General features: G+C 35.0%; 2 protein-coding genes across 8 annotated transcripts; both read left to right on the forward strand.

The window, feature by feature from the left end:
* Window positions 1-21,856: 21,856 nt before the first annotated feature.
* Window positions 21,857-27,570, forward strand: LOC110097275 (PE-PGRS family protein PE_PGRS26-like). The gene is made up of 2 exons (XM_020823550.1): window positions 21,857-21,983; window positions 27,302-27,570. Exons 1-2 carry the CDS (start codon window positions 21,857-21,859, stop codon window positions 27,568-27,570), a joined length of 396 nt encoding a protein of 131 aa, XP_020679209.1.
* Window positions 27,571-29,960: 2,390 nt separating this feature from the next.
* Window positions 29,961-119,588, forward strand: LOC110097270 (auxin response factor 12-like). 7 transcript variants are annotated; one of them, XM_028697142.1, is made up of 16 exons: window positions 29,965-30,483; window positions 30,571-30,663; window positions 30,782-30,897; window positions 30,985-31,083; window positions 31,167-31,223; window positions 31,311-31,466; window positions 31,557-31,641; window positions 34,997-35,087; window positions 35,161-35,325; window positions 35,398-35,520; window positions 36,540-36,615; window positions 60,286-60,433; window positions 116,337-117,322; window positions 117,405-117,595; window positions 118,294-118,414; window positions 119,143-119,588. In XM_028697142.1, the coding sequence occupies exons 2-15, from the start codon at window positions 30,618-30,620 to the stop codon at window positions 118,379-118,381; spliced, it is 2,427 nt and encodes an 808-aa protein (XP_028552975.1). In that variant the 5' UTR covers window positions 29,965-30,483; window positions 30,571-30,617; the 3' UTR covers window positions 118,382-118,414; window positions 119,143-119,588. The 7 variants fall into 7 exon arrangements, 5 of the variants coding, with proteins under 5 accessions (XP_028552976.1, XP_020679203.1, XP_020679202.1 ...); XR_003701582.1 differs by having other exon boundaries at window positions 29,961-30,663; window positions 118,222-118,414; XR_003701583.1 differs by having other exon boundaries at window positions 29,961-30,663; window positions 118,222-118,410.
* The last annotated feature ends 24,591 nt before the right edge of the window (window positions 119,589-144,179 follow it).

Here is a 144,179-nt window from a genome sequence, read left to right on the forward strand (position 1 = left end):
AACTAAGTCTTTTTAGGTTACTCTCCTAAGGGTTTTCAAGCTGGCATGATATAACCTCCTACGCCACAGCCAAGACTCATCAGCAGTAATTTTTAAGCAAATTGAAAAAGCACATTCAATGTTATTTAAATCAAGCATGTAAACATTGTGGATCCTTTTTCTTTGCAAAATAGAGTTATTATTTAAGATGATAAAGCAAGTATTTATAAGAAATTTTATGATAAAGCCCTTATCGCAAAGTTTACTAATGTTGAGCAAGTTGTATTTTGATCCACCAACAAGCAAAATATTTTTAATCAAAAGGTTCTTGGAGTTTTCAATTAAACCTATGCCTACCACTTTTCTGATGGTGTTGTCTCCAAGAGTGACCTTGCCTCCTGCCTTAGCTTCCAGCTAAATGAATTGATTAGTATCTCCAGTTATATAGCTTGAGCATCTATTTTCCAAGTATCACATGCTCTCACGAGGTCTTGTGTGAGAGCACCACTACAAAATGATCACATGTAAGATTTAGGAACCCAAACAATTTTGGTTTTCTTCTTATGGAAAGAAGAATGTAATGCATGTGTGTTATGCTGTGAATCATACAATTTGGGTCTCTACACCTAATGTGTACTATGGTGAATAGTACAAGTATGGGAGATGTATCCTAGCATGTCACATGAAAAACATCTAACACCAAGAAAAGGGTTTACTAATCTACTTAGGTTATAGTGTCTCTTCCTAGGTTTAGATTTTTGCATGCTAATGTGATGGATTGCTAAACTCTTCAAGTGAAGGTGGTTATTTGTTTTCTTTGAAAACATTTATCTTGACTTATAAATATTGATTTGCATGCTTAAGATTTATATTATAAACTTTTAATTCATGCTCCTTACTATCTAAATCAGTTGCAAGAGTATCCAAATCCTTATATGCAGTTTCTAGTTCAATATGCAATTCTTTCAATGAATTATGCTCCACAATTAAACTAGAATGCTTTTTATTTAACTCATCAAATTCATCAAATAAAGTTATGTGATTGCTATCAAGTAATGCACGATCTTTAATCAAAACATCATGTTCTTTTTGTAAATCTAGAAATTCAAGTTTCAAGCTAGCAAGCAATTTTAAAGCTTTCTATACGATGAATGAATTTTATCATAAACATCAAGCAATTGATCGTATGTTAATTCACGTGTCTCTTCTTGGTCAAAGTGACCAAGATGTTCATCCACCATCAAACACAGATTTGCAGTCTCCTCTTTAGGTTAAGTCTCAGAGGAGTTTTATGGAGAATCCACCCAGAAAGAGTTTTGAAACCGCTTCTTATCCTTCCTGAACTTGGGTTCCGCCTCACCCTTCTCCTTTCTTGGGTGATCCTTAAGTGTAGGACAATCAGCTTTTACATGTCCTGTCTTCCTGCATTCAAAATAGATAACATCAAAAGAACCATTAGAATTCTTGCTGCTCTTATAATTGTTCCTCTTCTAATGGTGCTTTTGTTTCTTCCTTAGAAAGCTTTTGAATTTCCTAGTTATTAAAGCAACATCATCACTTTCAGACCTGGAAGAATCAGTATACGTATCATTAGCCTTCAGCACCACCATTTTTTCCATCTTTTTCTCACTTGCATCAAGTTGTTTTTGGTTCACTCCTTGCTCGTAAGCAATGAGTGATCCAAGTAAGGTATCAATAGAATAAGTATTCAAATCCTTGGATTCAGTATAGCAGTTTTCTTAGCATTAAAGGAAGAAGGTAAATATCTAAAAAAATTTATTAACTTTATTGCAGTTAGTGAGCTCTCTTCCTAAGGCATGCAGGGAGGTGATAATTTATGTAAACCTATTATACATTTTAGATATAGATTCACTAGGTTTTATGTGAAAAAGTTTGTATTCATGAAGTAAAATGTGAAAGTGCTCTAATACCATTTGAAAGTTCGGTAGGGATGTTAAGCCCTTATGAACTAGTCCCGAGGCTAACCAAGAGGGGGTGAAAAAGTTCTTTTAACTAAAAGAAAAATCTTTTTCTATCTTATAGCAAAAATAAATTAAAATAATAATAAAAAGATTAATCAGAGATTTCACACAAGCAGTTAATCGTAGTAAAAATAAAGTGCAAAAATAATTAGAAAGAACACATCATATTTATAATGGTTCGGTCAAACCTTGACCTACGTCCACTCCTCGGAGGCACCCTCCGAGTACTGCACTAACCATAGTGTCTCTTCTTTAGCCTCCACAGCTAGGCAGAAATGCCCTTACAAAATCACTTCCACCTTCACCGGTGTGGTGGAGTACACGGGCCCTTTGACACCAAAGAGATCTTCTTCTTCCCAAAACTTCCCTCAAGACGAACCTTGAATCCGATGGTACTAAGGTGCAAGCTCACCAGAGCAACCGTGTGAAACCCCCTCCAAGGATCTTCTACCTCTCTCAAACTCCACTCTTTTCTCTTTCCCTTTCAAGTTCTCTCTTCAAGTTTCATCCAAAAGAATGAAGCTACAATGGCTGCCAAAGACCCTTTCAAAGTCTTTGACAAAGCTTAAATAGAGGGCTTTAAAAACCCCTAAAAATAATCTTGGCGATAAAAATCATCCTGGATGATCAAATGATTGTCCTGTATGATGTGCCTTAAAAGAAAGCTTCAAAAAACCCTAAAAACTCAATTAATACGCCAAATATCATCTTGGACGATCACAGGATCATCCAGTATGATATGCAAAATTTGACTTGATGGTCCCGGACGATATTAGGATAGTCCTGGATGATTAGTACAAATTTGTACAGGTCGTCCATGACAATATTGTGGATCATCCTGGACGATTAGAAGAGAAATTATGGTATTTCGTCTCGAACGATTTACTAAAATCAAGTATGTCAGCAAATATCATCTGGTATAATATGCAAATAGTCCAAGATGACCTGATTAAAAAATTTAACCATAATTTATCCCCTAATTACATGATTAATTTAGCATGATTGGTATTGATTGTCCAGGACTATATAGATCGTCCAGGATGATTAGAATAAAATTTCAATCTTAAATCCTTGCCTAAATTATCATTGGTAGCTATTTTCTAAGATTAGAAAAGATCATCCTAGATGATCCAAAATCATCCTAGATTATTGAAAATCATCCAGTATGATTAGTTCAAAACTTGAGCTTCTGGTTTTGACTAGATCTCACTCCCCTAAGTGTGTGTGTGAATGATCACCAAGCAAGCATGCTCCCTCACTGGACTTGACCCAAGAAATTAAAATTACATCAATTAATATTACAGACCCTTTATAACATAACATTATTCAATCCAATCTTGAGCTCTGATTCTTTGTTTGATGTTTCATGATATTCTTAAAATGTTAGTATACACTCAAATATATAATGAAAAATACTATGAGATATAAAGATGTTTATTATCATCAAAAAAATAAAACTCATGAGCTCAAGTCACAACAAAATGTTCAGCATAGATTGCTTAACTTCACTTGTTCCTTCATAAGTAATACTCAATCTATCTCATATTTCTTTACTAGTAGCACAAGTTGAGGCACATATGTAATCTTTAGATTTCAATGCACAAAAAAAAACCAAAATATTTAGCATTCAGTTATGCTATATCCCTATCATCAAAAGTCAATTGAGTAAATGGAAGTTCAATTTTTATGCAATTAATTTCACGTGTTGGTTCAGAATAACCATCCTTAACAAACATCCATATACAATAATCTATAGTTTGTAAAAAATGTGGACATGTAAGTTTTCCAGAAATCAAAAGGTATATTATCAAAAAGAGGTGATCTAGTAATTGAATAACCTTTTGTGGCGTTTATGTTCCCAGGTTAGCCATGTATAAAAATTTAAAAGTTTTTAAAAACCAGATTTTATGAATCCTGCTTTGATGCCACTTGAAAGTTTGTTAAGGATGTTAAGCCCTTATGAACTAGCCCGAGGCTAACTAAGAGGATGGTTAAATCGGTCATTTTAAAAATTCTTAAACATAAACACAATTTATAAAATATTTTAAAAAATTAAACCATACGTTCATCCACTAGAAAAATAAAGTGCAAAAATCAAAATGAGAAACATAATATGAAAGAGCACACTAGATTTTATGGTGGTTCAGTCAACTTGACCTATGTCCACTCCCCGGAGCCTTTGCTCTGCGTATTGCACTAAAATATAATGATACTCCTTTTACTCCCATAGACAGGCAAAGAAGCCTATACAAACCCCAGTAAGGCAGAGAACCCAACCTCCTTTTGCTTCGTCCTGAAGTAGGAAGAGAACCTTGATCGATTGCTAAAGAAGACCTCTTAAGAGCTTCCATGGAACCAGGAACAATGAATGAAGAAGATGAATCAGACCCGTGCTTGGAGCAACCTTTGTGAACCCCTTACAAACTCCCCCTCAAAAGATCATCTCTCTCTCTCTCCCAAGCTCTCCGTCTCCTTCTTTTTGCTCTCTCATGTCAAGATTAGCAACAAAAGATTTTGACTTAAATAATTAAGTGATCTTATAAAGAAGGGCTTAAAATTTTTCCTAAATTGCTATAACCCGTCAAAGATCTTCTAGGATGATCGAACGATCAGTGTAGTAAGGATGATCTGGGAGGGCTAGATGATTAGAACCCTTATTTATTCTAATCGTCCAGGATGATGTGGACATCTTCTTATATGATTAGTTCAAAACCCCACATATGGTATATCACATCGTACTATTTATTGATAGTCATATATGTTGGATGATGAACAAATATAACTTATGATTCAGGATGATCATTGAATCATTTTATACAATTAGTTCAAAATTAGGGATTTTTGTCCAGCACATCATTCTGTTTGTCCAGGTGATCCAGGAAAAGACTAAAGTTTTTCTAACTAATCATCGAGGATGAATCTATGATCGTCCAGGATGATATGATCGATCAATCAAACCTTAATTACTTTCTTTAATCACCTGATTAATTTAGGCTTAATTGCAATGAATCATCTAGTATGATATAGGATCATCCTGTATGATTTATTAAAATAAAATCATACCTAAAAGAGTTGGCAGCTGATTCTATTTAATTTTAGCCTATCATCCAGGATGATGTTAATATCATCCAGGACAATTTGCTTAATTCAGCTATCTTAACAAGAATGCCCAAATTAAGATTTATATTTTTAACTGATCATCCAAGATGATTTTAGATAGTCTCGAACGATATGATAAAAAATAGAAAACTCTAAAGCCTACAAAATTTCTCCCTCTGAGTGTGTGTGTGTGAGAGGTTACTTAGCATCACGATCTACTTTATTACATTGGACTCAAGAAAAGGTAAAATATTGAAATTATACTTACATACTAACTCAATCCTAATCTACCCAATTTTGAGCTAGCTTGAACTACAATTGACCTTAAGGACCTGAAACTTTAGTAGGCAGGGCAACCAAAATAGATATGTAATAGTAACCATAGTAAGAAAATAGGATTGTCAGAAATGTTTGCTATCATAAAAAACTATAATCCTTGAATCCATATTCGTAACAATATCAATATTCCATTTGAATACTCTAATTTTTTCCAATATTCCTCCCTCGAGATTATACATCACATAAGATATTCACTACATGTATGGCCATCATATATATTAAATAAATAATGGGATATATTAAGAATATCTATGTTATAATTTAAAATACAAGAGTCCATTTTAGTACTGGCTATTAGTTTACTTCATTAGCCCAAAACTCATAGATTTAGCTAGACATGGATAAAACATGAAACAAACTCATGTTTACTTCATTTATATAAGAAAAAAATAAAGGAGAATGAGTAAGATAAATGTCACTTGGAAGGACCAATTGATATTTTCCACACTCATCCTTCCTCCAATAATAGAATTACTTACACAATAAAGGCCAAGATCTCTAAAATAAAAGTTTCTTACACTTTCCTAGCCTCCCTTAGACTTTACTTTAAGGTGAAATAAATGAAGATACTATAAAGTACAATACTTCATTGACATAATGGAACTCTCTAAATAAAAGTACTAAAAACAACTGTTGTGGTGCACAACAAGATTCTGTCATAGTGGTAAAAAATGAACTAGCTTCTCAGTGACGTAATGCTTATGTCACTATGTCATTGGGCTAAAATGGCATGTTACTAGTTGGACCAGTGCATCATTTGGTAAAATTGGCATTGCTCTTTATTTTGATAATTACTACACTATGGTGTTGTATAAATTTGAAAATTATCATGCTTGAAATTTGAATCTAGTGCTACAACATTATGATGATAATTAATCTGATGCTCATTTTCATAAGAATGTGGCACTATTTTTGGTGCTACAACACTGTGAGGCATTATGGAGCTAACCTTGGCCCTATCTAGGAGCAAACATCTCCTTATATTTTTTAGAGGTTGACATTGTAATAATAAAAATAGGTGTTGAGGTGTTCAGATGGCCATGCTGTGATGCTGAAACTTAAGGTGTTGTAGCGTTTATTTAGTACTTATGAATTTTTCCTTTTCTTGAACATTTCCTGCACACATATAACAAAAATAATATAATTCCTTTGAATTTTAACATGATAAAAAATATAAAACTTACACTTATTAAATCTCTTAGGTCAATAATTGATGTAGCAAATAAAGGATTTTTAATGTCTAAGCTATATAATGAAGCCTATGAATCACTTAAGGAAATGGTTATAAATAATTTTCAGTGGCCTTTTGATAGGGTGAATCTTTAGTGAGTAGATAGAGTTTAGGAGTCAGAAGCATTATCTATTTTGACATATCAAGTAGTTGTAATAGCTAAAAAGTTGGATAATTTTGGAGTTAGTTCAGAATCAGGATCACTTATGTTAAGATAGTTGCTATTTGCATGCATTACATTTTTGCAACTTATGAAGTTTTGATGATTCCAAACATTATTGTTCAAATGTGTAGTTATCTCCTAACATTTTTTAGAAGAATTGTATTTGCTCTTGTGTGTACTAACATTTTAGGGAAAACGAACTCCAGATTATGATGACTTCAAATTGAATTCAGCATGAGATACTCTGTAATATTTGAAGCTTGTACTTTTCTTTGAAAAGGGAGTGATTGTAACTTGAGTGAATAAAAACATACACACACATATGAGGAGATCATATAAAATGGTAGAGAGATCAGCCAAAGGGTTCTCTGCTCACACTAGGAGAGTGTGAAAGGACAGAAGGGTTCTCTGCCCACACTAGGAGAGTGTGAAAGGACGGAAGGGTTCTCTGCCCATACTAGGAGAGTGTGAAAGGACGGACGGTTCTCTACCAACACTGGGGATAGTGTGAAAGGACGGACGGTTCTCTGCCAACACTGGGAATTGTGTAAAAGGACGGACGGTTCTCTACCGCACTGGGGAGTGGTGAAAAGAGTGTGTTGTAAAGGCTTCTCCGCCTTGCTGTGGGTGCAAAAGGAGAGTCACTATTGGTATTAGTGCAATACTCAGAGGGTGCCTCTGGGGAGTGGATGTAGGTCTGGTTATAGACCGAACCACTATAAATCTGGTGTCATTTACTTTACTGTTTTTACGTTTCCGCACTTTATATTTCAGTTTTAAAAAAACTCTGTGGTTGAAAAACATTTTTCTACAAAATTTAAAAGAAATTTTATTTCGGTTCAATAATTTTCTATAAGGGAATTTAAATTTTTTAAACTACCAATTCACCCCCCTCTTGGTAGCCTTGGGACATTCACTTAGGCTTAACAACCTAATTACTAGACTCAACAACTTATACAATTTGTAGAGCATGATTTGAATTCTACTAGTGATAATCATGTTCATGGGATTTAGAATGTGAATATCAGTGGAAGAAAAAATAATCTATATTCCAATGGTTATAATCCTGGCTGGAGGAAATAAAAAAATTTTAGTTGATCTAATAATAATATTAGTGGTAATAATCAGTGGAATGAATATCAACAAAATAAAGGAGAAAATTAAAATAATCCTTGGCAACCTGTAAATCCTAGACATTCGAGTACAGTTGCACCCAACATTTTAGTGCCGTGATGCTTCCCCTCTGCTTATAAGTAGAATATTTCACTTGGATATAGGAAGACACCCTTAGAATGGGAATTCAACTTTAGAGTCAAGCTACTACACATAGAAAGAAAACTAACTAGGATAACTTGATAGCTTGATCAATAATAAATAATATCAAAAAAATTATACCAAGGAAGTTAAGAAATAAGAAGAGCAATGTAATAATATTCAACTTAGTAGTGGAAAGATTTGGAAGATCCTTATAAGAATAAAAATCATCCTAAAAATGACAGTGGGGTAGAAGAGCATTTAGAATAAGAACTATCTACTAAACAACATGAACAAAGCAATAAAACTGAAAGACCCATTAGGAAGGTTGTAGAGAGACTACCATCACCTTTTCCTTAAAGATTGATTAAATTAAAATTGGATAAATAATTCTCTAGGTTCTCAGAAGTGTTTAAAAATCTAACTATTAATATACTCTTCTCTAAAGCATTAGAGAAGATACCCATCTCAAGTTCATGAAGGAAAATTTAAATAAGAAAAGGGAGTTAGGATAATTTAAAATTGTAGCTTTAACTTAGGAGTGTAGTGCTACAATTCAAACAAACTTCTTAAAAAGTTGAAAGATCCTGGTAGTTTTACCATTCCCATGACTACAAGTGATAAATTTTATGGAAGAGCTTTGCGTGATTTATGATCCAGCAATAATATGATGCCTCTTTTCATTTTTAAGAGATTATATGTAGAAGAGTTTCATCCTACCACTATCACTCATTAGCTTGCTGATAGGTCATTTACTTATATTAAGGGGGTGGTAGAGGATGTTATTTTTAAGGTTGATAAGTTTATTTTTCATGTTAACTTCATTATTTTAGATATGGAAGAGGAAAGGGAGATACATATTATCTTAGGGAGACATTTCTTATCAATGGGCAAGGCTATGATTGATATTCATAAAGGGGAATTAACTATGGGAGGGCAAGACCAATAAATGACTATATATATTCTTAAATCTATGAAATTCCTTAACGAAAAGAGCAAAGATTATCTTAGAATTAATTTGGAATAAAAGTTTGTTGAGATCTTTACAGAAGATTTGATAGTGAAAAACTCATTAAATAATAATTTGGAAAAAAGTGACGAGAATTTAGGAGAATCAATTCATGTTGTTGTAGATAATGATGGGTTATCCAAGGAGAGATTTGAGACTTTAAACACCTCATATATGGGTAGAATTTTAAACCATCTGCTTAGGAAGGACATGTTTTATAACTTAAAATTTTACCCAACCATCTTAAGTATGCCTTTTTGGGTGAGTCATATTCTTTTTGTTCCTAAAAGGGGAGAGTTAATTGTAGTGGCTAATGTACGTAATGAGTTAATCCCCACCAGAACAGAAACTGGCTAGAGAATTTGCACATATTATTGGAAGTTGAATAAAGACACTAGAAAATAACATTTTTTTTCTTATCATTCTTTGATTAGATTTTATACTACTTTCTAGATGGATATTCAAGGTACAACTTAGATTTTATACTACATTCTTTAATTAGATTTTAACCCAGGACAAAACTACTTTCACTAGTCCCTATGAGACATTTATCTTTATAAGAATGTATTTTGATTTCTTACAATGCTCTAGCTACTTTTTAGAGATGCATGGTGTTTATCTTTTCAGATTTAATTGAGGAAGGAATTAAAATCATTATGGATAACTTCTCTATTTTTGGCATTACTTTTGTTTCTTGCCTTGATCACTTGACTACTTTACTTAAAAGATGTGTGGAAACAAATTTAGTACTAAATTGGGGAAAATGTTAATTTATGATGACCAAAGGAATTGTTTGGGTGATAAAAAAATTGACATTACTCACTTTAATTAAAGGCACTATGAGCTTTCTAGGACTTGTGGTATTCTATGGGAGATTCATAAAAGAATTTTCTAAATTTTCTAAATTTTAATGTAACTTATTAGAAAATGATATTCCTTTTATTTCTGACATTGCATGTCTGGATACCTTAAAAACTTTAAAATAACATTTAATCATTGATCTCGTTATTATTGCACTTGATTGGTCTGTTCCTTTTATAATGATTTGTGATGCTAGTGATTTTACTATAGGTGTTATTCTTGACCAAAAAAAGATAAAAAATTTCATGTCATTTATTATGCTAGTAGAACATTGAATGTTGCATAATGTGACTATACCACCACTAAAAAATAACTATTATCTATTGGCTTTGCTCTTGATAAATTGTGATCTTATTTGATTGGTATAAAAGTTATTGTATGTACAAATCATTTTATTAACAAATATCTTATGACAAAGAAAGATACTAAGCCAAGATTGGTTAGGTAGATTCTTTAATTATAAGAATTTGATGTAGAAATTTTAGATAGAAAAAGTACTAAAAATCAATTTACTAATTATCTCTCAAGACTTTCATTTGAAGAATATGCATGTACTGACATTAAAATCAATGAATGTTTTCTTGATGAGCAATTATTTTTTTGTATTTGAGTACATTGCCATGTTATCTTGATATTATCAATTTTATTATTATTAGTGTGAGTAACTTAAAGAAGTGAGTAACTTAAATTGGGAAGATGATAATAAACATAAATATGTAATTAGAGAACTTATTAAATCATTACAATAAATCAATTAGGGTTGTAGAAGGATTAAAGCTAAATTGATATTCAAAATCATTAGTATACACTTCAATATTATTAAAATAAAATAAAAATATGAGAAAAGGGAAATATTGAAAAGGAAAAAAGACTTGAGTGCATTCAAAAATTTGTATCGGATGATGCTTTAATCAAAAAGCATGTTAATAATTAATCCTAATAGGATAAGATAAGAGAAGTAATATTCATGATTTTTTACTATTAAACTACCAATTTAACTATATGCACAACTAATTCCTAAAAACAATATTATGTATTTATGAATTTAGAAAGCAAACATACACATGCACTTATAGTGGATAAATTCAGTACAAGCAATGGAAAGGATGATTGATTGGGATAATTATTATGACTTTTTAAATTAGAATTATAACTTGTTCATTTTCAATTACTTTTAGGCTCTGTTGTATTATATTTCATTTTAGTTATTTTAAATTATCAAATTTACTTTAGCTATTAAGTTAATCAATAGGTGACTTCACCATTGCTTGAAGCAAGCAAGAGTTTAAGCTGGGGAAAATTTATTAAATTCAAATTATATAGTGTTTATTATATTAAAAATCAATAAAAATATATTATTCTAGTTATGTTTTTGAAGAAAATTTTCAAGAGAAGGACAAACTCAAAAGTGTTAAATAGCGCCGCAGTGCCGACATATATAGCGCTGTAGCGTGGACATTTATAATACCCCAGTGCCAATTTTGAAGATTGCATCACCAACCACTTAGGAGTTTTAGGAAAAGTTAGCACCCTGACAAAGCATAAGTCAGCTTTGTAGTGCTTAGCAGCACCATTATGCCAAAAATCAGCATGCAACACTATAGTCTAAAAAATTTATGCATCAGAGCACCGATCATCACAATGTCACAACGTCATATTGAATATTCAAGCACCAAAACACTCAACATTTGCATCATCGTGATAGGGTAATTATCAAAATGACAAGCCACATTGACTCAGCTAAAAGACACACTTATTCACTCAGTAATTAATGGAGGGCTTATGGGGAGCTAACATGATACTCGTGAGTTTGAAATATGCTTAAATTTTCTTTGATATAAAAATAATTAATAGTCCACTAAATTACAAAATTATACATGTTCAATCAAGTAAAAAAGTGAAAGAGTTGAGTGGCAAACACACTAGAAAGTGTTACTCTAAATTGCAACTCGACTTCTCTTGCTTATTTCAAATGCGCCACTTATCCTACTAAAAATGAGAAGATGTTTGGAGTTTTCATCACTAAAAAAGAAACAAAAACATGTAAAAAAAATTTGATACTTATAAGAATAAAATATTTTGGACTAATCAATATAAATAACATTGTTTTCCTAATCAGTCTTTTAATTATAGATGCGGATCAGAGCATATGCATCCCTAGATCTATATTGAGTGCGTAGAGGTGAAAAAAAAGGTTTAAAGCTTTCTTACAGTTTTATTATCTCAATATAATCTAAAATATTCAAACATTCTATATCTAGGCATGCCAATATTTTAATTCAATATTTCTAATTATTATAGTATTCCTCCATCAAGCTCTTCTCATCACAGTATATTTTAAATGCACACATCACCATTATATGCATTAAATGACATTTGGGTAAATACATTCATTAAAGTATAATAGTCTACATTAGCATATAATATGCTTTCTACATCATTAGCCAAAAACTAGAGAAATTGTCTTTTTTTTTAAAGAACTGCAATTGCATTAAAAGAGAAAGAAAAGAAATACAAAGACCTATGTGATAGAAATACTATCACAAACCTTCCTAATCAAGTTAACAATATTTGAAGGAAGGTTCTGAAAGATGAAATAATCCCAATAGATATCACATAATAAGGCATAATTAGCACAACCATCAGCCAATTTATTACCTTCTCTAGATACAAAATGGAAATTTACATTATTAAAACAATCTAAAAAAAAGAAAAGTCCATTTTATGCACCACTTTATTCTGAGTCTTCATTATTGAATCTTGAAGAAGCTTGATCACATTGATATTATCACCTTCGATAATAATAACATTTATTTCATTCATCCATCCTTGAATAAAGAATTTAAAATAAAAAATAGCAATTAACTCCAATAACGAGATGTCCCAATGAAGCATCTTCTTTCCATATGCCATAAGAAATCTTCCTTTATGATCATGAAGTACACCCGCAATACTTGCTTTATTAGAATTCAACAAACAAACATCCACATTAAGTTTTATCCAATTTGTAGGCGGAGTATACCAAGCTTTAGATAACAATAAGTGCTGATTAGTATTTTCAGTTCTTACAAATCAGAATAAATAAAGGTTCTAATGTATAAGATAAAGCATTAGCTGCTAAAGAATTTGAAGAAGGAACCTTCAACCCATGTGTATAACAGTTCCTTACCTTCCAATTTTGATAAACAACATTCAAATAAATTTTAACAATACCAGAATTCGCATTAGATAACTTTTCCAATTCTTTCGAGCAATTTGATACTCCAATGAAATTTGGCATATGAATTTTCCATCTATCCAAAGCATGAAAGATTTCAAGTAGATTACTACAATGTGTAGTAATATAATCATTATCTTCATCTTCATTGCAGCCTCTTAGACATGTGTTATACTCCTGAAGTCTTCTATACTTCATCTAGCTGTTAATAGGTAATGAATTATTGATAAGCCTCCACCATAACATTTTAACTTTTGGAGAAAGTTTAAATTTCTTCATCCAATTGATGTTAATACCATCATCATCACATTTATTTACAGCCTCAAAAACCAAAGCAGCACCAAGATTTCCCATTGTTGTTAACCAGCAGCTCCACATAATCTTGTTTCGATGCTTTTTCTACAAGAATTCTAGTAACAACTTCTATCAGATCAGCAAAAAATAGATTATGCATAGACTCCTTGTTCTAATCTCCGCTTACATCCAGCAAAACAAAAACCATTTTATCTTTTGTCTCTTGAATAATTATAAAAAATGGCCATTTATTCAAGCATCTATCGAATATCCAAGTATCTTTTAGGATATTAATAGCTTCCCCATTTGAAACTATCCATCTAATAATTTGCCTCAATGATTTAGCACCATCTTTAATAGTACAACATGTAGTAGAAGAGTTTTTCCTTGAATCTTCTTTCAAAATGTTTTTATCATACTTTGCTGAAATTATCTTGTTAAGAAGAGAATTCTGATTTTTAATAAAGTTTCACATAATTCTAGCTCTTAGAGGTCCAATTCTTTGAACAGCCCCATGAATACCCCATCCACCTTACTCAATGGATTTGCAAAGAGTTTTCCATGCTATGTAATGCATACCTCTCTTACCCTATTCTTTATGCCATAAGAAAGTCCTACAACACTTATCCAAATTATAGAGAATACTCTCAGGAACTAGTGATTGAGTCATCGAGAATAGAGGTATAGAAGAATAAACTGATTTCAACAAAGCAATTTTTCCAACCAATGATAAATTCCATAAACCCCAAGTATTCAATTTATTCATAGCTTTGTTCATAATAAAATAATAACATTGAATTTAAGTCACCTTGTAGCCAACTTAACACCAAGATAGAATAATTCCTTGACCTTATGAACACCCAAAATTCTTCCTACTTTCTTTTAAGCCTTTTGAGAACCAGAATTTCCAAATAAAATATGAGATGTTTCCTGATTAAATCTTTGTCCCGTCCAGTCACAATAATCTCCCATAATCTTGTTAATACCCTTTGCATTAGAAGAAGAGGCTTCAGCAACAATCATTACATCATCAGCATATAACAAATGAGAAATTTTAGGAGTATTAGAAACAATTTTAATATCAAGTCCTTGACCTCTTTCCTGAAAAGATTTTGATAACAGTTCTGAACAAAGGATAAAAAAGTCCTGGAGATAATGGACATCCCTGTCTAAATCAACATAAGCATGAATCCATTTACTTCTTTTCCCATTAATAATATTAGAAAACTTTGGACAAGAAACACATTGAATAACAAGCTTAACATACATATCAGGGAAACCCATTATCAAGAGGACCTGCTTCAAAGTATCCCAACACATGCTGTTATAGGCTTATTCCATATCAAGTTTAAGCATCATAAACCTAGGCATAGATTTTGAGAATCTAAATTTATTAATTATCTCATGAGCAAGAAAACAATTATCAAAAATCTATCTACCAGGAATAAATGCCACTTGTTTTTCTAATACAACATTTGGAATACAATCTTTAATCCATTCCAAATCATACCAGGCACAATTTTGTTTATAGTTTGACATAAACTAATAGGTCTAAAATTTTTAACTTCATTAGCATTACTAACCTTTGGGATCAATACCACCAATGTTTCTTTCCATTCTTCAGGTATCCTACCTGATTCAAAATATGATTTTATTGCATTCCAGACCTCCACACGAATAATACTCCAATAGCTTTTAAAAAATAAGGAATTCACCCCATCATTTCCTGGAGACTTTTTATTGTCCATTTTCATAATAATAGAAGAAAATTCTTGCTTTTGAAAATCTACCATAAGCACCTTCTTTTGTTCTTGATTTAGCTTATTGTGTATTTGTGCCTTCGGCAGCCCTCTAAAGAGCATTTCCTAAACTTCCATTTATTTAAAAAGAAATCTTCAAATAATTTATGAATAACATCTGGATCGGTAACAAGAATTCCATTTAGATTTTTAATTTGATGAATCAAGTTACCATTTCTTCTAGAATTATCAAAATTATGAAAGAAACATGAATTATTATCACCATCCTCCATCCATTGGGCTCTTGATCACTTCCTCCACCATGTTGGTAGTCTAGCAAGAGTTACATTAAGATCATATACTTTCATTCTCAGAACAGAAAGCTTCTCCAAGCTAAGACCCATAACACTCTCCTCTTCTTGTAATAATAAAATATCTTCTTGCAGCTCCTTCTTTAGCACATTTAAATCTTTTAATTTCTTTTTGCTCTAAAAAAACAAACTTTTAAGAGATCTTACAATCTTTCTGTGAAGAATATCTGAATAACATCCATAATGAAATTTGTGCTAGGCTTTTTTAACCACACGCCAATAAGCATCATAAGGGCACCATACATTTTCAAATTTGACAGATTTCTAAAAATAAACATGCTTATTGAGAAGATTGATATGGATCGAACAATGGTCTGAAAAAACTCTAGCCAAGTGGTTTATAACTGCAAACGAAATGTGATCTAAGGCTTTAGAATTTAGATAAATTCTATCAAGCCTTTCCCAAATACGAGCAAGGCCCTCCTTATTATTACATCATTTAAATTTGGGTCCCATCAAACAAATATCATGAAAATCATTTTTGTTTAAAAACTCTATAATCTCTTGTGGCCCTTTGTTCATTTTTGGAAATGATACAAATTTAATATCCCTCATAATACAAGGTTTACCGCCGATGTAAATTTTTAAATTACCTCCCACAACTTCCTTCTGTCACTCACATTCTTATTACCATAAATAACAACAATAGTCCAAGTAGTACCTTTCAGATCTGCTAATTTCCCAATAATACATTAATTTGATGAAGTAAGAACAAAAAAAGAAGATAAACTACTCTTCCAAAGAGCAAGAATACCCCCAGATGTACCTTTAACATCAACATGAAAGAAATTCCACTCAATTCTCACAATTCTATTAACTTCATTTCTATCCATATATGCTAATTTGGTTTCCATTAGGCCAACAAAGAACACTCCATTATCTTTAATAACACTTCTTAAATAATGGGAAGCTTCTTTCTTATTAGCTCCCCTATAATTATGAAAGAGCAAAGATGCCATTAAAAAAGTAATGGGGAGAAGCCCCCAACGTTTTTCACCTTGTCTCCACCTTTCCTACCTCTAAGACTGCTCTTTGGAGGTCCAAAATTTTTTTGGATCTAAGAGAAATAAAGAGGAAATCAATAATATTTTTATCATCAAAATAATAAACTTAAGAGCCAGAGTTACAACAAATATTATCATTGACAATCCTCCCATTTATGAACTCAAATAGACTAGTGTGAATGATATAAGGCATCACAATCTTAAGCTTCAAGGATAAATTTTTTGCAATAATTTTATAAAAAATGTAACACAAAGAGATATATCTATAATCTTTGATATGAGAGGCATAAGGCCCCGTAGAAATAAGGGCAATAATAGAGGCCTTAAATTTTTTAGGAAGGAAGGAAGTATGTAAAAAGAATAGGTTAGTCTTGCAAACCTTATTGCCAATAATTAGCCACGACATTTTATAAAACTTAAAGGTGAAACCATCAGGGCTAAGAATAGAAGAATTAGGGCTGGATAATACCGCTTTCTCAATCTCCTCATCAAAAGTAGGAGAAACCAGAGCAGGGATTATATGAGAAGGAATGGAGGTGCTATAAGGAAGATTAGGAGGGAGGCTAAAAAGGTGAGAACTGGAATTGAACGTATTAGAAATTTTTTTAATTAATGCATGGCTAATATCATTAGGAGAAGGGAAAATCCCTTCTCCAGTCGTAATGCTTTTAATAACATTTTAGTTATGTCTATCCCTAATCATGATAAAGAGAACTTTCATATCATCTTAACCTTAGAGAAGCCACTTAGCCTTGACCTTTTGAATGACTCAAGAGGCCAAGCAATCATGCTGAAAGGTAAGATTATTTTTAATAAATCTTAATTAAGAATTAAGAGAAGGAGAGATATGATTTTCATTAAGTATAACAAGACAACATTTATGTTACAACTGAAGGTCAGAGACCTTAGAAGCAAGCAAAAGAGAGGAAGCCATTTCATATTTTTAACACACCTTTTGAGATTATTAAGAATTAAATACCAAATATAGAAAAGATCCTCATTAAACTACATAGAGACATAAGAGATAACATTCCAATATTCATGATGCTTAAGCCATATATTTTTGAACATAAATCGATGGCTAAAAGGTAAAAAAATATTAAAATAGAAAATCAGTGGAGAATGATTAAAACATAAAGGAGCATCAGTCTTATAAAATGACAATGGAAACTTCTCAAGTTAAAGCTCATTAGCCAACACCTTATTAAGATTATTATAGATATGGTTGTTAACCCTATGATTGTAACAGGCATAAAATAAAATAGAGGAAGCTAAATCATGTAACCCATTGACAAAAATCATGTTAAAATAAACAACCACATTTTATTTACAGCAAAGGCATATCCATTAGCTTTTTTGTTAGAAATCCTATAGCAATTAAAGTCACCCAACACAGCCCAAGGCTATGAAATACAACCACCAATACTAATACGCTACTGTCATAAAGAGTCCCTCTCAAAAGATGAGTTAGAAGCATAAACGAGAGTCAAATAATTGAAAAAAAAGAAGCAATTGTTATACCAAATTTTAGCATGAATGAATTGATTATCCATAAAAATATGTATACAATTAACATTGGAAGCATTCCATTTAACCTAAATACGACCAGAAGAGCTAAAATCAAAGTTACTGCAGCTATTCTCCAACTCAAAGACACGATAAGAGGCTATAAACCAAGGATTATCCATGAAAATATGTATACAATTAACATTGGAAGCATTCCATTTAACCTAAATATGACCAGAAGAGCTAAAATCAAAGTTACTGCAGCTATTCTCCAACTCAAAGGCACGATAAGAGGCCATAAACCAAGGATCATCCAAAGTCATTATAAATTTTTGCTTCTAAATTATAATGTAAATTAGGTTTATGAACGCAGTCAAGTCTTCTATATGCTAAAACACTTTTCAAACTATTAAAACCATCAACATTTTACACAAAAAAAATTGGGCTTAATCATTAAGTTTTAGAATTATGTTTGAGCATTTTTTTGGCTCCTTCAGATATTGTGTAGTGGTCCCATGAACTCGGGGGGTAAGAACATGAACAAAGACCACCATAGAACACTCTTCATTATTAGTAAGTCAAATTTATTTATTTTTTGAGAAAATGCATAAATTGCATTAAAATGAAAAAGAAGAAAATCTAATACAAACTAGGCAAAAGAAGCTAATGATCCTTTTTTTTCAACAAGAAAAACAGACCTTATTAAAAATAAATTTGTTAATTTAAACTTATTATAAATGTAATGAAATCCACTATCTACTATTTTGAAATTGTTGAGATGCAGGGGATACCAAAATTTAAGACAACCCGAGGGTTTATTAGTATCCCAGAGTTCCCATCCAGTTAGAGAATAAGAATTAGTAAAGTTTTCATAAACATTTAGGCAAAGTTTAAAATAACAAATTAAACTAAGGAAAAGGAAATGAAAGCTAAAAATAAAATAACAGTTCAATAATAAATTCCAAAATTTTGGTATAACTATGCCAAACTTTAGGATCAAATGCTCTATCTTCAAAAATATCTCTATTTTGTTGCTATCCAGGGGAGAATCCTTCTTCATATTAGTGAGATAAAAGGGAAGAAGAACCTTTCAAACCGTTCTTCTCTTTGTGTTCAGCCATCTTCCTTCTCGGTAGTTCTTTAACTGTTCCTAATGCTTGGAGTTCTTTGAATAAAACATGCTTTGAACTGGGGGAAACATTCTTCTTAAAAAAGTTTTTATCTTTTTCAAGAATAGTTTTTTTGAAATTCAAGCTAATAGCTGATGGAGGAGAAGAAGAATCATTGATTGTAGTATGAGTGTAATTACCATTTACACTAGCATCAGCCGCCAAAGTTGTTGAGGTTTCAAAATCTGTTTTGTGAGATCCCAAAAATTCAGCATCAAAAGGAGATTCGGTAGCCTTCAAACCTGAAATTTTAACTTCCTTCTTAACAGCCTCCAAAGTATGTGGATTTTTAAAATTTAAACATGTGTTTGTTGGAGAGAAATCTGTATCAGCTCCCACTAATACAGCATCATGAGGAGATTCGGTAGCCATTGTAGGAGTCAACCCCGAGATCTATTCATCCTCCAAAATTTCAGGAACCAGATTTTTTGAACTTTCAAAATTAGAATTCTGAATGTTCAAATTTTCAGCAATTTCAATTTCCATCTCATTGGGTTTTACTAACAAACCATTATCCATATTGTCCATATCAGCCAAATCTTTAAATGGGTTAGAATCAAAATCCCGAGAACCAAGTTGGTTCATGTTGAATTTCAAATTATGGTTAACCGCTTCTTCATCTCCTTCCTTGAATCCAGCATCTTCTTCAATTTGATCTGCAGCTTCCACTGGTTCGGACATCAGTTTGAGCATGTTTTCATCTACCAAATTTTGTATAATTTCTTCTGTTTCAGCAAGAACAATATCTTCACTTCTACAACCCATTCCAGATTTTTCTACTACAGAAAAAATCTTGGATTTCAATTGATTTCTCACTGGTTTCTTCTTGTTTTTGAATTTGACTTGCATCCAAGGACCATAAAGATTATCATTATGATTTGAGATGGAAGGGATTTCTCCAACATTAGGACAAACTAAATCAATATGCCCTATTCTCCCACATTTAAAACAAAGCGATGAAAGATTTTCGTATTCAAACTTTTGAAATCTTCCATGCAACCCTTCAACACATATTCCAGAAGGGAGTTTAGAGTTCAAATTAACTCTAATGCAGGCTCTAGCAAATTCTCTTCTTCCCCAACTAAACATATAACCATCTAAAAGTAATGGAGTCCCAATTCTAGAGACAATTCTAGTGATATTGGATTCATCCCAGCAGTGAAGGGGTAAATGAGGAAGACGAACCTAGATTGGAGATGATACACCTTCCAATGAATTAGGATTAAAGTTAGGAGACCATTTGTCTAACCCAATAGCAAAACCCCCAACAAACCATGGACCTCCATTAAGGACTTCTTCCATGGCTTCATGAGTATGAAAAGAACAAAGTAACCAATCTAATCCAAGAATGGTTAAATGGAATCCTCCATATTTCTTCCATTGTTTTCTTAACTCGATGGCACATTTAGAGAAGGGTAAATCTTTCCCAAGAATTTTAACAACCAAAGATTTACTTAAAACTTGAATATTGGATTTTTCCATATCCATATCCAATTTAACAATGTTTAAATCTTCAACCTCATCAAGATTTTTATTCCAATTAATTTTAATGTGTGGTTTTTTTAATCCACACATTAGAATTATATATATTTGAAGAAATAATAGGATTATTGATATTGACATTAGCCTTGTCAATCTTTTTGCCATTCTTCAAAATATCAACAAAACTACTCCTTGAATAAAAAGCTTCTTTGTCATTTTCTCCAAACAAAGAAACTGGTGGAGGAGATTTAGGTAACTTGAAGGAAGTCAAAATTACCTCTTTCCTTTAACTTGAATCCGGCATTGGCTTATGTTTAGCCCCCAAACCTCCCTCTTTGATAACTAGAGGAGATTCTAAAACACGAAGATTGTGAGGTGAGATGCGTTTGAAGGAGAATCTACCTTTTGAATCCAACATAATTAGACTAGCGGTAGATAAAATGGATTTGTTGTTCCGGTCATCCATAGATGACCGGTCACCTTCTACCATCTCCAATCTATGCACCCGATATCTTCAAACTCTCTTTCCAAATCCTTCCTTGAATTGTGGAGCTTCTCTCTCTTTCTTTGGCCGTCAATCCCTCAAGTCAAATTTATTTGAAGTGTGTATCTAAGCAGCTTCCCCAACATTAATAGAAATAGGGTTAATAGAGCAAGAGAGAGGATCTCCCAAGGGGGCATTTAGATTAGGAATAACACCAAGGACATTAGAGGAAGAGGAGGCCGAGTCTTTATTGCGTAATGAATTTACAAGAGAATTAACATTCATATTAACTAGCTCTGAGATGGAGGGCGGGGGGTCTGTGATATGATCCTGCATAAGGCCAAAAATTTGATTAACCTGACAAACATTTAACAAAACAAAAGGGGTGCCCATCAGCTCATCATATTTATCTAAAACAGATGGGAGATTAATAATAATATCTTCATAGGCTTTAGATTTATCTTTAAATCTCCTAGGTTGTCTACTAATGCTTTTACCACAATAAAGGATAATTTCAAGAATAGGAGTAGGATTCTTGGGGAAAAAATTAGTTACATGAGAAAATGAACCACATAAATCACATGGGGATAGCTTCTAGTCATACTGAACCTTTAGGTAGAGGGATTTTACCAACCACATAAATAACAATTTCATCAAACAACTTGGACTTTCTATGGACCTGAACACAAATTCTAGCAAAATTAAGATGCTACTTCTCAACTATGAGGTGATCAACACCAACGGAATACCTATAATGCTAGCAATCATAGAAATCCCTTTAGGTTTCCAACATGCAAGCGGTAGGTCGTGTGATATAGTTAAATTATTCACATTTTTTAGTAAAGAGAGGGAACCATCTCTATAAAATAAATTATTTTCCAAGAAGAAATCACATTCCTTTAGACCAAACCATTTTGTAATCCTCAGCAGAAGAAAAAATCCTGCCGAAAGTGGAATAAGGGTTAGATTACCTTTGAGCAACCAAACTCTTTTCATGACAGAAAGAAGGGCCTCATAGTAAGGCCGCTTACCAATGGAGTAACTCACCAAAAAGATATTCCATTCCTTCGCACCCATGGATATTTATTTGGGCAAAAAAAGAACATCAAGATCCGAAGGAACAATATGGTCCAAAGGGGGAATGAAGCTTAGGTTAAAATCCATCGTAGAAGTATTCTGTGAGGAAAGGAGGGACTTTCAGAGAAGCACGGAGTGACCAACATCAAATCTAGGGTTGGGATATTTGGGGGAATGAGGTCGAGAGACTAGGAGAAAAATTCAAAATAGAAATGGCATCATTAGACTCCATAATAAGGCAAATTATTAGGTCCATTCACCGGACCTATCTCCACGTTCGGACGTCAATAGAAAGCAGACATCTGCTTAACACAAGCGCAATTTTTTTAATATATTTCAGCCCAATCGACCCGACCCAGTCCATTTTATTTTTATTTTAAACATTGTCACTATTTTAGAAAGCCGCTAAAGATCTAAATGTTTATTGCTTTGGAAGAAAAATCGAGCTAGAAAATTATAGAAAAGAGATGGAATGCTCACGGAAGAGAGAGGTGGAAGGGGGGGGGGGGGGGGGGGGGGGGGGTGCATGAATCAGAAGGGATGCATGAATCGGAAGGGGTACATGAATCGGAAGCTAACTTAGCTGGAAATTCCTCAGGTTTTAACATATCGGAAAGTTTCAATCTCATCGTAAGTTGTATTATGGAAAAATGAGTTAGAAAGTTGTAAACAAAGCAGTGCTGTGTAGAAAAAGGGTATAGGTTTCAGCGCATTAGAGGCTTAGGATCTTATATGTTGTTGTTTAGCTCCCATTAATGTTTTTAGGAAGAAGAACAAAATTTTTTGGGTGGAAAAGTAAAAAAAAAACTCTTATATGTTGTTATTTAGCTTTCATTATTATTTTTAGGAAGAAGGACATCATTGTTTTAAGAATTGATAAAGAAAACATGATGAACAAATCTTGAGCTTTACCTATGATTTACCTGCGCTTTACCTACGCTTTACCTACGCTTTACCTATGCTTTACATGCGCTTTACCTACACTTTATATGCATTTTTCCTATGCTTTACCAGCGCTTTACCTGTGCTTTACCAGCGCTTTACCAGTGCTTTACCTGTACTTTAGTTGTGCTTTTTAATTTTTTTTTTATTATTTTAGACTATTTATAAAGATTAGAGAGAATCATATGAATGTTTTTATACTTATGCCCATGATAATGACTTTAGCGTCCAGAAGGATCATCACAGTTTTTGGACAAATTCTCGGAAAATAAAATCCAAGGACTTTGTCTGTTCAAAAGCTAGTTTCAAGAAAAGTATTGATCTTAATTCAAGAAAGAGATTTACTAAACTAGATGTTAGAACCGATTATCCATCCATGGTGAGGTTTATAGTTTATGAAGACGATGGTTACTAGCATGTCAAAAGATTTATTGAATCCCAAAACCATGAATTGGCTAGCCCAGCCGACCGACACCTTCTGAGATAATGTAGGAATGTTGTTGAGGAAAAAGCTTCCATCCTAAAATCAATGATAGATGCATGGATTAGAACAGTTGATGCATATGTCTACCTTGCAAAGGAAGTTGGAGGATGTGAGAATATTGGATTCTCTAAGAGGGATGCCTATAATTTTATTCAAAAGGAGAAAAGAGCAAGGATTGAAATTAGTGACACTAATTCTTTGAGTGATTCAATTATTTAAAGATCAACAAGTTGAGGACCACATGTTTGCATGGGATGTTCAATATGATTATTAAATTTTTTTGGGTTGATGGCAAAGGCAAGATAGATTATGAATGTCTTGATTTTTGATACTAGCTACAGGCTCAACAAGTATAATTTTATATGTGCACCATTTGTTGGTGTTAATAATCATTGGCAGAATATTTTATCAAGGGTTGCTTTTTTGTTAGAAAAAATAGTTGAAAGTTTTACATGGTTGTTTAAAACATTTATATGAATAATGAATAATAAATATCTAACAACAATATTCATTGATCATGACCAAACTATGGCCAGGGCCATAGAAGATGCATTACCTCAAATTCATCATAGATTATGCCAATGTCACATCTTTAAAAATGTTCCATCAAAAGTTTCTATCTTTAATAGCAATAATAAAGTTAAAGGACTCTTCTATAAGTGTATGAGGTGATGTGATTCTGAGGAAGTGCTTGAGGAGGCATGAGATGAAATGATCAAGGGAATCTTCATAGCCATGAATGGTTGCAGGATCTTTATAAGATAAGGAGAAAGTGGTCAACATCATTCAACAAGGATTGTTTTAGCATGGGCATTTTATCAACGCAGCATAGTGAGTGTACTAATAATGTGTGTCATGGAATTTTGAAGCCAATAAGTTCATTAACTGATTGCTCTCTTGGGTTGGAAAAGGTATTGATGAATTGTCGGCAAAATGAGCAGGATGAGGAGTACAAATACAGTCAGTCTGAAATTGTTCCTGTGATAAAGAATAGCTCAATATTAAAACAAGCTATTCGATTTTACTCAAGAAAATTATATTCATTTTTTGAGGAAGAATTTATACAACCTATGGGAGAAATGAGTATAGACTTTGTCTCGACTGATTTTTCAAAGTTTTTAGTCAACCACATAGAGAAAAAGAACCAACATCATCCTTAGGTGGTTGACTTTGATGCAACATAAGGTAAAATTCAATACAGCTATAGGAAGTATGATACCATGGGATTATTGCATTCTCACTATTTGAAGGTTTTTAAATAGTTGGATATGACTAAATTTCATGAGAAGTACATACTACTGTGTTGGTCAGCAAGGGCTCGACAAGATTTTTATTCAGGTAAATTGATTAATTCTTAAAGAAGTAATAACTTTGAAAATGGTAGGGGATTCATATTTAGAAATCAAGTAAGGAGATTTGCATATCAAATGAGCATAGAAGTTCAAGGGAATGAGGAGGCTGAGGAGTATATTTTTTTCTCAATAAAAGACATGGATCAAAACTTATACTTAATTCCTGGTGGCAAGAAAAAAAAATCAGAACGATGTTGCAAGATCTAGAGGTGGAAGTGCAAATTTGAAAGATCCTCTAAAACATATACCTAAAGGCATATCAAATATAAGACTAAAAATCCATTGAAAAAAGAAGAAGCGGACTAAGATTAAGTTTTAAATAACATGTTAATTATATAATTCCTTATCTAATACTAAAGCTATAGTTTCAAACAGATAAGAAATCTTTGGTGGGAGAAAAAATAATGGATGATCCTTCTTCAACACATATGAACTTTTCAAGCATGTATGAATGTTTCAGTGAGGAATATATAACCAGCCAATCAATAAGCCAACATGGTACTGAATACACCAAATTGATGATGGATTTCATTGCTTCAGAGTTGGAATTTAATGAATTTGCATTGTAATAATATTTATTAAAAAATTATGATTATTTATTGTAACATGTATTGAATCTAAATAAAGATTTTTTATTGGTAATATTTATTATAAGAATCATTTATTGATTACTTGTAATTTAAAATACTTTGTAGGTGAGCTTTAGTTGAGCTTCGGATGTGTTATAAATGTACTTCAGATGCACTATAAATGTGATTGAGTTGCGCTTTGGATGCGCTTTGCATGCACTTTGGATGCACTTTGGATGCGCTTTGGGTGCGCTTTGGGTGAGCTTTGGGTGCGCTTTGGGTATGCTTTGGGTGCGCTTTTGATGCGCTTTGGGTGTGCTTTAGTTGCGCTTTAGATGCACTTTTGATTCGTACAAACAAAAACTTTTAAATTTATAACTCTTTTAATTTTTAAATGTATAAAAAGTTACAAAACAAACAAAAACTATATATTAACATAATCAAATATATAGATTTAGAACTCATGGATAAAATTTAAAAATTTTGTTACAATAATTTTATTTTTTTATTGTAAGAAAAAGAAAATATGATAACTCTACCCTAAATTTTGGCATATACTTTTGCCAATCTTTATAAGCAGTCCAGTCAACTTTCTTTCGTTGAACGACTTTCTCCATGTATTTACACATGAATATTCCACAATCAAAATCGTTTGACTGAGTTGGAATTCCACGAATAAGTTGTAAATTCCATTTGGTTATATCGCTTATAAAGCATCATTTGAGTTTTTCATGCAAGTATTTTATCTGAATAAATAAAACTATTATTTTATTTTGTGTTTATATTGAGAAAAGAAAATAAGACGCTTAAAATCTAGATTTAACTTACAACTGTATGACATATATCTTTGTGTTCTGGATTTGATAAGGAATCATAAAATTTCTAGACTTTTTCTTTCAACTTGCCTATAATAATTACCCAATGCTTACTGAAATTTATGGGTTAAATAATAAGAATGCATTCTTTAACAGAAATTGGATAAATGTGTTGGAGAAATATTTCAAAATCTTGATTGAACCCCTTGTATACGTGCGATAAGTCAGCAATATAAAAAAGGTAATGTGAAAAATAGGTTATAAATAAAATTATACTTACTCTGTATAATAGAGAAATATACAAGTAGCATTGAAATTTGTCTATCATTACCCTACTCTTCTCTAATAACAAACAAGCAAAAGCATCTACATGGTTGTTGCCTAACCATTGATCTGTGAGTAGATCATCAATATATGCTCTTTTTATTTTTATGTTAATAGATGCAAATATTACGTCATCCCTACAAAAAAAATATAGCGCAAAAAAAAAACATTAAAAGCACACATAAAACGCACTTAAAGCACACGTAAAGCACACTTAAAGCGCAATAATAGCGCATGTAAAGCGCACGTAAAACGCACTTAAAGGGTATGTAAATGGCTTAACTTATTTTTTACCAAACTTTTAGAAACATTCATCCATAAAACTTTGTTGCTGGGCAGTTAGGAAATTCTTCTCTGGATACTCTATATATTGCAGTGCAGGTCGAGGTTGAATTTTTACATTATCAAAACAAATAACTTCTTGGGTCTTCATTAATACATTCGGTATTTCAGTTTCTTTATTATCTTCTCTTCTTCTTTTTTGTTTTTGTGATTGGTATTGGAAGAGGTGCTTATAAGAACTCTCTATTGGTGGTTGAATAATATATGTATTAGCTTTTGGTGGTGGAAGAACATATGTTGTGGCTAGTGGTGGAGGAACATCTGTTGTTGCTGGTGGTAGTGGAAGAATATCTATTGTGGCTGGTGGTGGAGGAACATTTTTTGTTGCTGCTGGTGGTGGAAGAACATCTATTTTGGGTGGTATTGGAGGAACATCTGTTGTGGGTGGTATTGGAGGAAAAGCTGTTGTGGGTGGAATTGGAGGAAAAGATGTTGTGGGTGGTATTGGAGGAAAAACTATAGTTCTGGGTTTTTTTAACTAATTGGATACTGGAGTAAGATGTAGAAATAAAAGCTTTTTCAAGTTTATAATCACATTTCATTTGAAAGTTAATGAATTTGTATTGCAGAGAATCTACAGTTTCTTAAAATTTTTACATAATGTCTTCAAGTCGATCAACTATACTACCCAAATTATGTTCAATTTTATTGCACATGTTTTGAAATCCTTCTAGATGTTTATTCTGAATAGTCGACCAATCTTCAGTTTTTACAAGAGGTTGTTCAGTAAAAGGTTGTGTAGAAGGTTGAGTAGGTGGTTGAGGAGAACTTTAAGGTGGTTTTTGATGAGGAGAATGAGGAGAGGGAGGTGGGGTGGTGTGATTTTTTTTTCATTGTGGTGAATGAATTTTGTGGGGTTGATGCCCAGGCCGATTTTCCAGGATTTGTATAGCATTAATGTCAGCCCTAAACTTTTCTACTTCTTCACTTGTAACATTTTGTACAACAAGATACATCTACAAAAAATTTAAATATATTAAAGGAAAATATCTAATTGTGCGCTATAGTTTCTTTTTAAGTGCGCTATAGTTGTGCTATATTTTTGCTTTATGTGCGCTATAGTTGCGCTTAAAATGCGCTATAGATACGCTATAGTTGTGCTTTAAATAGGCTATAGTTGTGCTTTAAGTGCAACTCTAAATATAAAATATTTAGACTTAAAAAATACTTCATTTTTCCTAAAAAAATTTAAATAATTTGGTAGCACTTTTTGTGTATAAAACATTTCAGTGTTTCCCTCCCATCTCAAAAAATATGGTCTTAATTTTGTATCAGATAATTTATTCAAGGAAAAGTATTCCAAAAATCAAATTTGTAAAATACCAAACATAAAATATTATAAATTAACATTAAAAAGCTTTATGAGAGGAAAACAATCAGTATGATAAGAAACTAACCAATAGGAGAGGGAAAAATCATTGATGTAACCCAATGTTCTTTGCATTTTAAACTTGTTAGAAATTGTATCGAATTTCTCGACCATAAAATTTCTTATACATGAAGCCCAATTGATAGAAGTGAACTCAGTTACATTATTTGCTACAGATGTGAGCTTTCTACGGATTTTATGATTATTTAGTGGAAAAAAAAGATTAGATAACAAAAACATTATAAATGTCTTTAACTTAGTATCATTATCAGTCAATTTATCTAATTTTATCATTTCAGTTTTTATTTCTGTTGATAGAGGTCCAGTTAGGAGATTAATCCTCCATTCGATATTATCACCTATATTAGGCATACCCGTGAGAAAACTTTTGTACATGTTACATTTAAAATAAAAAAAATATCAATAATTCCTTATTCAAAATCTTATCTGTCAACAAAGCAACCTCATTAGAAGTGAATTTAAGTAAATGACCATTCACAATAAGCCTTCATCAAAATAATTCCAAAATTTTAGAATCTTAAAAAGAAGTAGTATGCACTATTGGAATGATGGAAACTTCAAAAAATGATAAATGTTCAAATTCTTTAAAGTCTGCTCAAGTTCTTCATCAATTATCTAGACTAAAGCATCACAAATTTTTCTGAAAGTTGTAACATAGCATCAAGAAGTAACTGACCTTTGATACGACATCTGAAAAAAATAGAATATTAGATAAAGCGCAACTAAAGCGCACCTAAATGTTTTGCCTCATTTGTTTCTTTCATTTAAGATCCAAAAAATTAACATTTTAAGATCACATTGAACAAACACTGCTATACATAAAATTAACACAACTCTAAAATTTAAAATATAATATAAACGCACCAAAAGCGCACCTCAAGCCCAACAAGGGCGCAACATTAACTTTTGTAAATGCTGAAGTACTCCTACGTCGTCGTCTACCGCTGGGAAGAAGGTATTGTAGAAGTCTGAGAGTAACAAAGAAGTGAAAATGTCGAGTGAATAGTAAAAAAGCTTAGTTTTCATTCTTGTAGTCCTGAATTCAAATCATCGGCGAGTTACTGGGTCGGGTCGATCGGGCTGATAAGATATAAAGCAAAAAGATTATATTAAAAAAATTGCACTTGTATTCAGCCAGATGTCCGCTTTCTATTGGCGTCCGAATGCGGAGATAGGTCCAATGACCGAACCTAATAATTTGCCCCATAATAAAGAGTCCAAGCCTCTTGTAGAGCAGGAGTGGGAGAGAAAGGTTAGGATTTCCCATATGGTGTACAAAGAACGGCCAAGCTCCCTCCCGAAATATAGTGTTTTTTCAGTATAGCAAACTAACTAATATGACTAAACAATAATAAATTTTGATCAGCTATGAAGAAATAAAATGGTTGGTCACGGATCACCACGTGTGTTGCTAGTGCTAAGTATATTGCTTTTCTTATTTTCCTACCAACTTTTTTTCTCTGCCTCTCAGTCGAACGGAATTAGCACACAATTTTAATATTTTCACTTATAATTTACCCAGACGGGAAATCCCCGATATTTCCGGCTAGTGCTGTCCTCTTCTTTTTCTCAGTGGCTTTACCGTCTGCCCCAATTACATCCAATATATCCATTCACGGCGATCTGGAGCTAGTTCATTGCCGCGCTTCTCCATGCTAGCATTCGCCTGAGCTTTGTGTTCTTACAACTCTTCGAGGTCGCTGCTTTTCTATTCCTCGAGTTACTTCTTCTGTATATCGTTTCCCTTTGAGGAGCTCTCCAAGGCCCGAACTTCGCTAGAAATTGTGCTTCCTTGTCGAGCTGCCCAAGAAACAAGGGAACTGTGAAGGCAGAGGTAGAGCTGCTTGGTTTCCTGATCAGGGAACTTGGTTATGAATTCTAGAGTTTGAAAGTTTATATCTTGGATTCCGTGGCCGCAAATTGTTTTCTACTCAATTATGGAGTTGATTTGGCTTCTTGAGCCTTAAGAGTGAGGAATGTGAGATTTTTTTTTGAAGTCGATTTGGTAAGGTTCCTCCGCGAGTTTTTTATACTCGCAAGGGTATTTAGGGGTTTGGGATCGACGCGGTGAAGTTGGATATGTGCCCTGTAGGTTTCTCTTACTTGTTGAGTGTTTACGGAGCTTTTTAGAGTGCTGCGATGAAGCTCTCGACGGTTGGAGTTCTGGTCCAGCAGGATGAGGAAGGTTCTATCTCTCTCTCTCTCTCTCTCTCTCTCTCTGTCTGTCTGTCTCTCTCTATTTCGCACTCTCTCTATTGTTTATAGTTGTTTTGATATTTATGGTCTCGTGGACATTATGGAAGGGGGGGACAAGAGATGCTTGAACTCCGAGCTTTGGCATGCTTGTGCTGGTCCTCTAGTGTGTCTGCCCAATGTCGGAACCCGTGTTGTCTACTTTCCACAGGGCCACAGCGAGCAGGTAAAAGTCAGAGCTTTGAAATGTTAATTTTTACGCTTGAAGGGTTCCTTATCTCTTTCATTGAAGCATCTTAGCTTTGTTCTTAAGGTCGTGGCTTCCACTAATAAGGAGGTTGAAGGCCATATTCCTAATTATCCGAACTTGCCACCTCAATTGATCTGCCAACTTCACGATGTGACTATGCACGTAAGTTTGCATATTCGTTGTTTCATTGGAATTTGTTAAGCTGTGAAGTATTTAGTGTTCTGACTGGCAGTGAAAAATTTCAGGCTGATGCCGAGACTGACGAAGTCTACACACAGATGACATTGCAGCCTTTAAATCCGGTAAATTTTAAATCCCATTGCACTTTTATATTGAGCGAATACTTCCATGGTTTTTACAGTTTGTGAAAGATTTGTAAGTTAGTGCAGCAGGATCTGAAAGATACATACCTTCCAGCTGAGATGGGGCTACCTAGCAAGCAGCCCATGAATTATTTTTGTAAGACTTTGACTGCAAGCGATACAAGCACTCATGGAGGGTTTTCTGTTCCTCGTCGTGCAGCTGAAAAAGTTTTTCCTCCTCTGGTGCGCTTTTACATGCATGCTGTTCTTTTTCTTAGGAGGTTTGGTTCGATTGACGTGAAGATGATGAATGTTGTCGGTTGCTTCTTTTAGGATTTCTCTCAACAGCCACCAGCTCAAGAGCTGATTGCTCGAGATATTCATGATGTTGATTGGAAGTTCAGGCATATCTTTAGAGGTAATAAAAGTACTAGCTTATGAAAAATTAAAATTCTTCTCTAAAATGTTTTTACTTGACATTGTGATTGCTTATTGATTGTCAATATTTGCTTTGCACTATGAAGCAATTAAGTCTTGAACTTGTTTAGTTAAACCACTTCATCAGTCTATACAAGTGAAAACATTTTATAGCTCATCTAATAAAAAATGGGTGACAGCTTCTTTTAATTAGGTTGTAACTTCTTAGGTTGGGCTGTATCAGTTGTTTAGTAGCTATGAGTTTTTTGTTGGGTTTCTATCTTGAACATAACTCAATCCACACCATAATTGGGGTCCACCTAACTAAATTGAAATCTTTTGTCTTTGCCACTCAAAGTGACACACACTCTAAGGGAATAGTTGCAAAATGGTCCCTTAACTCTTTATGAAGGACCAAAATGGCCTCCAATTATATTAAATGATCATTTTGGTCCCTCAAGTCCTAAAAAAGGACCTAAAATAGACTTATGGTGGGACTATTTTAGTTCCTTTTTAAAGAGTTGAGGGACCAAAATATTCCTTTCATATAGTTGACGATCATTTTGGTCCTTCATAAAAAGTCAAGAGATCATGTTAGTCCTTTTATCCACACTCCAAGGATTAAAAATATGATGAATGGAACATTGTTGAAGATGTCAAAGAGTATGAGTTTGAAAAAGTTAGAGAACGTGAAAGACCGGGAGTAGGAACGAAGAAAGAGGTGGCATGGTGTCTAGCTTAGTGGGAGTGTTGGAGTACATAGTGTTGATGGGAGATATAAGTTCTGAGTTTTAGAGGTCAGGGTACATTCATGTATTGTATGTTTTAATTTGATTTAGCAAACTAAAACTCGTCTATATATTTAAGAAAAAGGCTCTTGTGTATGCTCGCTAAATAAAATCAAGGTCAAAAGGAGCTGTTCAAATAAATTTGTCAAAGCTTTTTGTATTTCCATTAATTAGGTTGATGTGAGAACAATTTTTCACTATGGTTTAAAAAGGCATTTGAGGTGCACACCTGGAGATGCGCCTGCCATGAGGTGTCTTGAAAGAGGCTTACACCATTATGGTCTTAGTAAGTCTTGCACTTTGTTTGTTTGAGACGTATGCCACAAGGCTTTATTCCTTGAGTTGTTTGAGGCCAAGCCTCAAATTAACACTTAATAAAAAATAAATAAACCTTTTGTTATATAATATGCTTACTATAATTTATACCCCTTTAAAATTTTTAGGTTATAATTACAAAGAGTTGGGCGAAGAGAGAAAGAGGGTTGCAGTTTGACAAGTAGTAACTGAGTGAGGATTCTGTGAGCGTCAGGAAGCACAACGGGGAGGTGAAGGTAAGTGAAGGGGGAGGGCTGCGATTGCATGCAAGTGGTCGATTGCGAGTAAGGGTGTAACCGAGTCAAATCGACTCGCGAGCCGGCTTGGACTCAACTCGGTAACAGGCTTGACGAATCGAGCTTATCGAGCTCGCGAGTCTAGCTTGAACACGATTTCGAGCTTGAGGGCTTGTTGAGCTCGAGCTCGAACAGAGCTCTGCTCGACTCGTTTGCTCGACGAGCAGCTCGCGGAGGTGATCGGGTGGGAAAACGAAACTCAATTTGGGTGGACGGGAAGACGAATCGAAAACGGGCGGGAAAATCAAAGCAACTGAGTTTTGTCGACGACGGAACTAGAAATGACGACGGAGTTCGCGTGTTGCTCGACGGTGGAACTCAAGATGATCGAGCTCAATGACGTTGCTCGGGACTCAGAGCTCGCATGCTGCTAGCTGGGCTAGCCTGGTTGGGACGACGAGCTCGACTCGAAAAACCCTTGGCTCGAGCTCGACTCGACTCGTTTGCACCCCTAACTGCGAGCAAGATTTGTCACTGTGATGTGGATCTTGATTCTTATGGCTTATTTAAATTTTAAACGTGTGCTTACTTTTAATCTTTTTCACACTTTTGCTTTAGATTAAGATTTCCTTTTTTTAATTGTGTGATTTTGTGGTTTATGATGATGAACTAAATGATTTTGTTAATGTTTTATGGCATAATTATGAATTATTATTTTTTTTTTTTTAGTCTTTTTATTTTTATATTATGGGGCTTATGCCTCGATTTACCTCACAGCTTACTTGAGGCTTACACCACATCTGGCTAAGGAAAAATGCTTCATTTCCTGATTTTGCCTCTTTAAACGTTGGTTTTTGCTTTTCTAATTTTTTATTTTTAAGTATTAGTTGATGCAATTATTTCATCTTGATACAACTATTTGAGATCACCCAAAATTATTTGGAAAGCATCTGTTCGAGAAGTAAAATTCTGTTTGAATTAACATCAATTGTGATAAAAAATATCTATATTCACTTTGTTTTACTTCTTGATTAGGATCACCAATACATTTACCTGCATTTTATTTTGCATCAGATTGGATGCATATAGACAGACGATCACCAAAATAGTACAATGTGCATAATAATAGAAATTAAATTTGTGAAATAGGGCCTCTCTCTAATGTTAGCATTTGCTACATCATTGAAGCTTATGTGATTTTGCTAAGCAGGATTTTAACCCAAGAACTATGATTCATTAAAGTTAGGTCACTATTTTTTTAGGATCCTGCTGGGTTATTATAAACTACATTGTATGGATTTCTTCATATTCCTATTATGGTAGGAACAGAGAAAGCATGTGTCTTCCATTCTTTTCATAAAACTTTGAAGTTAGGTAACCTCTTTTTCCCTCCTATTCACCTTCCTATCCTTTTTTATTTTGCTTTTGAGCTTTGGTTTGAATCTCTTGTTTATTAAAGTTATTCATTTTCATTATAACATTAAGCTTGTATTTTATTATTTTGTAGTTGTATCTTATTTAGCTATTTTTCTAAATGTCTCATTTTATGTAAGAAATTTCAAAATTTGATATGATTGATTCATTAAAACATGTTAATTTTTTTAATTTCTTGCTTTTTCATGAGGATCTTTACATGTTAGTGGCTTTTTAGTTGTCCATTTAAATTTTTACACAATATTTAAATTTTTTACTATAAGTTGCGTTGCTTGTCGCATGGTTTTTAGTTGTCTATTTTATACTGGATTATAAAAGTTGATCATCTGCATATAATATCTATTGTGTGACATGGAATTTCACAGACCAGCAAAATATTGTTTAGGCATCAAGGCGTTAACATCATTTTCATTGCATTGGCACTGCTTTGGCATGAAGCAGGGAGGAAGGGAGGGAGATTTCATGATCTCCAGATCATCCGTTTCTGCAATTCAGTGCAAATTGAGAACAATGCAAATGCATATTATAATTTTCTTAATGGCTGGCATATGAATTTTCATATTTTAGTTCCGAACGTTTGCAGGACAACCCAAGAGGCATCTTCTCACTACAGGCTGGAGTATCTTTGTCAGTGCTAAGAGACTTGTTGCTGGTGATTCTGTTTTATTTATATGGTTAGCGCTTAAAACTTTCGTTTCATGTGAAATATCGAAGTTGAGGTTTGATCTCACTGAATGTGATTTATAGGAATGAGAAAAATCAGCTTTTGTTGGGAATCCGACGGGCTAATCGACCACAAAATGCTGTACCTTCATCAGTTATATCAAGTGATAGTATGCATATTGGACTGCTTGCTGCAGCAGCTCATGCTGCTGCAACAAATAGCCGTTTCACCATTTTTTACCACCCAAGGTAAGATGAATGAAAGCCACTACTTTGTTATGATATTTTACTTACATTTGTGCTAATGTTAAATTTATTTAGGGCTTGTCCTTCAGAGTTTGTGATACCACTCTCAAAATATGTTAAGGCTGTGTTTCACACTCGTGTCTCAGTTGGCATGCGATTTAGGATGCTTTTCGAGACTGAAGAGTCAAGTGTTCGTAGGTAAGTTAATTTTGTTTAATCAAAAGCCACCAAATAAATACATTATTCTCGTGGTTAATGACTTTTTGCTCAAAGATATCACTTCCATGACTTGTGTGCATTACATTGTATTATTTGAACTTCTACTGTTTTATAATTGGCACCATTGTTGATGCCAGTCTATTTTATGTGCTTCACGTTTAAGTATTCCCTTGATAGTTCCAGATCTTTATCCTATATTCTAAATCTTTTGGATTTAGTTTTCTACATTCATTATGGCCTTTTATGGAAAATACACTTTTAAAACATGCGGGATGAATGTTGATAATGTTCTGTTGTTGATTTTATATGGTTTTACCCTCAGAAGTTTGAATTGTACCTAAAATGATTTTTTTTCCCTCTCTTAAGGTTGTTTTTTCTTTATTGCTTTGGTTTATTATGTGCTATTGCCAGGCATGAACTGGTGTGCATTACTGCACTTTTATGTGTGCAAATTTGTGAATGCGAGCAAGGATGTCCATTGTGGAGTGTGTGCTTGTGTGTGTATTCATGTTTAAGTGCATATATTTGCACGCATATATGCATTTGGTTGTGCATGTGAAATCATATATGTTTGCCTTTTGTTGTCTGAGAGTGCATGTGCAGGTGGGCTAGCACATTGTTTTATGGGTGCATGCGTGCTTATATGTGCGTGGCTAGGTGGGTTGGTGTGATGAACCAGTATTCCGTATATTTTTCTTCTATTGTTTCTCTGCATTTGCTTGCAAACTTATTGGGAAACCTAATGCTTGATATTGATTGTACTGCTTTAGGTCCAGTATTTCTTAACGGCATGGCCAAATAGCATTCCTTTTGTACTTTTTTACCTGTTTTTTTCTTAATGAATTCAATATGTTAAATTTCTTGTATGGTTTTATGATTATTTTGATGTTTTATGTGCTCATGTTAGTTTTGGGGCTAGTAAATTAATGTTGCAGTTCCCTGTATACATTTACATGTTGGAAATAGTTCTTGTAATTGAATTAATGTGTTTCATCCAGGTATATGGGGACTATAACAGGAATAAGTGATTTGGATCCTGTCCGATGGCCAAATTCCCACTGGAGATCAGTGAAGGTACAACAACAACAAAAAGCTTTTATCCCACTACGTGGGGTCGGTTATATGAATCATTTTTCTCCAATGTGCCTTGTTAAGAGTCAAAACTCTCATTTAAATCTAATAAGAAAAGGTCATTTCTAATATTAGTGAAGCTGAATAGCTAAATTTCTCTATTGTCCTCTTCTTCTTGTGTGTGCTGTTATTATTGTTGCTACTTGGTTGTGTGAATGTTTGCATCATGAAGTCTGGCACAAGGCTTCTTTTGATGGAGTTGTTATTATTTGGTGGTTCATAAAAACCCTATATGGATTTATATGGATCCCAAGGTTGGTGTAAATTTCAAGATGAACTAGCATGGATCTCAAATTTCCCCAACAACAGTGATCCAGACTGAATCAGATGACTCATACCCAGCCTAACTCTGTCAACCTAGCCAAAATTGGCAATCTCTAGTGTACTTGCCACTTCTTTTATTTTGATTATTGGCATCAAATGCGTTGAGTGACCTAGTCATCAACAATAAAAATTTAGAAACCTCTGCTTGGATTTCATTTTTCTGGGCAAGTATGCTTCATTTCATAACTCATTTCTGTCTAGGTTTGTCATGTTTCTGGGAGTGCAGTGGTGCTCCCCCTAATTTTGTCTTTTATTTTGATTATTGGCATCAGATGCGACCTAGTCATCAACAATAAAAATTTAGAAAGCTCCGCTTGGATTTCATTTTTCTGGGCAAGTATGCTTCATTTCAAAACTCATTTCTTTCTAGGTTTGTCATGCTTCTGGGAGTGCAGTGGTGCTCCCCCTAATTGTCTTTTATTTTGATTATTGGCATCAAATGCGTTCAGTGACCTAGTCATCAACAATAAAAATTTAGAAACCTCCGCTTGGATTTTATTTTTCTGGGCAAGTATGCTTCATTTCAAAACTCATTTCTGTCTAGGTTTGTCATGCTTCTGGGAATGCAGGGTGCTCCCCCTAATTTTGAAGCGTGACAAGGGTACCCATCTTCATTGGAATGACATTAAAAGCAATTCCCCTTTTATGGATCACATTTGTTTGCCATTGTTGGCTTTTTATGCCACCACTATTGGCCAACTTGCCACTCATCTGAACGGCCTTTTGGCTGTGGATGCCAACTGTCGCATTCTCTGCCTTCCAATGGCATCGAAAAGTGCCCGAGTTCACCACTCCTATGTAGGAGATCACCCTTAGAGAAACTGTTGAGCATGGTTTGGCCTGCCAAATGATAGGCTGGTTGGTCTATTTCGTTTGCTCCGAGTCAAGGGCTAATTGAACTTGTTCCTTAGGGACCAATGATGGAAACAAGATGGACGAAATCACAAGTTCCACTATTTTTTTATTTTCAAAAGTTTCATGCCTAAAGTCTTTTAATAGGGCTTCAATTATTTCATTCATTCTACTTCTATGCCTCCTTGATTCAATGTCTTAGATGTGGGATTGCTTAGATGTGGGATCTCAATTAAGAATATTTCAAACATTAATGTTTGAGGTCTCCCATTGGGTGAACAACCTTGGTTCAAGGTGGTAGTGTAGGCTGCTGAAGACCTAGGAGTTAAAAGAGCTGAACCCCAAGGCTCAAAGTGTTAGAGACACAAAGGTCTAAACAAGCTTGAAAGAATGAAGACCTTTAAGGGTTTCCTGATACATAAACATCAGCCTTTTCGAAGTTAAAAATTGACCCTTTATTAGCGCCCTAAATATTCTTTTCTCTGATCCCTTAGAGAATAAAAAGTCAAGTCTAGGTTCTCAGGGACATTTTGTTAAGTACATCAGCAAAAGATATTGACTGCTTATGAGGAAGAGCAATTAAAGCTGAAGATGGTGAGATATAGAAATTCTATTAGCATAGAAGGATTTTGCCAGCATGTCAAGTTATGTTTTAAAACCTAGTCACAGTAGAAAAAAATTGCCAGAATTATATGCGATTTCAAAATTGAGCAGCTCGTCATGTTGGATATTAATGAATGGTTGTATTTGTCATGCATGTTGATGACAGTTGGTTGAAAAGTTGTTTCATTCTTTTGTTTATATTTCTATATATTAGATAGTCCTAACTAACTTTCCATCTTCTTACGGAATATATATTCTTATGTTAAACCTATTTTTTTCTTAGAAAGTAGTTTTTAGACATCCTTAAGTTACTTGCCTATGCCATGGTTGACGAACTCTACTGTAGATTTATGTGGTAACTAAACTTCCTGAACCTTAGGGGTTTTTATTGTCATGGATTAACAAACATACAAACTACTGCCCAGTTGCATTTTAGGTTTCTACTGATATGCATGCCTACTCTCCTTTTATATGCCTTCATTTTATGTATTTGCGTTTTCTTATGTCCGCATGAAAGTTGTCACTTCTCTTCTTTCTGGTTTGGGCAGCTGTGTGAATACATTAAAGTATTTTGGTTTGTTTATTTATGCATTTGTTTGCTATGGGATAAGTAGTCAAAATAGAACCAAGATGGTAAACTGAAGCATAAAAAAAATAATCACTTTTTTCCCTTATACATAATGGGAACAGGAAGTGTTTTCACTGTTGAGAAAGCAAATAGTCAATGCCTTTCTGTACTTTTCACGGTTGTTGTGGTCACGGTTTCAAATTGCCGGTCTTACCGAGTATATGTAATACATTGCATAGTTTCCTTGTTTTTAATGGTCAGCTGGTTAGTGGCTGCATATTATCATTCTTTGTAATGATATGCTGATATGTGCCTGCTTAATGCTTTTATTCTTATGCCACTATATTGAAATATCATGAAAATATGTTGCCACTATATTGAAATATCATGAAAATAGGTTAGCTCTTCTTTAATTTTTTTATGAACATAATACTTTAATGAACTAGTAGTTCATCATCATTGGAAGAATTGAATGAAAAAAATAAACAAAAGGAAAAGCTATAGAAGCATTGTTCTGGCCTTGCTTCCTTGCAATATCTGGCCAGAAGGCAGACCCAAACTCAGGATGCAGTTCTTATTTAACTTGCTGGCCTTTTGCTATTTTTATGCGATTAATTTAAGTTGTGGAGGCAATCTTAGACTCCAGCTATGATCGTCAGTTTTAGGCACTTCAGTTTAGTCTGATGATACTGTTGAACCCTAAAATTTATCTATTTTTTCTGATGCGTCCGACAAGAAAGGTAGTTGACCAATGTGCCATTGTGCGAGGAAGTTTTGACGTGCCACGAAATTGCATGAAATCACTCGAGACGTTGTTGGCTTGCAAAATGGCTAGCACCGATCCATTTGGAAAGCCAAAATTATCAAATATGCGCCATTCGTTCGAAGCTCAGGCGAACAACAAAAATGACAAATAATGAGTGCGTCGGCTTACGAACTTGTTTGAATGAGGACTTTTTCGCAATGAATAATGAGCTGAAGATCTAGTGGAGCTGTTGCTTGAAGAACAATTTTCAAGAAGAAGAAGCAGAAGATGATGATGATGATGAAGAGATCATGATAGTTGAAGTGATCTATGTGGTGGGGCATAATATTGAGTCGTCTCCATTGCAAATTTATCAATGACATCATAGTGTTGGATCCACACAGCTAGAACTACAAATCCCCATGAAGATCAAGCTCATTGTATTCGATTTGAGGGCACAATTCCGTTGGATGATGAAGTGGAGGAATTAAAAAAAAATCCTTTGTTTGCATACGCTACTAAGTTGACACAAGCAGAAAGCTAAATAAAGTCCAAATGAGATTGAAGGATAAAAATTTCTCAGTTAAATGTCAAGATGACTGAGATGATGACGTAAATGATTGCAATGATGTAGATTATATAAAGAACTATTGTTGCGAACGTAGTCCTTGTTCCGCCTAGGGGTGTCAATTTCGGGTCACTGGTCAGGTTCGGGTCGAACCCGAAACTGACCCGGCACTATTCGGGTCAACCTGAACCCGACCCGTTTTTAAAAACGGGCCGGTTATCCGGACCCGAACCCGACTCGCTTTGGGTCCGGGTCAACCCAACACGATCCGAATGATCCGTTTCCAACCAAAAAAATGGCTAATTTTCGAGTAAAAAACGGGTCAATCTCCTCTTTTCGGGTAAAAAACGGGTCAATCTCGGGTTGTCGGGTCAAAATCGGATTTTCGGGTCAAAATCGGGTCACTTTCGGGTCAATTTCGGGTCAAAGGGTGAACCCGAACCCGACTTGATTTTTGAAACGGGTCGAAATGATGAACCCGAACCCGACCCGTTTCGGGTTCGGGTTGACCCTAACCTGAAATTTTTGGGTCGGATTCGAGTCGGATTTTCGGGTCGTGGCAAATATTGACATCCCTAGTTCCGCCCATCAATAATAATGCATCAAGTAGTGCTCCTGTTAATTCCCTAAATCATCCAATACCACAAATCTCAGGAATATGGGGAGCATCTAAGGTGTAAATGAAACTAATCATCTATTCCATCAGCTTACCTCACAAAACGTGGTGAGCACATCTGAGCTTATGACAGTTGTATAGTTTGAAATTATTATCAATGACAAGATCAAAACTGTCATAGTTTCGGATCATGCAAAAAAACTAATGAATAAAGTTCGCCTCTATCCGACAAAGTATGACCAAGTGTCGTTTCTAAAGGGTTAATGACAATGGTGATCTGACACAGCACCTAGTCCAATTCAAAGTGACATGTAGCAATATGGGAGCAATATGGGAGGCAATGGTGCATTGTTATTTTGCTAGTTTGTTAGCAGTTTACCTCATCCACTTTAAAGTGATATGTTGAATTTTCAAATGATTTTGTGCAGATCTTTGTAGAGTTAAAACCCGTGTTCATAAATATGTTTGCGAGTGCAATTGAGAAGACTGTTATCATTAATCTCACCTTAGAAAGGCGAAGGAATGATTCAATGAATAAATACATCACCTGTTACTGTAATATTTGTATGAGTGTGAACATCAGTTGAAGGATGTGCATGCAATTTATCTACTGATGAGCAATATAGATATGATGAATGTTCACCCATAACCATTTTACGGTTCTAATAACCGTTCCCGTGCTTGGGCTAGCAACTGTCGGCCCTTTACGTAATAAAATCTCACGAAACCTCTCTTCTCCCTCACGCACACAGAGACTGAGGCATTCAGAACCGGAAGAAAATTTCAAGCAAAAAAAGGGAAACTTAACTCTTCTCCCGACTCCGTCCAAACCCAACGCCACCTCTGCTCCTCATCTCGCCGACGACTCAAGCATCCGAATCCACACCTACACCCAACGTCGAAGCCGACCTTCTCTTCCATCTCCAGCCGAACCTCCTGCAAGCCTGTCGGCCTTCAACGCTTGAAGCCGTCCGATCTCCGATTGACCCCGACCTCCTGCTTCCGTCGACCTCACTAGCCGCCTCAAGCACTGACGCCCCCGACACCGAGCCCGTGTATGACTTCCGTCGCCATGCCCTAGCCCGATCGGGCTTTGCTCACGCAGTTGATCTTAGATCCTGGTGGGATGATTTAAAAATTGAAGACCCTACGCCGTCGACCTTAGGTCCGGGTAGGAAGCAATTTCGGCAGATGCCGTCCTGATTTCTCTCTCGGTGGGGAGGAGATGCCGAGAAGTTGCCGAAATTTTCAGTAAACAACAAGGGACTTGGACAGAAAATTGGAAATTGATTTGGACATAATTCAAACATAAAATCAAATTTAAATAATATTTGATCAAATAATATTGGACCTAAACTCGAAATGTAATCAATCTAATTCACTTTGAAATTCACTTTATATGTGATGTATATAAATCGAACTTCATATCAGAGTTTCACACCTAACGAGATAACAAAAGTACATGAACCACTATAAAATCATGAATGACACTGATTACATGAGTAAATCATATACAAAGAGTAGCTACTAGATAACTTGATTAGAATATCTTTGAAATTATAATTTATGATATGGAAACATCTCTTAAAGTGTTATTTAGTGTGAAATCCTGATATATGATACTGCATATAAAGATGAATGTTTGAATGCTAGTACAATTGTTCCACTCCATACCTCAAAACTTTTTAATGCTATCTTAGAAGGATAAATACCAAAGAGATGTTATATTTGATATTAATGAGTATATTTGCACAAGATGAAATAAGTGAAAAGATTGATGTTGAATAAAGTTGTCAAAACATAATTACAAGATCATCTGATATAAGTAACTTAGATTGCAATGATAAAGAGAAATAGATCTTGTATTAATATAAGAATAGTCTTGGTGGTAGATAGTAGCATCGACAATAATCACACAAGTGAAGCTCACACACCATCAAATAAGTTTTAAATGCAAACATGATACTCAAGTATACTACAATTCACTTATGAGCAGGAATAGGGAATTCGTAGTGCCCACAACAACTAGCCTACAAGTAAAGACACAATCTCCTACGGGAAAGAATAGAGGAATTTGTAGCAAGCAAGATAATTCTTCTACGAGCATGATCTAGTAGTGGGGATTGAGCAAACACCCTCTATGAGTTGTGCAGGTGACACTTAGAAGAGTTAAAACAAACTAAATGCAATAACTGAAGTCTAGAAAACTTTGACGACACCGGATCCGCAACAAGTGTACAAGCGGACAAAAGGCATTCGTAGGCCCTTTAAAAGAAATTTTGGGTATTTTCTAAACAAATCACTTGTGCAAATGGATCATATTTAAATATTTTAAATGCCCCACTTATGTATTAAATATGATCCCTTAAATTAAATATATTCCTGCATGTGCTCCGGTCAACATGTTAAAAGTATAAACACCAATGACTGAGAATGCTGCGCAGGGTCAAATGCTATAACCCGTATGTGCTCCAATCATCACATTTAAGTTTCAAATCCAACGATTCGAGAATACTGTGCGGGTCTAATATTGAAGTTTCATCCTCCTCCACGAAAGGACCGGAGTCGACATGACTTGAAGTATAAAATACCTCCCAATTTCCTTACAAAAATAAAAGTGATTTTAAAGTCACCCCGATGATGGTTGCGTTGACAAAAAATCTCAATCGGAGGGGACAAATCTCAAATAAAACAAAAGCCCAAATTCCTAAAATAGAAACATATCACCTAAAAACTTAAAACTAAAAATCATCCACCTCCCGCAACTGTTTGTCGCGGGTGATAAATTTGAAATTAACCTGAGCTCACAAAGAGCGATTGTATGTTGGGTGTATCACTACGATTCATCCTCAAATAGTCTCTTACTAGCAGGGACGTGGCACGTGCCCTCTGATTGTGTGATTTTGCCGCAAAATCACACCATTATATTACGATCACGACCAAAGCCCATATGTTTCCTAAAGGCGTCAAACCCATGAGTTATGATTTATGAATCATAGGATATATTTGATAGACATAAAGCCCTCTATGAGCTAAGGTGGATTCAGTTATATCCCCTTAGACAAATACCAACCCAGGTCTATAAGGTATTCTTGGACGAAGCAACCCATGGCCGCCGACAAGGTGCCTTCTATCAGGTTGGGTCGACTACCTCCTCTGACTAAGTAGACCAGGGAACATGACAGTCCGGGACGACGGAACCATGGGATCTTAATCGGGCACGTCTTCATTCCCCCCACCACAAGTTTTAAATTTATGGTGATAAACTTTAAATTCTAAACTTCAAAATCCAAATCATAAGATCAAAATTCAAACCCTAAAATTATTGCTATTATACACTAGATTTATGATTTATATGACCTCCTTAATGACTAGCCTTAATCGAAAGTTCTCTCCTGTTATCGGGAGGGGTAATTGACTATAGTGGCTTGTGCCTATATGAAACTAGAACTAAGATAAAAAAGTCCTCACAAAATGAGGGCGAAATCTCTTGGTAGTGTCTTATCTAAAACCTAATATGCCTTCTGAAAATTCCCCCGGAACCTAATCTCGTTAAAACTCTCTGCCATCGTCACACAAACATCTAAAACAAAAAGAGATCGATGGTGCGGAGAGGCCAGAAGCACACTTCAAAAATGGAATTTTTCGGAGCTCACAGATTTCTGGTGACTCCGCTGGGGATCGATTTCTCTTTTCATCTTTGGCTAGTTATACATAAAACATAATAGCAATAAATTATTAAAATTCTAATAAATTCATTAAATTTAGGGTTTAAAAATATGCAATCAAATAAAATTTTCTGCTTATATTTTTATTATGTCTAGTCTCTGTATTTTGAAAGTGTGAGGTGATGTATCAACTTCTGAATACTAACCCTTTCATTTTAATTCTGCAGAATGGAATTACAGAATACGCCCTTCATCGTCCAACTGGGACGAGGTGCTAGCATTCAGCTAGCTAACGCCATTATTAACACTGGAAACTCTGAAGCCACCATCCGATTTGGTAGCTTAGAGTTTTCTGCAGCTACTACAAAGGCTGTTGCCGTACCTATTCACGACGTGATTGTTCAAGGCCATCCAGCTACAAGTTCTGATCCTGCTGATACTTATGCACGACGTTTTTATTTTGGGCCACAGCTACGAGCTGTTAGAATTGCTACTACTACGACAGTTCAACAAAATAAGACTTCAATTTTTGAGAGGCTCTCCCCCCCCTAAATTTTTAACTATGAAAAGAACTGATGTCAAGAAGAAGACTCTGCCAACCGGGTTATCTTCACTCGGGAAGGACGATGTTGAAGCCTCCTCATTTAGAGGAAGGCTCACAAGAAGGCAAAGGAGAAAGTTGAATGTAAGGCTACGAGCTCAACAACCCCTACTAGTGCATCCGTCAACACTCCCAGCCTTTGAACCAGAGGTTAACGTTCCCACTCATAATAGATATGCAAATCTAAAGTGGGTTAAAAGAAATAGCCCTACTGGTGAATTGAAGCAGTCTTTCTGGGAACAACAACAACAAACTCCTGTTCATCAGAATAAGAAGTATGAAATTCTGTCCACAAGGATACACAGAGTTCTGAAAGTTGCAATGAAGAATGGCTTGATGAAGAAGAGGTATCATGGGCCATTTTCAAACAAGATTATGAGAATCCCACCAAGAGAGTTACCATCTGCCACGGTAACTCAAGAGAAATCAAGATTAGTTCCACGTGGTGCACATTGGAGCGTGAAACCTGGACCTCGCATCCAGGAATCCACTTTCAAAAGATCCCAGTGGAAGGGTTAAGAAATTTGGAGGCTGAGACCTCCTGAAAGAAGATTATTAGATAAGAAAATCAATATAGGTGTGACATTGGTGCAGCCTCCCAGAGATTTGCCTTTAACAAGAATCTTCAACAATGGATACCTTAGAAAAAGTTACATATTACTGATGTATACAATAGTTGACACTTTGGTGAGTCTTCTAACGAATCCTATTGCCAGCCAACTTCATCCTCTCAGAAGAAGGTCAACTTTGACCATACTCCACCAATCGAAGAAGTTTCTATACCGCACGAAAAGATTAAAGCTGTCATTGCCTCAGAGCATATTAAGAAGTTTGTGAGCAAGGGTCGCCCGTATCTGGCTGAGTACGATCAGGTGCCTTACCCTAAGGGTTATTTAGTGCCTAAGTTCAATACTTTTAATGGCACCGTCAATCCTAAACAACACTTGACCCAATTTAAAGCAACTTGTGTAAATACTGGGGGCGTTGATGCTCTACTCTTCTACCAATTCATTAGTAGTTTAACTGCGACTGCTTTTAAATGGTGCACCGAGCTTCCTAATGATTCTGTCAAGACATTTGAAGAACTAGAAAATATGTTTGTAAAAAGGTTTGACAGTGCTACAAAGAAGACTACTATCGCTGACCTTGCCTTAAAGAAATGCAAAAAGGGTGAGTCGGTGATAAAGTACATCACCCGCTGGCGCAACATAAGTATGAAATGCGAGCTACAGTTGGAAGAGGAGCATGCCATTAAACTGCTAATAGGAAACATCAATGATAAGATGTTACCGTTTCTATGCATGACCTCCATCAACACTTATCAAAAGCTATTGGACAGAGTAGCGAAGTTTGAAAAGTTGAACTTGTCTAAGTCTGAATATCATTCAGATAGACATCGAAAAAATAAAGCTGTAGACAATAGGAGAAATGAAATCTATTCTGCTTCATCTTTAAAGATTGACAAAAAAAATAACCTACTCCTAAAGATGATAATGGGAAGAAATACACCAAACCCTAGCCAAAACTAGTATTGGGAGGAAACGATAAGTCTCAGACTTTTCGTAATGAAGGAGAATATTCAAAGCTAAGAACAAGTGATCGCAGAAACCAAGAAGCTCATCGAAGCAGGTTTCATTCGAGAAGAAAAATATGCTAATTGGATATCTAACATTGTCCCAGTGAAAAAGAAGAATGGACAAATCCGTATATACTTTGACTATCGGGACCTGAACAAGACGTGTCCAAAAGATGACTTCCCGCTTCCAATATTAGAACTATTGGTTGACAATACATCCAATTATGATATATTCTCATTTATGGATGGATTGTCGGGATATAACCAAATCAAAATAGCACCTGAGGATGAAAAGCATACATCTTTCATGACTCATATCGGCATATTCTGCTGCATAGTCATACCTTTTGGTTTGAAGAATGCTGGAGCTACATACCAAAGGACCATGACATATATATTTGATGAGCTTATCAACCACAAAGTTGAATGATATGTGGATGATCTTGTTGTGAAAAGCATAGATCAAAACAATCACCTCGAAGATTTGAGAATTGTGTTTGAAAGAATCAAAAAATTCAATCTCAAAATGAATTCACTCAAGTGTGCTTTCGGAGTTTCTTCAAAAAACTTTCTTGGGTACGTTGTACGGCACAGAGGAATTCAGGTTGATCCTAACAAAGTCAAGGCAATCATAGAAATGTCGCCTCCGAAGAGTTTTTGTCAACTTTGTTCTTTACAATGACAACTTGCATTTATACGGCATTTTATCTCAAATCTATTAGAAAGATGTCAATCATTTGCAAAGCTGATGAAGAAAGATGTACATTTTAAATGGGATGATGAATGCCAAGAAGCTTTTGACAGTATCAAGAGATATTTGTTAAGCCCACTCATCTTTGCATCACTAATTCCAGGGAAGCCTCTTATCCTATACACAGTAGCATTGGAAGAGTTCTTTGGAGCACTGCTAGCTCAACACAATGAAGAAGGCAAAGAGAATGCACTCTACTACATCAGTTGAAGATTGATCAGAGCAAAAATACGATACTCTCCAATTGAGAAACAATGTTTGACATTAATTTTTGCAGTCCAAAAGCTCCGCCACTATATGTTGTCTCATAAAATTACACTGATATCAAAGATTGATCCACTGAAGTTCTTGATGACAAGACCAGCGTTAACAGGTCGCCTAGCTAGGTGGGCTATGATACTTCTGCAGTTTGATATCAAATATGTACCCCAAAAAGCAGTGAAAGGGCAAGTTTTAGTAGATTTTCTTGTAGCACATCCCATTCCTGCAGACTCGCCGCTCGATGACGATCTGCCCGATGAACAAATTATAGTTGTTCTAGAAGAAGAGAAATAACAAATATGAGAAATGTATTTTGATGGTGCATCATCAATTAAACCTGCCCAACCTCTACACCTCCCCAAAGCTCGAGCCGATATCAATCTTATTTTCATAACACCGAATGGAGGAATAATGAGATTTTCATTTGGTTTAACTGAATCCAGAACCAACAATGAAGCAGAATATGAAGCTTTAATAGCGAGTATTGAGATCGCTATTTCGATGGAAATTCTAAACCTCAAAATTTTTGGTGATTCTCAACTCATTATAAATCAAGTACTGTGCATTTATAAAATTGACAGAATCGGATTGATTTACTATCATAGGCGAGTCCTTGAGCTCATAATAGTAAAGCAGATTCTTTAGTAAAATTTGCTAAAGAAATGACGAGCATGAATGACGAGCCGGTGTTAATCAGTGTTAACACTCGTCGAGTACTAGAGTCAGCAATTCTGTGTTCCCCGCAGGTAGAGGGGTCATCAAATTCAAGCCAGCAGGATATAACTTTAGTTATTCCTCACTCTCCCCAAGAAATTATTCCTGAAAATCAACAAGATAAACCTCAGATGTTTACAGGAAGAAAATTTGGTAGAGCCTCTGAGTCTTGGCTTGAATGCCTAAAAGTTAAAGAGCAAAATGACTGGAGGCAGCCATTCGTCGACTACATTAGAGAAAATAAACTTCCCACAAATAAATCATTAGCTACACAAATCAAGAAGAGAGCATTGTGATATGCTTTTGTCAAGAATACGCTATATCGAAGGTTATTTGAACAAATATGACTGCGATGTTTAGGGAAAGATGAAGCTGATAAAGTTATTTCTGAAGTTCATGAAGGACTATGTGGTGCACATCAATCAGGTCCTAAAATGACCATTAAAATTAAAAAAATGGGTTATTACTGGCCATCAATGGTAAATGATTTCACAAATCATGCAGATATATGTCATGAATGTCAAATTCATGACAATATTATACATTAACCTCCAAATTCTTTACATCCCACTATAGCATCCTGACCATTTGAATGTTGGGGGACAGATGTAATATGGCCCATTGATCCACCATCATCTGCTAGACATCGCTTTATATTAGCGGCAACAGACTATTTTTCTAAATGAGTTGAAACAGTTCCATTCAAAGAAGTCACTGCTCATCATATGATTAACTTCTTTACTCATAATATTGTCTACAGATTTGGTGTTCCGTGCCGCATAATCTCAGACAGTTGTTCAGCTTTCAAAAGTACTAAAATTTATTAGTTTATTGAGCAACATAAAATTGATTGGCGATATTCATCGATCTATAATCCAAGGGCAAATTGATTGGCAGAAGCTTTCAACAAAACACTCATAAAGCTGCTCAAGAAAATCCTCACTAAAAATAAAAGAAAATGACATACTAAGATGGCAGAAGCATTATGGACATATCGTACTACTTACAAGACACCAATAAAAGCAACTCCTTATGCATTGGTGTTTGGAGCTGAAGCTGTGTTGCCACTTGAAGTTGAACTACCATCACTTCGGGTAGCTATTCAGTCCGACCTTACAGAAGAATAAAATGCTCGCCTGCGAATGGAAGAGCTTGATGCATTGGATGAAGTCAGGCTCCAAGCTCAACAAAATTTAGAAATTTATCGAGCAAGGATGGTGAAATCTTTTGATCGTATGGTACGTCCTCGAACATTTCAAGAAGATGAATTGGTCTTGGTGCTGAGAAGATTAATTATCCACACCGAAGGATTGGTGGTAAATTTGAACCAAACTGGGAAGACCCTTTTGTTATTGAGGTGTACTAAGGAGGAGCATATTAGCTCATTGATCTAGAAGGTCGACGACCTATGCCCCTGATGAATGGGAGATATCTGAAGAAGTACTATTCTTAGAAAAGCAAGCTAAAGATTTTTCTCCTACGAAGGAAGAAAATAATTCTAAGATTTCTTAGAAATTCTTCGACAAGACAGGGGGCATTTTTAAGTTTAAAAATGTCAAAAATCTGATTACAGATGAAACTTTCCTTCAAGGTAGGGGGCATTTTAAATGTTTACTTGGGTTATAGTTAATCCAAAAATAAATATTTAAAATCATTTATGAAGCTACAACTACATAAATACAGGGCAGAATCTAGAGCCTTTAAGCAAGCAAATATAAGATCATTGAAAAGATTGAAGATTCTTCTTCAAATTTGCCAAGATTTTGAAGTTCATATTAAGGAGATATTTTAATCTGATAATCTCAACAAATCAAATTTGACAAGTATGAACTGTTATAGTACAAGTCCAGTGCTTAAACAGATATGATATTAGTCTCAATAAGCCTATATGTGGCCAAGTCACTAAAAGCTTTGCCTACTCAACAAGCCAGTAAGAGGCCGTAGTAGGAAAGCACCTGTTTTGTTAGCCCGATGACAAATACCATCAAGTTCGATGTTTGTTAAACTTAACAAATCAAAACAGTTCAGATTTTGAAGATTTTCTCAACTAACAAATGGATTGAGGCAAAATTCAGAAGAAAAATCTCAATCAAGTCAAAGTCACCAAGCCACAATAAAAACTCCTATCAAATTTAGAGGCATTATCCTTCAATAAATCTATCAAGCACAAAGCTAAGATCGAAGGAGTTTTTCTTCTTCAGCATGTCCGATAAAGCACAAAGCTCAGCATCGAAGAAGTTATTCCGCAGTTCTTATAAAGCCATGGGCTGAACTAAGGGAATATTGTCATCAACGAAGTCCTTCATGCATAAAGCCCTGGACTGATGACTATTTGCCATTGATCTAATAAAATCCCAGAGGGTTTAGGTCACTGACATATTTTCTTCGCCAAGCCCGCCAAAGCATGAAGCTAGGGTAGAAGGTATATTTTGTTCCTGACAAATGGAGATGATAAATCAGGGATATACAAAAGACCCCTAACGTGACATCTAAAATCTAATTTTAGAGATCTGTAGGGTCAACTATCTTGCAACAAACATGATCTGCTATAGGGCGCAAATCATATCTGTTGGGAGACATTTGTTCACCCATAACCATTTTACGGTTCAAATAACCGTTCCCATGCTTGGGCTAGTAACCGTCGGCCCTTCACGGTAATAAAATTTCATGAAACTGCTCTTCGCCCTCACGCACATAGAGACGAGGCATTCAGAACCTGAAGAATATCTCAAGCAAGAAAAGGAAAACTTACCTCTTCTCCCGACTCCGTCCAAACCCGACGCCACCTCTGCTCCTCATCTCTCCGGCGACTCAAGCACCGGAATCCACACCTGTATCCAACATCGAAGCCGACCTTCTCTTCCATCTCCGGCCGAACCTCCTACAAGCCTGTCGGCCTTAAACGCTTGAAGCTGTCCGACCTCCGACTGACCTCGACCTCCTGCTTCCATCAACCTCGCCGGCCGCCTCAAGCATCGACGCCCCCGACACCGAGACCGTGCGTAACTTCTGTCGCCATGCCCTAGCCCGATCAGGCTTTGCTCTTTCCCGATCTGCCTCTCCCTCCTGTTATATTGACATTATATTATATATATTATATAATATATATAATGATATACAAATATTATATTATATTAATATATTAATATAATAGTATAATATAACAATATAATATAATATTATATTAATATAACAAAATAATATTATAATATATTGTTATATTATATTATAATAAATATATATTATATTATGATATATATTTTATTATAATATAATATATAATTATAAAAAAAAAATTTTGAAACAGGTGTCGAAGACCCATGCCATCGATCTTAGATATGGGCGGATGATTTCACAATTCGAAGACCCGCGTCATTATTTTAGATCCGGGTGGATGATTTTAAATTCGAATCCCCCGCGCCATTGATCTTAGATCTGGGCGGGATGAAACAAAATTCGAATACCCCACGCAGTCGATCTTAGATCATGGTGGGATGGTTTAAAAATTGAAGATCCTACGTCGTCGATCTTAGGTCCGGGTAGGAAGAAATTTCGGCAGATGCCGTCCCGATTTCTCCCTCAGTAAGGAGGAGACGGCGGGAGGCTGCCGAAATATTCAGTAAACAAGGGACTTGGACAGAAAATTGGAAATTAATTTGGACATAATTCAAACATAAAATCAAATTTAAATCATATTTGATCAAATAATATTGGACCTAAACTCGAAATGGAATCGATCTAATTCGCTTTGAACTTCACTTTATATGTGCTGTATATAAATCAAACTTCACATCAGAGTTTCACACCTAAGGAGGTAACAAAAGTACATGAACCACTATAAAATCATGAATGACATTGATTACATGAGTAAATCATATACAAAGAGTAGCTACTAGATAACTTGATTAGAATATATTTGAAATTATAATTTATGATATGAAACATCTCTTAAAGTGTTATTTAGTGTGAAATCCTGATATATGATACTGCATATAAAGATGAATGTTTGGATGCTAGTACAATTGTTCCACTCCATACCTCAAAACTTTTCAATGCTATCTTAGAAGGATAAATGTCGAAGAGATGTTATATTTGATATTGATGAGTAGATTTGCACAAGATGAAAGAAGTGAAAAGATTGATGTTGAATCAAGTTGTCAGAACATAATTACAAGATCATATGATATAAGTAACTTAGGTTGCAATGATAAAGAGAAATAGGTCTTGTATTCATGTAAGAATATAGTCTTGGTAGTAAATAGTAGCATCGACAATAATCACACAAGTGAAGCTCACAACCATCAAATAAGTTCTAAATGCAAACATGATACTCAAGTGTGCTACAATTCACCTATGAGCAGGAATAAGGAATTCGTAGTGCCCACAACAACTAGCCTACAAACAAAGACACAATCTCCTACGGAAAAGAATAGTGGAATTTGTAGCAAGCAAGATAATTCATCTACGAGCATGATCTAGTAGTGGGGATTGAGCAAACACCCTCTACAAGTTGTGCTAAGTGACACTTAGAGGAGTTAAAACAAACTAAATGCAATAACTGAAGTCTAGAAAACTTTGACAACACCGGATCCGCAACATGTGTACAAGCTGACATAAGGCGTTCGTAGGCCCTTTAAAAGAAATTTTGGGCATTTTCTAAACAAATCACTTGTGTAAATGGATCATATTTAAATATTTAAAATGCTCCTCTTATGTATTAAATATGATCCCTTAAATTAAATATATTCCTACATATGCTCCGGTCAACATGTTAAAAGTATAAACACTAAGGACCAAGAATATTGCGCAGGGTCAAATGCTATAACCCACATCTGCTCCAATCGTCACATTTAGGTTTCAAATCCATTGATTTGAGAATGCTGCGCGGGTCTAATATTCAAGTTTCATCGTCCTCCACGAAAGGATTGGAGTCGATATGACTTGAAGTATAAAACACCTCCCAATTTCCTAAAAAAATAAAAAGTGATTTTAAAGTCACCCCGGTGATGATCGCGTTGATAGAAAATCTCAACCGGAGGGGTCAAATCTCAAATCAAATAAAAGCCCAAATTCTTAAAATAGAAACATATCACCTAAAAACTTAAAACTAAAAATTATCCACCTCCCGCAACCGTTTGTTGTGGGTGATAAATTTGAAATTAACCTGAGCTCACAAAGAGCGATTGTATGTCGGGTGTATCACTACTATTCATCCTCAAATAGTCTCTTGCCAGCAGGGACGTAGCACGTGCCCTCTGATCAGGTGGTTTTGCCGCAAAATGACACCATTATATTACGATCACGGCCAAAGCCCGTATGTTCCCTAAAGGCATCAATCCCTTTAGTTATGAATCATAGGGTATATTCGATAGGCATAAAGCCCTCTGTGAGCTAAGGTGGATTCAGATATATCCCCTTAAACAAATACCAACTCAGGTCTACAAGGTATTCTTGGACGAAGCAACCCATGGCTACCGACAAGGTGCCTTCTGTTAGGTTGGGTCGACTACCTCCTCTGACTAAGTAGATCAGGGAACATGACAGTCCGGGATGACAGAACTATGGGATCTTGATTGGGCACGTCTTCATTTCCCCCACCATAAGTTTTAAATTTATGGTGATAAACTTTAAATTCTAAACTTAAAAATTCAAATCATAAGATCAAAATTCAAACCCTAAAATTATTGCTGTTATATACTAGATTTATGATTCATATGACCTCCTTAATGACTAGCCTTAATCAAAAATTCTCTCTTGTTATCGGGAGGGGTAATTAACTATAGGGGCTTGCGCCAATAGGAAACCAGAACTCAGATAAAAAAGTCCTCAAAAAATGAGGGCAAAATCTCTGGGTAGTGTCTTATCTAAAACCCACTCTGCCTTCTGAAAATTCCCCCGGAACCTAATCTCGTTAAAATTCTCTGTCATCGTCACACAAACACTTAAAACAAAAGAGATCGATGGTGCGGAGAGGCCGGGAGCACACTTCAAAAATGGAATTTTTCGGAGCCCACAATGAAATGGTGTCTTATTTGTGTATGACTTCGATTACAATGTTTTAAGAGTTGCTTGATCGGATAGTGAGATTTGAGAAGTTTAATCTTACAAAGTTAGAAAGTCATTATGAAAATTCAAAATAAGTAAAGCTCTCTTTATCACAGAAGAGGTGAAGTGCATGTCATGCCTTTTAATGTTGATAAAGAGAAACAAATAATCTGTACTGTAGATAAAAGAAATCAGCCCATATATAATGAATACAAAGCAAAACAACCCTTCAACCCTAATCCCCAATCAATGTTGGTGCTCTAAGGAAATAATAATCCTCATACTTTTCTTGATAGAGGGGATCATCCAAAGCAAGTAATCAGAGTTGGTGACCAAATTCTCTTATCCCTCCGAGAAAGGTTGAATAAGAATATTCGTTCAAGAGGGAAAGTGTGACAAAGTTTCTCCAACATGAGTTAAAAGAAGGCCTTTAATTACCATAGTGTAAGATACATGAGGAAGCTAACCAAATCAACAACCCGAAATTCTACATGTATCGTACCAATCCTATTAAAGATTACTACATATTGAAGGATTGTCTAGAAACCATGTACAAAAAAGGGGAATCCATGTTATTGAATAGGGTATTGATTTATCCCAGCCCAGATGAGAATAAACATGGCTGGTTATGTCATCTTCTGTACCCCTTGCTTAAAGGGAAAGTAAAAAAAAAATCAATTCAAGATGTGTGGTCTTGAAGAAAATAGTGAAAATGTTGAAATAAGTTGAAGGAGTTATTGGTGTCAAGTGGAAGTCTCCAATTGAACCAGATCTCGATTTAAAAGGATGATCAAACTCAAATGCATCTACTTCTAAACATTTAGTTAAGGGTCATCCTAGCTAAGCAAGCTCATTACAGCTCGATAAAACTCCAAGGATCCCTAAAAAGAAAATCAAGACAATAATATCTAAGAAGAAGAAAACTATAACACAAGTTTTTAAATAATTGGAGGAATTTCATCAGTTTGCAAGACAGCTTATTTGGCTTGCATGTTGACCTCATTTCTTAACTTCAAATCATCGAGGCATAAGAAGAAGATGAAGGGGATGAAATTGAAGAATTTCCTCCAGTTGATATGTGCCCAGTCATCTTTGTGATGTCAAATGCCTATCGACGAATAATTCAAATCCTTAGCAGTTATTGAGCAATAGTGGCTCTAATAAATACAAAGTGCAAAAGAAATGTAAATAGATTTTTCTCAATAGATAGAGGAATACCTAGCAAAGTAACAATCGAGCACTATCTAATGGTGTTATAGACAAATGATAGCTTAGAGAATCTATGCTTTCTTGATGGGAGCGAGCTAGAATCTATAGTGGAATCACAAATGCAGCTTATGAAGTTGGGCATTGATTCTGAGTGTTATAATCAATCTTCTAGAATGATAGGGGACGATTTTGATGAAGTTGTTTCATCAGAGGAATCTAATTCAAACAAAGTGATCCCGATCCAATTTAGGAGTGGCAAAATACTACCGCCTCTATTGAAGAAAGGACTACCAAATGAAGATAAAGACAAACATTATGAGTGATGAGGAGATCATTCTCAAAGATCCTAAGAAAAAATCTATTTCAGGCAAACATCTTGTTTCACTTACAAAAGATTCCCGTACTGCTCAATGTATATGAACCCCATTTGATGTCAAAAATCTCTATGAGATTTTAATTTAGGCTCTTAAGGATTATGAGAGATATGAAGCATATTTTGATGAATGCTATTTGATCAAAGTTTTATGAGCTCAGAATGAGTCATTAATTACTTTCTCTGACGATGATCTTATAATACTGATGACAGAGTATAATCGTCCACTATATGTTGTAGTTGATAATGATAATGCCATGATAAACTGTATTTTGGTTGACCTAGTTTCCTTAATAAATCTCATGAATCTTTGAATATTAAGATAGTTAGCTGTTTGTTGATATTTAGCAGCTCAGGCAAGATAAAGTGATGGTGCACACTGCACAGATTCATTGAGAAGGAGAAAAAAACAATAGGATAATTCATGCTCCCAAATTTGGGAAGCTTTACATAGAATTCAAGTTTTGTGTGATTGATTCCAACACCTACTTCAAAGCACTTCTAGGAAGCTATGGCTCCATGAGCACGACATTGTTCTGTCAACCAGCAACAATGTATGAATTACTCCAAAGATGGAGAAGAGCTCAGGATTTCTGGTGATATAAATCCCTTTGCAGTGCATGTAATATAAATTTATCAAAATGTTAGATATTTTATCCTAAAAGAAGCCATTTTGACATAGCCTTCCAAAGCTGAAGCATAAACATCAAAAGTTTTGAAATCAATTGATAAAGAAGATGATAAATTGATCCCATGACTCAGGAGACCTTGGATTTAACCTTGAAATCAATTATCGTAATAATTTCAAGCTGCTATCCTATATATACCTATTCCTCAAGTCACGAGTTGAGGAATATCAGTAGTGGATCTCATATTGATAATCTAGTTCCACGAGTGCTATGCAAAGCAATGAGGAAATTATTGTTATGCAAAGTAAAAAGTGAGTCAACATGAATACAAAATAATTAAAGTAAAGCAAGAGAGTAAAATGTACTTGGGCCAAATACATCAATTGGAGTTTGAAGACTATCGAAGGGGGAAGGGCTAGAGGCTAGTATAATGTCTAAAAGACCATCAAGGTATACTCAAGCATGCTATAGGTGTCCATGCAAGCTGGTTCTTTGGGCTCTAATATCTCTCTAACCCATGAAGTGATAAAATTATCCCAAGAAAAAAGGCAAGTCTATTGAAGGCCCTCCCATATTAGCAGTGATCGGATCTATAGTGTAAGTTTCCAATGGGCGTGCTTTGAAGTTTTTGAACATGATGTGGTCGATATCAATGGACATTTTAGACTTTGACTATCTGTTCTCATGAGTCGGAAGCTGCTACAGAGTTTAACTCCCTGTCCAATCATTTGAAGCTCGAGGTGGCTCTGCAAAATGAGTGCATCCGTGCTGATAAGCTGGAGAATGTACCTCTACATAAATAGGAGAAGGCTCTCGAGCCCGTACTTTAGTTGATTGGCTATCTTTTCATAATACAGTTTGATCTCTGTCACCTTTATTTGTTTTGAAAGGAAAAGAGAAAATGATGGTTGATCTCAAATGTATGCGGGAATAAATAAAGACAAAGTAAAAGAATGAATTTAAGGAGATGCTTGTGTACCTCTACTACCATCTACTCATACGCCATCACGATGAGATCTCTGACTTCAAGGAACTCCCCAAGTGCGTACCTAATGCTCATATCTTCGAGTGTTGTGCTCCATGGATCCTGTAAAGGACAATCAAACTCATCTCAATCGAGCATAACTCTCCCATGTAACATTTTCTAAAGATCTAATCGAAAATTTGACCCAATGCTAGGCTTGAGCAGGTGCACCCACATCATCATTGCAGTGAACATCCTGGTCTTTAAAAGTGTTGAGCGTATATGACTAATATTAGTCACTCTAGGAAGAAGTGGTATAGCTCATCATATGAAGTCGCCTAGTAGAAGCCAAATTGATGAGCAACTTTACTTGATTGACACCTCTCCAAAACCTCTGAATGATCAAAATGGTAATAGAACCACCCTGTCTTTATGCTAATGAATTACTCAACTATTTGCATTCAACGACCTTTGTAAAGCGAAGTGCCTTTACCTCGACGGTCAACCGCATTAACTATATCGACCTCGGTCATATTGTCCAGTAGACTACTTATATTGGGTTGGTGCACTAAAGAGAACCTGCCAGCTACAAATGAGGGATGAAGAAGAATAGTCCTATCCGCTCTCGCTCTAAAGTTGATTTTGCGTGCTAGCTCGGATAAATCCTTCTAGTAGGTAGAATAAATGTACATAGTCTTGTCACTAAAAATCCTGACAGAAGTAGCTTCTCATCTATACCAGGGATAGGTTGCGACAAGCCATCATAACGTTCAACTTGAAATCCGAAAAGTTCATGCTTTGCTGCAATGCATTTATCTATTTGATCCTCTTTGATGAAATTGTGAATCTAGATATTAACTGCAATGTTGGACTACGCACATGGACATCTACATCATCATGTAGAATTGCTCATAGTGTCCAAGTATTTTTGGAAAGATAGTGCAAAACCAAGTCTCCTCTTCTACTCCCATCAGCAGAAGTTTTCTTGTGAAAGAGCTTGTCATTTGGAGGAATATACTCATTATAACGACGGTAAATCATTAGATTAAAATCAGTTGCAAATCCTATATTGCGATAGTTAACTCCTTAGAACACATCGAGCAGGTGTTCGTGGTTGAATACCAAAACTCAAGTTTTTGGATTCACAAAGGGGGAATTCCCTTGAAGCTAAACATTGAAGTGTATTTTGTCATAAACTTCGCCTATCTCAAGATATCAATGTGTCTGAAGAATATATCTCACCTATGAATATACTTCTAATAGGTGGTTTTTCTATTAAATGACACAAAATGTGAATCGTTATAACCGAGGCTTTATGATTGAGTGGTTTTTTCATGAAATGGTACCACTAAATTTACAACTATGACTAGAGCCTATATATTCCCCAATGACTCCAAACTCTTAAGTAATGAATCATAGGGTATACTTGATAGGGCATGAAACCCTCTATTAGCTAAGGTTGGCTCGAATATATCCCCTAAGATAAATATTTACTCCAAGTATATAAGGTACCATTAGAAAAAATAACCCATGGCTGGAAACAAAGATCATTTAGTTTGGTTGGGTCGACTATCTCTTCTTAGTAAACTAAGGACCATGGCAGCCTAGGACAATGGAATCATGAGATCTTGATTGGGTACATCTTCATTTCTCCCACCATCCATTTTAAGCATACAGTGACAAACTTTAAACCTAAAAAAATCTATACCCTAAAATTGATGTTATTATATGCTGGACATTTTATGCTCATCTAACAACTAGTCTTAATTGAAATTTTTTACCTCATTATCGGGAGTATAATTAAGTTGGGCATATGAGAAACTTAGAACAATATCATAAAGTTATCTTAAAATGAGGGTGGAATTTATGGGTAGTGTTTTATCTTAAATCTTACTTTCCTTCTAAAAATTATCCCATAACATCATCGTTAAAATTCTCCTCGCGTAAAAAGACTCGGAGAGGTCGAGGCACAAATATTTAGAGCCCTCATATACAATTAATAAAGTGCTTTATTATGAGGTTTTGAAAGAATGCTGTAGTATTCATTGAAGCACATTCAATTTATCATTGAAATTTATTGACTATAGCATTAACGAGCAAGTCAAATGGGAATAAAAAAAAAGAGTATCTGTTCTATGCTCAATGGCATCACTTTTGTGAATGTAGTATTTATATGAATCCTATCCCTTATTTTAATGATTAGCGCATAATTCCATCAGCTATGCTTATCACACGTCAAGCTCACTATTTGATTCTTTAACCTACACTTGATGATATAGTGCAATACTGTAGCATTTACAATTTTCATGTTTTTCATTCATCCACCCCACTTCTTAAAATGGGGCTTTTAAGTTCTAGCCTGATTGTTCAATGTCATCTGCATAAATGTTTTTTTTTTACATAAATGTTTTTAAGTTCTTGCCTGATTGTTCAATGTCATCTGCATAAATGTTTTTTTTTTGTTCATGATTATCATCCTCATGTTTGAACATAATAAATTGCTCTTTATTGCTGATCTGATTTTACCATTATAATGAATAAATCAGGTTAATTGGGACGAATCAACTGCAGGTGACAGACAACCTAGAGCATCTTTATGGGAAATTGAGCCTTTGACAACATTTCCAATGTATCCATCACTATTCCCTCTCAGACTTAAACCACCTTGGTACACTGGAGTTTCATCTCTAAATGGTATTTCCTTTCCTCATAAGAGATGATATGTGATGTAGGGTAATAAGGATGTAATGCAAAAGTATGTTAGATATTTCTTCATTGACCGATTAAATTAGGCTAGCTAACAATATTACTGGATATTGGTTAATTATCATGAACATTGGTTGAACCTAAGATATTTTTTTTGGGTATTTTTTGCAAGATAGGATGAGCTCAAAAATAAGTTTAATGAGCTTATAAATCAAGAATGAGATGTTAATGAAAGAAGATATTATGGGAGCCTTGATACCAAATATATAATTTATGATAACCCAAGATTGTCATCTACGAACAGTCCTTCGCCATAGATTGAATCAGGCTTCTTTGAAAGCCTTCAAGAGTTGTGAACTCACAGTTGAGAAGCCCTCTTAAGGTGGGAATAAAGTTGCACATAATTATTGGCGACAGCATCAAATGCATCTCATCATTCTCCTCGACTCAGAAGAATTCTACATCGTATAATGAAGCTTTAAAGCATAAGGAGACCTGTGGAAAGCCTATCACAGCTGCTTCACATTATTTATAATCATTGAGAGGCATCCGAACCCAATAATATTAAGGCCCGACATGCAATTGACATAAGAAATGATCTGATACATATATACTCAAAACACAACTTGAATCAAAGATAGAATAATCACAAAGATTTAAATTAGAAGTACATAAGAAAATAAACATAATCAAATATATTCTAATACATAAGATATGGATTCAAAGAAATTACATCAAAATAAAAGTGACGGATAATTACTAATGACAACATCCTCTTCATACTAATGGACTCCAAAATGGACCCTCCCTTGACTTCAAAGAATTCAACTTCGTAAATGAAGCTCTAAAGCATAATGGGAAGATGAGGAAAGCCTATCGTAGTTGCTTCATGTTATCCATGATCATTGAGAGGCATGAATGCACTACATTGGTTAATAAAGTCAGGCTCTACATCTTGCGTAAGAACTTAAACATCAAGTCAGACCATGGTGACGGTGAAGATGTAATCACGGATGCTACCTCCAAGTCAGTATTGGAAGTACAAGTGAAAGTATCAATAGTATTGGAAGAAGTATGATCTCGGATTCATAATATAAAGTAAGATTTATAATATTAAAAACTAGAGAAATCTTAGAATCCATTAGAAGATTAACCTTATTAGCATTCTAACTTACCTCCTAATTATTTTATGAGATCTTGCTTGTTTAGCTTCAACTTTCTAAGAGTTTCACTGGGAAACTTTTTAACTCCTTTTTATCAAGACCATATCTCCCTCTCAAAATTTAACAAATCGTTTATGCACATCAACACTAGAATTAAACTTATCATATGTCGTGGCTATCTTTAGTTTAATCATTTGGTGAAAGTTATGCATACTCCGTGCAAGTAAAGAATGAGACTCAAATGAACATGCAAACTGCTAGTGTGATGGAAACTGAAGTCCTTTGAATTTATAGAGAAATAAATCACTATATCTTATGCATTAAATTTTTTGCTTAGAGACTGGACTGCCAATATTGGAGTAGGATTTTTCATTGTGAAAATGGATACATTAATCAACTCAGTATGAGATGGACCAAAGATGATGTCCATATTCCAAGGTCTATGTACCATTTAAATAGAAGGCTTTATAAGGGACATGTATTATAATTTAGTTTGTAAGTTGCTCTCTTCTGTTGGAAGGGAAGAGTTCTTTTCTATAAGCTGACTTACTGTGCTTATGACATCTAAGCATAAATAGGATTTAGAGCTGTATCATGCTCTGACTCATGGTACTTAATTATATGGAGCAATGATAGAAGGCCTTGAGGAAGTTGGTGTGCAACTTCCTTAGGCTTCTCAAGATAAAACTTGACTAATACTTCTTATGCAGCAATGATCTTAAATGAATCTACTTCAACTTAGTCATCCCAATTTTTATAAAGATTCTCATTTTTAGATTGTCTCCTTATCATCAATTGATATGGAGGCGGAATTTGTGGATTCTTCATCAACATGAGTAGGATGGCATGTTTAGATTTTGATAAGATAGGCATATACTTTGTGAATTCAGCCTTGATCGTAGCATGAATGTGTTCAATCTTTCTTTGACCATGAAGAATCCGCTCAACATAACCCTCTTTACAACTATGATTATACTCTGAAGAACTAGGTTGAGATAAATTGGTTGCAGACATAGAATTATGCTACTTGAAAAGATGTCATGATGAATAACACCAGGAGACCTACATATAGATCTTAAATCCTAAAATAGACTTGGGAATTCTTATATGATTTGGAATATGATTTATTTGTATAGGAATAACCATTGTAATTCATTATTGGGATAAAAAAATGCAACAGAGTTTTTAAATTCGGGGATTTAGTTTTTTTTCAATGTGAGCTCTTGGGTTTGAAATTATTTGTAGTTTTCAAAGACAACCAAAGAAAGTGGTCAACTAGAAAGTTGAAAATCTTTTTGAGCTATTTGAAATTGACTATTTGTATAGTAAAATCATATAAAAATGACAATTTAATGAAAATATAGTCTTCTTAGAAGATAGAATACAGAAATTTTATGCTTGCACATGTTATTTTTTGAATTATATTTAAATGATATAAAATTAAAAACACAACCATATGAGTGAGTAAATGACCTATTAAAATAATTATTTTTAGTTTTTCCTTTAGTTTTGATAATGGGATCTTGAACAAATATAAATGAACTTAACAACTCAATCTTGTGTAGAAAGTTTAATTCAACACAAGGAGAAGTTTCTGAGCAAATTTGCTTTGATACCAATTTGATGTTGGATTCTAAAGATGTAATGCTAATGTATGTAAACTAGTTCATGAAAGTTCAATGATGGGTTTTCAAACCACTTGAACTGCCTAAGGCAAACCAAGAGAAAGTTGGGGGGTTGGGGGTGAATTGTTATTTTAAAATTTTTTCTCAAAATTTTCTTTTGAGATCTCAAAACCAATTACACAAACTTCAGCGAAATAAATTAATAAAACTAATATTTTTGCTCATTTTTTTTTTGAAGAAAAACAAATATGAAGACAATTTTTTTTCTTTTCCAATAATGTTCAAATCAAAATAAAGTTCAACAATCTCAACAATGCTTGCAAGAATATAATATGTAGGAAAATAAAATGCAGAAAGAAGAGTAGAACGAGCACGGCGCATTTATGGTGGTTCGGTCAAACTTTGACCTACCTCCACTCCTCGGAGTCCTCCACTTCAGGTATTGCACTAAACCTTTTAGTGGAGAGCATTGTTTAAAATTGTGCAATATGAGGCTTGCCTTGAGGCCCTCAACCCAATTCCAATGAAAAACGCTTCGAAGCTTATGCCTTTAGCTTCTTTTATGAGGCTTGTGCCTAAGCTTGGTTGAGGCACGCCTCGCCTTGCTAGTGTGAGGCTTACGCCTCATCCTTTGTATAGATATATTTTGGTTAAAACTAACATAAATTATGCCTTTGTGTACATTCGAGTTGCAACAACTCTCTTAACTACCTCTACCTCCAGCACGTGGCCTTCACTGCAGCCGACATCGTCGTATCTATCAATGACGATTACTTGAAAGCCGTACACCACCACCCTAAAATTTTTGCAATATTATTCTCATATTTATGTGGACTCCGAAAATTCGGCCCCGACCTCCGCCTGCTGATTGCTTCTTTTCTTCGGCGAGTGAGTTTTAACAGAATTAAGTTCCGGGGTAAATTTTGGAAGACAGATGGGTTTGTAGATAAGACACTACCCAGAGATTTAGCCCTTATTTTGCGAGGACTTTATGATATGAGTTTTGGTTTCCTACAGGCGCAAGTCCCTATAGTTAATTACCCCTCCAGATAACAAGAGAGAACTTTCGATTAAGGCTAGTCGTCGATCAGATATATAGAGATACGCGTTATCTGGCATATAGTAGCAGCATGGGTTTGAGATTTGGAAGTTGGGTTTGATATTTAAAATGGAAAATTTCACCATCTTGCACTTAAAGCGGATGGTGGGGGAATGGATGATGGACTCGATCAAGATCCCATGGCTCCGTCGTCTCGGGCCATCATGGTCCCTTGTCTACTTAGTCAGAGGAGGTAGTCGACCCAACCTGACAGAAGGATCCTTGTCGGCAGCCATGGGTTGCTTCGTCCAAGGGAACCTTGTAGACCTGGGATGAATATTTGTCTAAGAGGACAAATCTGAATCCACCTTAGCTAACATAAGGCTTTATGCTTTGTCGATTATATCATATTGATTCATCATTTAAAGATTTAGCGTCACTGGGGAGCATATTGGATTTGACTATGACCGTAATATAATGGTGCAATTTGGCAGCAAAACCTCCCGATCGAATTGCCCGCATAGTGCAATGCATTAACATGGCGCATAGTACATTTGAGCAAAATGCATGCATAATGTATATATACATCGTCGATTTGCCCGCGTAACATATTTGCATGATAATTCGACGCTTGCATGTAGTGCATAATGTATCTACATGCTAGCGAGGGCACGCTGCTGCTGCGTAATACATTTTACGGGTTGAATAACGTGTCTGCGTAATGCATTTTCTATGATGCGATGTGTATGCGCATAACACAACCTGCATACTGAATGACACATTTGTTATGATGCATTATGCATGTTACGACTATATGCATGTGCAATATGTTAGCATGTAAATGTGATGCACTATTATAGTATAATGCATAGTGCGATGCTGAATGTTCGTCTCTCCGCAAGTGCTACTCCATCTGTATCCTTCTTCTCAAAGTAAAGCAGCTTTAGGGTGTCGTATCAGAGTCGATTTGAAGCATCTATTGAAGAATTGGGCCAATCTTGCAGTGGTGGACCATCGGTTTGCTAGTTCTATGCACTTTACTTATTTAACCTACAAATTCGATGCATGTGAGGAACCCGCTCTGACGGTTGTCTGAGGATAGCGTCTTTTTAAGTTTCTTTATTTCTTTAAAATCTCCTAGCATCTTTTGTTGTGTTTGTCAAGTTTTGGGTCATTTGAGTTTATTTAACAAAGTTTGTTTTAAGTTCTACTCATTTTGTCAGTGTTCTTCTTGTGTGTCTTTTGTATTCAAGAAATATAGGGTCCCCTATATTCCTTGTCTACATCAATATCTCGAGGATTTGATGCCATTAAGGAGCGTATTGGCTCTGACCATAACCGCTATCTGTGGTGCCATTTGGCGACAAAACTACTCGGTTCAGAGGGCCCTGGGTCATAACCGTTTATCCTGCGGTGCCATTTAGCGGCAAACCTGGTGGTTAGAGGACACGTACCACATCATTGTTGGCAGGAGATTGTTTGAGAACAGATCCTAGTGATATTTTCGACTAGGCATTAGCTCTATGTGAGCTAAAGTAAATTTTAATTTATCCACCTCGGCAAACTATTGCAGAGGGTGGATGAATTTTTTTTTTAAGTGTTTGATAGATTGTTTCAATTTTAAATATCTGGATTTTGGGATTTGTGGAGTTTGGATTTTGTGGGTATTTGGGCGTGTAGCTTGGAATGCATTTGAAGGTGTTTGTGAACCCCTCCTGTTGAGATTTTCGTTCAACACGGCCATCATCAGGGTGACTTTAAAGTCACTTATATTTTTGTAAGAATTTGAATTTTGTGAAGGTTTGGAAGCATTTGAAATTATTTGACCCCTCCGATTGAGATCTTCGTTCAACACGGCCATCATTGGGGTGTGTGGGGTCATTTTCATTTGTTGATTGAACCTTGTCAACTCGGCCGAGCTGTTGACCGAGGATCAGGTTTCTCCTAGGCTTTGCGCCTTTATTAGTGAATTCTCTCAGTTATAGGTCTTGAAGGTCTAATATGAATGTATTAAAATAAATATACCGGTCGCCAGAACCATATATTTATTTGATGGTTCGAACCATGTTGACTCCCATTGATCCACATAAAATGATTTGGTTCGAACTTGAATTCATTTATTAACTCGCGCAGTATCCCTAGATGTCACGTGTGTACCAATAACACGCTCGCCGGGGCCCATGCGGATGTTTGGGGGCATTTTATAGTTTTTTGTTGAACCTTGTCGACTCCTATTACTTAGGAGGATCGGGTTCAAATTTATTGACCCGCACAGCATCCCTAGACGTCACGTGTGTACCAATAACATACTTGTCGGGGCCCATGCGGGTGTATGGTCACATTTTGTAATTATTTGATGAATCTTGTCAACTCTTATTTACATACTTAGGAGGATCGTGTTTGAATTCATTGACCTGCGCAGCATCCCTAGACGTCACGTGTGTTCCTACAACACGCTTGCCTGGGCCCATGCGGGTGTTTGATTATATTTATCCCTTTGTGTACCTATGTCTATACAAACTATAGTGTACGTGTGGGGCATTTTGAGACTTTGTTGACGCCTTCTATATGCTTGTACGAAGGTTGCAGATCTGGTGATGTGCTGTAGAAGCTTCTAGATCAGTTATTTACTGCTTTATACAGGTAGACTATCGTGCACTACTTGCATGATTTGCACAGTTAGATTATAGTGCACTAACTAATCTCATGCTTTAACCCGTAAAGCTCGTACTTGCTGAAAGCCTTATGTATTTGCTCGTAGAAGTCACTTAATGTTTATAGTGGGTCTCTTACAGAAGCTCGTAGGAACTTGCATTTGCCGTATTCTTTTATACATTTTGTTGTGATCTTTATTCCCTACAATACATTTGTTACTGTTGTAGGTGGATGTATTAATTCACAAATTGAAATTGACTACATGATACTGCATTTACTGGAGTCTTTCTGAATCTATCCACAAGTGGAATGTGGTGCATACATATGTACTTGTAGAGAGCCCGTATGTATTGTAAATCTTCTATCATTGTCTTTCTCGTTTTAGTTGATTGAATGATTGATACAAATGTCATTCTCAAATAGACTTAGCTGGATACTCTGAGCCCATTTTATTTTCATCATTCGTCATTTGAATGCATTGAGAGCTTGATGTGTTTGTTTGTAGATTATTGTTTACTGTAGAACTATCATGTTCATTGTACCTTCTTGTAATCGTTGAAATTATCTCACACTATTCAGCTACATGATTGAGATAAGTATCATAAGCTGGTTGATTGCAAATTGCGTATAGATTTGCAATTCCTTAGAGGCATTGTGTTGTCATATTGTTTTATCATTATTTATGAGAAAATGATACCATGCAAGTCCATTGCTTCACAAGTTTATACATTTCCATTTGCATCTCAATTGAAATGGTAGTCTCCCAATATTTCATTGGCAACTGTGTATCATCATTCAAATAAGGTTTCACTATTGCTCCTTCATCTTATATTGTTCAAGTCATGATTTACTTAAGTCAAATAAGTTTCAAGCTCAAACTTAGCTCATGTTCGGGTTCAATCATTCAAACTCAAGTGCATATCAATATCATTTCTCATTCGATCATTGCTTGCAAATATGCTTCAAGTCATTTTAAATTCCATAAATCCTCTATTTGATTGTTGATGTTCAAGAGAGAATTTCATGTTAAAGTTCGTAGCCAATTCATGCATAAACCACCACTTGTTTATTTGACTTCTTTGACTTCATCATTTTTAACAATCATTAGAATTTTGATGTTCGCATCCTGATAATGTATCTCTTAATCAAGAGTCTAGTTCATTATTATCTACTCAAGTTTGAGTTCAATATAGACTCAAATCAAATTTTTACTTGAGTCTAAATCTTTCAAATCATGTTCAAATTATTTTAATGTTCCATTCAGATCAAAATTGAGTCTTGGTTCGAATCTAACTTCGAATTCAAGTTCATTTCAAGTTCCAGTTCTGATTTGAGCAGATCCCTTGTTTATTTGTTGACTTAAGTTCAAGTTCCAAGTTCAAGTGCATGTCAACAAGTCCTCTGTTTGAGTTCAAGTTCTGTGTCCCCTGCGGTCCCTTGAGTTCAATCAAGTTCATGTCCTCATTTTTTTGAAAGTTTAAGTTCTATATTCAGTCCATGCTTGAGTTCAAATTCAGTTCAAATTCACTTGAGTCCACTGTGTTTTTGAGCTCAACATAGGTTCTCGTCAAGTATTCATTGTAGTTCGCTTACAAGTTCATTCAAGTTTTTTTGGTCAAAATTGAATTAAGTATTTTGCTCATTCACTTGGATTAAGATTTAGTTCATTTTATAGTCCAAATAATGTCTAAATGATGTCCAAGTATGATCTTATGTTAACCCGAAATTTCGGCAGCCTTCCGGCGTCTCCCCCATTTAGGGAAAAACTACGAAAAATTGGGTCTTTCCCCCCACACTAAGAAAAGCGTGTATGGTAGGTGTCCTCGGATGAGGATACCGCGGCCGTATTATTTTTGATCCCCACCACGCTAAGAAAAGTGTGTATGGGTGTTCGGCACCTATTGTAATGGAAAAGCAGTTGTTTCCGTGCAAGCGGGTATTTATGGGTATCCCCGCTTCGTCGTACGCATTGCATCGGGTTCCCATCCCACCACGCTAAGAAAAGTGTGTATAGGTTGTTTTTCGGTGCACCGAAAACTCAAAAAAAGGGATTTCAAGCTATTACCCGCTTCGTCACAAGCGTCGCGACGCACTTCATCCTACCACGCTATGAAAAGCTTGTATATGTGGTCATTTTGTTGGGCCGCATGCGCCAAAATTAGTTTTCAAAGTTTTAATTAGAGGGATATACTTGCGCGGGGTCGACACATGTATCGAGGCGGGAGAATCTCTTTCTTTTTAATTAATTACAATTATTCATAACTAATTATAGTTAATTATAATTAATTTTGATTAATAATAATTAATAATAGTTAATTATAATTAATTTTAATAATTAATTATAATTAATATTAATTAATTATAGTTAATCATAATTAAATATAATTAGTAATAATTAGATATGATTGATTATAACTAATAAATAATTAAGATTAAATATAATTAATAATAACTAATAATAATGAATTATTATTTAGAATAATTAATTATGATTAATTGTAATTAATCATAATTAACTATTTTTTATAATAATTAATTACAAATAATTATTACTAATTATAACTAACCCTAATTATGAAATGATTTGAGCAGCATTACAAGATTTGAGCATAATTAGAATAAGATTAATGTAACATTTGAGCAAGATGATTTAGGGAAGAGTTAAATCCCACAGAGAACTAAATCCCCTATTTTCTTCTCTTTATAGTAAATCTCGGGTTTACTGAATTTTGTAGTTCAGTGGGTTTAGTGGGTCTGGCCGAAGAAGTGCATAAAGGGGGTGGGGATGTTACCTTCGCCGCAAGCGAAGTCCCGTTGCTGCTTGCAATCAATATGTCGTAACTTCCGAAACGATAGGAGGAGAACGTCGTCTGGGGAGATGAGGAGCGCCGGCTATGGAGGTAGGGATCTCTCTTTATTTTCTCTCTCTCTCTCTCTCTCTCTCTCTCTCTCTCTGTGGAGGCGTCGGGCAAGAGACCGAGCAAGGCTGCTTAGGCTCGGGTAGGACTTGTGGAGTTTCGAACAAGAGTTTGGTTCGGTAGTTGATGGCGTCAATAGTGGAGGTGAAGACCGGAGTCGGAGATTTCGCGTGGGGTTCGGTCGCAGCAGGGGAGATCAGCTTCGACAGTGGGAGAAGAGATCGTGTAGGAGGGAGAAGTGGGGAGATCGGGAGCAGCGAGAGAGCAGTTCGCGTGGAGATGGAAAGTGCTCCCAAAGGCTTTGTTTGGTTGGGTGTTTAATGATGCGAGTGGAGCTACGGATCGCAGAATTTGAGCAGGATTCTTGGGAATGAGATACGAATGACGCTGCTGCACAGTGTCTCGGCTGAACTTCAGCTAGATTTGTGAGATTTAGGTATGTATGCGGTATTTCTGCTCTCCCTTTTTTTATGCAGGGGTCAATAAAGGCCCCAACAAATGTGGTATGCACATATAGCGAATTACATTTGTTGTATGCTAATTGATCTTGTGGATCTCTAGATATTTGTTCTTGATGTCACATAAAGGTCTTCATTTAGCGGATCTCCAAAAGCTTGCTTGAATGTCAAGCTGGGGTCTTCATTAAATGGATCTCCAAAAGCTTACTTGGATGTCACACTAAGACGTCTAGTGGATCTCCAAAAATTTGTTTGGGTGTCACACTAAAATTTTCATTTAGTGTATCTCAAAAAAATTGTTTGGATGTCACACTAAGATTTTCATTTAGTAGATCTCCAAAAGTTCATCTCTGTTCCTTTGTGGATCTTTAGTTGCATTTCTAATATTTAGTATAGCTGATATATTTGGTCTTGTTTAAGTAGAGATCCACGGGGTAGTGATAGAGTACTTTGTAATTAGGTCTCTAGAGCATCACCTTGTAGATTGATGCTAGTGGATAGCATCGCCATCTCTTGTTCTCTTTCGATACCTCTATCACTTTAGTTTATAGCCCATCTGTATATACTCAGCATTCTTCCATCCTCTGGTTGTATCTTGATAAAATTTTAAATATTTATTTGGGAATCTCGGCATGCAGTGCGGTGTCGACCCAAATAAATATTTAAAATACCCCCAGTATTTAGGAACATTTGTAGGTGTCATTCAGGAAACTTATTTTCGTAGCTTTAACTTGGCTCATAAGATTTTGATTTCTTCTGCCATGTGATTTGTGCTGCGGACGTTTATGAAGAATTACCTTATTTGTCTTTACTGACATGTAAGGAGGTTTGTACCCTCGGCCCTATGGTTCTTATTTTTGCGGGCTTGATGAAGGAGAATATGTCGGCGATCTAAACCCTTAGGTTTATATTAGGTCAATGACGAAAATTCATCGGTCCAGAGCTTTGTGCATAACGGACTTGTTGATGATGAAATTCTCTTAGTTCAGCCTCAGGCTTTATGTGAACTGTAGGATATTTTCTTCGGTCCTTTGCTTTGTGCTTTGACGGACTTATAGAAGAAGAATTTCTTTGATCCTCGCTTTGTGCTTTACGGATTTGTTGAAGGTTTTATAGTTTTTGGATTTGATTGATAATAACAAATGTAGGTAGTATCTTGATCCTTAACCACTTGAGGAGACTTTAATCTGAGTCATATGAGTTTATTAAATTAAGAGAGCTAGGATTTGATAGCTCTTCGTCCTCTAGTTGCTGAGATGGGAGTTCCTCTATTACGGCCTTTCTTATGACGTGTTGAGTAGATGGAGCTGCCAGTGATCCGGCCATAGTTGGGCGTGTTAGATCTGAACTTTTACACCAATTCAGGCTTCAGACTTGAGCCTTCGGAAATGCGCTTCCCAATGATGATTTTATTAAAATTGGTAGATTTCTAGCCTTTCTTTGTGGTTAAAAATTTAAAGCCTACGTGCATTTGGTAGTTGTTCGAGACTCATCCTTCCATTGGAATTTTGATTTTTCAGTCATTTAGGAGAATTCGGTAGACTACGATCACTTGAATTTGTCGAGTCAAATTGGCCTTCGTTCTTCCTACAGTCCCTACTGACGGGTTGACGAAGTGGGGGTTCCGCTACTACGACCTTTCTTATGGCGTGTTGAGTATATGGAGCCGCCAGCGATCCGGCCATATTTGGGCATGTTGGATCCGACCTTTTACACCCATTCAAATCTTAAGCTTCAGGCTGTTGAAAGAGTTCAAGCTTTTCTGGCTCAATTTGTTGGAGTGGTCACAAAAGTTTCTATCTTGACTTTCAAACCTTGGTACATTGGAGAAAATGGTGTTTTGAACTTTTGAAAGATCACTTGCATATACTATGAAAAAGAAATCGTTATATTCTTTAACATAAAAGAATATTTGTATATATATATATATTTAAATATTTATTCGGGGATCGCAGCATGCAGTGCGATGTCGTCCCGAATAAATATTTTAAATGCCACATCTCGCAGGGACATTTCAAAGTGGAATAAATTTGGGATCTCGACGTGTAGCAGGATGTTGACCCAAATGAATATTTAAAATACTCCTTGTCTCGCATGGACATTTTGGATAGATTTTGTATCTTTGAGATTTTAAATATTTATTCGTGGATCTTGGCACGCTCCGCGATGTCGACCCGAATAAATATTTAAAATATCCACAGTCTAATAAGTGATTTTGAAATACATTCTTATTACATGAGAGAATTTCAAAATATAGATGCAAGCATGCACTGATAACTATGCACATAAAACTTTAATCATTATAAAGTACATTAGTCACGAAATTTTCATGCATCATACTTCTTTAAATGTCGGTCATTGATTGGTGGCATAGACTTACTTCTGTCCAGATCGATCAACTGATAAGCTCCTCCTTGGTACACCTTTTGGATGATGAAGACTAAGAGATAAAGGTTTTGTGAAATCTTCTAGAATATTAATTGGTAAAAGTATTGGAGTTGGTTGAATGTATTTCCCGAAATATCCCAATCCTTTTTTGCTAAGACCCGCATAGAAATATGCCACTGACGTAGGTAAAGCTAAAGCAACAGTAGTATTTATATCATTCGTGGGCGCAGCTAACTCTCCATGAGGTAACTTTATGATTTTCCAAGGTAAAAGAGCACCTGACCAGTTAGAAACAAAAATAAATAGGAACATCGTTCCTATAAATGGAACCCAAGGACCATACCCCTCTCCAATCTGAGTTTTGCTCAAGTCTTGAATAAATTCAAGGACATATTCGAAGAAATTCTGACCGTCGGTCGGAATGGTTTGTGGATTCCGAACAGCTATGATGACTGAACCTAATAAGATAGCAATTACAACCCAAGAAGTGATAAGTACTTGGGCATGAATTTGTAAACCTCCTATTTGCCAATATAAATGTTACGAATTTGCCACCGATTCTTTGGTGTGGGATGATTAGTCTTCTCAGCACCAAGATCAATTCTCCTTCTTGAAATGTCCGAGGGCGCACCATCCGATCAAATGATTTTGCCATTCTTCCTCGGTAGATTTTCAGGTTTTGTTGAGCTTGCAATTTGATCTCATCGAGTACATCAAGCTCTTCCATTCTTAAACGAACATTTTGTTCTTGGGTATGGTCATTCTGGATTGCTACCCGGAGTGACGGTAGTTTAATCTTCAATGGTAATACGGCTTCAACACCGAATACCAATGAATAAGGAGTAGCTTTTATTGGCGTTTTGTATGTTATACAGTATGTCCACAGTGCTTTTGTCATCTTCGTATGCCATTCTCTTTTGTTCTTGGTAAGGATCTTCTTCAACAACTTCACCAGCATTTTGTTGAAGGCCTCAGCCAAGCCATTTGCTCTTGGGTTGTATATAGATGAGTATCGACAATCAATTTTATGACGATTAACGAATTTGTAAATTTTTGTACTTTTAAATGCAGTGCCATTGTCTGAGATTACGTGACGTGGCACGCCAAATCTGTATACAATGTTGTGGGTAAAGAAATTGATCACATGCTCGGATGTGACGTCTCTGAATGGAGCGGCTTCTGCCCACTTGGAAAAGTAGTCCGTTACTGCCATAATGAAACGGTGTCCTGTTGATGAGGGCGGATCTATCGGCCCAATTATGTCTGTGCCACAGCATTCAAATGGCCAGAATGCTGCTGTTGGGTGCAGAGGATTTAGTGGTTGATGTATAACATCACCATAGATCTGACATTCGTGACACTTTTTTGCGTGATCAATACAATCTCTGATCTTGGTCGGCCAATAATAACCCATTTTTTATTTTAGCGGTCATTTATAATGTGACTTATGTGCTCCACAAAATTTTTCATGGACTTCTATCACCACTTTATCAGCTTCCTTAGTCCCTAGGCACCTTAGCCATATTTGATCAAAAGCTCGTCTGTACAACGTGCCATTGACAAATGCGTATTGCAACGCCCTTTTTTAGATTTGTGCAGCCATAGATTTTTCTGTTGGGAGTTTGTTTTCTTTGAAATAGTCAATGAATGACTGCTTTCAATTATTTTTGACTTCAATATCTAAACAATGCCACCGCAATTCTGAATCTTGACTAGCTGAGACACATGATATTCTTCCGGATAATTTTCTATAATGATCTAAATGAGAGGTTGAGGGTCAACTGGGGTTTCACCCTGCTTATTTGAATCTGGAATCCCCTCCGCCTTTGGGAATTGTAACAGAGCGGGCTCCAAGAACCTACGATTATAAACTCAAATAAATATAGGTCTCTCCTCATTGATGTTCGTCATTTCTTTGGCCAATTTGGCCAGACAAGCTGCTTTAGCATTCCGTCATCGAGGAACTCGAGCTATTTCAACATTTAGTATTTGCTTCAGAAGCTCGAGAGCTCGCCGGTGGTAATGAGCTAATTCAATTTTGCTAACCTTGTAAATGCCGAGGACTTGATTTATCATGAGTTGTGAATCACAAAAAATTTGGAGAATTTGGATTCTAACATCGATCACGATCTCCAGTCCTACTATTAAAGCTTTGTACTCATCTTCATTATTGGTCGGAGGTTCAGTCAAATTGAATGAAAATCTCATTATGCCTCTCTCAAGTGCTACGAAAATGAGACCGATGCCGGCTCGGGCCCTTGCAATATTTGGAGGTCGGGCAGGCTTAATTGACGATGCTCCATCAAATACATCTCCCAAAATAGTAGCTTTTTATCTTCCTCGACCTGCAAGATCTGTTCATCAGGCAAATCATCGTTGAGTGGAGAGTCTGCTGGGATCGGATGTGCAGCGAGTAAATCTGTCAAGGCTTGACCTTTCACCGCTTTTTGTGGCATATACGTGATATCAAACTGTGCATCACCTTTATTCTTAAAAATATGAATTAACACACTCATTCTCCACTCATCTGGCATCTTCTTAGTCTTCAAAATAGTATTAAAAATTTTAGTAAGCTATGAAATTCCTTCATCTCCTAAGCATTTCCACACCTCTATTGGAATATCATCAGGTCCAACAGCTTTTCCACCCTTCATTTTCTTTAAAGCCTCTCTAACTTCAGTTTTACTAATACGCCGATAAAAACATAAATCTTTATTTTCATCTAGGGTGCTAAGGTCACTATAGTCAATCTTATTTTCACAATCTTCATTAAAAAGTTTAGCAAAATATCTCATCCATCTTTGTTGAATATCATCTTCTAAGAAAAGTATTTTTTGATCTTCATCTTTAATACACTTCACTTGAACTAAATCCTTACTACTCCTATCTCTTTGTTTGGCTAACTTATACATATATCTTTCTCCCTCTTTAGTATCTAATCTATTATATAAATCACTAAAAGCTAATGTCTTTGCATCGCATATGGCTTTCTTAGCATCCTTACGAGCAACTTTATATATTTCCCAATTATCAGAATTTTTAAAATTAAACCAATTTTTATAACAAAGCTTCTTATTTTTAATTTTTTCTTGCACATTAGGATTCCACCACCAACTATTTTTACTATTGGGAGCTTTTCCCTTTGATACTCCAAGGACATCTTTTGCAATATTCGTAATATCACTAGCCACTTTTTCCCACATAATATTAGCATCCTCATGCACAGACAAAATCTTAAGATCTAAAATCTTATTTCCAAAAATATTTTTGTTAATATTCTTTAAATGCCCCCATTTAATCCTAGAAAATTGTTTTACTTTATTTTTTATTTTATGCCCCTTTATCTTAAAGTCCAAAACTAATAATCGATGTTGGGTACGTAAATTTTCACTCGGAATAAATTTACAATCTTTGCAATCTAAACGATTTAATTTTCTAATAAGAAAATAGTCAATCTGGGTTGTATTATATCCATTTTTATAAGTGATGAGATGCTCATTTCTTTTCTTAAATAAGGTATTAGCAATTAAAAAATCATAAGCTAAACAAAAATCCAATATGGTCTTGCCACCTTCATTCGTCGTTCCAAATCCATGGCCACCATGAATGCTTTTAAAATCATTTACCTCTCTACCAACATGTCCATTTAAATCTCCTCCAATAAAAACTCTTTCTTCAAGAGGTATATTTTGTATTAATTCTTCTAAGTCATTCCAAAAATTTAATTTAGAACTCATATCCAAATCTACTTGAGGAGCATAAGCACTTATAATATTAACAATCTTATCATCAACAACAATCTCTCTTCTGTAACATTCTTTGAATATTTTTGGTATTGTACTTGGGAAATCTTGTAGGTACTGATTCCCCGGAATTGACGAGTGTACGAAACCAGTCACGATTTATCTCTTCCTCGAGTTTTTCGAATGAATAAAATAGACTAGCTGGTTCATCCTTTTCTTTTGGGGGAGGTACATAGAATGTCACGAGCTCTTCAACATTATAGACCTCTCGAGGAACGACTTGAAGTGCTGCAAGGGAATACATGTGACTACGAGTATGCTATCTGAGATTGATAGTTGTCTATCCTTCTGGAGAATACATCCTGTACCGTATTCATGTAGATAGAGTTGTAGTCGTAATCATCGTTTAAATATTCAACCTCCTTGTTCTATTTGGTAGTTGATTGGCGTAACCTCCGAGATTTTGTAGGGGCGGCATCATTTTCATCTATGTCACTCCCTAGACGAGGTACATATTTTCTTTCTTTTGGGGTGGTTTATGCTTTGGGAAGAGTCGACGTTGCATTCTTTCTCCCCACCTACTTTTTCTCACCTTTCTGTTCAGGTCGCTTTGCAGCCTTTGGGTTTGATTCTTTAGCCTCGAAAGGCCTTGAAGACTTTTGCTTCTTTGGCATGAAGTACTGTGCATCTTCATAAATTGTTGCTTCATGTACTGTAAATGGATGAATGTCACCAGAGATCCTGAATTCTTCTCTATCTCTGAGATATTTCATATACTAGTGTAATGTTGACAGGACAACATCATATTCATGCAACCAGGGACGACCTAGTAGCGCTTTGAATGAAGTATCCGCATCAATCACATAGAATTTAGCTTATGTATGGAGTTCTTCAAATACAAGAGGGAGCATAAATGATCCAAGGGTTTTCTGCCATTTTTCATTAAAACCATGCACCATCAGCTTATCTGGCCCGAGGTGTTCCACATCAAGGCAGAGGGATATCAGTGCTTTCAAGTTTATCAGATTTATGGAGTATCCGTGATCGATCAGGATTCGACTGATGATCAGCTTATCGTTCTCTGCAGTAACATACAGAAGACGATTATGATCTACAGTCCCAAACATCATTTCTTTGGAGAAGGTGATGAACGGCTCGTTACGAGCTTGTAGAATCTCAGTCAAATTACATTAAGCACAATATGCCTCATATCTTTCAGGATATTTAAGAGCCTGAATCAAAGTCTCCCGATGGTCCTTATACATTACTAAGGCATCATATATGCTGAGTTGTGTTGGGATTTTTCTTAGATGAGATAAGATATTATAATCTAATCCCTTGGCTGAAGTATTCTTTTCCTTAGGATTTTCAGGGATAATATCATCATTGATAACAATCTCTTTCTCGTTGTCTTTGTTGGAGACCCCTTTCTTCGGTGGAGGTGGCAATATCTTTCCACTTCTCAACTGCACTTGAGCGGTCTCCTCTGCTTCAGAGTCATTTAATGGCGCATTTTCTTCATAGTCAGCCATTGTTGCGTCTAGGGACTCATGTGTTGATTCAGAGTCACCACCTAGATTTACATTTCCCATTCGAGATGCTAAGCTAGGGTCTGATTCATCTTCCTCTGGAAAATACAAGTCCTCTTCCGAGCTATAGTCCATTGATGTCACCATCAGACATGATTCAAAAGCAACTTCCTCAGCATATATTTCTTTTATCATCGCAGATAGGATCCAAACTGTCGATAACCCTTTGAGTTGCAGTCATCTTTTCCTTGGGCTTCTTCAACTTGGTCTTTTTCTTGGAAGATTTTATCTTTCCAGACTTTGAAGAACCTGCTTGATTGGGGAGTTATTTAGAAGTAGGAGGTTGTACCTCAGGCAGTTCCTTCAAATCTATCGTCGGCTCCATAGGAAACTTCCATTTTACACCTGAAACCCCTTCAAGTTGCTTCAACATTTTCACTGTCTTCTTGGAGACTGCAGTTTCCCATTGTTCTTTTTGAGCTGGCTTCTTTTCATTTCTTTTTTCTTCAACCAGGGGTACGAAAAAGGACGTAATCACCCGAGTTGATTCTTTCATAGGATGAGTCAACACATTGTCGGACAATTTGAGTTCTCCTTTCCGATACTTTCTTTCGAGTTAATCCTTAAAAATATAACAATCTTCAATATGATGACTGACTACCCGATGGTATGGGCAATAATTTGGGTCACTAATGTACTTCGACTCTTCGGGCCTCTTGCACTCAAGCAGTTCTAAACCCTCATTCAGTGCTTGCCGAAATAACTTGGCGACACTCTCCCTCTTGAACGAATATTCCTTATTCATCTTTTTTTAGGGATGAGAACGTTCTATCACTAGTTCTGATTGTCTGTCTCGGGTGCTCTCAACCAACCTGATAAGCTCGCGGCTTATCGTTCCCCCCAAGTATCACTTCAGTTGGGGGTTAGGATTGTGGGCTTGTTTTGGCTTTTCTTCGTATTGCATTGGCTGCTTGCCTTTATCTACGTTGTAAATCATTTGCTTTTCTCTATCAGCTCTAGAGAAGAACGTAAAGTCTGCCTCACCTCTTCTAGCACCTGAGGCTTTAAGCATTCCTTGGCTTATCAAAGTGACTTTCTGATATAGACAAGTTTAGTTTTTCAAACTTGGCCACCCTATCCAGCAGATCTTGAAATGTGGTAATTGTAGCCATGCATAAGACACTTCCACCATTCACAATTTTCCCAGTGGTTAGAGCCCCAGGCTGTGATAGCCTCTTGAATATAGAAAGTCTCTCACGAGGATTTTTAGCAATCGGTCGTTGTGCCGACAGATGCACACGACGGATGGGAACTTCATCAGCGTTGAGTCTCTTGACAGACCTCTTAGCAATCCTGCCATTTACAGAAATGGTGGTAGTTTTTGCAACAACAGTAGGAAAATCAATGCTACCAAACTTGATGGTAGCTCCAGCATTTCTAGTTTCAATAACAATGTTTGCCAGCTGAATCTTGGCTCCTCATCCCAGCTAGACGGTCATCGGGGTATTCTGTAGATCCATCTACACAAATGAAAAGTAAGGGTTAGTAATTATAATCTGATATCTCACCCCACACTTTCATAGTACAGAGACTTACACATAACAGAAAATAAAAGCAGATAATATTAGTGAGCAATTCAAATAATACAAATTTAAAGTACTGCTAAATGCGTTATCTTAATAAATGTATTCAAACTATCATTTTTAGAATATTTAAAATTTTATACTCCAAATAATCATTTTGAAAAATCCTAAAATTTTAGGTTATATTGATTTAGCTGCTACAATGGTACTGAGACGACTAGCCAAAGATGAAAAGAGAAACTAGTCTCCAGCGGAGTCGCCAGAAATCTGTGGGCTCCGAAAATTCGGCCCTGGCCTCCGCCAGCTGATTGCTGCTTTTTTTCGGCGATGGTAACAGAATTAAGTTCTGGGGTAAATTTTGGAAGGCAGATGAGTTTATAGATAAGACATTACTTAGAGATTTCACCCTCATTTTGCGAGGACTTTATGATATGAGTTTTGGTTTCCTATAGGCGCGAGCCACTGTAGTTAATTACCCCTCCCGATAACGAAAGAGAACTTTCGATTAGGGCTAGTTGGTGTCATTTGGTTATAAAATCACTCATTTTAGAGGGCCCCAAGTCATAACCATTTATCCTACGATGCCATTTGGCGACAAAACTGTCAGTCAGAGGACATGTATCACGTCATTACTAACAGGAGATTGTTTGAGAATGAATCCTAGTGATATTTTTTCCTATGCATTAGCTCTATGTGAGCTGAAGTAAATTTTGATTTATCCACCCTGACAGACTGTTGCGGACGGTGGATGGATTTTATTTTAAATTGTATGATGATTGAATTTAAATTTGAAATATATTAGAGTTTGGAATTTTGGATATTTTGGTAGAGTTTTGAAGTTTTGATAGGCATTTGCAAGTATTTATGAGCTCCTCTTGTTGAGATAGACATTCAACACGGTCATTATCGGGTGACGTTGAAGTCATTTATATTTCATTGATTGAACCTTATCGAATCTATCGACTACTCGATAGAGGATCGGCTTCATCATAGGCTTTTTGTCTTTATTAGTGAATTCTCTTGATTATAGGGCTTGAAGGCTTAATATGAATGTATAAAATAAATATATTGATCAACTTCATGACCGTATATTTATCCGATGGTTCGAATCATGTCTACTCTTTTTTACCTACTTAAGAGGATTGAGTTTTGTAAGCTTTGCGCCTTTATTAGTGAATTCTCTTGGTTATAGGCCTTGAAGGTCTAATATGAATATATTAAAATAAATATACCAGTCGTCACAATCGTATATTTATTTGATGGTTCGAACCCTGTTGACTCCTATTGATTCATATATAATGACTTGGTTCGAACTTGAATTTACTTATTGATCCGCGCAGCATCTCTATATGTCACATGTGTACCAATAATACGCTCGTCGGGGCCCATGCGGGTGTTTTGGGGCATTTTATAGTTGTTTGTTGAACCTTCTCGACTATTATTACTTTGGAGGATCGGGTTCAAATTTACTGAGCCGCGTAGCATCCCTAGACGTCACGTGTGTACCAAAAACACACTTGCCGGAGCCCATACGGTTGTATGGTCACATATTGTAATTATTTGATGAACATTGTCAACTCCTATTTTCCAACTTAGGAGGATTGTGTTCGAATTCATTGACCCGTGCAGCATCCCTAGACGTCACGTGTGTTCCTACAACATGCTTGCCAGGGCCCATACGGGTGTTTGATTATATTTACCCCTTTGTGCACCTATGTGTATACAAACTATAGTGTACGTGTGGGACATTTTGAGACTTTGTTGACGACTTTTGTCTGCTTGTACGAAGGTTGCAGATCCGGTGGCGTGCTGTAGCAGCTTCTGGATCAGTTGTTTGCTGCTTTGTACAGGTAGACTGTCGTGCACTACTTGCATGATTTGCGCAGGTAGATTATAGTGCACTAACTAATCTCATGCTTTAACCCGTAAGAGCTCGTACTTACTGAAAGCCTTATGTATTTGCTCGTAGATATCACTTAATATTTATAGCGGGTCTCTTACAGAAGCTCGTAGAAACTTGCATTTTGCCGTATTCTTTTATGCATTTTATTGTGGTCTTTAGTCCCTACAATACATATGTTACTATTGTTGGTAGATGTATTCATTCGCAGACTGAAGTTGACTATAGAATACTGCATTTACTGGAGTATTTCTGAATCTATCCACAAGTGGAATGTGGTGTATACATATGTATTTGTAGAGAACCCGTATATATTGCAGATCTTCTGTCATTGTCTTTCTCGTTGTAGTTGATTGAATAATTGATACAAATGTCATTCTCAAATAGACTTAGCTGGATACTTTGAGCTCAATTTGTTTTCATCATTCGTCATTTGAATGTATTGAGAGCTTGATGTGTTTGTTTGTAGATTATTGTTGACTGTAGAACTATTATGTTCATTGTACCTCCTTGTAATAGTTGAAATTATCTCACACTATTCAGCTACATGATTGAGATAAGTATCATAAGCTAGTTGATTGCAAATTGCGTATAGATTTTGCAATTCCTTAGAGACATTGTGTTGTCATATTGTGTTATCATTATTTATGAGCTAATGATACATTGCAAGTCTATTGCTTCACAAGTTTATACATTTCTATTTGCATCTCAATTGAAATGGTAGTCTCCCAATAATTCATTGGCAACACTGTATCATCGTTTAAATAAGGTTTCACTATTGCTCCTTCATCTTATATTGTTCAATTCATGATTTACTTAAGTCAAATGAGCTTCAAGCTCAAGCTTAACTCAAGTTCGGGTTCAATCATTCATACTCAAGTGCATATCAATGTCATTTCTCATTCGATCCTTGCTTGCAAATACGCTTTAAGTCATGTTGACTTCCATAAATCCTCTATTTGAATGTTGATGTTCAAGAGAGAACTTCATGTCAAAATTTGTGGCCAATTCATGCATAAACCACCATTTGTTTATTTGACTTCTTTGACTTCATCATTTTTAACAATCATTAGAATTTCGATGTTCGCATCCTGATACTGTATCTCTTAATCAAGAGTCTAGTTCATTATCATCTACTAAGCTTGAGTTCAATGTAGACGTAAATCAAATCTTTACTTGAGTCTAAATCTTTCAAATCATGTTCAAATTATTTTAATATTCCATTCGGATCAAAATTGAGTCTTGGTTCGAATCTGACTTCGAATTCAAGTTCATTTCAAGTTCCAGTTTTGATTTGAGCAGATCCCTTGTTTATTTGTTGACTTAAGTTTAAGTTCCAAGTTCAAGTGCATGTCCACAAGTCCTCTGTTTGAGTTCAAGTTCTGTGTCCGCTGCGGTCCCTTGAGTTCAATCAAGTTCAAGTTCTCATTTTTTTGAAAGTTTAAATTCTATATTCAGTCCATGCTTGAGTTCAAATTCAGTTCAAATTCACTTGAGTGAACTGTGTTTTTGAGCTCAACATTGGTTCTCTTCAGGTATTCATTATAGTTCACTTGCAAGTTCATTCAAGATTTTTTTGGTCAAAATTGACTCAAGTATTTTGCTCATTCACTTGGATTAAGATGTAGTTCATTTTATAGTCCAAATAATGACCAAATGATGTCCAAGTACGGTCTTATGTTTACCCAAAATTTCGGCAGCCTCCCAGCGTCTCCCCCGTTTAGGGGAAAACTACGGAAAACTGGGCCTTTCCCACCACGCTAAGAAAAGCGTGTGTGTTAGGTGTCCTCGGACGAGGACACTGCGTCCATATTATTTTTGATCCCCCACCATACTAAGAAAAGCGTTTATAGGTCTTCGGTACCTGTTGCAAAGGAAAAGCAGTTGTTTCCCTGCAAGCCAGTACTTATGGGTATCCCCGCTTCGTTGTACGCATCGCACAGGGTTCCCATCCCACCGTTAAGAAAAGCATGTATAGATTGTTTTCTGGTGCTCCAAGAACTCCAAAGAAGGGATTTCAGGCGATTACCCGCTTCGTGGTAAGCGTCGCGACACACTTTCTTCCACCACGCTAAGAAAAGTGTGTATAGGTGGTCATTTTGTCGCGCCGCATGCGTCAAAATGAGTTTTCAAAGTTTGAGGGCTTAGAGGAATATACCTGCGCGGGGTCGGCATGTGGATCGAGGCGGGAGAATATCTTTCTTTTTAATTAACTACAATTATTCATAACTAATTATAGTTAACTATAATTAATTTTAATTAATAATAGTTAATTATAATTAATTATAATTAATATCAATTAATTATTGTTAATCATAATTAAATATAATTAATAATAATTAGATATGATTGATTATAACTAATAAATAATTAAGATTAAATATAATTACTAATAACTAATAATAATGAATTATTATTTAGACTATTAATTATGATTAATTGTAATTAATCATAATTGACTATTTTTTATAATAGTTAATTACAAATAATTATTACTAATTATAACTAACCCTAATTATAAATTGATTTGAATAGCATTACAAGATTTGAGCATAATCAGAATAGGATTAATGTAACATTTGAGCAAGATGACTTAGGGAAGAGTGAAATCTCACAAAGAACTAAATCCCTTATTTTGTTCTCTTTACAGTAAATCCCGGGTTTTCTGAATTTTGTTGTTTAGTGGATTTACTGGGTCTGGCCGAAGTAGCGCATAAAGGGGGTGGGGATGTTACCTTCGCAGCAAGCGAAGTCCTGTTGCTACTTGCGATCAATATGTTGTAACTTCCGAAACGATAGGAGGAGGACGTTGTTGGGGGAGATGAGGAACGCCGGCTATGGAGGTAGGGATCTCTCTCTTTATCTTCTCTCTCTCTCTGTGTGGAGGCGTTGGGCAAGAGACCGAGCAAGGCTGCTTGGGCTCGGTAGGACTTGTGGAGTTCCGAGCAAGAGTTTGGTTCGGTAGTTCACGGCTTCCACAGTGGAGGTGAAGATCGGAGTTGGAGGTTTCGCGTCGGGTTCGGTCGCAGCAGGGGAGATCATCTTTGACAGTGGGAGAAGAGATCGTGTAGGAGGGAGAAGTGGGGAGATCGAGAGCAGCGAGAGAGGAGTTTGTGTGGAGAAGGAAAGAGCTCCCGAAGATTTCGTTTGGTCGGGTATTTAACGACGCGAGTGGAGCTACGGATCGCAGAATTTGAGCAGGATTCCTCGGAACGAGACACGAACGGCAATGCTGCACAGTGTCTCGGCGGAACTTCGGCAAGATTTGCGGGATTTAGGTACGTATGCGGTATTTCTTCTCTCACTTTTTTTATATAGGGGTCAGCATTTTGTTGTTAAAAAACATTTATAAAAGATGAACATGGTTGAAATAAATTAAAAAGAAGCAGATTGGGAGGCATTCGACTCCACTGGATAAGGCTGGGGATAGACCAATTTGTTAAGGCAACAACTCAAAAAAGACCACCTCATTGATGACAAAGCAGATGATTTCTGAGGTTTTGCCAATTATTTCATCTTTCGTTTGTAATTAAATGTAAATGAGTAAATCAGTAGACAATTGAGAAAGATAAAATTTGCAGTTGAACTTAATGTTATATGATGCTTTTATGCAATTTCTGTATTTAATATTGTTTTTCTCTTATAACATTTAGATTTCAATTTTATTTCACGTAATTTATCACCTGTCATTTTTCATCTTGTGCAAATTTACTTTCATATGTATGTCAATTTATTAATTAATAATTCATTAGGAAGTTAATATGTCATCATTTAACAAATTATTTAGGTATTATATAAAAAATTACTTTTGACCTTTTTTTTTCACTTTAAACAATTGTTTTTTAGGCTTGTGTTTCAAAACGCCTTGAGACTTACACCTCGCCTCATGAACAAAAAATGCCTCAATACCTAAGTGTGTAATTTTAAACCTTGTTCTCTCCTTTAGCCTCCACAGCAAGTAAGAGAACCCTTACAAAATCTATTTCACCAACCCAGTGCGGCATAGTATCAAAATCTTTTCACCCTCCTAGTTAGGAAGAGAACCTGAAATCTTTTTTGCCGTCCTGGTGAGGCAAAGAGTCTAGAATCTTTTCATCTCTTGATGAGGCAGAGAACTTAGACGGTCTTTACAAAAATTAAAACACTAAATTTTTCTCCTCTATGTGTGTGTGCACGGTTGCTAAGCTGGCATACAACTTTACAGGATTTTTGACTCAAGAAATATAAAAAAATAAATAAATCAAAATACAGATCCTTGCAAAAACATCAAACCTATTCTACCCAGTCTTGGGTCGAGCTTTTTGCACAGTGTATGGCGTACTTGAAATGTTAGTGTGCACAAAAATAAATATCCAATAATAATATCAGGAGAAATAAAGTAGAAATCCAATAATATTTGTTATCATCAAAATCTTTGGTTTGGGATCCTAGATTGCAATAGTTCATCGATCAATTAAACTAGGGTAACTAACAACATGATTAGATATTATCTAATCGAATTAGCGTAAACAATCAGTTGAAGTTGAAGGAAAATATTACTTTTGGATGTTTTGCTAGATATTATGATCTCTAAAATGAGATTGCTAAGCTGATAACACAAAAAGTATTGGGAATGTAATGCTAATATGAAAAGATCCTATTGTTACAATCCGAGAGTCCGATATTATGTTTTGGTAATTACAAATATTATTGGATATCTATTTAGTTTATCCTACATTATATATTGCATATTTTTTTTGTGTATCACTACCATTTCAGATTCATCAGACACAAAGGATCGTGAAAGAATTAGAGCTCAAGTAAGTGTTGTATAGGTAGTCTTATTTTGAAAGAGTGTAATTTTCTCTCTTGAGTCAATGTCTATAGTAAGGTATATGTTAGCTTAGCAACCGTGTGCACATAGACAAACAAAAAATAAATATTTTAATTTTTTCTTTTAAATCGTATTGTACGATCCATATTGTAATGTATGATTCATTCAAACAAAAATTAATTTAAATATTTAATTTACATGAGAGAAAAAAGTTTAAGTATAACTAATTGTAATGTATGACCAGCACATTGTATTGAAAGATTAGTTATTATCAGAAATCACGTGGTGGTATCAAACTCAAAATAGGCAAATTGAAAATTTGAAAATTGAACTGTTTGCACTGTACGATATTTTATAATATTGTTTGTGTAAAGTTGAACTGTTTGTAGTGTGGCTTGAAATTTGAAGAGTACGTACGTGTATATACTTTTATTATTGGAAAGGAGACTTGGATAGATTGTGCATTACATATGAAGACACCAATGAAGTTAAATAATCACACCTAAACTTGCTATTATGTGAATATGAACTATTCCATATAAAACTTGGTGAAACAATATTTGACATGTATATTAGGTTCACAAAGATAGTAACCTATTTGCATGCCTTAGGTAGAGAATTATCCAACTCCGAAAAATTTAGAAAAATATTGAGTTGTTTGCCTAACTCTTTTGATGTTAAAGTTAGCGGTATATCTGAATCTAAAGATTTAGTTGTTTATTCTATTGACAATTTATTGAGCTTTTTAATTGCTTACAAGCAAAATATGAGCCAAAAGCTTCAAGATGCAGGTGAAAGTAAAAAAGGGAAAGAACCGTGGTGTTGAAGGTTGATGACACTGACAATAGTGGCTCAAGAGCTGATGAGAGCAAGGACAACAATGATGACTCGCCAATTCAAGAGTTTTTTTTAAAGTGAAAAAAAAAACACCACTACGAAAAGAGCAAAGGTAAGAATAGGAAGTTCAATAAAATTTTAATTGACACTATTTGCTTTGAGTGCAGGAAGCTTGGATATTTGAGAACTAATTGCCTCGACCTTAAGAATTACCCTACTAAGAAAAAGGGTGAAGAATAATTCAATTAAAAAAGGGTAAACAGAATATGCAAAAAAGTTTTATTTTGGGGGACTCAGCTTCAGACTCTTCAGAACCAGAATCTGAAGAGGAGGTAACCAGCTTGTGTTTAATGGCTAAGGATAGTGTTGGGAACTTCGACCAGGATGAGGAGCGTTCTCATAAGAGTTCCAGTGAGAGAATGTGGTACCTTGACAGTGGCTTGTCGAGGCATATGACGATATATTTGAAGCAGTTTATAATGCTTGAGGCTAGTAGTGGTAAAGTAATATTGAGAGATAATACCACTTGATAAATGATAGGTATAGGTATGATTGACAAACCTAATGCTTTCACTATTAAAAATGTACTTTTAGTATAATGTTTAAAACATAATTTATTTAGTACTAGTCAATTGTGTGATAAAGGCTTTGATGTCCAATTTCTTTCTAATAAATGCCTAATTGCTTTAAATTAAAAATATTTTTTGGAAGGAAGAATAATTAATAATATTTACATGCTTGACTTGAATTGTATTAATACATCTCGTGATATATGTTGTTTGAAAATTGTGGTAGATGAGTCTTGGCTATGGCATATGCAACTGTGTCATACTAGCATGAATACACTTAGGAAGATAACTCAGCATTATCTAGTTAAAGACATCCCGAAGCTAGTGTTCACTAAGGATCATTTATGTTATGCTTGTCAGTTAGAAAAGTAGAATAGATCTTTATTTCATTCTATTAAGGAAATTATCACCACTAGACCACTAGAAATCCTCCATATGGACTTATTTGGACCCATAAGTATAGTCAGTCTAGATGATGATGCGGGCAGAAAATATAGGGGTGCCTATACCCTTCGCCCACAAGCAGCAAGACTAATAAAAAAGGATTGGGACTGGACTTCCTAAACGACAAAAACGAGTAAGACGAGAAAAGGAAGAACAAACTCTTACAATAAAACTAAGAAGAAATTACAAAACACAAAATTACAACGACGACGACTTGCAAACTTAAAATTAAATACGACACCCTAAAGTTTCTTTACTTTGAGAAGAAAGATACAGGTGGAGTGGCACTTGCGGAGAGACGAAGAGATTAGAAGCCAAGAAGAAGGGTGAAAATAGCCCGTAGGATTTCCGGAGGGGATGAGAAAGAAGACGGACAAAGCTTGCAAGCTTTTCCACGAAACCCGCATGTTTACATTTTCAAAAATCACATATCATTCAACTATTTTTTCAAACAATACAAATCCTCCCATATTTATAGGTATGAAAGAGGAATACCAAGAGACACCTAATAAATTCCAATAGGAATTCTAAACATCACATGGCATTAAAATACCTAAAAAACATCCCAAGCCAAGGAACCGAAGAGGCATCCACGGGAACCAAGGGGCACAGTCACGGGAAAACCAGCAGCCGGCCGGAATCCAAGGGGGCAAATGCACAAAATACTAAAGGCCATGGAGGAAGCCAAGGAGCCACCTCATGGGAAAAGTAAATCTTGGAATTCCAAAGGCCGGTTTGGAATTTCAAGAGACAAACATGATTACAAACATAAAAAGCATAAAAAGAACATTTAATATAAGATAACTATGAGCTAAAATCATAGCTAATAATGAGCTAACCCTTAGTTCAATAAGTGAACTAAAGACCAGCTCATAAATGAGCTAAAATTTCAGCTCAATTTTGATTGTGCTAGTAGACTCTAGGGAAGCCAAAAATCTAATTATTTTTGACATGAGTTGACCCCCTCTTTGTCTACATCAGACTCCCCTTCTTGCGAACTCAGCTCCTCATGAGTTGGTTGTTGATTCCCTTAAGGAGGTGCATACTGTTCATCCAGCTCTTTGAGTTTCTCACCAAATCTCTTCAAAATTTCTTCCTGTTCCTTTTCGAACTGTTGTTGTAGATACCTTTTTTACTTCTCGAATTTTTGATCACATAGGAACATGTCATACTAAAGCTTGTATAGACGGTCTTGAAGCGGATCAGTAGAATCGCCTTCGGTAGGAATCCATCTGTCCAACGGGAGTGGGACGTCATGATTGTTTGAATTGATTTCCTCGTTGTATAAATCCATATTTTTGGTGTTTTCCATTTTTTTGACAGACTCAAAAAAGACTAAAAAATAATTATCCTAAAAACGTAAGACACAAAATAAGACTCTTTGACAAACTCAGACTTGATAAAACAAAACTTGACAACCAAAATAAATTTTGACAACTACAACCTAGGACTTCCTAACTTACTCTGATACCAAATGATGCGGGCAGAAAATATAGGGGTGCCTATACCCTTCGCCCACAAGCAGCAAGACTAATAAAAAAGGACTGGAACTGACTTCCTAAACGATGAAAACGAGTAAGACGAGAAAAAGGAAGAACAAACTCTTACAATAAAACTAAGAAGAAATTACAAAACACAAAATTACAACGACGATGACTTGCAAACTTAAAATTAAAGATGACACCCTAAAGTTACTTTACATTGAGAAGAAAGATACAGGTGGAGTGGCACTTGCGGAGAGACAAAGAGATTAGAAGCCAAGAAGAAGGGTGGAAAGAGCCCGCATGATTTTCGGAGGGGATGAGAAAAAAGACGAACAAAGCTCACAAGCTTTTCCACGAAACCCGCAGGTTTACATTTTCAAAAATCACATATCATTCAACTATTTTTTCAAACAATGCAAATCCTCCCATATTTATAGGTATGAAAGAGGAATACCAAGAGACACCTAATAAATTCCCAAGATAACTATGAGCTAAAATCATAGCTAATAATGAGCTAACCCTTAGTTCAATAAGTGAACTAAAGACCAGCTCATAAAGGAGCTAAAATTTCAGCTCAATTTTGATTGAGCTAGTAGACTCAAGAGAAGCCAAAAATCTAATTATTTACCCCCCCCCCCTTTGTCTACATAAGATGATAAGAGTTTTTATTTTGTAATTTTGGATGACTACTCTAGATTTATATGGGTTAATTTTTAGCACATAAGAGTGAGTTATTTAATGAATTTAAGATCTTTATTTAGATTTGGAGGAAGTTAGAATACTTAATTTCTACAATTCATAGTGATCATAATGGAGAATTTAAAAACAAAAAATTTGAATTGTTCAATGAGGAATCTGGGATAGGTCATAATTTTTTTACTCCTAAAACCCTGCAACAAAAATGTATAGCTGAAAGGAAAAAAATATTAACTCTGATAGAGATAGCTATAAGGCAATGTTGGGAGAATATAACCTACCTATATATTTTTGGGCATAGGCAGTTAATATTGTCTATTATGTGCTGAATCAAGTGAACATAAGGACTAAGTTGAATAAAATACCCTATGAATTATTTAATGGTAGGACATCAAAGTTATCACATCTATATGCCTTTGGTTGTAAATGTTTTGTTCTTATGAATGGTAAATCTCATTTAGAAAGGTTTGATTATGAGGTAGATGAATGTGTTTTCTTAGGTTATTCCTCAGTAGGTAAATTCTATAGGGTCATCAATAAAAGAACCTTAGTTGTAGAGGAATCCACCCATGCGATCTTTGATGAGTCAGATAAATATGTTGAGACTAGGATAGATGATGAAGATGAGGTCGAAATTATCTGTGGAGTAGAATGTATTGACCTAGAAAATAGAGAAGAACCTCAAAATCCCTTGTCTAGAGAATGGAGATACTCTTTAGTCACCCTATCGAGGTTATCTTAGGAGATCATGTATAGTGGTTAGAACGAGGCAAGGTGATGCAGAACATAAATGCAAAAATGATTGGAATAAGAAATTTGCACGTCTTAAATTTAGAGAATAATAATAAGCAAAACTTTTATTGATTTATCGATAACATGAAACAATAAGACGATAAAATAATCTTAGGCCAAATTACATGCATAGGAGTTAAGATCCTAAAATAGTCAATTAATCTAACGTTGCGTACATGGAAGGTTTTCAACAAAAATCCATACGCTAACAATAAGATTAGTCAGTATGCATGGGTCCCTCACTCAACTCTCTACATCACTGAGCTTTAGCGGAGGAGACTAAACATGATCTTTGTGAAACAAAATGTAACCACAAATGAGAATAAACTAGGAAGATAGGAAACTTGGGGAAGAGTTCACCATAGTTAAATTCTTAGGCGTGGTTAGTGGTGCACAGAGGAAGCTTTGAAGTGTGGTGGTTGTTATTGGCGACGCTCTGCGGTTGGACATCTAGTGGGGTCTTCTGGGTAGCAAACGGAAGTCTCTCGGATGGAGAAACAACACTAGAAGACTGCTGGATTTTCTGGACAGCAAAGGAAAAAAACTTGGACAACAATTTTCAAGCTCTTGGGAGGGCGGGCTGCCATGCCAAACATCCAGAATTTTTGGACGGCAAGGTGGTTGGTCTTGGACAGATTCTGGGCAGCAGCAGGGGATCTATTTGGACAGCAACGTTACTGTTTCTGAAGTTCTGGACAGCAATTACTTATCCCAAAATTCTGGGCAACAGTAATTAATGGGGCTAGGATTTTAGAGATGAAGTGGACCAAAGAAAGGGAGGAATAATTATGTCTTAGTGGGCTAGGGGAATCAAGTGGGGAGGGCAAGGGGAAGATTGACTCAAGACAAGAGGGGATGAGGGGGCCAGGGCCGGCGGCATCATGAAGGAGGTCGAGTTAGGGAGGCTTTAATTAGTTTCTTAAATTAAAGCTGATTAGATTAAAAGAGAATAATTGCTCATATCCCTTTTAGTTTAAATTCAAAATAGATTCTCTCTATTTAAAAAAATCTTTCCAAATAGGTCGGGAGGTGAAATGGAAAGGAGTTTGAATGGGACGGCAAGGGGAAAAGGGAAGAGGCCAGCCATTAAGAGGAAATATTGGGTCTTTAATTGATTGCCAATCAAAGCCAACTTAAATTAGGAAAGGGGTCTTGAATTATTCTTTGATTGGATTCCAGATTTTTATTGTGAATAGATTGAATGAGACTTTCCAAAAATAAGCTATGGGATTTAGGAAAGAATTAGAAATTCAAACTTATTTGAATTTTAAGTCAAATCCTTCCCAAATTAGTAACAAAGCAATTTAGGAAAGTAACAAATCTTGGAGGGGATTGGAAGGAAGTGGGGTTGGGATGAGAGGTGGTCGGCGGGTAGATGGAGGGAAAGAGGAGGTTGAGGTGGCGGCGTGGGAGTGGGGCGGGTGGCCTTTTGCCGGTGGCTGGGTGGTGGGGTGGGGAGGGAGGTCGGCGAGGTTGAAGGGGCAAGAGGGGAGGTTGACCGTGAGGTGGAGGAGATGGTGAGGGAGGGTTGGCCGACGGTGGAAGTAAAGAAGGGGACAATGAGGGCAAGATGGGAAAACCAAGATCTCACCTACGATGGATGTTGGGTACTAGGCTTTGGCCTCTCCTAGGCTCCTTCTCCCTAGGTGTGTCCGTTTCAGATCCGGGTCTGATTCTGGTCGAACCCGAAACTGACCCGATACTATTCGGGTCTACACGAACCCGACACGTTTTTGCAAACGGGTCAATTTTACTGACCCGAACCCAACCCGTAGAAACAGATATGCTTTGTGTTGGAACAGTGGGGATGCCATGCTGACGCTACACGGCAGTTGGCGGCCAGCGGGGATTCGACAGCAGGTTCGGCACTTGGCAGCAGCTGCGCGGCACGGCGGGTGGAGGCAGCGGCATGTAGGAGTGTAAGGCTCGGGACGCGACGCTGACGAGACTTGTGGACGACTGGAGTGTTGGTCTGCTGGGCCTGGACATACGTCGAGTTACAACGCGTCCGCGGGAAATGACATGGAAGTCACCTCGGGACACTATGCGGGCAGTCGAGGTCATAGCGGGTAGGCTCGGTCAACGCAGGCACCGCAGGTCATTCCGGGTCATTTTCAAGTTTCCGTGTCAACTCGAACCTGAACCGATTTTTAAAACGGGTCGAAAATCCTAACTCAAACCCGACCCGATTCGGGTTCGGGTCAACATGAACTCGAAACTTTTGGGTCGGTTTGGGTCGAATTTTCAGGTCGTGTCAAATATTGATACCCCTACTTCTTCCTAACATTTTCTTACGCTCTCTCAAGAACACCAAACAAAAATTTTAGTAATAATTTTTCATCCCCTCAAAAGAAACATATGGGGCTTATATATAGCCTCCTACAATGAAAGGGAAATAAAAGACGACATTGCCTCTAGGGCGTACATACGACAAAACTCTTAAGGGTAAAATGAGAAAAGCTACTAAAACAAGTTCATAAAGCAAATAATTAAAACAAAGATATGAAGACTCAAAAGTAGATTGACGCGATCGTGGCCGTCGATCGTTAGTCACGTCTCTGAAAGACCTTTCACGATCTGATGTCCGCATCATTCTCCTACGGTGGGAAAAAGCTCGACTCCATTGAGTACGTGTCCTGGGAGGCTCTCGTAAAACTCTAGTGCATCTGAGTCGATCTGCTGAAACTCCTCGCGCTCTAGCAACACATCGTCTGACTTTGGTTTACCTTTCCATTTTATCAGATACCTTCTTCGTCCACCCTCTTTTGTGGAAATAATGTCATTACTTAAGAGTCGTGTCAACCTTCTCCGCTATAGGTATTTTGGGAATGTTTGGGAGAGGAGGTAAGCTTGGGTTCTCTTAGGGTGGGGTCTCACAAGACTCTATTTGAAGTGGCTTTGGTGGGTTAAACTCTGAACCCTCATAGTTTACTAAATTTTCTATGTTAAAATAGGGATTAATGTTGAACTCTTCAGGCAAACCCACCACGTAAGCATCATCATTGATGATCTTGACTATTTTAAATGATCCCGCACTTCTAGCATGTAATTTCCTAACAGTTCCTTGTAGGAACCGTTCCGGATGAATCCGCACAATAACTGAATTATCAATTTTAAAAGTTTTAAATTGTCGTTTAGAACCAGCATAGAGTTTATACTTATTATTGATCTCTTCAATTTGACATGCAATTTCCTTATATAAGTCATGCAGATGCAATGCAAATGTGGATGCTAGAGACTTGGTGTGCATGATGATTGGCATGAATTGTGCGCTCACACAAAAGTTTTAACCAGAAGAAAATTTTGGAAGAAAACAGACACACAAACATACTGACTCACAAGCACATATAGATAGGAATAAAGATGGAGCAATAAAGACATCCTTAGCAAAAATGACATTTTCATACGGCGTTTCAGCTAGGGTCGTAGATAGTCTCCTAGGGGTAGCAGGGTAATCTAACAAATTTATGCAACTAGGAGAGAGATGGTCCTTAACAGGGAAGGACAAGAACATAAAGAGCATAATGGAGGCATCAGGAACATGATAAGAGGCTAGGTCCTGACTTACAATCATAATGGGATAGCTCAAAGAGTCACCAGCAGGTATGAGACTTAAAAGATGGGGTAGAATTTCTAGAACAAATGTGGGCACAATAGTTAGAGATGTGACATGAAAGTATGGGCTAATACTCTCTCTAATATTAAAGTTGGTATGAGGAATGGTGGGATAAGTTCAATCAAGACAGACACACTCTTTCAAATATAAATCTAAAGGAGCAACTCCTAAAATAGAATCCAATAAAACAAGAGTATGCTCATTTTTAAAATTAGGCTCGGAATCATTCAGATTCAAATTACTGTTTTTCAAATTCAATTTCAATTTGCTCAAGGTCAGATCGGTTTCTTTCGAGATCAAATTAATATCATCCAGGCAGACCTTATCCAAAGAGATATCCTTGATGAGATTAGGATCAAGATGGGATAAGGTATCAATGTTTAAAGTTTTTAAATCTCATACATTATGGTTTAAGTTTTGCAGAGAGTCTAATTCAATCACTTCAGTTTCATCTTCAAAGAAGTCCTCGGTATCACTGATATCATTAGTATCCACGAAATGGATGCACTCAGTTTCAGGTTAATGGGACTTTTCTTTGTAATACAACTTTTGGTTAAAATTACACTTGTAGGATCAAAGACTGAGGAGGCCAAAGGTTGGGTAGCCTTAGAATTCACATTAAATTGAAAGGTGGTAAAGTCACCCATGAGATGAGGTAAATCAGGATCCACCACGCAGAGAGGACGCATGCTCAGACAAGGTTGACTGGGATGGCTAGGAGTCGGCCCAAGTGGGGCGTCAGATGGGACCGATCCAACAAAAGACCCAATAGAGGGTCGGCCATCAAGGCTAGGTGAAGACCTACAAGTTGGGAAAACAACCCTGATGTTACTAAGGGATGGGTGGTCTCGACCACAATGATGTCCATGATTTTTCCCAACAAAAGAGGCAGGGTGGTGTTCCAGATGAAGATCACTAGGTGTTGGGGCCACTCCCTGATTAGATACGTGAGTGGGAATGGTGTGTCGGTCAGGTTTAGGGGTAACCACAGAGGTAGGGAAATGAGTAATTGTCGTTTGGTGAGGACTAGGAGTCACAATATCAGATTGGAGTGTAAATGGTCAGTAGGACTGACTATAATATGTAGGGTTCTTGAGAATGCAGTACCCAAAAGTTTGATGAACAGGGGGTGACCTAATCTTAAATTTAGATAGTTGGTCACAAGTAGAGGGGAGATATTTTAATTTAAGTTCTCTTCTCATGTCTTTTCAATCAAAAGTATGGTATTCTCCATGAGAGTCTTTATGATCTTTCAACCTCATCCAAAATTGATGAGCACGACCGTTCAGACGAGACTTAGCAATGCTAACTTGGTGGGACCCAGGAATGTCACGTGATTTAAAATAGTCTTCTACTTGTCTAACTCATTCCTTAAAGTAGTAAGGGTCCGAGGAACCACCAAAGATGGGCAGACGGTTATGTGACTCTAAGTGAGGTTGTTGCGTCTTGGGTTCAGGACTAGATGTATAAGCAAAGTGAGTAATCTTCCGACTAACATGATTGACCGAATGAGGAACATACCTAGAGTGGGGAGACTCAACATGTTCCTCCTTCATGATTTTAGTTATAGAGCCCACTAGGTTAACTAGGTCATCTAACTTCTTTTGAATTCCTATCGGGTACATTGGGAAGCACTAAGTGATACCTAATGAATATTGGGTGTAAGGGACAACACTCTAATAAGGAGAAAACACAAATATGACTTGCTATATGGTGCAGGAATTTCTGGACTGCAAGCTCATAATGGGATACCTTGCTAGACCTCGGTTAACATGTGAGATTGGTGGGTGGGTAATGGATGTGGGGGTTCTAGGATGCAAGGATTGCACAAAGACAATGGAAACACACTTCACAAGTTTTTTATGGGTGCTGAAATTGTCATGACAACAAACATAATGTGAAAATAAAATATGTTTGAGATGTTATGAAGCTAATCACGATTAAAGATGGTTAGGTAAAGTTCTTGAGAGGAGTTCTAGCACATGCAACTTAAACCTACCATGCTCTGATACCAGATATTGTAGGTCATAAATGCAAAAATGATTGGAATAAGAATTTTGTACGTTTTAAATTTAGAGAACAATAATAATCAAAACTTATATTGATTTAACGATAAGATAAAAGAATAAGGCGATAAAATAAGTTTAGTCCAAATCACATGCGTAGGAGTTAAGATCCTAAAATAGTCAATTAATCTAACGTTGCATACATGGAAGGTTTTCAACAAAAATCCCTACGCTAACAATAAGATTAGTCACTATACAAGGTTCCCTCACTCAACTCTCTAGATCACTAAGCTTTAGAGGAGGAGAGTAAACATGAACTTTGTGAATCAAACTATAACCACAAATGAGAATAAACTAGGAAGATAGGGAACTTGGGGAAGAGTTCACCATAGTCAAATTCTTAGGCGTGGTTAGTGGTGCACAGAAGAAGCTCCGATGTGTGGTGGTTGTTCTTGACGACGCTCTGCGGTTGGACAGCCAGTGGGGTCTTCTGGGTCACAAACGGAAGTCTCCCGGATGGCAAAACAACACTAGAAGACTGTTGGATTTTCTGGACAACAAGGGAAAAAAACTGGGACAACAATTTTCAAGCTCTTGGGAGGGCGGGCTGCCCTGCCAAACATCAAGAATTTTCTGGATAGCAAGGTGGTTGGTCTTGCACAAATTCTTGGCAGCAGCCTGGATCTATTTGGACAGCAACGTTGCTGTTTCGCAAGCTCTAAACAGCAATTACTTATCCCAAAATTCTGGGTAGCAATTATTAACGGGGCTAGGATGTTAGAGATTGAAGTGGACCAAAGAAAGGGAGTAATTATGTCTTAGTGGGCTAGGGAAATCATGTGGGGAGGGCAAGGGGAAGATAATTTAAAAAGTATTTGAATTTGAATTCAAATCCTTCTCAAATTAGTAACATAACAATTCAGGAATGTAACAAATATTGGAGGGGGATTGGAAGGAAGTGGGCTAGGATGAGAGGTGGCCGGCAGGTAGATGGAGGGAAAGAGGAGGCTGAGGTGGTTGCGTGGGAGTGGGGCGGGTGGCCTTTTGCCGGTGGCTGGTTGGTGGCGTGGGGAGGGAGGGCGGCGGGGTTGAAGGGGAAAGAGGGGAGGTTGACCATGAGGTGGAGGAGGAGATGATGAGGGGGGGTTAGCCGGCGGTGGAAGGAAAGAAGGGGACAAAGAGGGAAAGACGAGAAAACCAAGAGTTCACCTACGGTGGCTGCTGGGTACTACGCTTTGGCCTCTCCTAGGCTCCTCCCTAACCTTTTCTCAAGCTCTCTCAAGAACACCAAGCAAAAATTTCAGTAATAATTCTTCATTCCCTCTAAAGAAACTTATGGGTATTATATATAGCCTCCTACAATGAAAAGGAAATAAAAGATGACATTGCCCCTAGGGCGTACATACGACAAAGACCTTAAATAAGGACAAAACGGGAAAAGCAAATAATTAAAACAAATACATATGAAGACTCAAAAGTAGATTGACGCGATCGTGGCCGTCGATCGTCAGTCACGTCTCTGAAAGACCTTTCACGATCTAATGTCCGTAGCACAAGGCCTTAGGAAAGTGGTTAGTCACACTGCATTCATTTCAATGTTAGAACCAACTAGTATAGATCAAGTTTTAAATGATGAATTATGAATCTTAACAATACAAGAAGAGTTAATCAATTTGTTAGAAATGATGTATGAGAGTTGTTTAGTAGACCCAGGGATCAAAGTGTAGTTGACACCAAATAGGTTTTCAAGAATAAGTTGAATTATTTTTGGTTGGAGATTAGAGATAAACTAAGGTTAGTAGCTAAGAGTTATAATCATATTGAGAGTATTATTTTTGAAAAAAACTTTTGCCCCAATAGTTAGATTAGAAGCCATGAGAGTTTTGCTAGCATTTGCATGTTTTAAAGGCTTCAAGTTGTATCAAATGGATGTCAAGGGTGCATTTTTTTATGTTGTTATAAAAGAGGATGTGTATGTAGAACAACTCCTAGGCTCTGAGAATTCTTCATTTCAACGTTTAAAATTGCGTATTCGGGTATTGAGGCGTTTTTCATTCGTGAGGCGAGGCGTAAGCCTCAAGGCGTTTTGAGGCGTAAGCCTCAAAATCAAAAGATTGCGTAAACATAAAATAATAATTTTTTATATACTGATGAGTGAATAATATAAAACATAAAAAAGCATAAGATATGAAGTAAAATCAAAATATCTCAATAATAAGACAATATGAAATATAATTCAACTCAAAATTCTATCTTTCCTTAAATCCCAATATTCTTTTCATTAACATATAATTCCAATTTCCAAAAATAAATAACAATGACATATCACATAAGAACTCATAAGTCATCAACACTGTCATCACTAAGGGGTTCTTCATTTGAATCATCATTATGATGAGCAACTCTCTCCCCTTCCTCCTCTCCTATAGAGTCAAATGTCAGGCGTTTACTTCAATATTTATATAAGTTTTAATATATATAGCATGAGGCGTAAGCCTCATGCCAGTGAGGCGAGGCGGGCCTCAACCAAGTTGAGTTGCAAGCCTTATAAAAAAAACTCGAGGCGTAAGCATTGAGGCGTTTTTTTACTGGAATTGGTCAAAGGCGGGCCTCAAGGCGAGCCTCCTATTGCACAATTTTAAACCATGCTTCATTTCTATATCATGTTTACAAACTTATGAAAGCATTGTATGGTTTGAAACAAGCACCTAGGACATGATACGATAGGCTCAACAACCTTTTTTTTTTTTGAAAAAAATTATTTGTTAAGGGTAGTGTAGACCCCACCTTATTTTTTAGTAAAGTTGGAGATGACATACTCATAGTCCAAATATATGTTGATATACTATTTGGATCCACAACTAAAAATCTATATAATTAGTTTTCTGGCTTTCGGCCACTATGAGTAAGGAGTTTGAAATGAGCATGATGGACAAGCTAACTTATTTTTTTGGATTTAGCTTAAAAGAAAGAGAAGATGGTATCTTCCTTAGTCGGACAAAATACATTAAAGAAATCTTAAAGAAACTCAATATTGAAGGTTCTAAAAGTATAAATACACTAATGAGTCCAACCATCAAACTAGATAAGGATATAGATGGAAAATCAGTTGATTAAAAGAAATATAGAGGGATTATAAGATTACTATTTTACTTGGCTGCTAGTATGATATGTTAAGGTGAGATTGTTTGTTTGTTGTTTTCATTATGTTTTTGTTAAATTTATTTAATTCTATTGTGAATTTTGTTGTTTGTGCATATGTTTTTACTTGTGGAATTATTCCTGTCATCACTTATAAACCCTATTTTTTTTTTCAAATCGTATTGTACAATACACCCATCGTACTGTACGATACACGTAGAATTTAACCGTTGGGTACCAATAATTGTTATATTAATTGTTATAGACAAATAATTATTGCTAATTGTAATATACAAATTACTCATTGTGTTGTATAATCTATTTTAGTCAACAATCGTGCCAACGAATCGGGATGATCGAAGTAACACTAATCGTACTGGACGATTTAGCCTTTGAATATACATTCCTGATGAGGCATTTTGGACGAACATAATCGTACTATACGATCCGTTGTATGATCCATCTATCGTATTGTACGATAGACCTAAACTATAAAAGGGAGGGTAATCTTTTCATTTTCTTCACACCTCCAAGTTTAAAATTAACCTCCTTCTCTAGATATACTCCCTCACTCAATTTTTATGGCTTTGAAGCATATTCGTTTGGTTTCCTATTGAAAAGTAGATGATCAATTTTAAAGTGAGGAGGATGAGGACACTTATGCTTGATATTCAGGCGCCTCCAGCACAAACTCCAAAATGTTGAATAAGGAAAACCTTTCATATCAGGTACTTGAGTTGTTTGCCCCTTCCACTCTTCAGTTCATCAGTTGCCTTGCCTTTTTATATCACATTGAACTACTTGAATTTTTCGCCAACCTGTGCATCACTTCTGATCGCACCATCTTACATTCTTAAGTTTGCCAGCGTCAAGTCACTATCACTTTGGATGACTTGCATGAATACCTGCACTTGTCCAATGTTGGTCCTGCTCCACAGTTTGTTTCATGATATTTTTATTTTAATTGGACCAATCAATACAATAGTTAGGAAATCTTACCACACAATCAGGCCCTTAGTAAGTTCTTCGGTTTTAAATGCACATGTCATTAAGCACGTTCTCTGAAACAATGTTATTCCAAAAGCTGGTGATTGCATAAATATCACTCCTTTATTGTCCTTGGTCACATATTATTGTATGTCTTTTATACAATTCAATGCATTTGATATGATCATTAGATACATAGAAAATCTCACTTCTATTAGAAATCCGCAAGCCCGTCAAAAGTAGAAGCTAGCTTTATGACTCCATTGCTTATGTTTTAGAAACTAAATACAATATTTCCTTCCCTGCGCAACCAGACCCCCATATGCCTACCTTTTTCACAGGCAATTCCTTTCACATCATTTATAGTGAGCGTCGTAATGCCCTAGTAGATGCATCTGAGTATGAGGAAGAAGCATAAGCGGGGGGTGCTCTAGTGTATCCTTCTCCTCGCATTGAATACCATTATCCTCAAGATATTTGGACGGAGCACTTTGCTCGATTGGAGCTGAAGGTATATACACACATCGAGCAATCCACTCACTGTTGGGAACAGATTCAACAGCAACACGAGACTGACCGTGTATAATTTAGTGATCAATTTTCCGCACTTCAGCGTTACTTTCAACCACCATCACTACCACCTGGTCAGGTTCTCTCCTATGAGTAGCTTGTGATGTGATGTGTAGTCTATGCTTTGTACTTTGTTTATATTTTTTGTTATTTCCTTTTTGTTATGTATTATTGTTTAATTCGTAGTTCTCATTTTTGTGATGTCAAAAGAGTAGGGATGTGTTGGTTGTACCAATTTATTATCATTAAGTGCAGTTTGTGTTATTTGTTTTTCAAAGCTTGTTGTGATTTTATTTTGCTTTTAGTCTATGTTTTTTGCTCATAATTTTTTTTAAATTAAAATAAAAAAAATTCAAAAAATAAGTTTCTCTATTTTTATAGAAATCACGTAGTAAGAGGAGAGCTTAAATTAAAATTAACTTGCAATTCCATCCATAATATTTGACATCATAAAAAAGAGGGAGATCACTACAATCCAGAAGTTCGACCTTATGTTTTGATGATTATAATTATTATTGGATGTTTATTTAGTTTCTCCTGCTTTATATATTATATATTTTTCTATCTGCATCACTAATTTTTTATGTTCAATATACACAATGGTTCGTCAAAGAATAAGAGCTCAAGAAAGAGTTGCACAGTCTAAAATTTTTTTGAAAGACTGTAATTTTTTTTTTTTAGTTAAAGTCTGTAATAAGGCATATGTTAGCTTAGCAACCGTGTACACACACAAGATGAACGAAACATAAATATTTTAATTTTTTTAATAAATCATATTGTACGATTTATATGCATTGTACGATCCATTCAAACAGTAATTAATTAAAATATTTAATTTAATTTAGAGAAAAATAATTTTAAGTGTAACTAATCATAATGTATGACAACACATCGTATTGGACGATTAGCTATTATCAGAAACCCTGCCGTCGTATCAAACTTACTTAAAATAGGCAAATGTGAAATTAACAAATTGAACTATTTGTACTATACGAACATATTCGTATTGTATGAACCTATTTGTATTGTAAGATATTTTAAAATATTGCCTAATTTATGTCAAGAGATTAATGAATCAAATCAAATCTGTATTAATTATCATTTGTACTATACGTTCCTATATCGGATAGTATGAACCACTCGAGGACATTCTGGAGGTAGTTTGGTTCGTCCTGTATGATCCGATGTTTGCTTTCAACTAATCATACTGTATGATGTACAATCGTATAGGAAATTCTATAGCGGCTTTGAATTAATTGTACTGTACGATCATATAATCGTATTGGACAAATGTAGTTGGTAGAATTGAAAAATTAGGGTTTTTAGAAGTCCACTATTTAAACTACTGGTAAGACTTTGAAAATGTTTTTTGGCCGTCAAAGATGTGTTTCTTCTGTGAAAGTGTTGAAGAGAGGGCATTGAGCAAAGTGAGAGAAAGAGTGAGATTATGTGAGAGGGAGAAGATTCTTATGGATTTTAAGGGAGTGCTAGAGAGATTTTCACACGGTTGCTCGACCAACTAGCACTTGAGTTCCTCCATGTGTTAGTATTTTTTCTTGAGGGAAGCTCTATGAAGAATCCTTTGATGTCAAAGGCCGCCAACTACTCTGTCATAACGAGGAGGTGAAAGTGATTTTGGCTCTCGGTTAAGCTGAGGATGTGAAAGAGATTTCAGTTCTCTGCCACACTGAGGTGGTGAAAGGGATTCAAGTTTTTCACTGCACCTAGGAAGTGAAAGGGATTTTAGCTCTTTGTCATACTCGGGAGGTAGAAGGGATTCTGGCTCTTCGCCATACCGAGGAGGTGAAAGGGATTTCGGCTCTCCGTTGCATCGAGGAGGTGAAAGGGATTCCAACTACTCTGCCGCACCGAGGAGGTGAAAAGGATTTTGGCTCTCCATCGCTTCGAGGTGGAAGTGATTTTGTAAGGGATTTGTCGCCTAGCTGTGAGGGCTAAAGGAGATTGACTAGTGATTAGTTCAATACCCAAAAAGGACTTCGGGGAGTGGACGTAGGTCATTTACTTTTGCTGTTTTTTTACTTTCCTTCATATTTTGTTTTCTGCAATTTGGTTTGTGTTTGACTATTATTATGATATAGAGATAATTTTGGTTGATCGAAGTTTATTTTTTTGTTTTAAAAAGAAAATAAAAACAAAAAACTAAAAGAACAAAAAAAAATTATTTTCTTTTTCTAGAGAATAAAAAATACAAAAATTAGTATTTTCTTTTGGTTGGCATTGTGAACTTTGATCACTTCCGCATTGAATTAGATTTTGGTTTTTAATTCAAAAGTTTTGAAAAATATTTTTAAAACACCAATTCACCACTCTTGATGTGTCATTCCATAGTTCAATTGATTTTACCAATAACTCTAGATTGTCCGATGCGGGAAGTCATTTGATGCAGATTGAATTCTCCTTTCTTGAAAGCTATTCAAGGATTGTGAACTTAGACACTGAAGAAGTGTTACTCTAGGGGTGGGAATCACATGAAGATAAAGTAAAAATAAGGTTATTTTTCTTCATTCATAAGTGCTTTACATTATAAGAGACTATATAGAAATAAAAGAAAGTTACCTGCAGATACCAAAATATATGTTTGAAACTACCACCATATCCATACCTACAACCAAATTCTAACTACCATCATGTTTTATAGCTGTCACCAAACTCAATAACATAAAGGTCCAACATGACTCATGTATAAAAATGAGCCCAAATATATAATTCCAAAATACAACATGACACAAAGACTGTTAAATCACATGTGGTCCAAATTAAAAGCACGAAAGAAAATAATATACAATCAAACATGTTCTAATACATAAGATCTTGACTCAAATAATAAAGACGGTATCAAAATAACATAAAGATAACTTGATCATGACAATGTCATATTTAATGAGTTCCGAAATTTACCTTATATTAATATGTAAGTTTGTCATCAATTAGGTTGAGCATTGTCCATTTGGCTCATTGATTATGGCAGTTATAAATCGGAAGCAAAATTGAAGTTTAACCGTGCTCTTTGTGATTCGGATATAAATTTTGAAATTTTCTTTTGTAATGGATTTTGAGTTATTTTTTGTCATTTCTATTTAATTATTGCGGAGGGTTATTCTTAGTTAATGTCATTAATTTTGTTATTTGCTAGCAACTTGTTAGTATCATTATAGCAGAGGGTTATTCTTTGTTAATGTCATTAATTTTGTTATTTGTTAGCAACTTTAGTAATTTGTTACCAGGTTGATTGTAATTAGTTATTTATTTAATCTATGTAACGGATTTTTTTAGCCAGGCTAGGTTGTTTATGCAACAACGACAACAAGTTGTTATCCCACTGTGGGCTCGGCAATATGAATCATTTTTCTCCATTGTGTTTTATTAAGAACAAATTCTCATTTAAATTTAATAAAAAATGTTATTTTTGATATTAACTCTATATAAGTGCTAATCTAAACCGGTTTTCTAGAGTGAGAGTCTGGTTTTCTTGAGAGAAAAAGCGATTTTGAAATTATGTGCCCCATCGGTTTTGACTTCTATTATGGCGGCGGATGGACGCCGTCCATCCATCGGCGGTCATCAGCCATTTTCGATTGGTGGTGGTAGTCCATCAAATGGAGCTTCTTGGGTGCATACTCAATCTGGTTTGAAATCCTCTGGTCGTCCTTCTGGCGGAGTTATGTCATTGGGTAATTCTTCTATCCCGGAAGTTCGGAACAATTCGATTAAAGAGAAGCCTTTAGTTATCAAGGAAGGTGGTTTATTGAATGTTAAGAAGGTTGTGAAAGTTGTGGGGAAAGGTAAAGAAGTGGTGGTAGATGTTGGTTTCAAAAGCCTAAAATATATTAATTCTAATCCCTTCGGTGTCGGAGGGGACAAAAATTTAAATACAGATGCTTCATCCTCAGCTAGGTTAAAGATTTATTTTAATAAATTTGGGAGTTCGGTTTCTATTCCTGATACTTCTGTAAATCCGATTAGTAAAACTGGTTTGTCGGTTAATGGCCTTATTGCTCCAAAAGCCACTAATGATATTGCTGACAAGGTTACTGTTTAAAGTTCTGAGAAGCCTAAGGTTAAGGTTCACCAAATTTCAGATGATCGTGAGAAAGTCCGCCAATGTGATTCAGGTGATTTGAATTTGGTTGACCAAGGAATTAATGAATCTTCTTTACCAGCTATTAAGGATTCTGTTGGAAATGTCATGCCCAATGTATGGAGTAGAAAGCCAAATATTAGAATTGATCATTTGTGCTTGGGATCTTTCTTAACGGAAGATGGAAAAGCAGTGAAGTTACATGAAGAAAATGTGTGGGAGAATACTAGGAAGTTGCTAAATGCTTTAGTTATTAAAGTGTTTGGAAATAACATTCCATTTCATGTGATCAGCCTTGATTTGAGAAGGCAATGGAGTCATTTCGGTAAATTTCATCTTACCATGCTGGGCATAGAATGGGTGCTTTGTTCATTTAATGATTCAGAGGCAATGGATTCAGTTTTGTCTGAAGGGCCTTGGTATGTTAATGGTCACATTGTTGGTGTTGACTAGTGGTCTCCTTCCTTCTCTCCTTCATCATTGAAGGGTCTATCAGCTCCGTTGTGGATTAGAATGCCAAATCTTCGATTGCAGTGTTGGGATGAGAATAATGTTTGCAAAATAGCATCTCAAGTAGGCAAGCCGTATATGTTTGATGGAAATATGTTTCAATGGGGAAGAAGAGAAATTGTCCTCGTTTGTGTTCGGATTATGTTGGATAGCAAGTTTCTCTTAGGCGTGTGGGCTGAAGGAAGTTCTAGTAGATTCTTCCAGAAAATTGACTATGAGAGGATCTCTAAATTCTGTTTAAGTGTGATAAGATTGGCCACTACAAAAATAATTGTGCAGAAGAGAGGTCGAAGGAGGTTAAGGGTGAAGCTTCTCTACCTGAGATGAATAGCTATGGGGATAAGATTTTGCCTGCTATTGTTAGTGCTCGGGGATCTCTGAGGGTGGCATTGGAGCTGCAGATATGGACAGGAATGGATCTGGTTATGGTCCTTGGATCCATGTGACTATGATAAGGGGAGATTTAAGTTTTCTGATAGGAGGGGGAATCAGAATGTTATCAAAACTGGTATGGGGAATCAAGTTGAAAAGTGTGTGCCTGGGGGTGGTGGAGATAGAACAGATCGTCTGGTTGATCTTGTTGAGGTGCCTGGTCCAGAAAATGTTATTGAAGGTGGTTCTCAGTCTTCGGCTATTCTTGTTGGTGAAGTTGATGTTAATCAAAACTTGGAGGTTTCGTCTCCCTGTGATGCTGCCATTTTAGATTTGGGTAAGAAGTGTATTTCTATTTCATCACCTATTATTCATGATGCTAATAAGTTTGATGTGTTAAGTGGGATTGGTGAGGAGGTGGGGTCTGACTTGAATGTGGAAGTAAGGATGAGAATATTGTTGCTTACTTTGGTGGGGATAAGATGGAGGTGGTGGGCTCTCCTATTGGGAATGATTAATGTGTTTTTGGAAACGGCTAAGGGTGGTGGTATGGATGGAGGTATTTCATCTGTGAAAAGGAAGCCTGGTAAAGAACTTAAGAGGCTCGGTCCTATTAAGTTGGTTCCTAGAAGCGGGAAAATGGATGTGGGGAATAAAGAAAAAATGGGAGATTGTTCCCCTTCACATTATCATTGACGACCGTCGCTTTTTGGATTTGTATAGGAGCTAGAAAAATTCAAGCTTCTCTCTACCTTAAGGAATTTTTTAAGGAAAATGATGTGATTTTTGTTGGCTTGTTGAAGACTAAGTTAACTTCTATTGATATGAAGGAAGGTAATGTTCTTATTGTAGTTTATTGGGATTTTTTTCTTCATTTTCCTTCTGACGGGTTGTTTGGAGGTATCCTCGTGTTATGAAAGTCGAAGTTCGCTTTTTTTGCTACTATGGAATCTTCTTATCAATGTGTGATTGGTGAGTTAGATATCCATAATAAAGGAGTTTGGAGGGGAACAACGATGCATATAAAAGAAGGGAGCTGTGGAATAAAATTGAAAACCTTTCTTCGAAGGACATTCCATCGGTGGTAGGTGGAGACTTTAATTGCTTGTTGTCTAAAGGTGATAAAAGGGGAGGGAAAAGGTTTTTGTTTTTCTAAGGACTTAAGAAGAAGTCTCTTTTAACTAATAACGATTATCATAAGGTTGCTTATGTTGGGCCTAAATTCACTTGGTGTAATAACAAAATTCGGGGTGCTTGAATTTTGGAGAGATTGGATAGGTTCTTTATAAATTCAACTGCTTTGAATGTTTCTCAGTTAATGGTTGTGCAACATCTTGCAAGGGTTGCTTTAGATCATTGCCCCATTATTTTGAATCTTTGGAGTCAAGATCCTAAGGCCAACAGGGTCTTAAGATTTGTAGATACTTGGGCCTCTCATTTTGCTTCATCGGCTGTGGCACTTAAAGCTTGGAATAAGAGGATGATGGGGAGTTATCCTGATATTCTTAATATCAAGTTTAAAAGGGTCTTGAAAGCTTTATACTATTAGAGTAAAGTGAAGCTTTGTGATCTTAATCAATTGAATGATTGTCTTAAAAAGGAAATTATGGAGTTGTAAATGGAGGAAGCTAATGTTGGTGGCCTTTCTGATGAGAAAATTCTGATGCTCAGATTAAAGGTGAATGAACTTAATAGTACTCTTGCTCGTTTAAATACTTGGTGGAGACAAAGTGCTAAGGTCAGATGGATGGAAGATGAGGATATTAATTCTAAGTTTTTTCACTCTTTTGCTAGTGCAAGAAGGATGCGACTCGTATTTACAAGATCAACGATGGGAGTGGGGTGATAATTGAAGACCAAGCTCAAATTGAAGACATCTCCTTTAATTTTTTTAAAGATTAGTGACGGTCTTGAAATTGTGTGTTGGAGGGTTGGTCGTCCCCAATTTGTGTGCTAAACGAAGATGATGGGAGAATGCTAGAGGCGGATTTATTTATGGATGAAGTTATGGGAGTAGTGAATCTTCTTGGTGGTAATATATCACTTGGAAATTATGGGATTTTGTATTCCTTTATTAAGGCATATTGCTCCATGATTAAATCTGATGTGTGGAACGCAATTAACCATTTCTTTACCATGGAAAGAATGGACTCTGATTGGAAGGATACGTTGGTTTTGCTCATTCCAAAGGTTGACAATCCGCTGGTTCCTTCTAACTTCAGACCTATTAGTTTGTGTAAGACAATATAAGGGGGTGGCTAAAATTCTTCTTTATAGATTCAAGTCAATAATTCCAAAGCTTATTTCTAAAGAGCAAGCAGCCTTTGTGAAGGGATGGTCTCTATCCGATCATGTATTGATAGCTCAAGAAGTGTTTCACATATTCAGATTTTCTAAATCTTCTAAAGGTTTGGTTTCTTTCAAAATTGATATGGAGCAAGCCTATGAAAGTATGGGGTGGAATACTTTGGAGCAAGTCTTAAATTACTTTGGCTTTCCCTTGAAGTTTTCGAGGCTTATAATAGAGTATGTGGAGGATCCAAGGTTTTCAGTTTTAATTAATGGCAAATCTTCCAATTGGATTGAAGCTAGAAGCGAGTTTCAACAAGGTTGTCCCTTATCTCCATTCTTATTTATATTATCCTCTCAATTATTATCAAATGCTTTAATTCAAAAAGGCAATGAGATTGGTATTAAAGTTCGTCCAAATGCTCCGAGGATATCTCATTTACTTTATGCAGATGATATTTTGATTTTTGTTAAAGCTAATATTAAGGTAGTGAAGATGATCAGGATCATTTTGTTGGATTTTTGTAGTTGGTCGGGCCAAAAAATTTATTATAAAAAATCTGTCATACTTTTTGGGAAATTTATGAAAATGATGAAGAAAATTATATCTTGTTTGATGGGGTTTAAAGTTGTTAAAGAGATGAACTATTTGGGTGTGAAGATTGCTTTGAGGAGGCTCGTGGCTGCTGATTTTCAATTTATTCTGGATAAAACTATGGGAAAACTTAATGCTTAGGGGAATAAGTTTGTTTCCTTAGCTTGGAGATTTATTCTTCTGAAATTTGTTATTTTATCGCTTCCGATTTTCATTATACTAATTCTCTTGTTGCTAGTGGAATTCTGGCTGAAATTGATAAGGTGTGTATGGATTTTATTTGGCATAAGCAAGATGGGAGGAAGGGCCTGCATTATATGAGTTGGGGAATGCTGTGCAAGCCATTCTTCTATGAGCAAGGCGGGACCTTTAAGGGCAAAGTTGGCCTGGAAGTTCCTCAATGAGAAAGATTCTTTGATGCATAAGGTTCTCAAAGCAAAATATGGTTCTCGATGTTGGTTCTCTGAAGAGAAGCATAGCTCGTCGGTCTCTTGGAAGATTATTTTAAGTGATGCAAAAGCTCTTCATCCCATTGTTAAGTGGAAAATTGCAGTGGGTAGTTATATTGATGTATTCAATGAAGTTTGGTTATTGGACAAGTATTTCAATAAATGGCCTATGTTTGTCTCAACTCCAGAAAGCAATGATATGACTGTGGATAAATTCATTGTGGATGATGATGGAACAAAGAGGAGCTTCAAAATTATTTTGGGGAGGATTTGATCTTGCTGATATGTCAAGTCCAGATTCCTCCAGAATTGATAGAAGACCAAGTGGAACTTATTAATCAGAAGTCGGGAAGATCTATTTCTGCTTTGGCTTTTGATTCTTTGGTGCAACTTCCTATTGAAAATCTGTCTTGGAGCTGGATTAAGAAGGTTAAACTTAATCCTCATGTGGAAGTTTTCTAGTGGTAGTTGTATCATAATTCTATTCTTGTCAATTCCTGGTGCATAGAAGGTTGAGGGATTGCGAGTTATGTCCTAGAGGTTGTTTGGTTACAGAAGATTCTTGTCATATGGCTGTGAGCTACGTAAAGCTAATACACGTAATTCAGTATCTGAATAAATGGGGGTTCGGTATTCCTTCTTTTGTCTCATTTCAAGAATGTTGCACTTGGTTGGAGGATTGTGAGTCCAAGAACATATTTTTAGTAAACCTGTACAGTTCTGTTGTTTTTCTATGCTGGAAATCCAAGAATAAAATTGTGTACGGTGGAGGGGAGGACAATAATATTTTTATTGTTATGAGTTCAGTTAGCTTTGCTTCTTTATCATCCTCAGTTGGATGTGTTATGGTAAGGTCTGGCTACTGGGGTGTTAATCAGCCAAATAGGTTGTTTAGGAAATGTTGGCATCCTCCTCCTTGCGATTGGATTAAAGTTAATGTAGATGCTTCCTTGCTATCATCATATTAGGCAGGAGTTGGGGGTGTATTCCGGGACCATAAGGGAAGGTTTCTATTGGCATTTGGATTCAGTGGTGTACATTGGGGTGCATATAGATTGGAAATGCTAGCTATTCATTCCTTTAGTTCTGTTACGAAAGATTGGATGCTGCATTATAAGGGGATTATAATTGAAGGGGACAATGTTAATATTATCAAGTTTCTTCATGAAGGTCTAAAGAAGATGAGTAATAAGGTCGACATTGTCATGGAACATCTTGCGTTCCTTAAAGATTTTCATAATGTTATTTTTAATTGTGTAGATAGGGATTGTAATAAGTTAGTTGATGTTTGTGCTAACCTTTCTCTTAGTTATAGTTTTCTTTTGGACGATATTAGTATCGATAATATTCCTCATTTTTTGTATATGTTAAAGGAGGAATGCGATTGTATTAGTAGTTTGTGTTAGGTCTTTCCTTCTTAATAATATTGCTTCTGCATCTTTAAAAAAAAATAGTGTATTTAATACATCTACTCTCCTAATAAGTCAGGAGAAGGCTGACGTTTTATGTGACTAAACCATCTAAGACAACTTTATCTAATCTTATCTTCCACTATAGCTACTTCAACCTTTTCATATATATACTCATTTTGCATTCCGTCTCTAAGTGTAAAGCCGCTCCTTTAGTTGAGCATTCTCATCTTTACAGTGCTAACCATAGATTTATGCTTCTCTTTTAATGGACAATATTTTACACCATAAAATATTGCAAGTCTCACCACCATCTTACAAAATTTATCTTTAAATTTGAGGGGTACGTTTCTACACACAATAGGCCCAATGCATTCCTCCACTTCAATCATTTAACTTGAATTCTACTAATAATATCCTTCTACTAATAATATCCCCATCTATTTCACCATCGCTTTGAACATTATATTAGAGATATCTAAAACATGTATTCTTTTTAATGACTTTGATCAATGTGATTATCCTACCACTAGATCTATAATTATTAAAATTACTAAAATGTATTTCGTTTTAGATTTGCTCAAACATAAATATTTAGTCTTTAAAGTTGACCTTCAAAATTCAAGTTTTTCATCAACTCCCTCTCTAGTCTTAACAATATGAAGAATATCATCAGCAAAAAGCATACACCAAAACACATTCTCTTATAAATGTCTAGAATGAATATCCATGACTAAAGAAAAAAAGATATGGGCTTAAAGCTGATCCTGATGTAATCTAATTGAAATAGAAACCAATAAACTTCTTATCCACTCATCTAATAGCTATTTAAGTCTTCAAAATAATATTAAAAAGTTTAGTAAGAAAAAAAATTCCTTGATCTCATAAGCATTTATACACTTCTATTTGAATATCATGAAGTCCTACTATTTTTCTCTGCTTTATTTTCTTTAAAGCATTTCTAACTTCGATTTTATTAATACGCTGATAAAAAACTAAATTCTTTTTTTTTAGGGTGTTAAGATTATTAAAGTAAATCGTATTCTTACAATCTTCATAAAAAAGTTCTTCAAAATATTACCACCCATCTATGTTGAATATCTTCTATGAAAAATATTTGTTTGATCTTCATCCTTAATGTGCTTCACTTGAAGTAAATTTTTTTTTTCTTATCTTTTTGTTTGACTAACTTATACATACATCTTTTACCTTTTGTATCTAATCCATTGGATAATTAGTAAAAGTTAAATTCTTTGTATTATATATTACTTAGAATCCCTATGGACTTCTCTATATCTTCTCCAATTTTTTAAGCATGTGCATCTAAACATATTTTTATAACAAAATTTTTTATTTTTGATATTTTCTTACACTTTTTGATTATACTGTCAACTATTTTTATTTTAAGGAGCTTTTTCTTTTTATCACATATAGGGTTATTTATCCAAAAATACTAATAAGTCTTTATCCCACTATGTGAGGTCAGGTACATAAATATTTTTTCTATATTGTGTTCTATTACAAGTCAAATTCTCATTTAAATCTAATAAAAAATGTCATTTTTAATACATTCTAACCAAGTTTTTTTTATATCGATATCTACCTTTCTTAACATAGGCTTGATCTAATGCATCTACAGTTCTAATAAGGCCATCAGAAGGCTGACATTTAATATGATCAAACCATCTAAGGCGCTTTCTTTAATCTTATATTAAAAGTATTTAAATTATATATATATATATATGATCATTTCATCTTATGCAGTTTCTGATTTCCATTTAAAACATATATATTTATGATAAGGTTTTCAATATGGGAGTAGAACATAATCCCTTAAAATAGAATTTGTGTTAGCCTCATACCTTTTGTTGTTAAATGATTTTCGTCATTTGGGAATATTTAATTGGTAAATATTTATGAGGTATAGCTATTTGAAGTGTTATGAGGTATATTGCACTGACCATGTCAACAAAATGTTTAAGACAAAGGATAAGAAATGATTGGAAAATAGGCAATTTGGTGTAATACTTGAAGACACGTGATTTTAAAATTTTGTTAATTATAGAGTTAAATTTATGAGACATATTATAAAGGTATGGGAATAGGTTAATCAAATATATGCTTAGAAAAATACATCAATGCTAGAGAATCAATTTGACTATATGCACTTCTGGCCTACCATACAAGAAATATTTGTGCTATGTTAATGTACAACATGAATTAGTCAAATATATTTTAAGTAGTTGCAGAATGACTGAAGAGTTTTCAATTTCAAGAGGTTTGTACTTTGTATCAAAAATTAGTATGAGTTCATATCATTTTATATTGGCTATGGAGATCTTTACAAATGATATTTAATTTGAGATGCTTTAGGCATTCTTTAGCGGGGGTTTATTTCTAATCGATGAGACATTTGTTAGAATATTTAAATGGGAAAATTGGAGAAAATTTTAGAATATAAAAGCTTTAGAATTTAGAGAATGAAAATCATAGATTATTAGGCAATTTTAATTGGTGCGAGATTAAATATTATTAAGCAATATTATTTAAAGATAAAGTGATACCTATATATAATAAGTTTAAGTATCTTGCATTTATTATGTATAAAAAATAGGTTATTGATGAAACTATTACTTCTAGAGTTGAGGCTGACCATTAAAATGGAGTACATAAGTATTTTATCTAATAACAACAACCACAATAACATCAAGCCTTTGTGTCACTACGTGGGGTCGGTTACATGAATCCTTTTTCTCCAATGTGTCCTGTTAAAAGTCAAATTCTCGTTTAAATCTAATAAGGAAATATCATTTCTAATATTTTCTAACCAAGTCTTTTTAGATCTATCTTTACCTTTCTTAACATAAGTCAAATCTAATACCTCTATTTTCCTAACCGGCTCATCGGAAGGCCGCCGTTGTATGTGACCAAATCATCTAAGGCAACTCTCTCTAATCTTATCTTCCACTGGTGCTACTCCAACCTTTTCACGTATATGCTCATTTCGTATCCTATCTCTAAGGGTAAAGCCACTCATCCATCTGAGCATCCTCATCTCGACAACACTTAACTTAGCATTATGCTTCTCTTTTAATGGCTAACATTCGGCACCATAAAGCATTGCAGGTCTCACCACCATCTTATAGAATTTTCCCTTAAGTTTGAGGGGGACTTTTCTATCTCACAACAAGGCCGATGCATTCCTCCACTTCAACCATCCAATAATTCTGCTGATAATATCCCCATCTATTTCACTATCACTCTGAACAATAGATTCAAGATATCTAAAATGTGTACTCTTATTAATGACTTGCTCGCCCAAAGTCACAATGCCTTCACTAGGTCTATTGCTATTAAAATTACACTCCATATATTCAGTTTTAGATCTACTTAGGCAAAAACCTTTAGACTCTAAGGTTGACCTCCATAATTCAAGTTTACCTTCAACTTTTTTTCTTGTCTTATCAACAAGAAGAATATCATCAACAAGAAGCATACACCAAGGTACATTCTCTTGCAAATGCCTAGTGAGAACATCCATGACTAAAGCAAAAATATATAGACTTAAGGCTGGTCCTTGATGTAATCCAAGCGAAATAGGAAACTACTTAGTCAAACCACCTTGTGTTTGAACAAAAGTGCTAGCTCCTGCATACATATCTTTAATGATTTGAATATAAGCATTATTAACTCCTTTCTTTTCTAGAACACTCCATAGCACTTCTCTTGGAACTTTATCATATGCTTTCTCTAAATCAATAAATATCATATGTTGATCCTCCTTATTCTCTCTATATTTCTCCATCAAACTTCTAAATAAATGTATGGCTTCCATAGTAGACCTACCCGGCATGAATCCAAATTGATTTTGAGAAACATTAGTATCACACCGCAACCTATGCTCCATAACTCGCTCCCATAGTTTTAAAGTATGACACATTAGCTTAATTCCTCTATAATTTGCACAATCTTGTGCGTCACCTTTATTCTTAAAAATAGGAAACACACTCATTCTCCAGTCATCCGATATCTTTTTAGTCTTCAAAATAGTATTAAAAAGTTTAGTAAGCCAAGAAATTCCTTCATCTTCTAAGCATTTCCACACCTCTATTGGAATATCATCAGGTCCAACAGTTTTTCCATACTTCATTTTCTTTAAAACCTCTCTAACTCTGTTTTACTAATATGCTGATTAAAACAAAAAATTTAATTTTCATTTAGGATGCTAAGATCACTAAAGTCAATCGTATTTTCACATTCTTCATTAAAAAATTTAGCAAAATATCTCGTTCACCTTTTTTGAATATCATCTTCTAAGAAAAGTACTTTTTGATTTTCATCCGTAATAAACTTCACTTGAACTAAAACCTTACTACTCCTATCTCTTTGTTTGGCTAACTTATAGAGATATCTTTCTCCCTCCTTAATATCTAATCTATTATATAAATCATTAAAAGATATGATCTTTGCGTCGCATATTGCTTTTTTAAATTCTAATATGGGATATAATTGATATTTAAAACTAAATTTTATAAAATTGCAATTTGGTCATTGCTAATGAATGGATCTGTGTTGGGTAGTAAAAAATATATTGATAGCAAACGTGAGCATGATAGAAATGAGAATGTGAATATGGGTGCATGAAAAAATTAGGAAGACTACTTTATGAATGATTATATTAGAAAAATGATTTGTGGGTCATCTATTAAAGATAAGGTGATTGAAAGAGATTTTTTTTATTTGGATTGCACAACAAAGCGAGAATATGCCCATTAGATAGGCAGATAAAATTAATGTTGGAGGATTAGGAGAGAATGAAATCTAAGGTGTCATAGATAAAAGTTCAAAATAATTTGTGAATAATATAGTTATGCCTCTGGTACCACTCTATATGAACAAATGAAAAGCAAGGATTCATAAAATCAACTCCAAATAGTTGCGATATTGTTAATGAGGATACTTAAAATTAGAAATATTTCAAAAGATTGATAACATATACATCAAAAGTGAATAATGTGGAAAAATATATTCAGTAGGTGTTATATGCCACATGGCAGTTCTGTAAGAGAAAAAGATACACCCATTAATTTTCTCTCTCTCCCATTGGATATCATTTTTAATAGTTGATAGGCTTAATAGTATGTGATGTTTAAGAATCCATATATATGATAAACATCTGTTGGCTCACATTTCTTTTCTTTCATTATGTCAGACTACAAGTTAGATGAGGGGAATGCATACATGTGGCTTAGGGGGAGCTCAGGGGGGGGTATTAGGTCTTTGAATTTTCAATCTCCTGGAATTGGTCCGTGTGTTCAGCAGCAGGTCCAACCACAATTGGGAAACAATCACACTCCTTACCAAGCAATGGATGCTGCAGCTTGTGATATTAGAGGCATGGATTCACTTAGGCAGCCATTTCTAAACTTCCAGCAGCCGTTTCAGTTCCCTCAGCAGTTCTGTATGAACCCATTGCTGCAGCAGCAAGTTATTCAACAAGCTCACCATGAACAGATAATGAATTCTCAAGCTCAGTCTCTGTTGGATAGTCAACCAAACATTACTTCAAATCAGCTGTTGCAACAGCCATACGGTGATCAGCAGAAGCAAAAAGGTCAGCAGCAACCAACTTATCCAGAACTATTTCATGTTCAGATTAATAATATAGAACAGCAACAGCTGCCAATACCCTCTCCATTATCTCAAAAATCTGTATTTCCTGATTCAACTATGAACTTTTCATCAGTTGCAACACCCAGTTGCATACAGAATTTGTCAGCAGCGGCTTATTCTGGAACAAATGCTAATAACTTGCACTTTGCAAAAACTGGTCAGACAATGCTGGCTGAGCAGCATCAGCAAAAATGGGATCCACAGTTTGCATTGCAGAAGGTTTCTACTTTTGGTAATACAGTTTTGCTTCAACCATTTCACGGAAAAGATGATACAAGGGAATCTGATGTCTCTCCCACTGATACACAAAACCACAGCCTATTTGATATCAATGTTGGTTCTTCCTTGCTTCTTGGCAATGTTGTGCCTAATCTATTAAACGCAAACAATAATGACAATGTTGTATCCAGCATGCCATTTACCACTTCTTATCTTCAAAATTCACTTTATCACAGCCTTGATGAGTCATCAGGTATGTTGCAGCATACCTACGACATTGATCCATCAATCAAAACTTTTGTAAAGGTGGGTGTGTTAAGAAAAAATTTTCCCCCCATTTCTTATAGATTGGAACTCCAAGGTTATCTATCTTGTAACTTACTTTCAGGTTTACAAGTCAGGCTCGGTTGGGAGGTCACTCGACATCACTCGTTTCAGCAACTATACTGAATTACGAAAGGCACTGGGTCAGATGTTTGGTATTGAGGGTCAACTTGAAAACCCTCTTAGATCAGGCTGGCAGCTTGTATTTGTTGACAGGGAGAATGATGTGCTTCTTCTTGGAGACGACCCTTGGGAGTAAGACTTTATTATTAACCTTGAACATCTTCAATTTAAAGAAACATTGATCAGCTTATGCTTCTCATCAACATTCATATATTCATTTCCCAACTATCTGCAACTTAAGCAACATCAATTGTCTATAACTATTTTTTAGTTACATGTGTAGAGACAGTTATTTATATTGAGCTTTCTGAAGGCTCCAGCGACTAAGGTTTATATGATTTATAAATGCTTTATCAGGTGTATATGCTTCAAGGGTTGAGAAACCTTAGCTCTCTTAATACTAGTTCAAAATTTCAATTAGCTTAAACGTGGCATGCTGTGAACATAAACAATTAGATTTTCTACTATCATTGGAAGAAACCTTAATGCTGGTTCTGTGATGGGAATCCCACGTTGATACTAGTAATTATTGAGCAGAAAACGAAGTTCAAATTATCTCTGGTCCTGAGCAATGTCGTGCTAGGAAGTAGTAACCAAGTATGAAAACTATGTATGCTGAGTAATTAAATAATTTTTCTGGCAAAACACCTGGCGTACAGTTACTTATATACGCTTCAACATTTTGTAGCTATAAAAATTTCTTGTGTTATTTGTAAGATGTGATCAATATATCGTAGCTTTGTACAATGCCTATGCAGACTTTGTGCATTCATGGTTGGCCGATCAAAACCTGTACCTCTTCACCTGGTATTCATTTCTAATTAATGCAGATCGTTTGTGAACAATGTGTGGTACATCAAAATACTTTCACCAGAGGATGTTCAGCAAATGGGGCAGCAGGGAGTTGACTTGAGCTAATTAACTTTGAATTTCAATCAAACCAAATGGCAAGTAAGTTTATTTGTGCTTGCACCAGAATATTCCTATACTGCGGTGAACATTCTAAGTATTTTTTTTTATTTAGGCACTATCAAATCTTAATACGCATAATTATTATTTTGAATGTTGTTGCATGCATGTGTCCATGCCCTGTAATGTGGGGAATATATATTTATGTATAACCGGATAATATAAATGTATAATAGTTGTAGTTCCTCTTATTTAATTTAGTAAGGTGTCTTTTTTGTTTCCATTCCTCGGTTGCACAAGTTTTGCTCAAATCAAAGTTGGTCCACGGGGGTATCTTATTTATAACGTGTGGGAGATTTTTTGTTTGCATTTTCCAGTAGTATTTTTTCTGATCAATATCAAAGATTGTCTAGAGAAGTGACTCCCTCCCCTCCTTCCCTCCCTCCAGAAGGATCCATATTATCATATTTTTAGTTGACTTTAAGCACTAGTCCGCCAAATGAATCTACTTCAAAGTTCTGGGATGAAACTTTTATGAGTTTGGATGACGCTGTTGACCATCATCATAAAACTGTTTTCCTATCATTTGGATTCATTGTGAGAAATAACGATGTGTTTCTTCAAGTGGTTAACCGAGTAAATGCGACCTTTTTTAACGTTGCAAATACACTACGAAGGCATGCTAGTTTATGAGATTATTCCATCATTATGGTATGAGAATATGAACGCTATTTCTGCACTTTTATCTGATCAGGTGTCATATTTTGTAGGTCTGCTCGAGGTGAAATCCCCGTAGGTGCCCAAAGTCTGTACTGTCTACTGTTAAACGTATGACAGTAAAATCTGCATAAGATACAGATATTTATGCTATAAAATCCTTGTTGTGCAGGTTCCTATTTGCTCTTCCATTTACTTCTCGCCAATAACCATGCTCTTAGCTGTTCCATGTACTCTTAAATAGTATATTTTATCTTCTTATCTTATTTAATTCTAATTTGTAAAGAACAAAGTGTCCTAGAATATATCTAAAGCGTGGATCTAAGATTCGATTACTGGAATAATTTTGGACATCCAGTGAATTTAGCTCCTGTAATGTAAGTAGGATTCGAGGACTGAGGAATTTATCCTTATCCATGGATTTATGAAGAGATTTTTGTGCTTTGGATATTATCTCTAGATCACTAGTGAGATAACTTAATCAACGCCTTAATCCGAATGCGTTTCTCTTTTGTTCTTTCTTTTTTTTTTTTTTTTTTTTTGAAGCAATTCTAATTCATTTATATTCATGCTTTGGCCCTTTACAAGTAAAATAAAATTACCATAAATATCATTTTAAAAAAGTAAAAACGTCATGTTTTACGTCATGGATAATGGGCTAAAAGATTCCTGACTATATTACTATTCCTACTAAGTTTGGTGAGTTCATGATGGAATCCATGTTTCATGTTATTGAAAGCCAAAACAGCTCTCATGCTCTATAAGGGTGTCCCTATTTACATTGAATATTGGATTATACTTTCTTATTGGCATTCGTGCATTAAATACATGAGTTGGTGTAGAGTTTTTTTTATTGTAGGTTATATTCAATCCTTTTCAATTAATGAAATAGGATGATGATATTGAGTATCTTATGCATACGAAGAAATAAATCCACTTGATTAATCTTCCACCGACTTTTGACAAGAGGTGGACTCCTATTATATTCTCTTCCAAAAGAGGAGGAAGGATGCCTCGTAGGGGAGAACTTGAGGTTCTGCATTCTCAAGGTTGGATGTAGTAAGATGTTTTCTATTGTCTTTGGTTGTATGATTTTATTAAACTACAGCACTTATAATGATACTAATAGGTAGGCAGACTCATGAAATTGATGATTAGGATGATTTTTTTTTTTTTTTTCTTTTCTGGAAGCTTCATTGTTTAGGAGCATGTAATTAAGAGGTAATTTAGACAATGATATGCTTTTAAATTTTGATACTCTTCTAGTTTTTTATGCTTCCATTTAGGCACGTGTGACTTAATCTAATAATCTTTTTGAGTGTTGATCTTTTGTTAAGCATTTGGGAAATGATCTTTAAAATTATAGTACTTCATTAATTTGTTTCTATTTTGAGGATAATGTACATGACATTTAGAGGAAATTATCAAGCGAATTCCATGTTATTTTATGATGTAATAATAGTGCATCATACTGATGTTGTACTTATATGTAAACCAGATTAATTTCATGATGAAATATAAGATATATTCGATTCTTACATTCTTTTTAATTTAGTACCAATTCTTAAAATGAAAATTCTCTTTCATAAATTATTTAAATGTCATGCCAAGTAATACAAAAGTCTATAATAAATCAAATAGATTAGAAAAAATCGAGGCATAGATTTTCCTAAGAAACTAAAGTTTAAAAGAGCTAGAGATTTCCATGTTAGTTATGTATTGTTTTTTAGTTTTTGTTGTCGAGCTAATTCTTTAAATGACATTGATTATTTCTAAGATTCAACCCTTGAAATCATTAGTGTATCGTTAGAGCTGAAGATGGTACTCAATCTACCATTCACGAGTCAAGCAAGATAAACTTAGGAATAGAGGATAATCATTGTCCCACCATTATCAAGTTTCTCCCACAAAAATTTTCTCACCAGATAAATGCAAGTCTTAAATGTTTCTCTTGACTTTTTTTTTCTTGGGGTTATTCTAAGATGCATGATTTAGCTTGTAAAATATTCTCATCCAAAGTATTAGTTAGTTAAGAACCTAAGAGGATGCACCCTAATATTAAGTAATTGTTTATTAAAGAGGCAAAGAAATTGATTGATGTTAGGTTCTTTCCCAAGGCTTTTTGTCAAACTCAGCTTAACGATGTTATACATGTGTAAGAAAGATAAATTTGAATTTGTATAACTTTCAGGGGCTTAGATAAAGCATATGCAAAATATGAGTTTTTTTTTTTCCTATACCATGGTTAATAGAACATAGACTAATTCAATATTCTCTTCCATAGGTGGCTTATCTGGTTGAAGCCAAATCAAGATAGCCCTAAAGATGATGGTTCATGGCATTTGAAACAATGACATGCATTTATTATTATAAATCTATGACTTTTAGATTGAAGAATGGTGGCATAGTATATCAATGTGCCATGACATAGATCTTTGAATAATCTCTACAATTATGAGATCCAATGTTACATAGATTTTAGCTTTATCCAAAACAAAGCTATTGATTATCATATAATTTATTTATGGATTAAAGTATGTTGAAATACAAGCTGCAAATGGGTCTCTCAAAAGGTGCTTTTAGAGTTTCATCAAAAATGTTTATAGTGTTCATAATCCATTATAAAGAATTCAAAATTACATATATGAAAATTAAGACTATGCTCTTTGTTTGTAAGATTTTATTACAATATAAAACTTTAATGATACTAATAACTAGACTCATAAAATTGATGACCAGGATGATTTTTTTTAATGATACTTCATAGTTTAGGAGCATTTAATTTAGAGATGATTTAGAAAATGGTATGCTTTCGAATTTTGATGCTCTTCTAATTTTTTGGGCTTCCATTTAGGCACACATGACTTAATCTAATGATATTGAGTGTTGAACTCATGCTAAGCATCTAAGAAGTGATCTTCCGAATTATAGTCTTCATTTGTTTCTATTTTGAGGATAATGTACTTGACTTTGAGGAGTAATCATAAAAAAAAATTATGTTATTTTATAATGTAATAATAGTGCATCGTACTGATTCCATACTAATATATGAACCAGATTTTCACGATGAAATAGAAGATATATTTGATTCTTACCTTCTTTTCCTTTTGGTACCAATTCTTAAAATGAAAATTCTCTTTCATAATTTTTTAAATGTAATGCTAAGTAATGCAAAAGTCAATGACAAATCAAATAGATTAGAAAGAGTTGAGGCACACATTTTCCTATGAAACTAAAGTCTAAATGAACTAGAGGATTCCATGTTAGTTATAGAATGATTTTAGTTTTTTTTATCAAGCTAATACTCTAAAAGACATTGATTATTTCTAAGCTACTATTCTAAAAATCATTGGTGTACCCTTAGAGCTAAAGATGGTACTCCATCGGCTATTGAAGAGTCAAGTAAGAATAACTTGGGAATAGAGGACAACCATTGACCATTATCAAGTTTTTCCTTCAAGATTTCTCTCACTAAATAAATCCAAGTCTTAAATGATTGCCTTGACTATTTAAAAGTTCGTTAGGGATGTTAAGCTCTTATGAACTAGCCCGAGGCTAACCAAGAGGGGGGTGAATTGGTATTTTAAAAAATCTTTTACGATAAAAAACACAAAACTCAAAACAAAATTCACCACAACGATAATTAAAGTGCGAAAAAATACATGCAAAAGAAACTGTCATAAAGAACACAAAGATTTATAGTGGTTCGGTCAACACGACCTATGTCCACTCCCCGGAGGCGCCCTCTGAGTATTACACTAAAACTCAGCGACTCTCCTTTTGCTCCCACAGCAAGGCAGAGAAGCCATTACAAAACTCCTTTCCACCGACACCGGTGAGGCAGAGAACCCAACTCCTTTTGCTTCCTCCTGAAGCAGGAAGGGAACCTAACTCCTTTTGCTTCCTCTTGAAGCAGGCAGAGAATCTTGATCGATTGCTGAAGTGAACCTCTCTCAACCCTCTAAGGACAATGGACTATGATGGAAGAAGAAGATGTGGATCCAAGCTTGGAGCAATCTTTGTAAAATCCTCTCATAAACTCCCCCTCACAAGATCCTCTCTCTCTCCCCCTCTCTCTCTCCCTCTCCTTTAGGCTCTCTCAGGTTAAGACAACAGTAAAAGATGTTATAAAGGGTAGAATAAGAGCTCTTAAATAGAAGAGCTTCGGAATAACTCATTAATTGCAAGGAACCGACTCTATCGTCCTGGACGATCAGTGCAATTTAAGTTTAATCAGCCAGGACGATCAGGGACGATTAGATGAATTTTATTCATATCATCCAGGACAATATAAAATTGTCATATACGAAGTATAAATCAGAGAATATCATCCACACAATCGCACTAAATGCTTGTCTAGATGGTGGAAAAATAGCTTAATCGTCTAGGCCGATCTCATGATCGTATTGGATGATTAGTTCAAATCTGTGAAAATCCTCTAGAGCATCACTCTGAATAAAAGCTATCCGATGTTGATCGTCCAGGAGCAACTAAGATATTTTGAACTGATCGTCTCGGATGATCCTGCGATCATCAAGGATGATGTGATCGTATCAATCAAGCCTTAATTGCTTTCCTTAATTACTAGATTAATTTAGGCATAATTGTGTGCATCGGCCAAGACGATGTCCTGGATGATATCCAAAAATAAATAATACCTAAATAGATTTGGCGGCTGATTCTTTCTGATTTGGGCATATCGTCCCAAACAATACAAATATCGTCCAGGACAATGTGCTTAATGACGACTGGCTTAACAAGGATGCCCTAATTAGAGTTTTTGTTTTTAACTAATCGTCCAGGATAATATTTGAATCGTCCTAGACGATGTCCTCAAAATAGAGAACTCTAAATCGGATAGAAAAAAATTTCCCCAAGTGTGTGTGTAAGATTACTTAGCATTTGAAACCATATTTATTACAAATAGACTTAAGAAAGAAAAAAGTTATAAACTAACTCAGACCTAGTCTATCCAATCTTGAGCTGGTTCAAATTGCAGTCTTGATTATGTGGACCTAAAATATTAGTATGCAAGGCAGTTGTAGATAAATATAAGTGTTTGGTATCAATAAAATTCTATTTCTGAAATCAGATATGCAACAATCTCCTCTTTTTTGATAATGATAAATATAAACAAAATTAAAGCAATTTAAAATAGCTTAAGAAAAATAGTGAGACAGAAACAAACAAAGTTCAACAGTCCAATAATATAATCAAACTAAAGAGTGAACAGTACAATTAACTACTCCCCCTTTTGACATCATTGAAAGGAGGAGGAAAATAAAAACAGTAAAATAGAAAAGGACAAATATAACAAAAACATACTAAAAGAAAGTTGGGTCCTAATCATCCGAAGTAGGAGGTGGTGGTGGTGGACACTAAAAGTAGCTAAAAAGAGTGGCAAACTGTGCTCCAAACCAGGCCATGTCCTGGTCGTGCTGCTGGTGGTGGTGTGTAACATAGGTGTCAAAACGGGCTAAGTCCACAGCACATTATTGCTATTGTACAACAACAAAAGTCTTGAAGCATGCCTCCCACTGGTCGAACCGCTCGACCAGCTCATCTAGTTGAGAGTGCTGGTGAAGTGGAGCAAGTGCAGGAACAGGTGGGGGAGCCTCCTCCTCCTCGGCCCCCTGAGTTTCGTCATCACTCGGGTGGAGATGAGTACTGTAAAAGATGTTGAAGGAATTATTTGAGTACAAAGCGGGCTGATATTTGGGAGGAGCAGGATATTGGTGATTATATTTAAATTCTAGAACATATGCAATGATATGTCCTAGGACAATATTTGGCTTCCTCTTATGACTTGGATCACAAATTGTAGTCAAGTGCTCGATATAGTGAAAGATCAGGTCGGTTGCATTGAATTCTCGATGGGCCAAAATATAAAAGGTGGTGATTGAAAGAAGAGGAGTGACATGAACTCTATCACCTGCTTTTGGAATAATGGAGGTGCGAAGAATATGCTGAATTGTTCTAACATCTTTGAGTAAGGTGCTAGTCTCTCTAATATGAAAGTGAGCATTAGAATTTCTAAGAAACTGGTTGGCAGGGGCCTAATCATAATAAGGATTAAAACACAGGGTATGAAGTTTATCCCCTATGATGAAAAGTTATAAAAACTTTTGGCAATCCTGATATGTGATCTCGATGGGATGTCGATTCATATATGACCCAAGAGTAGTGAAGGAAGAATTAATTTAGAGGTTGGCGAAGAACTCAAAGAGAAGTTCAGAATTGAAATGGATTACAAGGGTACGAATGAAGTACAGAGAAGTGTGAGAGAACAAGTCAAGTACCGGATAAGATATATGGTTTGGATTGACGGACCAGGAGATAGTGATGTTGGCCGTCTTGTATCGTTGGTAGGCGGTTTGATAGTCTACCTCTGTGAATCAAGGGTCCAGAGTTGCCCTCGAAGAACTGCCAGAAACATGGCGAGATCGCTTCCCTCCTGCCATGATCAGATAATAAAGCACTAGAAGAGGAGCACAAGAAGTTTTGAGGAAATTTGAGTGAAGAAAATGGTTGAACGGCTCAGTTTAAAATGAATCGGTTCGATCATCCAGGATGATCACAAAATCGTCTAGGCCGATCAGGTACAATAATTACGTCCAGGCCAATTGGTAAAAAAAGAAGATCATATCATCCAGGCCGATCAGATATCATGCAGGATCATAAGACACAGTCGATCATCTCGAGGAGTCAAGCTGAATGACCGTTGAAAAAGCATATCATCCTGGCTGATAGGTGGATCGTCCAGTACGATACATAATAATGGATCGTACCAGTCGAATTTAAAAATGGTTAAAGTGCTTCCATGTGTATTGTCCAAGACAAATAGGTATATCATCCGAGATGATCATCAATAATTGATCATACCGGTCGAATTTAAGAGCTTTAAATGTATTACCATGTGTATCGTCCAGGACGAATACGTGGATTGGACGGGCCGAATACCCATAATTGAGCCAAGCTTTGAGAACATCGTCTAGGATGAAGATGATCGTCTGGGACAATCACAATTAATTGAAACAGAAGTCCATCAGATCGTCCAGGATGATAATGCATTGTCCAGGACGATAATGTATCATCCAGGACGATAAAGAGCATATTGTCTAGGACGATAATGTATCGTCCATGACGATAATGTATCGTCCATGACGATAAAGAGCATAAAGGTCAGAACAACCAGCAGATGGAATTTTAGAAGTGAATTGAATCGATCGTCCTGGTCGACAGGAATATCATCCAAGATGATGTGAGAAAAAGTTTAAAATAGAGGATGGATTGAGATGATTAGACAAGTCCTAAAAATATTAAAATCAAACGATAAAAATACGATACGAAAAATACAAAAATGAACAAAAAATAAATGATTTTTTTTATCAACGCATGAATATGACATAGTCTCCATGTGATTGATTTTAAAAACTTGTAAGTCAATGAATTAACGTCGTCGGAATCCAAAAAAATTAGTAACACAACCGATCCTGTTATCCCTAACTCGGACTTCTCCCATGGCAAAAATTCTTTTGAAAACAAAGACCTAAATCAGAAAAATCAATTGGATAAGAAAAAGAAATCCATTCAAAACTTGGTTTTTGAAAAATATTTTATAAAATAATATATCAAAGTAATTAGTTACGATCAAGAATCCTGAAATAAAGCATTTGAAAAATATTCAGTGAAACGTGAATTCTTCTAAGATTTAAAAATTTTGAAAGGGAATGAGCTTACTTTTGATGGACTCATTTTATGCCTCTTGTCAATTTGATTGGCGCTCTTTGCACATCTTTTAATTTTTGATACACTTTGTGTATATATTTTTTTCTCAATTTGACGAAATTGTGCATCTTTTGATTTTGGCATCATTGATCACTTTTTTTTAATTTAATTTTGCAAGCTAGGTCCCTTTTCCAAAATTCTTAAATACTCTCAGTTGTGATTATATCTTCCAGATATTATAGAAGAAAAACTCACACTCTAATATAAGGAAGAATTAATCACAAAACATAATAAAAAATATATGATAATTGCAATGACAAGATTTTAAAAAATTTGAAAATAAAATAAAGACTTTGAACATTATATATAAGATAAATTACTGTAGCAAGATTAAAAAGATCTCAATTGCATAGTCAAGTTGTTAATTTGAGATAGACTTTGTTTGGAAAAAAAAATTACACCACTAAAGGAAGTTAGAGAAAAAGGAAACAATCAATGGTGTTTCCCTCTTTAACTGATTTAGAGATATCAAATCTTAACTACAAATTTTCAAAAACAAAAATAAGGCAAAATATCATAAAGAAAAAGAACCCAAACTATAACAGCAAACATGAAAAGCTAACACAACAAAATAATGCAGATAATAACAACAATCAGCAGAGTAGAAGCATGCAATTCATAATTTTGTTAAGCAGCAAGTTTATGCAATTATGAGCCATGAGCCTCCGTTGTCCAATTATCACATGCTCTCATGAGGCCTTTTGTGAGAGAAAACCTACAAAATCATCAAATGTCAGATTTAGAAACCCAAACTGATTCCCTCTTATGAAAAGAAAAATGCAATACATTTGTGTTATGCTGTGAAACATGCAATTTTAATCTCCATACCCAATACGAACTACGGTGAACAGTGCAAGTGTGTGAGATGTGCCCTAACATGCCACATGAGAAACATCTAACACCAGGAAAAGGATTTACTAATTTATTTGTGTTATAATGTCTGTTCCTAAGTTTTGGCTTAAGATCAAGAGTGGGTGTCATCCTATTTTTCTTAAGTGCATTCAATTCAGCTTTAAACATCTAGTTAGAACTTTTTAAAGCTGCATTATCAACTCTCAAATTGTGCTCCCTATGATCAAATTTATCAATGTATGTCTTATAATCAAATTCAAGTGAGGTGTAGGATGCTTTCAATGAATCATGCTCAATAACTAACTTAGAGTGCTTTTTATTTAATTCATCAAACTCATCAAGTAAAGACATATGATTGCTATCAATTTGGAGGTGATCTTTAATCAACACTTCATGTTCTTTTTGTAAATTCAAAAACTCTAATTTCAAACTAGTATGCATTTTCTTAAGTTTTCTATATTTTTTTTGAAGAAATGCAAATGCATTAAAAGAAGAAAAAACTAATACAATCTAGAAAGCAAAAGCAAACCCTTTAAAACTACCATAATGGATATGCGATCAACTAAATTTCATTTTAGATCGATTGGGGTGATGGGAATACCAAATATTAGAATAACCTAAAAGGTTGGTTAATATCCCAGCTTTTCCAAATGATGGAAAATGAAAACTAGTAAAAATGTCATATTTCATCATAATGGTTTTAAAAAGGTATAAGAAGCCTATAAGCAAAAGAAGCAAATGATAACTAGTTACAAGATAAACAACTACTAAACCAGCTATCCAAACATCAACCTAACCCCCATCGATCATAGGATCCAACAAGCTCCAATCAAGAGTAGAATTAACTGTTGTGACATCAACACAACCGACAACAACCACCAAGAACGAACCAATCAACTATGACAAAGCAATAATACCAATTCCTTCCTTAATAGTCTAAGAGTCTACCTCTTCACAAGCAAAGTCATACACACTGAAAATCATCACCATACCCATCATATTATCAATAACAACACCAGAAATATTCCAATGTAAAGCCATAACACCGATAACCACCTCAAGAAGCCAATAACCGGCCTCATTATTGCCAAAGCCAACCAAACTGATAATCATCGCCACTCTCATCACATTGACAAGAAAAAACCCCCAAAACTTCAAATCCTTTAAGTCTTTAACCAATAAACTTGATCTTCAAAGAACAATTGCAAAACAAGTAACCAAACACCCACCTCGTCATTACAAACATCAACCAACAACCTCCTCAACAAAGTCGATCTACGGCCAGACCCTTTAGACGATCCAAACAATGTTGACGAAGCAATAACAACAGCTCCATCATTAATAGGCCAAGAGACGACCTCAAAAAAAACTTGATCCTCATAGATCAAAGAAGCAACATTGGCATTACCAAAAACCTCCTTCCAAATAGCTGCATATCCAGAACCAAACAAACCAAAACATAACAGCCATAACCTTAAATGGGATGGGATCCCAATTCTGATTGTTAGCAAAACATCCAGGAATGCCCATGCTAAATTCCATAGACTCTCTAATTAAAGGCAGCAAAAAAATTTCAATAAAGGTGTCATCCGAAGAAGAAACCACAGGAATATTGACCAAGATCACAACAATAGATCCTCCACGATTAATCAAGAAATCCAAAGAAAAAATTCTCATCCAACAATCTACAAAGCAGCCTCAAAAAGCTCTATTTGCATCAATTTCATCTCACAAAAACTGTCATCACAAGTACTCAAAAGAAGATAGTGGAATGCATATAAAAGCCAAAAATACACCCAAATCTTCACAGAAATTTCATCTAACCAAAACCATCTGCATGTCAAAGCGATAAAGCCGCCCAGAAAATTTTGGAACATTAAAAGAACCCTCCCGAAGAGCATATTCTTTTCAAATCTTGATGCCATAAAATCATCAAACCAAAACCAATCCAAGAAATCATTACCACACATAGCCATACAAGTAAAATAAGAATGATGTCTGCACTAGAATCCAACCTCTGCCAACCTGGGCTGACAGTCACACATCGCCAAAACAGCCTCCTTGCAAGAAACTGCAAGAAAGCAATTTAAAATAACACCTCTACACCATTCAATCTGCTCACATCGTTCAATCCGAACAGCCAAATTGAATGCCTCCCAAGTAAAAAATTGTGACCAAGAACCTCTGTCGGCCATAACGGACCGACGGAGAAACACCGGAAGCCAAAGAGACTCCAAAATTGCCTTCCATATCACCTTGATTCAAGATCAGGTGATGGAATTGCTTCAGGATTCGACCATCGAAATCGCCTTCAGAATCGCTTCGTCTCTCCAAAATCGCCTTCGTCGCCCAAAACAACCTTCAATTACAACTTCAGTCGGCCACTCTAAAGTATTAAGTTTTTTATATGATGCATGAATTTTCTCACATATTTTAAATAGTTGATCTTAGGTTGGTTGGCATACCTCTTCTTGGTCAGACTGTTCAAGATGATCATCGGCCATCAAGCACAAGTTTGTGGTTTTCTCCTCTGCTTCAGTCTCAGAGGAGTCAGATGCAGACTCTACCCAGAATGCATTTTGGAATTGCTTCTTATCCTTCCCAAACTTAGGTTTCTTCTCATCCTTCTCTTTGCTTGAGTGATCCTTAAGTATAGGACAATTAGCCTTGACATGTCCAGGTTTCCTGCATTCAGAATAAACAACATCAGAAGAATTTTTATAATTTTTGCTATCCTTACCTTTTTTCCATTTCTGATGATAATTATGATTCTTCCTTAGAAATTTTTTGAACTGCTTAGTGATGAAGGCAACATCATCGCTTTTAGAACCAGAAGAATTGGTATTTATTTCATTGGTCTTTAGTGCTATAGTTTTTTTCTTTTTTTCTCACATGCATCAAGATTTCTTTGATTCACCTCTTGCTCATAAGCAATGAGTGATCTAAGTAAGTTATCAATTGAATAAGTATTCAAATCTTTAGATTCAGTAATTGCATTAATCTTTGCATCAAAAGAGGAAGGCAAACATCTTAAAATTTTATTCATTTTTTCATTGTTAGTGAGTTCTCTTCCTAAAGCATGCAATAATGTGATAATTTGAGTAAATCTTGTATTTCTAATAGAAATCGATTCATAAGGTTTGATACGAAAAAGTTCATAGTCATGCAATAAAATATTCAATCTAGATTGCTTAACTTCATTAGTTCCTTCATAAGTGATACATAATTTATCCCAAATCTCTTTTCCAGTAGCATAAGTTGAAACACGTATGTAATCTTTAGATTTTAAAGCACAGAAAAATAGTTCAAATATTTTGCATTAAGTTATGCTAAATCCTTATCATCAAAAATCCATTCAGTAAAAAGAAGTTCAGTTTTAATACCATTAATTTCATGTGAAGGTGGTGAGTAACCTTCTTTAAAAAGCATCCACATGCGATAGTCAATCGATTGTAAAAACGTAGACATGTGAGTTTTCCAAAAATCAAAAGGAATATTGTCAAATAAAGTTAGTCGGGTAATAGAATACCCTTCTGTAATATTATGATTACCGGAGTTAGTCATGGATCAAAATTCAAAAGTTTTCAAAAACTTGTTTTCATGAATCCTGCTCTGATACTAGTTGAAAGTTTGTTGGGGATATTAAGCCCTTATGAACTAGCCCAAGGCTAACCAGGGGGGTGAATTGGTATTTTAAAAAATCTTTCACGATCAAAAATTGCAAAACCCAAATCAAAATTAACCACAACAATAATCAAAGTGCAGAAAAATACATGCGGAAGAAATAGTAGTAAAGAACACAAAAAAGATTTATAGTGGTTCGTTCAACATGACCTACGTCCAGTCCTTGGAGGTTACCCCCGAGTATTGCACTAAAACTCAGTTACTCTCCTTTTACTCCCACAGCAAGGCAGAGAAGCCTTTACAAAACTCCTTTCCACCGACACTGGTGAGGCAGAGACCCAACTCCTTTTACTTCCTCCTAAAGCAGACAAAGAACCTAACTTCTTTTGCTTCCTCCTAAAGCAGACAGAGAACCTTGATCGATTGCTGAAGTGAACCTCTCTCAACCCTCCAAGGATAAGGGACTATAATGGAAGAAGAAGATGTGGATCCAAGCTGGGAACAACCTTTTTGAAACTCTCTCTCTCTCTCTCTCTCTCTCTCTCTCTCTCTCTCTCTCTCTCTCTCTCTCTCTCTCTCCCTCTCATCTAGGCTCTCTCAGGTCAAGAAAATAACAAAAGATGTTCTAAAGGGTAGAACAAGAGCTCTTAAATAGAAGAGCTTCGAAATAGCTCATTAATTATAAGGAACTGACTCTATCGTCCTGGACGATATACATATCATCCTGAACGATATACATATCATCCTGGATGATCAGTACAATTTAAGCTTAATAAGTTAGAAAAATTAGGGATGATTAGATGAATTTTTTTTTTCATATCGTCTAGGCTGATATAAAATCATCATGTATGATTAGTACAAATTGGTGAATATCGTCAAGATAATCACACTGAATGCTTGTCTGCATGGTGGAAAATAGCTTGATTGTCCAGGCCGATCTCACGATCATCCTGGATGATTAGTTCAAATCCGTAAAAATCATCTAGAGCTTCACTCTAAATAAAAGCTATCTGATGTTGATCATCCAGGAGCAACTAAAGTATTTTGAACTGATCGTCCCGGACGATCCTACGATCATCCAGGATGATGTGATCGTATTAATCATGCCTTAATTACTTTTCTTAATTACCAGATTAATTTAAGCATAATTATGTGCATCGGCCAAGACGATGTTCAAAAATAAATAATACCTAAATAAATCTGGTATCTGATTCTTTCTGATTTGAGCATATCATCCCGGATGATACAAATATTGACGGCTACCTTAAATAAGGATGCCCTAATTAGGGTTTCTATTTTTAACTGATCATCCATGATGATATTTGGATCATCCTAGTTGATGTCCTCAAAATAAAGAACTCTAAATCAGATAGAATAAATTCCCCCAAGTGTGTGTGTGCAAAGTTACTTAGCATCAGGAACCACATTTATTACAAATAGATTCAAGAAAGAAAAAGGTTTACAAATTGACTCAGACCTAGTCTATCCAATCTTAAGCTGGTTCAAATTGCAGTCTTGATCATGTGGACCTGAAATGTTAGTAGGTAAGGCAGTCGTAGGCAAACAGAAGTGTTTGCTATAATCAAAATTCTATTTTTGAAATCAGATATGCAACACTATTTTGTTTGGAGTTATTCTAAGACGCATGGTTTGGCTTATGAACTATTCTCATTCAAACTCTTAGTTAGTTAAGTAATTAGGCGAATGCACCCTAATATTAAGATATTAGTCATCAAAGAGGCGAAATTGATGTTGGGTTCTTCCAAAAAAAAAAAATTCCTACTAAGCCCAACGATGTTATTCATGTCTGTAAGAAAAGTTGTTAAATTTGAATTTATATAAATTTCAGAGGCTTAGATAAAGAATATGCAAAAGATGAGTTTTTCTTGCATATCCCATGGTTAATATAACATCCACTAATTTAATAATCTCTTTCATAGTTGGCTTATTTGGTTGCAACCAAATCAAGATAGCCCTAAAGATGATGGTTGATGGCATTTAAAACTACGACATGCATTTATTATTATAATTTATGCCTTTTAGATTGAAGAATGGTTGCATAGCGTATCAATGTGCCATGACCTAGATCTTTGAATAATCTCCTACATTTTTGATATCGAATGTTACATAGATTTTAGTTTTATCCAAAGCAAAGCTGTTGATTATCATATAGTTGATTTATGGATTAAAGTCGAAATACATGTTGTAAATGGGTCTCTTAAAATATGCTTTTAGAGTTTACTCAGAAATATTTATAGGGTTCATTATCATTTATAGAGAATTCAAAATTACTTTTACAAAATTTAAGAATATTCTCTTTGTTTGTAAGATTTTATTACACTATAGCAGTTTTAATGATACTAATAAGCAGACTCATGAAATTGATGATCAGGTTGATTTTTTTTATTGAAGCTTCATATTTTAGGAGCATGTAATTAAGAGTTAATTTAGATAACGATATGCTTTCAAAATATGATGATCTTCAAGACTGTTTTTTTGCTTCCAGTTAGGCACATACGACTTAATCTAATGATATTTTGAGTGTTGATGATTAAAGTAAGATAAAATTGGGACTAGAGGACAAATATTGTCCTACCATAATCAAGTTGCTCCCAGGAGATTTATCTCTAAAGATAAATCCAAGTGTTAAATGATTGTCTTGACTATTTTTCTTGGAGTTATCCTCCGATGCATGATTTAGCTTATAAAATAGTTTAACCCAAACTATTAGTTAGTTAAGCATCCAAGAGAATGAACGCTAATATAAATAAATTGGCCATCAAAGTGGCAATGAAACTAAATGATGTTGGGTTCTTTCATAAGGAATTTTTTCCTACTATGCTTAACAATATTATTCATGTCTATAAAAATAGCAAAAGATGATTTTTTCTTGCTAATCCCATAGTTAATATAACATCCACTAATTTAATATTCTCTTTCATAGGCATTTTATCTGGTTGCAACCAAATTAAGATAGCTCTCAAGATGATGTTTCATGGCATTTGAAATAATAACATGCATTTATTATTATAAATTTATGCCTTCTAGATTAAGGAATGGTGGCATAACATATCAATATGCCTCGACCTAGATCGTTGAATAATCTCCTTATAATCATGTGATCAAATTTTATATAGATTTCAAATTTATGCAAAATAAAGCTATTGATTAGCATATAATTTATTTATGGATTTAAGTATGTCTTATTAATTACAGCTTTTGTATTGTTTTACTATCTTAAATATTAGTAAAATTATTATTTTTAGTTGTTGGGTAGGAATGTCTCAAGAAAAGAAAATAAATTCACAAGTGTTGAACTAGCACAATAACTCTTTAACTACTAGCATCGCAATGCCTACAATACCCCAATATCAAATCACAAAAAAGATGCACTAGAGCTTAAAAAATTGTTAATTAATTTAATGCATTAATGGAACCATGATCAGCACCATAGTATAAGAAATTAGCATTGTAGGGCCAGAGTATTAAGAATTTGAGCATCGAAGCACCAAACTGTACAACCCATAACACTGAATTACACATTCAAGTACCACAGTGCTAAACATTTTTGGTGTCATAGTGGAACAATTGCTAAAATGGTAATCCATGCTGACTTAGCCAAAAAATGCATTAGTTCAGCAAATAGGCATGCCAGGTCGGTCTAATGCTATACTGGAGCCCACTTGGAAGCATTAATGTACTATTTAAATTTATAATGCCACGACACCACCATGTAAGCACTATTGAGCATGAGTCCATTTCTATTCTAGTATATATAAGTTTTAAATTGGTTTATAATAGAGTTATATCATTTCAATGGGATTTTTTATTTACAGTGTGTTTTGAGAGCTTAGGTGGAGTGTCCCCTTAGAGTCAAGTCTATGTGATGCCAGAGGAGGAAAAAATACTTCATTTTGAGATCCTTAGACTATCTATTTGTAAGCAATCAGATATTTGGAGGAGAAAAAGTGTGGAGTGTATACTACTATTCGAGTGACATCAGACTTTATTTTTACCTTGTAATTTCTTATATATGTAAGAAAAGAGTTTTGGTTTATTTTCTTTTATTTCCATGGACGCTAATTTATTAATTTTGAGCTAATAATATGAATCCTTTGTAAGTACTAATTTAGACTCTTATATTTTGAATGAATAATAGGTATTTTTAATATATCCTATTTTTGATTTAATACATACAATGATCATATGCATAATTAAAATTGTGTATGATATATTACCTCAATAAAAGAATATTGAAATAATTAAAATAATTAAAATGGAACTGTTGCATTTTAGACATTCGATGCTCTGATCCAATCATTGTAGGAAGGGCATAAACCTTCCTTCACATCCTTACAAGCTTTACAGATATCTGGGGATGCATATGCTCTGATCCACATCAAACATAATTAGTCTACTTAGAAAAACTTAGGTTATTCACAGTCATTAGTTCAAAATATTTAATCATATGGTATCCCAACTTTTCTTTTACTTTCCTCGATAGATATAAAATCCCATCCCTAATTTTCATTTAGTAGGAAAGATATTGTAGCTATAGTAGGCAGTATTACTTCATTTGTATATTAGTAGAACACTTCCTTGTGAGATTGACACTCTCCTAATTATCTTATTACTTAATTGACATGTGCACTTGTGTATTTAATCGGTATTACATATCATAGAAAATTTAAGCATATTTCAACCCATAATATAAACATAATTCACGCACACTTATGCAGCCCACACAACATTAAGTTTTTTGGCATTTTTATCAGGAACTAATGTGTAAATTTGTAACTTGATCTATATTATTGAACTAGTTATATATTTATTCCTACTTGTATCTTGTATTTATATCCGATCTATTAAGTTATTTTAAAATTAAAAAAATAATGTTTTCCTATTTTCTTATTTTATTTTTTATTATTTAATTTCTTCTTTGTGATTGCATGTATAGTATATCTAGTAAGGAGCCCTTATTATTTGACTTAGAGATTGAGAGGATCCTTACAAAAATAAACAAAATCCTATGAGACTTTAGCTTTTTGGTTTGGCTGAACCAATTCAAGATAAGGATTATCCTAAAGCTCTTAGGGAGTATGTAAATCCTATAGTAGATGGAATTCACCATAGTATCAATAGACTTACCATCTAGGTTAATAAGTTTGACATGAAACTTGATATAATTCATATGGTCCAAAATTCTCAATTTGGGAAAACTCCTGTTAAGGATACCAACTACACTTAGTTTCTTTGAAATATACACAATATTCAAGCATAATGGTGTCAGTGATGATGCTATTTGGCTTCATTTGTTTTTGTTTTTACTAAGGGACAAAACTAACATGTGGTTGAATTCCTTTCCCACTAGGATCTATAATCACTTGGAATGAGTTGGCACACAAATTTCTAGCTAATTATTTCCCACCTATCAAAACTATTAAGCTTTAAAATGATATTACATTTTTTTTTCAATTTTAAGGAGAGTCAATTTATGAAAGTTAGGAGAGATTTTAGGTGATGCTTAGAAAATGCACTCAGTGTGGTTTACCTGACTGGTTGGTTATTCAGACTTTCTATAATGGGCTTGCAAGATCACTTAGATCAATAATTGATACAACAATTGAAGGATCTTTAATGTCTAAGACATTTGTTGAAGCAAGTGCATTAATTGAGGAAATGACAATAAATAAATTTTAATTGCCTTTTGTAGGGTGATTTTTTTTTTTTTGCTCAGGTAGATATTGTATCTAAAATATTGGATAGTTTTGGAGTTAGTTCAAGATATAAATTACATATATGTTTCAAAGAGAAAGTTCTAAATTCCATTGGAGAGAATAATGCTTAAGGGATTGAGAATTTGAATTTGAGTGGAAGATAAAATAATCCATATTTTTATACTTACAATTTAGTTTGGAGGAATCACCCTAACTTTAGTTGATATAATAATAATGTTAGTGGTAATAATCATTGAAATACTGATTAATCTAATATGGGAGGAAATTGGAGTAATCCTTAGTAACATATAGTAAACCCTAAGTAATCAAGATCCGTGATATTCAACATCTTCAGAAATAGGAAGACAACCTTTATTTTTAATTAAAATAATCCATTTAGAAATAGGAAGACACCCTTTGAAGAGGTAACAGTTTTTTTATGAATTCAATTACAAAATTAAGAAACAATTCTCAGAAACATAGAAAAATAAATAGGGCAACTTGCTTGTTTAATTAATAACCAATCATATCAAGAATGGTCTACCTTGGAAGACAATATATTGGAAGAAAAATATAATAATATTTAGCTTAGGAGTGCAAAAGATTTGGGAGGCCCTTATAAAGATAAAAATCAACCTTAAAAGGATAGTGTTGTAGAAGAGCCTTTAGAGCGGTACTACATGCCCAATAACTTGAACGAAAGAAATACATGTAGAAACTTATAAGGTTGCAGATAGACAACTAACACCTTTTTCGTCGAGGTTGATTAAACAAAATTTGGATAAAGAATTCTTTATGTTTTTAGAAGTCTTCAAGAAGTTAATGATTAATATATCCTTCATTGAAGCCTAAGAGTAAATGCCCACATATACTAAAATTATGAAGGATATTCTTAATAAGTAAAGGAAGCTTTGAGAATTTGAAACTATAGCTTTAACTAAGGAATGTAGTTCTATTATTCAAAAGAAGCCACATAAATAGTTAGAGGTTCTTGATAGTTTTACCATTCCAATGACTATAGGTGACAATTTATATGGAAGAGCATTATGTGATTTAGGATTATGCTTTAATTTGATGCCTTTATTGATTTTCAAGAAATTAGATGTAGGAGAGATTCAAGCCACCACTATCACCCTTTAGCATACCAAGACCATTTACTTATCCTATGCGGGTTGTAGAGGATATTCTTATTTAGATAGATATGTTTATCTTCTCGGTTGATTTCATTATCTTAGATATGAAAGAGGAGAGGGAGATGCCTATTATCTTATGATGACCTTTCTTAGCAATAGCTAAGGCTACGATTGATGTTCATAAAGTAGAATTAACTATGAGATTACAAGATTATGAGGTATCTATTAATGTTCTTAAATATATGAAATTACCTAAAGAAAATAATCACGACTATTTTAGAGTTAATTTAGAAGAAAAGGTTATTGAGAACTTTAAGGAATATCTGATATTGCAAATTCCATGAAGGAATATTTGGAGAAAAACTTTAAGAGATTAGGATAATCTATTTAATTTATTGGAGAAACTGATGAGATATTTAGAGAGAGATTTGATCCATTATAGACATCATCTTTAGGTAAAACTTTAAGACCATATATAGAGGAAGCACCTATTTTAGAGCTTAAAGTCATTCCTAACCATCTTAAGTATTTCTTTTTTGGGTAGTCATTCAACTTTGCCTATTATAATTTCTACAAGTTTAAAAAAAAAAAGAAGGCAAGTTGATTAGGATTTTAGGAGATTATAAGAAAGGTTTTGGATGGACTATATAGGACATTAAAGGAATTAGCTCCTCACTTTGTATGAATAAAATATTAATGGAGAAAAATGCTACACCAAAAGTTGACCCTTAATGGCGACTAAGCCCAACGATGAAAGTTGTTAAAAAAAGAAATACTTAAATGCTTAGATAAAGGAAATGTGTATCCTATTTCAGATAGTGCTTGGGTGAGTCCTATTTATTGTATTCCTAAGAAGGGTAGTTTGATTGTAGTATCTAATGAACATAATTAGCTTATACCTACTAGAATAGTCATTGGTTGGAGAACTTGTATAGATTATATGAAGTTGAACGAAGCCACTATAAAATATTATTTTCTCTTGCCTTTTCTTGATCAAATGTTGGATAGGTTGGCAGAACATTCTTTTTATTATTTTCTAGAAAGATATTTAGGGTATCACCAAATTCCTATAACACATAAGGACCAGGAGAAAACTACATTCAATAGTCCCTAAATCATATTTTCCTTTAGAAGAATGCTTTTTGGTCTTTGCAATGCCCCATCTATTTTTCAAGGATGTATGATATTAACTTTTTTTAGATTTATTAAGAAGGGCATTGAAATTTTTTTGGATGACTTTTCTATTTTGGCAATGCTTTTGATTCTTATCAAATCATTTAACTATTGTGCTTAAAAGATGTGTAGAAACAAATTTAGAGCTAAACCAAAAAAAAAAAATGAATTTATGGTGTCCAAAGGGATTATTTTTTGTCCTAAAATTTTCAAGGAAGGATTACAGATAGACAAAGCCAAAATTCAAGTTGTACAGAATTTCCCCACCCACTTCAGTTAAAGTCATAAGTAGCTTTTTAAGGCATGTAAGATTCTATAGGAGATTCATAAAGAATTTTTATAGAATTTCTAATCCTTTGTCAATTTTTGTAAAAAGATATTCCTTTTGTTTTTGACACTGCATGTCTTGATGCCTTTAACACTTTGAAATAAAATGTAATCATCTCTCCTGTTATTATTGCACTTTATTGATCTTTGCATTTTATAATCATGTGTGATGTAAGTGATTTTATTGTATTTGTTATTCCTAGCCCAAAGCAAGATAAAAATTTTATATCATTTTTGTACTACAAGAACATTGAACACTACATAATGTAATTATAACACTACTGAATAAAACTGTTAGCCATTATATTTGCTTTTGATAAATTTTGGTCTTATTTAATTTTCATAAAGGTTATTCTATATACTGATCATTTTATAATATATCTTCTTATAGTAAAAAAAAATACCAAACCTAGACTAGTTAGGTGGATTCTTTTATTACAAGAAATTGATATAAAAATTAAATTGTTGATAATCTTTTAAGACTTATATTCAAAGAGCATGCATTTATCAAAATTGATATCAATGACTTTTTTCTTGATGAGTAACTATTTGCTTTGCATTTGAAGGCCTTGCTATACTAATATTATCAATTTTATTATTAGTGGTGTGCTTCCATTTTAATTTATCTTTATCTTAATTTTTTATATGATGCTAGATGCTACTTTTAGGCCATATTTTTTATATATTAAATTAAACTTTAATCTCAGTGGAGCGGAAGAAAAAAGACAAATGTAGTTAAATGAGTTGGAGGAATTTAGAAATGAAGCTTAAAATAATGTTAAGATTTATAAAGATAAAATTAAAAAAAAAAAAAGGCATGATAGTAAGATTCTTAAGAAAAATTTTATCCCTGGATAAGAGGATTTGCTTTCTAACTCTAGATTAGAATTATTTCCAGGTAAACCTAATTCCAGGTAGTTAGATCTATTCACTATTATAAAAGTGTTCCCTTATGAAGCTGTAGAAATTTAGAATAAGAAGTCCTTTCACATTTTTAAAGTAAATGGCTATTGGTTGAAGCCTTATTTAGGAGAAGACATAGATTGTTTGAGGAATATCATTCAATTGGCTAACCCTTAAGAGAAGTAATTGGTATAGTATGACTGAAGACTAAAAACTTAGCGTTGATGGGAGGCAACCCAAATATGTTACGTGTTGGTGTGAGTATTTTTAGTTTCATTTCAATATTTGGATTTATTCTATTTATCAGTAGTGTAATTTACTTATTGTCTTATACTACATTGGGTTTTACTCTTATATTGTAATTTTTTTTTGCATTTAAATAAAATTCCTATAATTGCTTCACTATTGAAAATATCCTCTACATAACGCTTGCACTTTGATAGCTCATTTAGTAAAAATAAAAATAAAAATTAAAAATTATTTATAATTAAACATAATGCTAACTCTAGGTCAGAATTTGGATGAATAAAGAACCCCAATTTAAAATTTTAAAATTACGGTAATTAACTAAAGAAAAGCATAAATATTATTGAATTGCTTTGAAATTAAATATTGTACACTTAAGCACATACAAATAATTTAAATATTTAATAATTATGTTTGGAGAAGGGAAGGGGAGTGTGTAGATTAAAATATGAAGATCATGGTCAATTTAAATATGGAATTATGCTTACCAACATCCTTACATGAATTCAATTTAGGATTACTTGAAGGAAGAAAGTAATCAGATATTCAAAATCATTATTATGTGCTCAAATATGAAAAATATCAAAATCAAAAGAAATGAAGAAAAAGAAAAAGAAATACGAGTACTTCAAAAATAGGTATCAGATAAAGCTCCACTCCTAAAATTATTCTAAATACTTATGTCAACTAAGAAAATATAAGTAAATTAATTCATATGTTGGTTTACTAATGAATTTCTGATTTAACTACAAGGACAAACAATTTCTTAATGATATATTATTCATATATAAAATTTGTAGTCAATACTACACATATACTTGTAGTTAATAAGTTCAAATTTACCTATAATAAGGATGATTGATTAGGATAATTATTTATGATTATTCAAATAAAAAAATTGCAAAACTTTGATAATTCCAAATTTCATCTAAATCATGAAGAATTTTCATACAATTTAGTAATCTTATATCATTAATTTTTATTTGGGATAATAAGCTAGTTAATTGGTGATTACACCATACGCGTAGGCCCCTCCATGGGTTTTCAAAAAAAAAAAAAAAGGAGATTACACCATTGCGTAAGGAAAGAAAGAGTTTAAGCTGGGGGGAACTCATTAAGTGTAAATTTTATAGTGTCTTTACCATTTGAAATATCAAAAAAAATATTATTTTTTACTATTATTATGTAGGAAAGTCTTAGGAAAAGAGAAAATAATGTAAGTCTTGAACCAATGTCCATAATGCCTCAATGCTAGATTAGAAAGTCATAATGCTATAGCCTACAGAAAAATGCCAATTAATTCAATAGCCTGATGGAGCCAAGGTCAGTGCGACAACACTTCACAATGCAATAAAATAAGAAATTAGCATTGTAGCATCGGAGTCTCAAGAATTTAAGAACTGGAGTGATAAATTATGTAATGTTGTAATGCTAGATTACACAATCAAGCACCATAGTGATTAACTTTTTTAGCATAGTGGTGGAGTTGCTAAAATGAGAAGATACACTAACTAAGCAAAAGGATTCACCAATTTAGCCAACATATGCATAGTATATTAGTTTAAAAATTTACAGAAATGTTTTGACACTCCCCCAGTGTGTATGTGGATGGTTACCCAATTAAAATCTCACCCTCTCAGTCTCAATAAAAATATAAAATATGGACTCCATTCATAATGAACCCTAATCTGATCTAACTTGAAGTCTTCAATAGTCTAGAGTATGATTTTCTTAAAATGTTAGTACACATAAATAATAAATGTAATATATTCAATATATATTAGGAGAAATAGTAATCAAAATAATAATATTTGAAATCATAAAAAATACACATGATATGAAAACATAGTTATAAAAACTAAGTTGCAACAAGTTAGCATAGCCAGCTTCGGTGGGAAGACTTTTTTATCTGTGATTGTTAATGATTATTCAAGATTTATTGGGGTTAGATTCTTAACTCATATATGTGAGTAATTTGAGTAATTTAGAGTATTCTCTACATGGATACAAAGGAAGAAAGGATTTATGATTTCCATAATCCAAAGTGGTCATGATAAAGAATTTAAAAATGAAAATTTTAAATCTTTATATAAGGAGAATAAAGTAGAAAATAATATCTCTACCCCAATGACCCCTCAACAGAACGAAATACCTAAAAGGAAAAATATAATGTTAAATGAAGATGGTAGGGCTATATTAGCTGAATATTCTCTACTTAGATATCTTTAGGCAGTTTCAATAAATAGTGCTTGTCATGTTTTGAATAAGGTGAATACTAGATGAAAACTAATTAAAACACTTTTTGAGTTGCTTAATGGTAAGACACCCAAAATCTCACATTTTCATATCTTTGGGTGTAAATGTTTTATCCTTATCAATAAAAAATCTCCTCTAAGAAAGTTTGATCCTAAGTTTGATGGAGTCTTCTTAGGCTATTCCTCTATAGGTGAAGCCTATAAGATGTTTAATAAGAGGACCTTAGTTGTAGAGGAGTCTACTTATGCAGTGTTTAATGAATTTGATATAAATGGTGACCCTAGGTTACAAGAAGATAGAGAGGTAGAGATTACGCAAGTAGTAGAGTATATTAACCTAAGGGATGGAGAAGAACCTCTGGAGCCATTTCTATAGAATGTAAATACTTATCTAATCATCCTAGGGCACTTATCCTATGAGATTCTTCTATAGTAGTTAGAACCAAACATAAAATTGGGAAGGAGATAGTCATTCTTCTTTTATATTTATGGTAGAACCTATAAATATAGATTAGGCCTTATATGATGAATTCTTAATCCTAGCTATATAAGATGAGTTAAACAAATTTATTAGGAAAGATGTGTGGGAGTTAGTTAGTAGGCCTAAGGACCAAAATGTAGTAGGTACCATGTGGATATTCAATTATAAGATGAATAATTCTAGAGCAATAATTAAGAATAAGATAAGGTAAGTAGTTAAAGGGTATAATCAAATTGAAGGTATTAATTTTGAGGAGACATTTATCCCTATTGCTAGACTAGAAGCCATTAGAGTTCTATTAGCTTTTGTATGCTTTAGAAGCTTGAAGTTATATAAGATGGAAGTTAAAGATGCCTTTCTATAAGGAGTTATTAATGAAGATGTATATGTAAAGCGACCCTTGGATTTGAAAACTCATATTTTCCTAACCATGTGTACAAACTTAAAAATGCTTTTATGGGTTGACGCAAAATCTAGGGCATGGTACAAATTGTTAAGAGAGTTGCTATTTGCATGTTTTATATTCTTGCAACTTGTATAGTTTTGATGATTTCAAATATTATTATTTTATGTATAGTTATCTCCTAACAC

This window comes from Dendrobium catenatum, unplaced genomic scaffold, assembly GCF_001605985.2.
Source record: "Dendrobium catenatum unplaced genomic scaffold, ASM160598v2 fragScaff_scaffold_880, whole genome shotgun sequence".
In the NCBI taxonomy this organism is placed as follows: domain Eukaryota; kingdom Viridiplantae; phylum Streptophyta; class Magnoliopsida; order Asparagales; family Orchidaceae; genus Dendrobium; species Dendrobium catenatum.

Coding starts and splice junctions, on each gene's coding strand:
- LOC110097270 (XM_020823543.2), top strand. CDS start 30,618: ATGAAGCTCTCGACGGTTGGAGTTCTGGTCCAGCAGGATGAGGAAG. Junction 30,664..30,781: donor GGTCCAGCAGGATGAGGAAG/GTTCTATCTCTC, acceptor ACATTATGGAAG/GGGGGGACAAGAGATGCTTG. Junction 36,616..60,285: donor CCCACTGGAGATCAGTGAAG/GTACAACAACAA, acceptor TGAATAAATCAG/GTTAATTGGGACGAATCAAC.
- LOC110097275 (XM_020823550.1), top strand. CDS start 21,857: ATGGACCTGAACACAAATTCTAGCAAAATTAAGATGCTACTTCTCAAC. Junction 21,984..27,301: donor AGGTTTCCAACATGCAAGCG/GTAGGTCGTGTG, acceptor TATATGTATTAG/CTTTTGGTGGTGGAAGAACA.